This window comes from Geotrypetes seraphini, chromosome 12 (assembly GCF_902459505.1).
Source record: "Geotrypetes seraphini chromosome 12, aGeoSer1.1, whole genome shotgun sequence".
Taxonomy (NCBI): domain Eukaryota; kingdom Metazoa; phylum Chordata; class Amphibia; order Gymnophiona; family Dermophiidae; genus Geotrypetes; species Geotrypetes seraphini.
Window position 1 is genome coordinate 98677588 of NC_047095.1, and position 144179 is coordinate 98821766.

At 43.2% G+C, this 144179-nt stretch overlaps 1 protein-coding gene across 1 annotated transcript; it reads right to left on the minus strand.

Annotated features, from left to right (window-relative positions):
- Positions 1-11596: 11596 nt before the first annotated feature.
- On the minus strand, positions 11597-77234 carry LOC117346158 (vomeronasal type-2 receptor 26-like). Its single transcript, XM_033915560.1, has 4 exons — positions 76599-77234; positions 70400-70627; positions 54368-54494; positions 11597-12489 (listed from the first exon to the last, which is right to left on the minus strand). Exons 1-4 carry the CDS (start codon positions 77232-77234, stop codon positions 11597-11599), a joined length of 1884 nt encoding a protein of 627 aa, XP_033771451.1.
- Between the last annotated feature and the right edge of the window lie 66945 nt (positions 77235-144179).

A 144179-nucleotide genomic window follows, 5' to 3' on the forward strand; every position in this document is an offset into this window, starting at 1 on the left:
ACAAAAATTGAAAATAAGAATATACCATTTTATTGGATTAATCCATTTTTCAATTAAATTTCAGAGGCCATAGCCTCCTTCATCAGGTCAATATAGCATACTGCTGTTACATTATATTCTATCCTGACCTGAGAAAGAGGGTTTTGGTCTTTAAAAGTTAGTAAAAAATGTATTAAAATTAGTCTCATAAAAAAGATTACCTTATTTTCTGTTTATAAAAGTTTTATCAATACAACTACAATACTATTTTATTATAAAGCAACAAAAAATATTTTTCTACCTTTTCTTGTTTCTGCTATCATCTTGTCTTCACTCTTTTTAGCCAGCATCTGTCCTCTCTCTGTCTTCCATGCAGCATCAGCCTCTTATATCTACTGCCCGCCCTCTCCCCATTCCATATGGCATATTCCCTCTTTCTATGCTCCTTCCAAAAACTATCCTGTGCCCCTTCTCTCCTTTGTACATGATTCATTTCAGCCCTGCCACCTCTTCATTTTTCTTTATATGTCGCCACCCCCTCCCCTATGCTCTGGCATCTCTCTTTCCTTCCCACCCCACAGTCTGACATCTCTGTCTCCTTCCCTGATTCCCTGGCATCTCTCTCCTTTCCTTCCATCTTTCCCTCCCCCTCCATGCTCTGACATCTCCTCCTTCCTTTCTCCCTTCTTTTTCCCTTGGTCTGGCATACCTTCCTCCTTCCCTCCATGCCTTGGCATCTCTTCCTTCCTCCCTCTCTTCCCTCCATGCCCTGGAATCTCTTCCTCCTTCCCATCCTTCCATGCCCTGGCATCTCCTTTCATTCCTTCCTTTCCCTCCATGCCCTGGCATCTTCTTTCATTCCTTTCTTTCCCTTTCATTCCTTCCTCTCCCTCCCTCCTTTCCTCATCTTCCCTCTCCCTCTATTTCTCCCTCCAGTTGGGTGCAACAATTCTCTCCCCCTCTGCTCCCTTTCCTCCTTCTGTCACCCTGTCCCCATCAGCAGTGAAGCCCCTAATCAGGTGCTCTAAGGCCTGGCGTCATGAACTTCTTTGGGCAGCAATTTGCAGCTGTTGCCAGCTTAAGATCTTTTTCTCTGGTGGGTCCTGCCTTTATGGAATCAGGAAGTAGGCATGACCCAGCCGAGAGGAAGGCCTGAAGCTGGCAACAGCAGCAAATTGTAAATGCTGTTACTGCCTGAAGAAGTTCATGATGCCAGGCCTTGGAGCACCCAGGGCAGACTGCTTCTCCCCTGCCCCTCCCCGGTAGCAAAAACATAAGAACATAAAAATAAACATAGAAACATAGAAATAGACGGCAGATAAGGGCCACGGCCCATCCAGTCTGCCCACCCTAATGACCCTCCCCTACCTTTACCTTGTGAATAGATCCCACGTGTCGATCCCATTTGGCCTTAAAATCAGGCACGCAGCTGGCCTCAATCACCTGAAGTGGAAGACTATTCCAGCGATCAACTACCCTTTCAGTAAAAAAGAACTTCCTGGTGTCACCTCGCAGTTTCCCGCCTCTGATTTTCCACGGATGACCTCTTGTTGCCGTGGGACCCTTGAAAAAGAAGATATCTTCCTCTGTCTTAACGCGGCCCGTGAGATATTTGAACGTCTCGATCATGTCTCCCCTCTCTTTGCGCTCCTCGAGTGAGTATAGCTGTAATTTTTCTAGCCGTTCCTCGTACGGGAGATCCTTGAGTCCCGAGACCATCCGAGTGGCCATTCTCTGGACCGACTCCATCCTCAGCACGTCCTTGTGATAATGCGGCCTCCAAAATTGCACACTAGCATTACTGGGTCAGACCAATGGTCCATCAAGCCCAGTAGCCCATTCTCATGGTGGCCAATCCTGGTCCCTAGTACCTGGCCAAAATCTAAGGAGTAGCAATATTCCATGCTACCGATCCAGAGCAAGCAGTGGCTTCCCCCATGTCTTTCTCAATAACAGACTATGGACTTTTCCTCTAGGAACTTGTCCAAACCTTTCTTAAAACCTGCTATGCTATCCTCTCCTACCACAACCTCTGGCAACGTGTTCCAGAGCCCAACTATTCTCTTCCTATCTCACCACCCTACAAAAACACTTGTCCTGGATGGCTATGGTTGAACATTAAAGTGATGTATCCAGACAGCTGAATGTTAACATTCTTTATGCCCTGCCCTTATGGGCACAGTTTTCTATGCCAGGAGTGGTCATAGATGCAAAAGGAAACTAACCATTTGCCATAGTGTAGCTTCAACTGACACTCAGATTTGGCTCTTTAAAATGCATTAAGCAAGCCCAGACATTTAAAGATGCAAACCTAGGGCTGAGACAATCTGCCAAGGTTAAGGTAAATTAGATAACTGCTGGGAAAAACTTGAGAAAAGAAACTGAATAAAAGGCCTGGAAAGTAGGGGTACTGCGGATCAAACCATAGTTCTTCCATGATCACTCAGGGAAAGAGATGCTGCTCGGTCTCCACTGGCAAACACTACAGGAAGCCCATCAATCTTACCAAATTCACTAAAGTGCTTAGTTTAGTCAATTTGATTCGGGACTAGCAGGAATCAGTCTGGGGTGGCTGAGGCAGGCAAAGGACTTTTTGGTACATGGTAACCCAACCCTTCTGCCACAACAGGCTTAATTACTCAAAGCTCCATAAAAGGAAGAGGCGAGACACTGGAGGAGTAGGGTAGCAAAGGGGAGATGTTGGAGAGGAGGAGGATGCTGGGTATTGGGAGTGGGGTGTTGAGGCCTCTGCAGGCCGTTACCTTCATGCGCTCCAGCTGCCTGACGACATACTCCTTCCTTCGCCATTTCTTCATGCTTCCACTGCCCTGCTCCGATTTCAAGCTAAGCACCATTTTTCCCGCCGATCTTCACTTCCGGAGTTGCCGAGCCCCGCTGAAGCCCACCGATTGGCCTGAGCTGCTGCTCATGCCCACCTCTCCTCCTGATTTGCACGCTTGTCTGCTCCACGCCGTGGATTGGCCACAGCCCTGCTGTCTCTGCTGCCGTCAACTCCGCTACCCTGATGCTTTCCCTCTGCTGTGATCTGCCATGTCGGAAATGGGAAGATCAGGCCCTGGTTTTCAGCAGCGTGGGAGGTTCCGGACCCATCCGACTGAAGCATCCCTTGAAGCATGCACCCGGGGTGGACCACCCCCCCACCCCCCTTGGTACGCCACTGATTATACATGCTATACGACTAAGTCTAAGCCTGCCCACATCCCATCCAAATACTGCATCGACACTCCTCCTGAAATGCCCCATTTAGCTATGGTCATTCAGCGGCACTATGAAGGCCTAGGTCGTTTAGATTATTGGCACTTGGACATCTTTCATTTAATATCATCCAAGTGCCGACTTAGGCCGGTTTTTGGACGTTTTTCTCTTTCGAATAAGAGCCCCATAGTATGGTATAAGTAGTGAAAATAAAAGGCATTATCTGGATATCATACACTACACTGACCTGAACACCGGCTGAAAAGCAGGCAGAAGGCAGAGAGGAGGTAGGAAGACCTCAGGAGAGAGACAGGAGGCAAAAGGCAGGGGATAAAAGCAATCTACAGCAGGGGCAGCGGCGAGAGTTAGCTCCGCCCACCCCCAAGCGTCAGCGAGGTCAGAGCCCGAACTCCCCCTTGAAAGGGGGCGGAGCCAACGGCGCCCAGCACACGCTGACCTGAACACCGGCTGAAAAGCAGGCAGAAGGCAGAGAGGAGGTAGGAAGACCTCAGGAGAGAGACAGGAGGCAAAAGGCAGGGGATAAAAGCAATCTACAGCAGGGGCAGCGGCGAGAGTTAGCTCCGCCCACCCCCAAAGCGTCAGCGAGGTCAGAGCCCGAACTCCCCCTTGAAAGGGGGCGGAGCCAACGGCGCCCAGCACACGCTGACCTGAACACCGGCTGAAAAGCAGGCAGAAGGCAGAGAGGAGGTAGGAAGACCTCAGGAGAGAGACAGGAGGCAAAAGGCAGGGGATAAAAGCAATCTACAGCAGGGGCAGCGGCGAGAGTTAGCTCCGCCCACCCCCAAGCGTCAGCGAGGTCAGAGCCCGAACTCCCCCTTGAAAGGGGGCGGAGCCAACGGCGCCCAGCACACGCTGACCTGAACACCGGCTGAAAAGCAGGCAGAAGGCAGAGAGGAGGTAGGAAGACCTCAGGAGAGAGACAGGAGGCAAAAGGCAGGGGATAAAAGCAATCTACAGCAGGGGCAGCAGCGAGAGTTAGCTCCGCCCACCCCCAAGCGTCAGCGAGGTCAGAGCCCGAACTCCCCCTTGAAAGGGGGCGGAGCCAACGGCGCCCAGCACACGCTGACCTGAACACCGGCTGAAAAGCAGGCAGAAGGCAGAGAGGAGGTAGGAAGACCTCAGGAGAGAGACAGGAGGCAAAAGGCAGGGGATAAAAGCAATCTACAGCAGGGGCAGCGGCGAGAGTTAGCTCCGCCCACCCCCAAGCGTCAGCGAGGTCAGAGCCCGAACTCCCCCTTGAAAGGGGGCGGAGCCAACGGCGCCCAGCACACGCTGACCTGAACACCGGCTGAAAAGCAGGCAGAAGGCAGAGAGGAGGTAGGAAGACCTCAGGAGAGAGACAGGAGGCAAAAGGCAGGGGATAAAAGCAATCTACAGCAGGGGCAGCGGCGAGAGTTAGCTCCGCCCACCCCCAAGCGTCAGCGAGGTCAGAGCACGAACTCCCCCTTAGCGAGAGCGCCTTTGCGAAGGGCCTTGCAAGGGACGAGTATCTACTATCAAGTATCTACTATCAAGTATCTACTATCAAGAACACCGAGGAGGACTGAACGGTAAAGAAGCGACAAACACAGAAGGTAAGGAAGAGACAGACGCAAAGGGAACAAACCCACACATACAATCAAGGTGAGGTAGAGCGGAGACAGCACACACAAAAGACACAGCAAGGCAAGCAACATAAGGAAGCAGCAGGCAAGGAACACAAGCACACACGAGGGAAGCAAGAAATGGAAGCCCAAGGAAGTCAGAAGGTGAGCTTTCCGGTCTTCTGTATCGGCTGCAATATGTATGACTACCTCCCTTCGGGGATCCAGGCATACATTTGCAATCGATGCATGGAGATGGATAGCTTGAAATGTCAGGTAAGACTATTGGAAGGAACAGTGATGGAACTCGAAGACAGAATCCGAGCACAGGAGAAGATTCTAGTGGAGTACAGCCCATACGACGAGGTCAAGGAACTAGAAATGTTCATAGAGGAAGCTCATCAGCACCACGTAGAGATCCCAGGGCTGGAAAACTGTACTCAAGAAACCCATGTGAGGAGAGAAGACACCCATGCAAACACAGAAGAAACCGAAGACGAGGTAGGAGACAACCGCACACCAGGAGGAATAGTGAGAGCACAGGAAGACATCCCCCCACCCAAAGAACAGGAAACAATTTCAAGAATATCATTGGAGGAAGAAGACTGGCCCTACTCCAAGGACGTGGACCTACGCCCCCCAAGGAACTCCCGAATAAAGAAGATGGGGATCATCGTAGGCGACTCCATTATACGACATGTGGACAGCCACACCGCAGGAGGAAGAGAGGACAGAGTCGTCACCTGTCTGCCTGGAGCAAGAGTGAAGGATGTGACCAACAGGATCTCCAGGATCATAGATGGCGCAGAGGGAGAGGACACCGCTGTGCTTATCCACGTGGGAACAAATGATGTGAGCGGGCGGAAGTATGACAGGGAAGAGCTGAAGGGCCAGCTCCGCTCACTCGGAAGACAACTGAAGATCAGGGAGGTGAGGGTGGCCTTCTCTGAGATCCTCCCAGTACCAAGAGCGGATGGAAAGAGACAAGGGGAATTGCAAGTAATCAACGCCTGGATGAGACGATGGTGCGAAGAAGAAGGCTTCGACTTCGTGCGCAACTGGACGGCGTTCTGGGGAAAAAGCAAGTACTACAGAAGGGACGGACTACACCTCAACAAAGAAGGAGCACGAGTTTTGGCAGGCAACATGAAGAAGGCAATCGAGAAGGCTTTAAACTGAAAGATAGGGGAAAGCCGACAGTCGACCACCGGTCGATGGCACGGATAGCAGGATGCCCCGACGAAGAAGCCAAGGACTACTACTCCTACACAAGAGAAGACGACCCCACAGCCAATAAGGGAGAAAAAGCAGGAAGGGACAACTCAGACACAGGAGAGGACGACCACACAGCAAACAAGGGTGATAACACAGGAGCAGTAAAGGATACCGTATTTGAAACTATAGGGACGGCCAAGAGTAGAAGGTCCAAAAAGGTAACACAAAGGGAATTTAGATGTATGTATACGAATGCTAGAAGTCTAGGTAACAAAATGGGGGAACTAGAGACAATAGCAAGACATGACATATTGGATATCATTGGCATAACAGAAACATGGTGGAATGAAGAAAACAAATGGGACACAGTACTACAGGGATACAAACTGTATAGAAGAGATCGAGTAGGGCAGAAAGGTGGAGGTATTGCTCTATATGTTAAGGAGGGAATAGATTCTGTTGAAATGGTTACAACAGAAATGAAAGAGAAGCTTGAGTCACTCTGGATCAAAATTCCTGGTCAATATGGTGCAGATACGAAAATTGGCCTTTACTATCGTCCCCCAGGACAGGCGGAGGAAACTGACTCAGAAATGATGGAGGAAATCAAACAAGAATGCAAGACGGGAAATGTAATTATATTGGGAGACTTCAATTTCCCAGGGATAGACTGGAAACTAGCAACCTCCAACTGCGGCAAGGAGGCCAAGTTCCTGGAGGTGCTAGGGGATTGCTTCCTGGAACAAATGGTAAAAGAGCCGACAAGAGGCAACGCCACCTTGGACTTGGTCCTAAATGGCCTAACGGGACCGATAACAGAAGTGGAAGTCGTGGTTCCACTGGGAACGAGTGATCACAATGTAATCAACTTTAAACTTGACATCGGGAAAGGGAAACATGCCAAAACCTTAACCACCACCTTAAACTTTAAAAAGGGTAAATACGATTGCATGAGGGCCATGGTAGAAAAACGACTAGAGAAGATGGTGGACAAACTTGAAACGGTAGATCAGGCATGGTCCCTACTGAAAAATACTATCACAGAAGCACAAGATCTCTACATTCCGAGGATTTCCAAAGATCGGAGAACAAAGAGCAAAAGAGAACCGGCATGGCTTACCATACAGGTGAAGGAAGCCATAAAAGAAAAGAAGGACTCTTTCAAAAAATGGAAATGCATAAAGACAACCGAAGCCTGGAACAAACATAAAGATGATCAGAAGAAATGTCACAAGGCGGTGAGGGATGCCAAACAGGATTATGAGGAAAAAATAGCCCAGGAGGCCAAAAACTTCAAGCCCTTCTTTAGATACGTGAAAGGGAAAAAACCTGCAAAAGAGGCAGTGGGACCCCTGGACGACCAGGGAAGAAAAGGGTACATCAAGGAAGATAAACAAATCGCAGACAAACTAAATTCCTTCTTTGCGTCTGTCTTTACGAAGGAAGACACCTCAACAATACCTGAAGCGGAGAAAGTGTTTCCAGGAGAAATAGAGGACAGCCTCACCACAGTTGAAGTGGACTTAGACCAGATATACTATCAGATCGACAAACTTAAAAGTGACAAATCCCCTGGACCGGATGGAATTCACCCGAGAGTCTTAAAGGAATTGAAGGTTGAAATCGGAGAGTTATTGCACAAACTTGCAAACCTGACAATCAGAACTGGACAGATACCGGACGACTGGAGGATAGCGAACGTCACGCCAATTTTCAAAAAAGGATCGAGAGGGGAACCGGGCAACTATAGGCCTGTGAGTCTTACGTCGGTTCCCGGCAAGATGGTTGAAGCACTGATCAAGGATAGCATAGTCCGGCACTTGGACGCACACGACTTGATGAAACCCAGTCAACATGGATTCAGGAAAGGGAAATCATGTTTGACGAATTTACTCCAATTTTTTGAGACCGTAAACGAGCAAATTGATAGTGGGAAGCCTGTGGACATAATATACTTGGACTTCCAGAAAGCGTTCGACAAAGTTCCACACGAAAGACTTCTCAGGAAACTACAAAGCCATGGCATAGAGGGAGATATACAAAGATGGATAGGCAAATGGCTGGAAAACCGAAAGCAGAGAGTGGGCATAAATGGGAAGTTCTCCGACTGGGAGAAAGTGACTAGTGGTGTACCCCAGGGCTCGGTACTTGGGCCGATCCTTTTTAATATTTATATCAATGACATGGAGGAAGGAATATCCAGTGAGATCATCAAGTTTGCAGACGATACAAAACTATGCCGGGCAATCAGATCGCAGGAGGATAGAGAGAAACTCCAGAGCGACTTGTGTCGGTTAGAAACATGGGCGGAGAAATGGCAGATGAAGTTCAATGTGGAGAAATGCAAGGTAATGCATTTAGGCAATAAAAATAAGGAATACGAGTATACAATGTCAGGTGCAACTCTGGGGAAGAGTGAACAAGAAAGGGACCTGGGTGTACTGATAGATAGGACCCTGAAGCCGTCGGCACAATGCGCGGCAGCGGCAAAGAAGGCAAATAGAATGTTGGGCATGATAAAGAAAGGAATCTCGAGTAGATCGGAGAAAGTTATAATGCCGCTTTATAGGGCAATGGTCAGACCACACTTGGAATACTGCGTCCAACATTGGTCTCCCTACCTAAAGAAGGATATGAAACTACTGGAGAGGGTGCAGAGACGAGCAACAAAACTGGTGAAGGGTATGGAGAGACTGGAATATGAGGATAGACTTATAACACTAGGATTGTTCTCCCTTGAGAAAAGGAGAATGCGTGGGGATATGATCGAGACCTTCAAAATACTGAAAGGAATCGACAAAATAGAGCAGAGAAGATTATTTACACTGTCCAATTTGACACGGACTAGAGGACATGGAATGAAGCTAAGGGGGGACAGGTTCAGGACTAATGTCAGGAAGTTCTGCTTCACTCAGAGAGTGGTTGACACCTGGAATGCCCTCCCAGAGGAGATTATTGCGGAATCGACCGTCCTAGGCTTCAAGAGCAAACTAGATGCATATCTCCTTAAGAGAGGCATATAAAGATATGGTGGACTATAAATTACGCCAGGTGTACACCTGGCGGGGCCTCCGCGTGTGCGGATCGCCGGACTTGATGGACCGAAGGTCTGATCCGGAGATGGCAGTTCTTATGTTCTTATGTACAGTAAGAACTCAATGCGAAAATAGTATTCAGTACAGGACAACACAGTGGTATAAAAATATAATATTAACGTTGAAAAAAAAATTTCAGTCAATCCATTTTTTAAGAACCAAGGAATCAATCCTAAGATTGATAAGGTGTAGTGGAGTAGTCTAAAAGAGGAGCTCAGAGCTTTTCAAATTTCTTAATTGACCCCAACCTCTCTGCAGCAATACGTTTGTATTTTACCACTAAACAAACCATATTCCACCAAGTACTATGTTCAGCTATGGCCAAGTTTTTCCAATTAAAGCATATGATTTTAATTACAATGAGGATCAGTATATGTAATAGGTTATTGTTTTCTTCTGTGAGGGAGATTTGAGTCTCAACACGTCCAATAATGAGGACTGCATATGACAGAGGATTGTCTGTCTGTAGTAGGGCACAAATGTCTGACCATAATCGTGTTCAATAATGTCGATTTGGCTCAGTACATCTTCTAGATTCACCATCATTTCTTTCAGTTCCTCCTCATCATCACCCTTTAAAATCATTTCCAGTTCAGGTAGATCTCTTAAATCTTAAGAACATAAGAACATAAGCAGTGCCTCTGCCGGGTCAGACTACAGGTCCATCCTGCCCAGCAGTCCGCTCCCGCGGCGGCCCAAAAACAGGTCAAGACTTGTCTGAATCATCAGAAGGGGCTCCCTTGCCACCTTGGTTTCTCATTTAAGTCCTGCCTTCCTATCAAAGTCCTAGCCCTCCAGGTTGGTTTATAATCTTCCATAAAGATCAAAGCAAAAAACTAATTCAGTCTTTCCGCTATGGCTTTATCCTCGCTGAGTGCCCCTTTTGCTCCTTGATCATCCAATGGTCTCACAGATTTCCTCACAGGTTTTCTGCTTCTGATGGTATGTGGTCTTTGTCATAAGGCATATGGGGACAGACTTAAAGATCTCAATCTGTATACTTTTGAGGAAAGAATGGAGAGGGGAGATATAATAGAGATGTTTAAATACCTATGTAATGTAAATGTGCATGAGTCAAATCTTTCATTTGAAAGGAAACTGCAATGAGAGGGCATAGGATGAAGTTAAGAGGTGATAAGGTCCAGAGTAATCTAAGGAAATCCTTTTTTACATAAAGGGTGGTAGTACATGGAACAGTCTCCCAGAAGAGGTGGTGGAGACATAGACTGTGTCTGAATTCAAGAGGGCCTGGGATAGGCACGTGGGATCTCTCCGAGAGAGAAATTGATAATTGTTATTGCGGATGGGCAGACTAGATATGCCATTTGGCCTTTTTCTGCCATCATGTTTCTGTTTCTATGTGTGGATGCCAATGTGATGATGTTATACATGCATGTGGCATCATCACTTCAATGCTCACATGCTTCATGGTTCCTCGAGCTGCAGCTACTATGTTTAGTGTGCCATGGATCAAGAAAGTTTGTGAGGCACTGAATTATGACCTCAGTACTGCTTGTTAATGGTGCCAATTAAGTTGGGATGGAGGAGTAGCCTAGTGGTTAGAGCAGCTACCTAAGCACCTTGAGGATGTGGACTTGATTCCTACTACAGCTCCATGTGACTGCAGTGGTAAAAGCTTGGCACCCTGAGATTGTGAATTTGATTCCTTCTACAGTTCCTTGTGATTCTGGGCAAGTCACTTAACACTTCATTACTCTAGGTTCAAAATAACTACCTGCCTAAAATATTTATTTATTTAAAAATTAAATACTGCTTAAAACTGAAGCAAAGTTCAATCAACATACAAAATAAATAAATACATGATGCACCAGGGAGGGAAAACCCTGCCATTCTGGAGTGGCGAGCCTAAGAACAGGATGGACTGAGCTTCCATCCTGCTTCAACATCTCTGAGAAGGTATATAGGGGTTTGGGGGGATGGTGGGGGACGACAGGTGGCAGCAGGGATTAGGTATCCCTCCTGCCTTTTTTTTCAGGGGGAAAGGAGGAGGGTAGAGGATGTTTGGGGAACCTTGCATGGAAGTGGGGCTTCAGTGCCAGAAGGGAAAGGGCATCCCTCCTGCCATTTTCACTGCCATGGAAGGGAGGTGTGGTGTCCTAACAGCAGTGACACAAGGCTGCTTCCCATGTAACTGCTGTTAGGGCTCTGCACATGTGTCAATTGCTCATGTTTGCATGCAAATGATTTGCACCTCTGTGCAAATCATTTGCATACAAACTTGATAGCACATGAATCATTGCTGGAGAATCAGCCAAAGAATCAGTCAACAAAAATCAAGTCTGTATCTTTAGTGCTTCTACCCATTATCTTGTTTGAATGTGCTCATCTTAATGCACTAGCAAGTTAACATTCTCTTCCCATGACCCACCTTTGATTAGTACATACTGACAGGAAAATTACCACAAAAAGTTTTAATGCATGTTCTGATTAATCTATCCTTTCCCATGAAATTTAGTAAAAAGGCCCCTACATTTTTTTTAGGCCCTTCATGTTCTTTTCAGGTCTTAGCAGAATAATATAACATTTAGGGAAAAAGATACAACCCAAAAGTCCAGCGCTGGAGGCCAGAATAGCAAATATCTCCACTACCACCATGTACTTGCCCTTGGTGCTCAGGTATGTTGGGATGAAAGAGATCCAGACACTGCAGAAGACCAACATGCTGAAGGTTATGTACTTGGCCTCATTGAAAGTGTTGGGTAGATTTCTTGCTAGGAAAGCTATGACGAAGCTGATACCAGCCAGAAATCCCAGATAACCCAGAACACAATAAAATGCAATTGCTGATCCTTCATTACATTCAATTATTATCATTCCAATTTCTGATCTCATATTAAGATATGCAAATGGGGGAGCAGTGAACAACCAGGCAAGACACAGAACAGTTTCAATAAGAGAACAGAAAAGGACTATAGAAAGTGATATCCTGGAACCCATCCATTTCCGAAGCTTGCTTCCTGGTTTGGTGACTTGGAAAGCTGTGACTACAGTGATGGTTTTTGCCAGTATAGAGGAGAGAGCAATGGAGAAAGTGATCCCAAAGGCAGTCTGTCTGAGAATGCAGGTAACATCCACAGGATGTCCAATGAATAACAATGAGCAGAGAGAGCAGAACATGAGGGAGATGAGGAGAATGCAACTGAGGTATCGGTTGTTGGCTTTCACTATCGGTGTGTCTCTGTAATGAATAAAGATTCCCAAGATGACAAGAATGACCAGAAAGAAGAATATGCTGATAGAAGTTAAAACAATCCCTAGAGGCTCTTCAAAAGAAAGGAAAGTTATCACTTTTGGGATGCAGGCATCTCTTTTCTGATTGGACCATTGATCGTCTGGGCATGTTTTACAGGTGTCCATATCTGTGAAAGAAGATTATAATTTAATTATGTGACATATATCATGAGACCTGTTTTCTAAAGTGTACTTAAGTAGCTTGAGCCCTATAGCCTTCACTACTCAGGTAAGATGCTAACTACATGTAGAGTGATGGATTGTGGACTTCACATTAAGAACATAAGAAATGCCACTGCTGGGTCAGACCAGTGGTCCATCGTGCCCAGCAGTCCGTTCACGCAGTGGCCCTCTGGTCAAAGACCAGTGCCCTAACTGAGACTAGCCCTACCTGCGTACCTTCCGGTCTAACTTTGTCTTGAATCCCTGGAGGGTGTTTTCCCATATGACAGACTCTGGAAGAGCGTTCCAGTTTTGTACCACTTTTTGGGTGAAGAAGAACTTCCTTATGTTTGTATGGAATCTATCCCCTTTCGATTTTATTGAGTGCCCTCTCATTCTCCCTACCTACATTGAGTTAACACCTGGTACCTTGACTCTAATGACTAAAAATAACATGGCTGCATATAAGAGTAGAGAATGGGAGAGCTTCCCTGTCTTTGGTTCATCTGTGGTTTTTAGTGGGGCAAGTTGTCTTATTTCCTTTTTTCTGCATGTAAGAGCAGGTAATGTAAGCAGACAAGCTACCAGCAAGCAGATACCACAGACCACTGCACAAAAATGCAACTATTCCCCCAATCTGAATCCTCATCCCCTCCCCCTCCACTGCTGAGAGTCCTAACCGTTATCTCATCCATACTGATCCCACAGCATTTACTGGTGATGTCTCGGGGGGTTAGATGGAGGGAATGAACAATCCTCAGACATTGTTTTGACTCTTTTCAACCTGGGATTGAAAATAGTGGCTCTGACACATAGCTGTAGTCTCATGGTACAATAGTCTACCAAGTAAGGATTATAACTTCACCCCTAGAGATAGTTCTGAAAGACTACAGCTATGGAGCAGAGCTACCATATTCAATCCAGGCTGTTCAATCCAGGCTGATAAAGCAACATATGTATTTGGGGATCATTATTGCCCTAATGGTAATGCATGAAGGATATCCACAGTAAGTGCTGGGTGTGTGATTTAGGGCTTGGGGCTCTGGCCCTTCAACAGGGACTTATGGGTCAAAGATAGTAAGAGGGACAAATGTCCAAAACCTCATTGGGATGGTAGGAAGGGTGAAAAAGGTGGGTGAGGCAGTGGTAAGGAAGTTTAGGATCTCCTCAGCAGTGGGATAGCGGTTGGGGATGTTCTTAGTAATGCTACTCATTGGGGTGGGTGATTTGGGGTTGCTGCTGTGATAAATTCATATAGATAGGATAAATGCAGGTATGTATGTTCCTTTTAATTAATCACTATGCACCAATTGGAAAAGGTCAAAGAATACCATAATTTATTCTGATAGTGCAAATTAAATCACCACCATTGAACACCTTAACGGACACAAACTGATGAAGACCAGCCAGCACAGCTTCAGCAAAAGAAGATCTTGCTTGACAAACTTACTGCACTTCTTCAAAGGAGTGAATTAGCAGATAGACAAAGGTGACCCAGTCGACATCGTATATCTAGATTTTCAGAAAGCGTTCAACAAGGTTCAGAAAATTGTGAGCCACAAAATCTAGGGTGATATACTCACATGGATTAAAAACTGATTGGTGGATAGGAAGCAGAGAGTGGGGGTGAATGGACAATAATCGGACTGGAAAAGCGTCATGAGTGGAGTGCCACAGGGTTCGGTGCTCAGGCCTGTGCTCTTCAACATATTTAAAAACGACCTAGAACTTTGCACGACGAGTGAGGTGATTAAATTTGCAGATGATACGAAGTTATTCAGAGTAGTGAAGACATAGAAGGATTGCAAAGACCTGCAACGTGACATAAACATGCTCAAGAAATGGTCCGCGATACAGGATGTCCACTGCAGTACTCGGAGAGACCCCCCAGGAAAGAGACTTGGGAGTACTTGTAAACAAGTCAATGAAACAGTCTGTGCAATGCGCGGAAGCAGCAAAAATGGCAAACAGAATGCTAGGAATGATTAAGAAGGGGATCACAAACAGATCTCTAAAGGTTATCATGCTTTTATACCAGGCCATAGTATGCCCCCACCTGGAATACTGTGTCCAACACTGGTCGCTGTATATGAAAAAGGACATAGTACTACTGGAAAGGGTCCAGAGAAGAGTGACAAAAATGATTAAGGGACTGGGGAAGTTGCCGTACAACAAGAGGCTAGAGAAACTGGGCCTCTTCTCCCTTAATAAGAGAAGTCTGAGAGGGGACATGATCAAAACATTCAAGATATTGAAGGGAATTGATTTAGTAGAGAAAGAGAGACTGTTCACCCTCTCCAAGGTAAAGAGAACAAGAGGGCACTCGCTGAAGTTAGAAGGGAAAAGATTCTATACAAACGTAAGGAAGTTTTTCTTCACCCAAAGAGTGATAGAAAACTGGAATGCTCTTTCAGAGGCTGTTATAGGGGAAAGCACCCTTCAGGGATTTAAGACAAGGTTGGATAAGTTCCTACTGGAACAGAACATACTCAAGTAAGACTAGACTCTAATAGGGCACTGGTCTTTGACCTAAGAACATAAGAACATGAACATAAGAAATGCCTTCACCGGATCAGACCGAAGTCCATCCTGTCCGGCGATCCGCGCACGCGGTGGCCCATTTAAGTACACCTTTTGGGAGACCCGGATTTCCCGTATCCCTCAATATGGTTTTCAAGAAGATGTGCATCCAACTTGCGCTTGAAACCCAGAACAGTAGTCTCCGCCACAACCTCCTCCGGGAGAGCATTCCAAGCTCCAACCACTCGCTGTGAGAAACAGAACTTCCTGATGTTTGTCCTGAACCTGCTGCCACTTAGTTTCAGGCTATGACCCCGTGTCCGTGTGACTTCTGAAAATGTTTACAATGCCTATGGTCTATTTTATCAAATCCTTTTAATATTTTAAAAGTCTCTATCAAATCCCCTCGCAATCTTCTCTTCTCTAGGTTGAACAGACCCAGTTTTCCGAGACGTTCCTCGTAGCTCAAATTCTCCAAACCTTTGACCAGTTTCGTGGCTCGTCTCTGCACCCTCTCCAGCAGAGTTATATCCTTCTTAAGGTATGGAGACCAGTGCTGGACACAGTACTCCAAGTGAGGTCTAACCATTGCTCTGTACAGTGGCATTATGACCTCTTTCGATCTACTCGTGATCCCCTTCTTAATCATGCCTAACATCCTGTTTGCTTTCTTCGCCGCCGCCGCACATTGAGCTGAAGGCTTTAGGGTTCTGTCTATCAGTACCCCCAAATCCCTTTCTTGTTCGCATTTGGCTAATGTCACCCCCAACATCTTATATTCATGTTCTTTGTTTTTCTTTCCTAGATGCATCACCTTACATTTGTCTATGTTAAAACTCATCTGCCATTTATTCGCCCAAGTTTCCAGCTGGTTTAGATCCTTTTGGAGATCCTCGCATTCCCTTAGAGAGCCAACCACCCGACATAGTTTTGTATCATCTGCAAACTTCGTTATATTGCATGTTGTTTCCTCTTCAAGGTCATTTATAAAAATATTAAACAAAATAGGCCCAAGAACCGAACCCTGGGTCACGCCGCTAGTCACTCTCTCCCAGTCCGAGAATTGCCCATTTATGCTCACCCTTTGCCTTCTGTTCTCTAGCCATTTGCCAATCCATCTATGCACTTCTCCTCCTATTCCATGGCTCAGTAGTTTTCTCATAAGCCTTTCATGCGGAACCTTGTCAAACGCTTTCTGGAAATCCAAGTAAACTATGTCCACTGGATCTCCACTATCCAATTGTTTGTTCACCTTCTCGAAGAATTGAAGCAAATTTGTCAGACATGATTTCCCTTTCCTAAAGCCGTGTTGACTAGCCCTTATTAAGTTGTGATCTTCCAAGTGTTGTACAATGTTGTCTTTAATTAGTGCTTCAATTATCTTCCCAGGAACTGATGTGAGACTCGCAGGTCTGTAATTTCCTGGTTCACCTTTTGATCCTTTTTTGAATATTGGTATGACGTTTGCTATCCTCCAGTCCTCTGGTATTTGCCCTGTTCTAATTGACATGTTAGCTAAGGATTGCAATAGTTCACCAATTTCTACCTTAAGTTCCTTTAATACTCTCGGGTGAATTCCATCCGGTCCAGGGGATTTGTCACTTTTTAGTTTATCAATCTGAAAGTATATCATGTCCAACTCCACATTTACTGTTGTGAGGTTTTCCTCTATGTCTCCGGTGAATATCTTCCCTATGTCTGGCATTGCTGTTGTGTCCTCCTTTGTGAAGACAGAGGCAAAGAATGCATTTAACTTATCGGCAACTTGTTTGTCTTCTTTGATTGACCCTTTCCTTCCTTGGTCATCGAGAGGGCCCACTGCCTCTCTTGTTGATTTCCTTCCTTTTATGTATCTAAAAAAGGGCTTGAAGTTTTTGGCTTCTTGCGCTATCTTTTCTTCATAGACTTTTTTGGCATCTCTTACCACTTTATGGCCCTTTTTCTGATCGATTTTGTGACAGTTCCAGGCCTCCTCCGTTTTTTCCCGTTTCCATTTTTTAAACGAGTTCCTCTTTTCCCTTACTGCATCCTTAACCTCTTTGGATAACCAAGCTGGTTCTCCTTTTTTCTTCTTTCGCCTTCCTTTGGCTATCTTTGGTATGTGGATATTCTGTGCTTCTGTGATGGTGTTTTTCAGTAGAGACCATGCTTGCTCAACTGTTTGGATTTCTGCTTTGCCCTTCTTGAGCCGTTTTCTAACCATGGTTCTCATACTATCGTAATTCCCTTTTTTGAAGTTAAAGGTCGTGGCTTTAGTCTTGATTGGTTTCCCCCTTCCAATGCCAATTGTAAATTGGATCATATTGTGATCACTTGTCCCCAGCGGGGCCGTAACTTCTACATCTGCTGTCCTCCCAGTAATGCCATTTATGACCAAGTCTAGGATTGCGTTTCCTCTTGTCGGTTCTCTTACCATTTGTTCAAGGAAGCAATCTCCTATCAATTCTAGGAATTTTATCTCCCTGCCGCAGCTTGACGTTCCTAATTTCCAGTTTATCCCTGGAATTTGAAGTCTCCCATGATCGTTACATTTCCTGATCTACATCTACGGTTAATTTCCTCCATCAATTCTTTGTCTGTTTCCTCTATTTGTCATGTGAGTAGACTGCTAAGCACGATGGACAACTAGTCTGACCCAGCAGTGACAATTCTTTTGTTCTTGGTCCCAGATCCTCAGAGACAACATACTAGGCTCAAACTTTCCATATATCTAGTGATTGACATGTCACTTCATCACTGGGATCAAAGTCATCTATGTGCCATTCATTTAAATCTTAACTTATTCATAAATATTCACTATATTTTTTAATAAATATTTTACTTAGCTTTGTAGTCAGTTTAGGGATTAATATACTATCGACATGTTTCACTATTATGTTTTTTCAAGACAACAAATCCCTGCAATAAAAGAGTGAAAATTATTTCCCTAGTCTTATTTAAACCTAGCTACAAAGCAATAAATAACTATTTTACATGCTACAATTTAAGGGAACAGATTGCTTACCCATTATTTATCCACCACCTCTCTCAACCACTATATTCAAAAGAAGATGGCAACGGCGTGTCTTAAGAGCTATTTTAATACCCTCGGCAAGAACAGCTGGGAACGTCACTACATCTTCTGTGTCCATGCCGGGAGTAAAGCAAACCATTTAGTATATTTAACTGAAGAACACCGGCCCACCCCATATTATACCAATGATAACCACTCAAGATCTTCATTTATCCCTTTAGGGGAAACTGTGTTAAGTGTATAAATCGATCATTGTTCTTTATAATTCAATCTTATCTGAAATTATATATCAAATTATTTGAAACTGATCATATGAAATTTAAAACTGGATGGTTAGGGGAGGTTTTTTGTTCTTCCACTGATTGCAAAAATGGTGGTGTAGCAGTGCTTATTAGCAAACATCTTCAATCACAAACCAAATAACTTGCAAAAGATGATTATGGTCATTATGTTTACTTGCAAGTGACATTAAGGGCTCCTTTTATTAAGCCACATTAGTGTCCGTGACTTTTCATCACGTATTAACCCCCGCGCCGGCCTAAAAACTGCCGCCTGCTCAAGAGGAGGCGGTAGCGGCTAGTGGTTTAATGCGCACTATTAAGCGCATTAAACCGCTACCGTGGTTTAATAAAAGGAGCCCTAAGTGCATTCACTTTTAATTTATTGGTGGTGTATGCTCCTAATATATATGAACATGTTTTTTTTTCAAAATTTGATTAAGACATCTTTGAAATCTAATTCTGTTCCTCTAATATTGGCAGGAGACTTAAATCAATTTCTTGATCCTTCTTTGGACAGATCTTCAGGTCAGCTGTCTTCTGTTCCTCACTTTATTTATTGTCTGCTTTAAACTTAGTTGATCCCTGGAGATTGTTGCATCCTATGGGAAGAGATTATAAGCATTTATCACACTCTCACTTTACTTATTGATTATATTTTTGTTTCACAATTGTTGTTTTCTTGTGTTCTTTCTTCTACTATTGGACCACAAATGCTTTCTTATCATTCGCTGGTGTTTCTGGATATTGAGGTAGGGGGTTCTAGAGGAAGTGGATGGAGGTTTCTTTCCTATCTATATGAGGATTCACATTTTCAGCAATATCTTGTAGAACGCTGGGCAGATTATGTTCACTTCAATGATGAACATATAGCAGAACCGATTCTTTTTTGGGAAGCTTCTAAAGCAGTTCTTAGAGGTGATATCATTGCTTATGTCGCTTCAAGGAATCGACGTATTGCTGCTAAAATTATTTCTTTCGAGCGTCAGTTTCAATGTGCAAAGCGTACATACTTTCGACGTTCTACAGTTTCTCATAAAGAAAATATGCTTGCAGCACAAGTGGCTCTTAATACTCTCTTGCATGAAAGGTATCAACGTAGTACTATATATAGAAAATTTAAGTTTCTTCGTTTTGGAAATCGTCCTGGTCATTTTTTAGCAAAACTCACTAAAACTTGGAGTGGATCAAGGATAATTTAATCACTTTGCCTTTCAGATGGGACTATTACTAATGTAACTAATAAAATTTCCCAAGCATTTTGTGATTATTTTGCAAATCTTAATATGGCTGATTCTTCTTCCCAACCTTCTCTTGTTCAGGCTTATTTAGAGGATGCTTCTTTGCCTAAGTTAACACCGCAAATGTTAACTTCTTTTATTGTGCCTATTAGAGGAGTATAAATCCAAAAAGTTATTAAATCTTTATCTACTTGTAAAGCACCTGGGCTGGATGGATTTACAAGGTAATATTATTAATTACTTGTTAATCATATTCGAAGTACATTGATGTGTTATTATAATCAATGTGTAGAAGACAATTCTTTTCCTTTAGGAGCTACGGATGCTCTGATAACATTAATCCCAAAACCTCTGTTGGTAGAATCATATTGTCCAATTTCATTACTCAATGTAGATCTTAAGATATTTGCAAGAGTGTTGGCAGATAGACTAGCAATTCATTTGCCTATGCTGATAGGGGAAGAACAAATTGGTTTTATAAGAGGTCGTCAATCAGTTTTGCATGTTAGAAAAGTTTTAATGGCATTAGTGACTGGTCAGACAAAAGCAATTTCTGGTCTGTTGGCTAGTCTGGATGCAGAAAAAGCTTTTGACTGAGTGGAGTGGTCCTTTCTCTTTTCTGCATGTCTAAAATAAGAATTTCTGGATGGTTCTTAGATAGTCTTCAAGTTTTGTATGCCAAGCCAAGGGCCTCTATTTTGATTAATGACACTTATTCATCTCCTTTTACTATTTCTTGTGGGACTTGACAGGGATGTCCTCTTTCTTCTTTATTATTTATAATATATCTAGAACCACTTTTGCGTACCTTGAAATGAGATATTCACATTACTGGGATTTGGGTGATAGATCAAGATTTGAAAGATGATTTGCAGATAATTTGATGATTTATTTTGACTGATCCTAAGAATTCTTTATTACATCTTATTGATGCAATATCTGAATTTGGATTTCATTCTGGGTTTCATCTGAATTATCAGAAATCTGTAGCCCTTCCTTTCAATCATTCCTTGAAGGAACATTGGAAAGGAAATTTCCCATTAGCTTGGGCAAGTGAAGCAGTTACTTATTTAGGGATCATTATTCCACAAGATATTACCCAATTAAATGATCTTAATATTCAACCGTTATTGAATAAGACCAAATCAACCTTATTAATATGGAGACATTTTCCTATCTCTTTAATGGGATGTATTGCTCTTTGTAATATGATAATTCTTCCTCAGTGGTTATATATATATCAAAATGTTACCATTGTTGTATTCTAAAGTAGTAGAATGTCAATTAAATAAATTGATACGTGGGTTCCTTTGGATGGGAAAAAAACACGTATTTCAGTAAATCAGGTGACTTTGCCAATAACAAAGGGAGGATTGGGTTTATTACAGTTGAGGCAATTTGTCAAGGCTTGTCATATGCGTCACATACATGATTGGTTTCTTGCAACATATTCTTTTTTCTGGACTTCAGTAGAGTTAAAATTATGGAGGCCTTATCACTTTAGTTATCTTTTAGCTTCTAAGCTTCTAAGATGAAGACTGCTGTTCTGAAAAATCCTTTTTATTTTTTAATTGCTCCTTTGAGAACCACTTGGTGAAGGATATGTAATTGATTGAAGTTTGATTTTAGAACTACACCACTTTTACCTATTTGTGGAAATGTCTCTTTTTTACCTGGTATAAAATCTGCAGGTTTTCAATCTAATAAACAAGGAAATATTTTCTATTTTTACTAGATAATAACAGATGAGGGTAATTTACCAACATTATCATGTACTGTTTATAACTGGTCTAAACTGGATATATATTCTTAGATACAGTTGAGGTATTTTGTGAATTCCTTACCTTCATTGCCACTAAATGCTAAAGTATATGATGCTCTTTCAGAATTATTTTGGTTAGATGCCTAGTTGATTGTGCCGCTTAAATATTTTAGACATTCTTTTGTAAATCTTTCTCCTAATTTAGATTACAATAAAATAGCTCAAACTTGGAATGAAGAGTTAGGGATTCACCTTCAGTGATTCCATATTCAAAGATTTTTTAAAGATTTTATATGGTCTTCTTTCTGATATCACCTATTATAAAATGGGTTTTGCTACATTAGGATCTTGTTTGAAATGTGATCACCCTAAAGCTAATTTATCTCACATATTTTGGACATGTCCTTTGATATGCCAATTTTGGAATGTTGTTTTTTTCTAAAGTTGAGCAAATGTGGGGAATTGATTGGCATTGCAATAGTTATAACATATTTTGGATATTTTGCATAGTTATAACATATTTTGGATTTTTGATGTTAAGCGTCCTATTCCCAGAGGCCTAAAAGGCTTTCTTCAGAGAACAATCTTATCAGATTTGAAAGTCATAATTTATCTTTGGATATGACCTTTAAGACCAACATATAATGCTCCTTTTATTAAGCCATGGTAGCAGTTTAACGCGTGTAATAGCGTGAGTTAAACCACTGGCTGCGCTAACCACTACTGCCTCCTCTTGAGCAGGCGGTAGTTTTTAGGCCAGCGTGGGGGTTAACGCATGATGAAAAGTCACACGCGTTAACCCTGCTAGCACAGCTAAAAGAAGCCCTTAGTCATTGGCATTTTAGAATGTTACACATTTTAACAATGGAAAGTATGCAATTATCAGAATGGGAAGACAATTTTTTACTATTTGGCAACCTTATTTAGATACATTAACACCACACACTCGCAGTCGTATATTATTTAATATGTAATTACAGTTCTAAAATGGGGGGAAAAGGGGAGGGAATTGGGTATATTTGCTTTTAGTGATAATGTTTATTATATATTAACTCTGTAAATTTTGCTTTTCTTCTTGTATTTGAAATTCTTTTTTTACTATTTTGTACAATTGGGGCTTGTATAGTATTCGTATTAATACGAGATTTGTGCTCATTTAACCTAAGATGGATTGGATGTTTTGTACGCCCTACATATACTAATTTACACGGACACATCAAAATGTACACCACCTTCACTGACTTATAGTCAGTATTAGACTTAGATCTTATAAAAATGGCCCGTTTGAGGGTCCTTCCAATAAGGTCCTTCCAATGTTTGTTTACACCATTTACAATGATGACACTGTTGGTGAATAGCCCCTATTTCTACTTCTCTTCCTGGGCTATACTTACCTAAAACCTGTTGGATGGTTTTCCCCCATTTAAAGGCAAACATAGGGTTTGACTAAACCCTTCATGAAATTGTAGAATGTTCCACTTTATTTTTAAAAGCAAAAACTAAAGACAACTGCAGACTATGTACAAGATGCAGGCACTGTTTATTTCAAACTTTAATGGTATATACAACCTTATTACCAACCGAGGGACCCGACACGGTCCGTGTTTCGGACAACAAACCTTCCTCAGTGGTCCGTGGTAGATAAGGTTTTGCAACAAACAGCATTAAAGGAAAAAAAAAGTACCCGAACGAGTGTAGTGCTGGATTGTAAAAAGCATTGCAATCTCAATTTAATCATTATTTTTGTTGCCTGAGTATGGTAAAACACAAACTATTCTGTCTTCTACCCCAGTATGCTCTCGTTCATTTAAGAGCAAGTCTCTATTAGCATACCGGGCTCGCAAGTAGGTTGGTCTAATGGCTTTCTTTGGATAGCCCCTACTGGTAAACCAATGTTGTAGCTCCAATTCTGCTTTTTCAAATTCATGAAGGTCCGTACAATAATAATAATAATTTATTTTGTATAACACCATACCCAGGGAGTTCTATGCAGTTCACAATTAATTGAAATACAAATAATGCAATCATTGAAGTTAACAGGTTATACGCATACAATATAAGAAAAAAGAAAAAAATACATACAGGCCATAAGAGGAGGGTACAATAATCTTAAAAGAATAAAAAGATAATAGTAATAAAATACATTAAGAATTCAGCCTGTTGAATAATTGAGTTTTGATCTGCTTTCTGAAATCAAGATAAGAAGAGGCATCAAGCACAATTTGGGCGAACCATGAATTTAGTTTAGCTGCCTGAAAAGAAAAGGTTCTTTCAAAGAACCTTTTAAAATGACATAATTTTAATGAGGGAAAGGCAAATAGATGTATTCTGTGGGAGCTCTTATTGTTAAAACTCAAATTGAAGTGGGGGTTAAGATAACCCGGTGACATACCAAATACTGTTTTGTAGCAGATGCATTAAAACATAAATAGAACTCTGGATTCAAATGGCAACCAGTGCAACTTATGATAGAAAGGAGTAATGTGTTCCCATTTGTTCAAGCCAAAGATGAGAGAGACGGACGTATTCTGAACCATCCTCAGCTTCCTGATGGTTTTCTTAAAGGCGCCCAGATATATGATGTTACAGTAATCCAGAATGCTCAGAATGGAAGATTGTACTAACAAACGAAAAGAGGCATCGTCAAAGAATTTTTTTATGGTGCATTGTTTCCAAAGCACCGAGATACTTTTCTTAAACACTAAGGGGGTAATAATTAAAAAAAAAAAAGTCTAAAAAGTGTCCTAAATGGCTACTTGGACGATCAAAAAGCCTGATCGTCCAAGTACCCATAACCAAAGCTGGTTTTTAGATGTATCTAAAAACAGCTTAGGCCTTTCCCCTGTCTCTAAATGCACAGAGAGAAAAGAGGTGTGTTTAGAGGAGGGGAAAGGGCGGGCAGTGGGCGGGAGGTGGGCCGACCTACACCTAGCCGTAAAACAGGTATAACCAATACAGTTTAGTCGGCACTTAGACCTTTTTCACTTAGACGAAATAAAACCAGGTCTAAGTGCCGAAAAAGGGGCCGCTGAGCTGATGGCCGCTGGTGCCATCAGTTCAGCGGCCCGGCAACCTAACCATCACGGCAGGAGAGATGCCTCATCTCCCCTACTGCGATGCCATCACTCTTCTACCCGAACTGCCGTGACCCGCAGCAGTTCGGGTAGAGGAGTGATGGCATCGCGGTAGGGGAGATGAGGCATCTCTCCTGCCGCGATGCATCACTCCCCCCCACACAACATTGGGGCAAGAGGGAGCTCAAGCCCTCTTGCCCCAGCCAACCGCAGCACCCCCGACACTATCTTGGCAAGAGGGAGTTCAAGCCCTCTTGCCCCGCCGACTCCCCAACTCCCCGACAATATCGGGCCAGGAAGAAGCCCAAGCCCTCCTGGCCCTGGCGACCCCCCCGCTAGTTGTTTGGGCCAGGAGGGAGCCCAAGTCCTCCTGGCCTTGGCGAGCTCCCCCACTAGTTGTTCAGGCCAGGAGGGAGCCCAAACCCTCCTGGCCCAGCCGAACCTGCCCCCACCCGACAACATCAGGCCAGGGGCAGCCCAAACCCTCCTGGCCACGGCGACCCCCTACCCCCACCCCGCACTACATTACGGGCAGGAGGGATCCCAGGCCCTCCTGCCCTTGACGCAAACCCCCCTCCCCCCAACAACCGCCCCCCAAAGAATCTCCAACCGCTCCCCTAGCCGACCCATGACCCCCCTGGCCGACCCCCCACGACACCCCCCACCCCTCTTCCCCGCCAGCGGCGCTCATTCACTTTCGGGCCCCCTCAGAGATCCAACGGAGAGGCGCGTGGGAGCCCTGCTCCGCCCCTCTCCCCGACCAGCGACGGACCCAGCACAAAAACACAGCGCCAGCGGCGCTCATTCACTTTCGGGCCCCCTCAGAGATCCAGCGGAGAGGCGCGTGGGAGCCCTGCTCCGCCCCTCTCCCCGACCAGCGGCGGATCCAGCACAAAAACACAGCGCCAGCGGCGCTCATTCATTTTCGGGCCCAAATTCAATAAAGTGGTGAGCAAAATAATTCGGAACCCCCTTACCAAGAACAGGAAGCTCATCCCTTACATCCACTCTTACGATCAACACTAATAGCTTACTAAACCACAGACCTCACAAAAAAAAAAAAAATGGCATTGCATACGCCGAAACTCATCCTTGTCATCATACTAACTGCCACATTTATAGCAAAATGGAAAACAGCAGGCTACCAAATCCTCACCATCCCTATTCTAACAACAACGCACAGACCTGTTCAAAATACCAGAATATTCCATACCCCTAGAACACTAACTCCATGTCCACTATCTAGCCAAGCTAGCATTCCCACTATCTGGGGAAAAAGACCTCCACCAAAGCCCAGCACAATCACACAAAAATACCAAACTTCACCAAGAACTATCATCAACACAACCACCACCCCCACCACAAAATTCACTACGATAGCTTGCGCATATATGAACATCAGATCCATTAGCCCAAAGGCAGAATTAATCAAGGACTGGCTGATCAAAGATAATCTAGGCTGCCTCTTCCTAACTGAAACATGGCTCACCTCAGATTCAGATCCAAGCATTACAGAATCCTGCCCCAAAGGATATAAACTAGAATTAGTATGTAGAGAAAACAAAAGAGGAGGAGGTTTAGCAATCATAATAAAAAAACAATCTCAACATCGATGTCCTAACCAAGTTCTCCACCCCTTACCTAGACCTGCTAGCCTGCCAAATATCTGACAAATCACTAACTGGAAATCTGAACTGTCTTCTTTGCTACATTACTCCAGGCAAATGGAACACCTCAAAACAAGAACTTGAAGAATTCATCTTCCAGAACTCTCTCTCCTCCACACACAACTTGATCCTTGGAGACTTAAATCTCCACTTAGAAGATCAATCATCCAAACAAGCAACAGATATACTCTCATACCTCAATTCCCTATCCTACCAAATTCTCAACCCAGAACCCACACACGAAAAAGGTCATCAACTTGATATAGCAGCTTACTCACCTCCAAACCAAAACACACAAAAAATTCACATCTCAAATGGGTCCTGGCACCCTACCCTCTGGTCAGACCATTACAAATATTCATTCACTATCAATTGGGCTCAAAATAACAGCAAACCCATCCCAAAGAAATCGCACATCAAGATCAGACCGAAAATCGAATCTACCACATTCTGGAACACAGTTGACCCCGAAATAGACCCCAACAACCCCAAAGACTTCATAAACAGTTGGCGGACCCTCAGTGAAACCACATTAAACGAACTAGCTCCAATAAAAAACAAAAACAAAATAGACAGACCATCCAACAAATGGTTCGACGACAAACTCTTACAATTAAAAAGGAAATGCAGACAACTAGAAAGGTCATGGAAAAAACAGAAACATAATCATACCAAAGATGAATGGAAAATCCAAATCAAACTATACAATACCAAACTGAAGGAAAAATGAAAAAACTTCTACTCTAAACTCATTGGCACTGAAAAACCAGACACTAAAAAACTTTTTGACATCGTAAGAAACCTCACCGACACCAAACCATTTCTCGCCACCCAAGGAAACCAAACTCCCACAGCCACCCAATTAGCGGACTATTTCAAACACAAAATCATCACAACCAGATCCACATTCAACAATTCACGAATCAACTTAGAAGAAATACAAATCAATCCCACAATAGATGAAGCAATCCCAGCAGACAGGATCTGGACAACCTTCCCAAAGATACAATGGTCAGACGTGGACAGGCTTTACAAAAAATACAGCAAATCCTCATGTGACCTGAACAACTGTCCCCCATACTTACTAACTACAGCCTCCACCAAATTTAAAGCCAACCTCACACTATGGCTTCAAACTACACTAAGGGAAGGTTATTTCCCACCGGAACTAGGAAAAATCATAATTACTCCTATCCTAAAAGATCCCAAAGGTCCTATAGACAATCCTACAAACTACAGACCAATCGCCTCAATCCCACTATATATCAAACTAACAGAAGGCCTAGTCGCACAATATCTCTCCAACTTCCTTGAAGACCATCACATACTGCATCCATCCCAATCTGGATTCAGATCTAACCATAGCACAGAAACTCTACTGATATCACTATTAGACACAGCCCGACAACACCTTAGCAAAGGAAACAAACTACTTCTCATTCAACTCGATCTCTCTGCTGCATTTGACCTAGTTGACCACTCCACACTACTCCAGACATTAGACGCAATAGGAATCTCTGGTAATGTTCACAACTGGTTCCAAGGCTTCCTTAAAACTCGAACATACAGAGTCAAGTCAAAAGAGCATCTATCCGACCCATGGTCAAACCCATGTGGAGTACTACAAGGATCGCCATTATCTCCTATATTATTCAACCTCTTCATAGCATCCCTCGGCAATACCCTAGACGCCCTAAACACAATATCATTCAGCTATGCGGATGATATAACAATCCTCATCCCCTTCAACATACAAGACCCCTTATCAACAAACCACCTGAAAATAATGGAAACGGTAGAAAAATGGATGTCAAGTCATAAACTGAAACTGAACTCGGAAAAAACTAAATTCCTACTATTAGAGAAGGAAAAAAAAACATCATGCACAGAACTGGAATTAAACACAATCAAGTACCCAATGCAAAGCACACTCAAGATCCTAGGAATTCAACTAGACAGAAATTGCACAATGCAGACCCAAATCCACAAAATCATCCAAAGAGCATTCTTCACAATGCGTAACCTAAGAAAAATAAGAAAATTCTTCATCAAGGATCAATACAAGATAGTAGTACAATCCCTAGTACTAACATAGTAGATTACTGCAACAGCCTATACCTATCATGCCCAAACTACATGATAAAACAATTACAGACTGTTCAGAACACGGCCCTCAGACTCATCTACTCCCTCAGCAAATTTGACCACATCACCAATGCTTACCTTGACTCACACTGGCTACCAATAAAAGCAAGATCCCGGTTCAAATTCTACTGTCTACTATACAAAGTAACACACGGAACAGCACCCAGCTACCTAAACAAAAGACTACACCGTAATCTCTCACACAGATTAAGGAGAACTCAAAACCTATTCGCTTACCCTCCTCTCAAAGGTACACGACGCAAGAAACTATACGACAGCCTTTTAGCTACACAGGCAGCAAAAATTGACACTACCATTTCCAATCTACTGATCAAATCAATAGACATAAAAGAATTCCGAAAAGAAATCAAAACTCATCTCTTCAAAAAATACTTTCCATCATCTTATTCTCAACATAGCACTAGAAAATACACACACGAACACCCCACCATAACTATACCTAAACATTGTACAACTCACTTCATCAACCTACTATTTATCTACTATGTGCTCTAAATTTCTCCTGGAAACTTCCAGACTAACAATTGTAACTTGATACATTCCTGATTCTATGTACTGTAATATTCCTGAAATTGTCCAGTCTCCTAATTTGTAATCCGCTTAGAACCGCAAGGCACAAGCAGAATAGAAATCTGTAATGTAATGTAATGTAATGTAGTTGGCCGGACAGACCGGAGCCAAACCAGCCTGTCCGGCAGGCAGCCAACAACGGAATGAGGCCGGATTGGCCCATCTGTCCCAAAGCCCCACCTACTGGTGGGGCCTAAGGCGCCTGGGCCAATCAGAATAGGCCCGGGAGCCTTAGGCCCTTCCTGGGGGCGGGGCCTGAGCCACATGGGCCCAACCCGACCATGTTCCCAAGGCCCCACCCCCATGAGGGGCCTAAGGCTCCCGGGCCTATTCTGATTGGCCCAGGCACCTTAGGTCCCACCAGTAGGCGGGGCTTTGGGACGGATGGGCCAATCCGGCCTCATTCCGTCGTTGGCTGCCTGCCGGACAGGCGGGTTTGGCTCCCGTCTGTCCAGCCAACTAAACAAAGGTACGGGGAAGGGGTGTCGTGGGGGTCGGCCAAGGGGGTCGCGGGTCAGCTGGGGGGGCGGTCGGATGTTCTTAGGGGGGCGATCGTTGGGGGGAGGGGGCTTGTATCGAGGGCAGGAGGGCCTAGGATCCCTCCTGCCCATAATATAGTGTGGGGTGGGGGTAGGGCTTCGCCGTGGCCAGGAGGGTTTGGGCTCCCTCCTGGCCCGAACAACTAGCGGGGGGGGGGGGGGTTGCCAGGGCCAGGAGGACTTAGGCTCCCTCCTGGCCCGATATTGTTGGGGAGTTGAGGAGTCGGTGGGGCAAGAGGGCTTGGGCTCCCTCTTGCCCCAATCGTGTTGGGGAGTCGGGGGGGGCAAGAGGGCTTGAGATCCCTCTTGCCCTGATCATATCGGAGAGTCGGGTGGGGCAAGAGGCTCCCGATATTGTTGGGAGGGGGGGGTCGTGGTTTGACATGGCAGGAGTGCTTGGGAACCCTCCTGCCTGGATCGTTGTGGGGGGGATTCTGTAACTGGTGTTGTTTTTGACAGACACCGATTACAGAATCCAGCTTTTAGGCGAAGGACTGGCTCCTCCTTCGCCTAAAAGCCCTTCTGTTGGACGTTTGTGGCCTAGGTGTGTTTTTGTTTCATTATGGCTAAAAAGTGTAGATGTGCTGTGGGGGTACTTGTAGATGTAGTGGAGATTGGGCGTTTAGGCAGAGGAAGGCCATAATCAAAACATGGACGTTTGTTTTGGTTATGGACACTTTCCCTGCTTCTGGATTGAACGTTTAGGGACTTAGGCCAAAAGGGGACTTAGACGCTTTTTTTGATTATGCCCCTCCACGTCAGAATGTTTCTCCAGTGTAAGATATTTGTCTACAGTAACTCCTAGTATTTTTAGGGATTGTTCAATACAATAATCCGACCCATTCACATGTATCGTAGTTTCCTTGATTTTATCATTAGGAGCTTGCAAGAAAAATTTAGTTTTTTCTAAGTTTAACTTTAATCTAAAAGCAGACATCCAAAGTTCAACCTGATTTAGAATAATTGATAGAGAATTTAAAAACTCTGATGTAAAACAAGTTAGCGGAATGACTATAGTAATGTCATCCAGATAGATAAAAAATTTGAGCTTTAAACTCTGCAAGAGATTTCCTAAGGAAACAAGATAGATGTTAAATAGGGTGGGGGACAAGGGGGAGCCCTGTGGAACCCCACAAGAGTTGTCCCAACTATAGGAAAAAGTATCGTCCTTAAACACCTTATAGGATCTATTTCCCAGAAACCCACAGAACCAATTGAGAACATAACCCGAGATTCCAATGGATGCCAAACAGTCTAGAAGAATAGTATGATCAACCAGGTCAAATACACTACTCAGATCAAGTTGCAAGATCAAAGCACTTGATCCTTAGCTGAAAAGTAAGTGCAGGTAATCAAATAATGAAGCTATAATTGTTTTGGTACTGTGACCTGACCAAAAGCCAGATTGACTGTCATGTAAAATGTTATATTTCTCCAAATGTGTAGTGAGTTCAGCATTTACCACCTCTTCTGCTAGTTTAGTTACCAGAGGAATACTAGCGATAGGTCTAAAATTAGATGCAATGTTAGATGGTTCTTTTGCATTTTTTTAAATTGGGAGACTGTAGGAGCTGTGCCTAGTCCTGAGCACATGGCAGAACAGTGAGCGGAGCAGAGAGTGTGCTAGCAGGAAGAAGCAGAGAGAGGAGCAGAGAAGGCGGTGCTAGCAGGGTAAGAGGCGAGAGCTAACTCCGCCCACCCCCCGATGTCACCAGCCAAACTCCCCCCATAAAAGGGGATGAGCCATTCGGCCTTAGCGAGAGCGCCTTTGTGAAGGGCCTCAAGAAGGGCACCAAGGAAGGGCTATCAACTTTAGCCGGTCTCTTAACTTCTACAACTAGCTAATTAACTTCAGCTAATTGACTTCAGTCTTTCTTCAACTTTCTTCCAAGTCTTTCAGCTTTCAACTTTCTACCTAACCAACAAGCAACTAAACCTTTCACACTTAACAGGCGGACCACACCAATAACTCTATCCCCAAACCATTTTAACAGGCAGACCACACTATCCTCTAACATTTAATCAGACTGACCTCACTAGCACACTAACAAGCAGACAACCTTAATTGACAATTAACTAACTACTCTATCTCCCAGACCAAGAACTAACTAGCTACCTCTATCCCTCCAACCTCAACACTTTCTGACAACACCTAACAGCCCGCATCCTAACAAATATAAAAAAAAAACCCAAACCAACTTTTGTAAATGGCAGGTAGAACTAGAAGCAGCAAGACTTCTATCAAGACAGGCAGTCTAGTCAGCGAAAGTACCCAGGGGATGGCTATGGTCGTCATACAGATGGAAGGGAAGCCAGGAGTCTCTGTACAGACCGAGGCTATCCCCTCAAAGATGTCTACAGTCTCCACACAGACGGAAGGAATGGATCAGCCAGATGAAAGCCTTTTGCTAGAGCTGAGGAGCCTGAGAGAGGAGGTTCAGCACTTAAGATGTATCCGAGATGACGAGACCTTCATCAACGGAGTCATCCAGGAGCTGTCTCAGATCGCCAAACAGGAACCTGACAAGACCATCCTAGAGACACCCAAAGCATCCAAACCTGCAAACTTGAGACCAACCGTTGGAATACAGGAAGTGTCTGGGGACGCTGATTTCTGGCAGCTGGTGACTTCCTCCACAGGAAAACGCAGAAGACCTTATTCTGTCTCTTTCTCTCACATACAGGGTGGCTCTACATCAACACCACAAATCATAGCCACAGATACCTAAGCATCCACCAGAAATTCTAAGAAAGGATTCCAGAACTTGGAGGCACAGCATATGGCAGGTTGAAGTTTGAGCCTCCTCCCTTGGATTTAGTTTGATAGGAATTATTTGTATAATATCCTTTGCTTGTATCATATTTGGGAAAAAAATATTTTGAGGATGACTTCTGTAAAACAAAAGTCACAAGAGATCTCAGGAAAATCTTCAGTGAAACCGAAAAGATTAAAGGAAGACTTACAAGCGGTCAGTGGAATCTTATCCTCACTATGCAGAGACATCAACATCCACCTTGAGCAAGCGGACCAACCAGAAGTTGCCGACTTCTGGTCACTCACCTCCCAACTAGGCTTCTTCAAACCCCCCCCAACCAAAACTCACCAAAAGGGCCATCAGCTAGACCTGGTCACATTCTCCTCCAACGAGCCGACCGACCCAAAAATATACTGGAAACAAGCCAACTGGACAGACTCCCTATGGTCCGACCACAGACTATGCGACTTTTCCTTGGGCTGCCAACAAAAACATTCAAGAAACAACAAAACAAGAAACACCACACCACTAGAGGAAACCCACACCACTAGAGGAAAGATAGACCCAGAGGAATTCTGGTCTCGCTATGACACCCACATAAAACAAGACGAAGAAATAGATCAACTCATGTCCGCCTGGATCATTGACAGCACTAACATTTTAAATGAAATAGCCCCTTCAAAAACCCGCCACATCAGAACCACAAATCAGGAGGGATGGTTCGACACAGAGCTGTTACTGTTAAAGAGGGACCTCAGAAAGTCAGAAAGACTATGGATAAAGTCAGGAACCCAGGAACTCAGAACTGCCTTGAGACTCAAACTAAAAACCTACAAAAACCTTACCAAGGAAAAACGGAAAAAATTCTACTCACACTTAATTGGAAACATCACATCCAACAGCAGCAACCTCTTCAAACTCGTCAATAACCTTTACAACATTGAAACACTCACTAACAACCAGGAAGACTCAACACTAACCGCCAACACCCTAGCGGATTTCTTCAACTCCAAGATCCTAAAACTAAGATCAGCACTACCCACCAAGACCAACCCACTGGAGCTCTTTCCCATCCTCCCTGACATCGACATAGCTAAACCAGACCAAGGGTCTAGATCCGACCTAAACTGGAACCAATTTACCACAATCGACTGGAAAACCTTCAACAAATATTATAACAAATACACCAAATCCTTCTGCAAACTAGATACTTGCCCCCCAAATGTGATGAAAACGGCTCCGATCTACTTCAAAGCAAACATGCTACTATGGGTCAACTCCCTACTATCCGCAGGAAACTTCCCTCCAGAACAAGGACATATCTTAATAACCCCAATCATAAAAAGCATAAAGGACTCTTCCAACGCACCTTCCAATTACAGACCAATAGCTAACATACCACTATTCACCAAAATCGCGGAAGGGGCAGTAAAAGCAGAACTCTCCGCATACCTGGAAAAATTCAATATCCTAAGCGACAATCAATCGGGCTTCCGCACGGACCACAGCACAGAGACCATCATCGCCTCCTTACTAGACCACCTGCACATACTCTTCAGTCGGGGCTCCAGCGCCCTGATCTTACAATTTGATCTAAGCAGTGCGTTTGACCTAGTTGACCACACTATTCTCCTGGAATGCCTGGCCCACATTGGAATCTCAGACCGGGTACTCAGCTGGTTCCAAGGGTTCCTACGAAACAGATCCTACAGGGTACACAAAAATGACAACTTCTCCTACAGCTGGGTGAACTCCTGCGGTGTACCACAAGGCTCCCCCTTATCCCCCACCCTGTTCAATATCTACCTCGCCTCCCTCAGTAACCTCCTTCACAAACTTAAGCTCAAATTCTTCATCTATGCAGATGACATCACAATTGTCATCCCTCTAACCAGTCTATCCCAGGATCTTCTCAACTACATAACTAGCATACTCAGCCAGATAGAACTCTGGATGCTCTCCTTCAAACTAAAGCTCAACCCAGACAAAACAAAATTCTTTCTAGCCACCCCCAAAGACAAAATCAAAGACACCACAATCCAGGTGAAAGGATTGGTTTTCCCACTCGAACAAACATTAAAAATACTAGGAGTCACGCTTGACAAACATCTATCCCTAGAAAATCACACCGACCTCATTGTCAAGAAAGGCCTTTCAGCACTCTGGAAACTCCGTACCATAAAGAAATATTTCGATGACACTGCATTTCGACTATTAGTTCAATCCTCTATCCTCAGCATACTGGATTATTGCAATATCATTTACCTAAGCTCCACAAAGAAAATCACCAGAAGACTAAAACTGATTCAAAATACAGCTGTCCGCCTCATTTTCGGCCTGAACAAATGGGAACACATCACCCCCTTCTACCACCAACTGCACTGGCTACCCTTCGAATCCCGAGTCCTCTTCAAGTTCGCCTGCATCTGTTACAAGACAGTATTTGGTCTCTCACCAAAATACCTCTCCCCACATTTCAATATGTATTGCACCAACAAGAAATCCCGCAGAATCCAGTTGTTTACCTTCCCCTCCATAAAATCATGCCAGCTCAAAAGATTCATCGACAAAACCTTCGCCTTCCAGGCGGCCAAGCTGAACCCTTGGCTAGCCCAAATGATGCTAGAGGCCCCGACCTACCTAGACTTCAGAAAACTTCTCAAAACACACCTCTTCCGCGAACAAGACCCTTAGTCCTTACTCCCCGCATACACTCCAACCCCCCCCACCCCCACCTCCCTCTCCCCCCCCCTCTTCTGGTTTCCCACTCCCTCCATTTTATCCTCTAACCCAACTACGATAAACCTGTGCCTCCTTCCGCGCTACCTGCAATTCCGATAAAATTTTTTGTAAATCCGGGTTCAGACCGGATCCTAATGTAACGAATGTAAACCGCCTAGAACTCTTTGGGTATGGTGGGATATAAGAACCTAATAATAATAATAATAATAATAGATGCTTTGGATGCTATTGAAATATTGGATAAATTGGAAAATATAAGTGTAACAATGGTGGAAATGAAACGAGAAATAAACAACATGAATGGGAAATTAGACATCATTACTCATAGAATGAATAAAATGGAAAACAGAATTGAAAATTTGGAAAAAATGCAGATAGAAAATAAAGAAGATCATAAAAATATTATTACAATGCAGCAGAGATTGATTGATCATGAAAATTTTTCAAGGAAACAGAATTTAAGAATGTTTGGTCTTAAGGGAGGATATGAAGGAAAAAAAATATTATTTCCTTTTTGGAAGATACAATCCCAAAGATTCTTTCTATAAAAACAAAAATTCCTATTGAGATTGAAAAAGCACATAGAATTGGTACTAAACCCAAGCAAGGTAAGCCAAGAGCAATAATATTTAAAATGCTTAGATTTCAACATATATTGGACATTTTAAAACCAGCAAAAGAAATTAATAACTTTTCATATAAAGACTCTAAATTAACAATAGTTCCAAATTTGGCTAAAGAATCAGTTGTATTAAGACAAAAGTTTTTGCAATTGAGACAACCATTAAAAGAAATGGGGTCTAAATATGGGCTTTTTTATCCATCTCAAATGATGGTTAATTATAAAGATAAACTTTATATATTCCAAGATCCTGAAAAGCTTAAAGACTTTATTTCAGCTCAAGAAATACCAATGGAATAACTAATGAGGAAATATAAAATGATACACATCTATTGACTAGAACATGAATAATTTGAAAAAGGAAATTAGTTATATTTTGTTTTAATTATTATTTTTATGATCTAAATGGCTGCCAGGAAAAATAACTGTTAACTGATTTAGAATTTTTATAATTCATACTTTCTTTGAAATAAAAGACTTTTCATATGCTAAAATGTAATTGCTGAAGTCTGGAATACTCTAGAATGGAACTTTGGAGGTGCTTGGTTCTAGTGCAGCAATTATGATAGAGTAGGGCTGTTGGAAATAGAAGCAACTGCAAATGCTGAGTGGGTTAGGTCTGAAGAAGAGTTTGGAGGACTGTGAAAAGAAATGTTGAATGGGTGATGCTCACAGATCATCGAATGTGGAGAATAAGAGTGCATAATGATTTGTGTGATGAAGGATTCGTCGTGGCTGTGGGGGTTGTGGAGTTGAAGGCAGGAACAGTGGAGTTTTAGAGAATGGAAGATCGTAGGTGGCTAGTTGTAAAGCCTCTGACCTCTAATTTCCTGTTTCTGGGGAGGTTTTGTTACCGGGTGAATATAGCCATGATGAGTCTTTTATACAGGAGATATGAATACAGATGAAGGCAGTGAAGATGCCCATAAAAGACTTAATTTAAGTATAATATTAAATGGCTATAAATACCGCTGGATCTAGGTTTCTAAGGTAATGTAAATCCTGGACTGGGCCCCGTGAAGTTTTTTGATTACAGCTTTTACTCCCTCCACCTACGGGCAACATGAAGTTCCATGAAGACCCATAGCGCGCCTCTGCGCTGCGAGGAGAACGGCTTCCGTGTGAGAGACGCTCCCTGGAAACTCAAGGAAAAAGTTGCTGCTGCTAAAGGCCCTGACGGAACGGAGGCAGCACAAGATGATATTTGTCCAGGCGCTGCAGACGCTGTTCCTGCAGAAGAGCCACTCTGAGATTTTGTCGTTCATTTACTTGATGAAGGGCCAGGTGGCACGTGAAGCTGTGCAGAGGAATTACTAATGTTATCAGGAAGAAAAGAGAATTAAGGAGTTCCTGGTACCTATTGAGGAAGCTGCTCCAATTGTTGCAGAAGAGGAGAGAACAAGTCCAGAATTAGAGGAATTTTAATGTGGTCTTTAAGAAAATCTATAAATCTTGGTCGGCTTTGACCTAAGGCATTGACCCGAGGTGGTAATCTGTCAGTGCTTTCCAACACATCCGTAGTCATATTGGATTTTGTTCATGTCTCTTCCGGATAAAATGATCCAGTGGGTTTGTGCCAGTCTTTTAGGACCCATATGTATCAGTCCTTTAAACATCTAATCTCACCATGGCCAAGTCAGGAGGGATCTAAAAAAGAAGAGTATGTTGCTACAATCCCTCCTGCAGACGCTTCTCAAGATTCATGCTCTAATGGGAGGTCAGCCTTAAGTAAGCAAGGAAAAGAGACTGCACCTCTGAAGGGTCAAACCAAAAAATGAATTATATTTATATAACTTTTAAGAATATTGAATTAATATATCAAGATATAATTATATTTTAAAGTTACATTTATATATCAAATATTGATTAATATGGAATGGAAAACCTTATATAATTTATTTAATTTCTATTAAGGGAGGGATGTTATAAACTTGCCTGTTTTGATGTTTTCAAGTTTTCATAAGTTTGTGTGGGAGGGAGTGTGGGTATGAATAGAGTTGGGTTATGGGGAGTTATTAAGTATGAAGTTAAATATTAATTTAAGGGAAGAGGAAAGAGGAAAAAATGGGAAGAAAGGAATGTTAATGAAAAGGTTACAACATAATAGATTATTTGTTCAGATATATGAATTTAGTAATCATTTTCTTAATGGAGGTTAAAATATATTCACTCAATGTAAATGGCCTCAACCATCCTATTAAAAGGAAAAAAAACACTTCTTTTCCTAAAACAATAGAATTGTGACATTTGTTTTATCCAAGAAACTCACCTGTCTGCTATTGAATCTAAAAAATTAAAATGTGGTTGGATAAAGCATTGTTTTTTTGCGCCAGCTATTGGAAAAAAAGCAGGGGTAGCAATTCTAATTCATAAAAAGTGTAATGCCTCATTTAAAATGAAAAATGCAGACCCGTCAGGAAGATGGGTCCATATAGACATGATAATGGGAAATACTACCTTGGCACTGTTCAATGTATGTGCACCTAATTCAAATCAAATGGAATTTAAAAAAAATCTTCAATTATTAATACCACTGGCTGCTTCTAATTTAGTTGTGGCTGGGGATTTCAATGCTGTTATAGATCCAATTTTGGATAAAAAACCTAGTAGATGTATGAAGTCATTAGGGTTAGATAATTTGATACAAAATTGTGTTTTGCATGATATATGGTGAATATTTCATTTTAATGATTGGGAATTTTCTTTTTGTTCCCAGGTCCATAAATCTTTCTCTAGAATAGATTATGTATTTGTTTCAGATTCCTTAGTTTAACATTTAACACAAGCTTCTATTGATCCAATCATTCTATCTGATCATGGTGGAGTATGGATCAAAATAAATTTAATTGATCAAATGAATAATAAATCAATATGAAGTTTTGATAATACATTGCTTGCAGATTCAAATTTTATTGAGAGAATTCAGTCAAAAATTAATGAATACTTTCAATTTAATATTACTGAAGATGTCTCTATAGAAACAATTTGGGATGCATTCAAGGCTACCATTAATGGACAAATTATTTCCTTTTCAACATTTACCAAAAAACAAATTAAAAAACAATTTTCCAATTTGGAACAAGAAATAAAGAGATTAGAATCACACTTAATTAATAATTGGGATAATTCTACTTTATAAGAATTATTAAAAATTAAAGGAAAATATAATGAAATTTCTTCTAAAATGGTAAGAAGAGACTTATTCTCTCAACAATGTATTATGGAAATTCGAATAAGATGGGAAGATTATTGGCAAATTATTTAAAAGTGAAAAAACGAAAAGTAAAAATAGGGATGGTAAAAGCTGAAAAAGGGAATGCATCTTCTCAAACGGATGAAATTATAAAACAATTTTTGAAATTCTATAAATCCCTGTATTCTTCTGAGCCTTATTCGGACAAGGAAAAAGATGGATTAGAATTTTTAAAATTAATTAAAGGACCAAAAATTCCTGATCATATAAAAGAAAGCTTGGAGAAGCCTATATCACTATAAGAATTACAAACAGCATTGGGGTCCCTTAGAGTTGGATCCGCTCCAAGTGGGGATGGTTTTACAGTAGATTTCTACAAATCTTTTCAAATTACAATATTACCTTATCTGTTAAATTTTTATACTACTTATATCAAACACAATTAAATAATGGCAGTATAAAAGGAACTATGGCAGATTCGGTTACTATAGTTTTACCAAAGCCAAATAAAGATCCCATATTGGTTTCAAACTACAGACCTATTTCTTTAATAAATGTAGATGGGAAAATACTGGCTAAAATATTAGCTTTGCGATTGGCTAAGGCTCTCCCCCACTTCACTGGAATGCATCAGACTGGATTTGTAGCTCATAAAATTCTTCTAACAACACCAGATTTGCCTTACATATGTTAAATTTGCCAAAGATATTATGGATCCAGCTTTTTGTATTTCGTTAGATGCTTTATGTATCAAGCAATGGAATGGTTTGGAATTGGTTCAGGATTCATACAAATGATTCAAATGCTAGATAGCTCCCCTACTGCAAGATTATATATTAATAATAAGTTTTCAGAGAGATTCAATTTGCAGAAGGGGTTAGACAAGGTTGTCTGCTATCTCCTTTGCTTTTTGATATTGTATTAGATCCCTTATTATTAGCAATTCAGCAATCAAAGGAGATTCAGGGTATTCCTCATAGAGATCAGGAATATAAGGTCTCTGCTTATGTGGATGATATTTTGCTCTGAGGAATCCTGAAACGACGATTCCAAATGTACTTAATTTGATTAATGATTTTGGAAAATTTTCCGGGTATAAAATAAATTGAAGTAAATCAGAAGTCCTTCCACTTAATGTTTATTGTACAACAGGATTATCTGATACATTTTCATTTGTCTGGAAAGAAGAAGGAATAAAATATTTAGGTATTTGGATTAAAAATACATTAGAAGAAACAATAAAAATAAATGAAAAATATATCTTACAGAAGGTTACAGAATTATGTGAGGAATGGAATCCTTTACATATTTCATGGTGGGGAAGAGTTCAAACAGTTAAAATGATGATTTCACCTGTGGTTTGTTACCAACTGGGAATGATACCAGTGTTTTTTCAGGGGTCTTTTTACAAAAAAAATAAATAGTATTCTTACAAAATTTATTTGGCAGGGTAAAGTGGCTAGAGTTGCCTTAGTGACTTTACAAAAATCAATTACAGAGGGAGGGGTAAATTTTCAAAATTTATATAGGTATCATCAATCCTATATAATACGCCAAGGTATGTATTGGGTCCTCCCAGAACTCATGGAAAAATTACCAGATTGGTTAAGATTGGAATGGCAACTTATGTCTCCTATAAGGCTGTGTCATATTATTAGTACTAAAATGCCTAGGTTGTACAAAGAAAATAAAATATTAATTGATACTTGGAAAACTTCAAAATAGATAGATAATTTAACTTCTAATCCAATTCATAAATTGACAAATCAAACAATATGGCTTAACTCCAAGATTCAAATTGGCGGATTTAAGCTTATCTGGAAGCAATGGATAATAGGAGTAATATGTACCGTATTTTCACGCAAATAACACGCACCCGTATAAAACGCGCACACGTGTATAGCGCGCAGAAATCACGATGATAAGCACAAAAACTTTGGTATAACGCGCTCACGATTATACCGCGCATGCTGCCCGACTCTCCGTTCACCCCCCTGACTTCCGTGCACTGCCCCGCCTCTCCGTGCGCTGTCCCGACTCTCCGTTCACCCCCCTGACTTCCGTGCACTGCCCCGCCTCTCCGTGCGCTGTCCCGACTCTCCGTTCACCCCCCCCTGACTTCCATGCACTGCCCTGACTTTCCGTGCGCTGTCCCGACTCTCCGTTCACCCCCCCTGACTTCCGTGCACTGCCCTGACTTTCCGTGCGCTGTCCCGACTCTCCGTTCACCCCCCTGACTTCCGTGCACTGCCCCGCCTCTCCGTGCGCTGTCCCGACTCTCCGTTCACCCCCCCCCCCGACGTCCGATTCATCCCCCCCCCCGGCAGGACCATTCGCACCCCCACCCCGAAGGACCGCCGACTCCCCGACAATATCGGGCCAGGAGGGAGCCCAAACCCTCCTGGCCACGGCGACCCCCTACCCCCACCCCGCACTACATTACGGGCAGGAGGGATCCCAGGCCCTCCTGCCCTCGACGCAAACCCCCCTCCCCCCCAACGACCGCCCCCCCCAAGAACCTCCGACCGCTCCCCCAGCCGACCCGCGACCCCCCCTGGCGACCCCCACGACCCCCCCACCCCCCTTCCCCGTACCTTTGGTAGTTGGGCCAGAAGGGAGCCCAAACCCTCCTGGCCACGGCGACCCCCTAACCCCACCCCGCACTACATTACGGGCAGGAGGGATCCCAGGCCCTCCTGCCCTCGACGCAAACCCCCCTCCCCCCCAGCCGACCCGCGACCCCCCCTGGCCGACCCCCACGACCCCCCCACCCCCCTTCCCCGTACCTTTGGAAGTTGGCCGGACAGACGGGAGCCAAACCCGCCTGTCCGGCAGGCAGCCAACGAAGGAATGAGGCCGGATTGGCCCATCCGTCCTAAAGCTCCGCCTACTGGTGGGGCCTAAGGCGCGTGGGCCAATCAGAATAGGCCCTGGAGCCTTAGGTCCCACCTGGGGGCGCGGCCTGAGGCACATGGGCCCAACCCGACCATGTGCCTCAGGCCGCGCCCCCAGGTGGGACCTAAGGCTCCAGGGCCTATTCTGATTGGCCCACGCGCCTTAGGCCCCACCAGTAGGCGGAGCTTTAGGACGGATGGGCCAATCCGGCCTCATTCCTTCGTTGGCTGCCTGCCGGACAGGCGGGTTTGGCTCCCGTCTGTCCGGCCAACTTCCAAAGGTACGGGGAAGGGGGGTGGGGGGGTCGTGGGGGTCGGCCAGGGGGGTCGCGGGTCGGCTGGGGGGCGGTCGGAGGTTCTTGGGGGGGGACGGTCGTTGGGGGGGAGGGGGGTTTGCGTCGAGGGCAGGAGGGCCTGGGATCCCTCCTGCCCGTAATGTAGTGCGGGGTGGGGTTAGGGGGTCGCCGTGGCCAGGAGGGTTTGGGCTCCCTTCTGGCCCGATATTGTCGGGAAGTCGGCGGTCCTTCGGGGTGGGGGTGCGAGTGGTCCTGCCGGGGGGGGGGGATGTATCGGACGTCGGGGAGTCGGCCGGGCAAGAGGGCTTGGGCTCCCTCTTGCTCCGATCGTGGATGCGGGTGCGGGTGGGAGCGCGTGCGAGTGGTCGTTCGGGGTGGGGGTGCGAGTGGTCCTGCTGGGGGGGTGAATCGGGCGTCGGGCGGGGTGGGAACTATGTTTGAAAACTTTCGTATACCGCGCTCACGCATATAACGCGCGAGGGGTATGCGCGGTAGGTAAAAACGCGTATAACGCGCGCGTTATATGCGTGAAAATACGGTACTCTTGATGATGTAATGTCTAATGGTAAACTGCTTGATTTTTCACAGTTACAGCAAAAATTTGGCTTGAATAATTCACAAAGTTATAAATGGCTGCAGCTGAAGCAGGCCATTCAGGCGGGGTTCCCTGAATGGAAAAATCTTAATACTCAATATAGTTTAGAATTCCTATGCTTTTAGGTTGACTTTCTGGGTCACCAGGCTGCACAGTGGTACAAATTATTATCTGGATTATTGGAAAAAAAAAAAACAAAAACCCAAGGAATGGTCTTAGAGACATTTGGAGCATTGAGATTAAGTACGAAATTATGGCATCTCAATGGCCATGTATTTGGTCTTGGAGGATGAGATGTACAATGTCTGCTTCTATGAGACAAGCATGGTTTTTCTTGCTACATAGAGCTTTCTGGACCCCTGTTCATTTAAAAAAATTAGATAGCTCTAAATCTGATAGATGCTGGCATTGTCATATTGAAGCAGGGACTTTAGATCATGTATTATTCTATTGTCCTTATATATTCGAATTTTGGAAATCAATTTGGAATCAAATTAATTCCCTGTTAGAAATCATATGGCATATGGCAACAAACCGGAAATGACATCAGACGCTCTCCCAGGATTTAAATTTAATGATTCGATCTGGCTCCAAGACAGAGCTTGACACTTCAGTTATATAGTGTCTCTGAAATTTGCAGACTCCTCATTAAACAGGTCAATTTGACTGTGCAGCGCCAGTGGTGCGAACAGTGCTACTTTCGGCGCTTTCCCTGATGAAGCCCTTTTAAAAGTGATAGGAGCGAAATGGAGATTTTCCGTCGTTAAGCATATACGTTGAAGCTAAGTACTTCATGATTATATACCATAATGGGAGAGTATTGCATAAGAAATTAAGATCACTAAACAAGATCACTAAACTATTTAAAAGTATAAAATTCATAGATATCACCTAAGAAGAGAGTGTATGGGACCGATGATAGCTCACTTTGTAGGTACTAGCCTTGAAAAGAATGTTGGGTTTATAACTGTGAGCGCTTGAGACCCGTATTACCTCTCTATATCACCTAGTTTGGGTTGGTACAGACTTGTGTTTTAGTCAAGTCTTAAATATATATAAAATGGAAAGGGCATTAGCTGTCCAAAAAGGGAGTTTTAACAAATTTCAAGAGGTGTGGAGGCCATTTATAGATTATTGTAAAGATTAAAAATTATTCTTCCCTGAATAATAAAGTTTAAGACATTAAGGGGGGGTGGGGGGAGGGTATTTTTGAGTATATCTTGAATAAATCATCTTTATAAATGTATAAGGGAGGGAGATATTATTTTATTTTATAAGGATTAATTATAAGATGACAGGTGTTTTTGAAAGTTAACTTATGATATGTATTTACTGTACATGATTTAAGATTTGAAATGAATAAAGATTTCAAAACAGAAATTCTAAGATAACTTCAAAACTTAGATACCTAACCATCGGAGCTTAATTTCCATCATAAATTCATATATAACAACAAATTTAAATCTATCAAACCGATCTTATCATGAAGTAGAGTTCCTGACAGCCTTACCTAAAAGGAAAGAGTTCAAAATACTTATCAGTCTAAAAGTCCGGTCTGCGAGGCCAAATCCAGATAATAAAGAACAAACCACTGGAACAAATGTCCAGACTTCTAGTCCTGACTTTAGATCTTCTGTTACTTCAGCCAGTCGCTTCACAAAGGGGGCCTTAGCCGGCGTGCCGAACGGCAGCACGCCATTCAGCTGATGTGAATTTAAGAGTTCCCGGCAGCTTCTGGGGGACGGAGTGCATTCACACGCCTGGCCAGCAGGAAAGCAGGCGGCCTTGGAGCCCTATGGGTCATTGGTCTCAGTGCGGGTCGCCGATATCGATGGGAGCAGGCAGGGTGGCAGAAACAAATCCTCCTTGCTCTCAAATACTAATCCATAAAGTGACCACAAAGCTAAGTACAATATTTATTAAAAAGTATAGTGAATATTTATGAATAAGTTAAGATTTAAAAGAATGGCACATATATTACTTTGATCCAGTGACGAAGTGACATGTCAGTCACTAGGTATATGAAAAGTTTGAGCCTAGTGTGTTGTCTCTGAGGATCTGGGACCAAGCAATTAAAGATAATGTCTTCAATGACGGTGATTTAATTTGTGTGTATGTTCCAGCATAACTCTGAAATGCATGGACAGATTTCAGTCAAACTTGGCATACACATTACTTACTATCTAGGGACAAACACTGTGGGGGTGGAAAGGGGTGACATATAAAAACTATAGAAAATGACAGATTTTAGTGTCTACCCCACAGTGTTTTTGGGTTCACTGAGATGGATAATCAGCATAACTCTGAAACACATGGAGAGATTTCAACCAAATTTGGTACACATATGACTTACTATTTCAGGACAAATATTGTGGGGATGGGGGATGGGGTGACGTGGGTGGGGGGAGAGGGTGACATCAAAAACATCAGATATTAGTTTCTAATCCATAAACGCATGAACAGATTTCAACCAAACTTGGTATACAAAAGACTTACTATCTGGACACAAATAATGTGGGGAGGAGGAAGGGGGTGACATAAAAAACATCAGATATTAGTGTCTAATCCATAAACGCATGAAGAGATTTCAACCAAACTTGGTTCACGTATGACTTTCTATCTGGGGAAAATACTGTGGGGTTGACATAAAAATTATTGAAAATGACAGATTTTAGTGTCTACTTCATAGTGATTTCAGGCTTGCTGAGATAAATACTCAGCATAACTCTGAAATGCATGGTGAGTTTTCAACCAAACTTGGTATACATAAGACTTACTATCTGGGCACAAATAATGTGGGTGGGGGAAGGGGTAACATCGGAAATGACAAATATTAGTGTCTAATCCATAAACACATGAAGAAATTTCAACCAAACTTTGGGAAAACTGGGGGGAAATACTGTGGGGGTGAGAAGGGGTGACATGTAAAAATTATTGAAAATGACATTTTAGTGTCTACCCCACGGTGGTTTTGGGCTTCATGAGATGAATACTCAGCATAACTCTGATACACATGGAAAGATTTCAACCAAACTTGGTATACATTCGACTTACTATCTGGGTGAAAATACTGTGGGGAGAGGGAAGGGGTGATGTGGGTGGGGGAAGGGGTGGAAAGGGGATTACATTGAAAATGACAGATATTAGTGTCAAATCCACAAACACATGGAGAGATTTCAACCATATTTGGTATATATAAGACTTACTATCTAGGGAAAGATACTGTAGAGGTGGGAAGGGGTGATGTGTAAAAATGATAGAAAACAACAGATTTTGGTGGCTTCCCCATAGTGTTTTCGGGCTCACTGAGATGAATGCTCAGCATAACTGAAACGCATGGAGAGATTTCAACCAAACTTGGTATACATATGACTTACTATCTGGGGAAAAGTATCTGGGTTTAATACTGTGGGAGTGGGAAAGGGTAAAATATAAAAATTATCAAAAACAACAGATATTAGTGTGTAACCCATAGTCTTCAGGCTCACTGAGATGAATACTGACACTCATGATGCCATTTAAGTCCAAGTTCAACCCCATAGAGAGGGACATTCCTGTGGGACATGTGAGAGATGGGGGGACATGTGAGGGATGGGGGACATGTGATGGATGGGGCATGTGGGACATGTGGAGGGTAGGAGATGTGGGAGGTGAAACGTGGAGGGTAGGACATTTAGTGATAAATAAATATCCATGCAACGCCGGGTAATCTGCTAGTCTATATATATAAAATCAGATGTATTTGTGTTGTGACAAACCTACTGCATTCCCAAAGTTTGCCACAGGGAAATATAGGAAAGTATACAAACCCCGGTGCAGAAGGGCTGACCAGGTCAGTGCCCAAGACAATAAGTTAGATGACTACCCTGGGAGTAAGGATGAAGAAATGGAAATAGAGAAGGAAAGCTTAGACTTACCTGAAGTAGTCCCAAAGCCAGGCAGGAAGAATCTGCCTTGCTATGGTCCAGTGCCTGTAAGGCAGAAAGCTCACAAGCTTTTTCCCCTCAGAGAAACAGCACAGGCTGAGGAAGGAATTCCCTTCCCCCATCCAAAGCCAAGGTTCTTTACTTCAGCTTAAAGCCAGGCTCGTCAGAGAGCAAAGGGGAGGAGAACGAGGCTTGGGAGAAACAGCAAGACGAGAGCAGAGGCAGGAAGTGCAGGACAGGGCTGAGTACCAGTGTTCCCGCTAAGCTGCGCTGGGGTGCGCTGGCGCTCAAAATATTACCTCGCAGTGCACAAGTTTCTCGTCACAGCGCACACAGTGTAGAGCACAGTTCTTCAACCGCCGGTCCGCAAACAAAATCTTGCCGGTCCGCGAAGGATTCGGTCCCCGCCACAACGAAAGGCCGGCGTCAGCTGACTTGCAACTTCCTGTTGCAGTCGCTGTGCCGGGACTCCTGCCTTCGCCGGGACTCCTGCCTTCCACCGCGTTTGCCTCCTGCCTTGTCTCCGCACCTCCAGACCAGCAGCGGCAGCTGTGTATGCTTTTAACTTCGGCACAGAGCTGCCCCTAATCAATAGTTTAGCGCGGTTTCATAAGGCAGCCTCGGGGCCTTTGCTAGGCCGGCCCACATCGCATCATCGAAGCGGGCCGGCTATCAAAGGCCCCGAGGCTGCCTCATGAAACCGCGCTAAACTATTGATTAGGGGCAGCTCTGTGCCGAAGTTAAAAGCATACACAGCTGCCGCTGCTGGTCTGAACTCTTGGGCCGCTGAAGAAGGGCAAAAAGCAGCTGTCCTGGAGGTTTCCCTTCCTCTCGCCTTTACAGGTTCCTTTTTTCCACCTTTTTTTTTTTCCTTCAAACGGCAACGGGCCCCAGCATCGACATCAATCAAGTAAGTTCCACTGTCAATCAAGCGGTTCTGCTCGGCCAAAGCTTCCCCTGTGACATGAGCCACCCTCAGGGGAAAAAAAGTGACCCACAAAGGTGAGGGGAAGGGGGGCAGATGATGGAAGTTGGGGGGGGGGAGAGAGAGAGAGAGAGAGAAGGGGCAGATGATGGAATGGAGGAGATGAGAGAGAGAGAGAAGGGGACAGATGATGGAAGTGAGAAGAAGGGAGAGAGAGCAGAAGGCAGATGGATGTCAGTTGAGAAGGGAGAGCAGATGCTGAATGGAAGTGGGGAAAGAACACATACTGGATGGAAGGAGGAGATAAATAAAGGGGGAAGAAAATAGTAAGATAATGGAGGGGTGAGGGAAAGGGGTGACAAGCTGTGTGTAGACACAGTGAAAAGAGGGAAACGGGACTAAATAGTAAGAAAGAATTTAATTTAGATGGAGGCAGAAAATAGAGAAGGAAGACCAGAGAAGAAAAGGGAAGAGAGAGCAGAGAATGATCAGATCTGAGTGGAGGAAATGAGAAGAGAGATATGCTAAAAACCACAGGGGGGAGGGAAGGATAGAGATGCCAGACCATGAGGGGAACAGAAGGAAGATGATGGATGCTAGACCAAATTGGGGGGTGGGGGGGGCAGGAGGAGAGATGGCAGGGAAAGACAGACAGTGAATGGAAGGGGCAGATGCTGGACTGAAGAGACAGAGAAGGTTATCATGCTGCTGTACCGGGCCATGGTACGCCCTCACCTGGAGTACTGCGTCCAGCACTGGTACTTTAAGAAGGACACGGTACTACTCGAAAGGATCCAGAGAAGAGCAACTAAAATGGTTAAGGGGCTGGAGGAGTTGCCGTACAGCGAAAGATTAGAGAAACTGGGCCTCTTCTCCCTTGAGCAGAGGAGATTGAGAGGGGACATGATAGAAACATTCAAGGTACTGAAGGGAATAGACTTAGTAGCTAAGGCAGGGAGAACGAGAGGGCACTCTCTAAAGTTGAAAGGGGATAGATTCCATACAAACGTAAGGAAGTTCTGTGGTAGAAAGCAACATATTTATTTGGCTCATAACTTGCTGGCGCCCGATATTTTTAGCTCACAGTGAAAAAAGTTTGCTCACAACACCCGCCCGCTTAGAGGGAACACTGGCTGAGACTGCATCAGACCCTGCATGGCAGTTCCTCAGCACAGACTGGGAGATGACTGAGGAGCAGACTGTTAATTTGGCTACAGAATTCCTTCCCCCAAAGCCAATGGTGGTAAAAGAAAGTAGTGCTGTGGAGGAGAGCTGGCCAGAGGAAATGGAGAGCTGAACACACTGGGAAAAGGTCTGTGAAAAGGTTTTTCTTTCTGGCTGTGTTTTTCTGTGTCCTCATTGAGATAATGCCTGTTGGAGTTATCAAGGAACATAATCCTGTACTACAATTTTCACATGCTAGTTTGCTGGACTTTGTGAAAGGCACAGTAATCTCCTCTTCAGGAAATGTGCACAGTTAAACCAAACGCTAGGCTGTAATTTTAGCCAGGTTAAACCCTGAGGTTCCTGGTTTCAGGACTCCGTGCAAAAGCCCAGCTGTGAATTGATTGCCATAGCAATTAGATAATTGAATTAGCCTGCATGCCTCTGAGGAAAAGGAGATTAATCCTCTCAGCATAAAGCCTGCTCCGTTTCTGTGTGGAAAGTCCAGCCCAGCTGGAGAGAGTGAGTACTCTATAGGAAAAGCACAGAAGGTCTCTTAGGCATGAATATGAATGTCTCCTCTGTAGCTCTACAGTGAAAAGTTATTTTTGCCAACTGTTTCACCTCTAAGCCTTATGAAGAGCTAAATGATTGTATATGATTTGCAAAGCAAGCTCAGAGCTGATTCCTGAGTGATAGTGAATGAAATGAACTTTTTCTTTTTGGTTTTGTATTATGTTCATGCTACCAGGGAAAACCTGGAGTGGCACAGTGATTCTAAGGCCAGTAGCCGAATAAAAACTTATGTTTTTGCACCAAGGCCATTCTGACAAATGTGTTTTCTTCAAAGCCCTTGGAGAGTAAGCTTAGTTAGGCATCTGCCTAGTTGCGGCCAACTTGAAAGGACACCCTAATTCTAAAGGGACCACGCCAGTAGCAAACATCGTGTCACTACCCGACGGCTCAGGGTGTCCATAGAGAGCACGGATGTGACAGTGTATATGTATGTATGTATGTTCCAGCATAACTCTGAAACACAGGGACAGATTTCAACCAAACTTGGTATGCATATTACTTACTATCTGGGAACAAACACTGTAGGGGTGGGAAGGGGGTGACATGTAAAAATGATCAAAAACAACAGATTTTAGTATCTACCCCATAGTTTTTAAAAAAGGTTTCACAGGATATCCATGAAATTATAGACCGGCAACCCTGACATCAGTGCTGGGCAAAATGGCAGAGAGTGTTATAAAGAATCAAATTACATAACATATACATAAGTAAGTCAACATGGTTTCATCTACATTTCAGACAGTGGACCACACTCTACTTCTTCTAAAGTTGAGTGAACTAGGCACATATGGAACAGCTCAAAAATTGTTTTCAGGATTCTTAGGAAATAGAACCTATGAAGTAAGAAAAGGAAATAAGAAGTCCCAAAAATGGAATGCTTTTTGTGTAGTACCACAGGGCTTTGCACTGTCTTCTTCCTTGTTCAACATTTACTTAAGACTATTGGGAAAATTCCCCTCCCCTTAAGTTCATACATTTTTATACACAGACAATATCTTCCTACTTTGTAGAAACATAGAAATATGATGGTAGATAAAGACCAAATGGCCCATCTAGAGTGCCCATCCGCAGTAACCATTATCTCTTTCTCTCTCTGAGAATCCCAAGTGCCTATCCCAGGCCCTCTTGAATTCAGACACAGTCTCTATCTCCACCACCTCTTCCAGGAGACTGTTCCATGCATCTACCACCCTTTCTGTAAAGAAGTATTTCCTCAGATTACTCCGGAGCCTATCACCTCAGCCTACAACACCTAACACAGATTATTGAAGACCTGAGTACTTGGACATCAAAGAACTTCCTTAAACTTAATAAACTGAAAACCATAGTGCTCTGGTTTGGTGACTATAAGGTTCGGTGATGTGGCCAATCCTATTCAATATGTTTGTGAGCAACATTGCTGAAGGGTTAGAAGGAAAGGTTTGCCTTTCTGTGGATGATACCAAGATTTGTAACAGAGTTTGGAAAACATGAAAAAGGATCTGCCAAAGTTAGAGAAATGGTCTATCTGGAAAATAAAATTCAATCCACCTACTTAATAGGGAGATAAATCTTAGTATTCTGTGATGAAAATTAATATATAGTATTGTTATCACAGCTATAATTTACTATTAATGGTATTACCTTCCCTCTATTACTTTTAATATTATAGTGAAGTGTTCAGACCAAGTAACCAAAAATATAGTGATGTCACTACAATGAGGTTAACAAGGGGACCATCATCGCCTTCACCTATCCCCTGCCCTCCCTGGATGCCCACAAATATTTTCAGATAAACTTGATGTACTTATCTGAATAGGGAGGTAGTTGATTTTCGTTAATTCTCATTGATGACTGTGTGCTAATAAAATTCATGTGCTCCATTAAAATCCTAGAACTGTTCATTCATTCGTCCAATCCCGTCCCCCCGACTCGAGTTTCACCTCTTCATCAGGGAGGGACACTATTGAAAAAATCAAAGCCAAGTTCAAAATTCACAACTCAAACTACTTATAACATATTATAGTAAATCAAATTAACCCTGCTGTTTCTGAGTACCAAATACTAAATGCCTATATACTCACTTAATCTTAGAACTCTTAAAAAACCTTTTTTACCTGGTAATGGCTCACTGAGACAAGACTCATCAAAGCAACGGGCCAACTGGATCTATCTACTCTGCTTCTAAGCTTTTAAAGAAAGCCAACCGGAAGAGGCTGCCAATATGAAAACCGGAAATCAACACTAAAAGCAGCTGAAGTCAATGGAAAATGCGGAAAAGATGTCAAACTTTTAAACTGCTAGCCAGTCTATATCTAAATTTAAACCCTTTGGCACCAGGGTCTGCCAGTTATATATGAAGCGTTGTTCTTTTTGAATTAATACTTTGGATATATCACCCTCAATATTGTGTATTTGAATCAATACCGTGTATTTCAGATCTTCTAGTGAGTGTGACTGCTCCAGTCAGTGGGAAACCAGGGGTCGGAGATTCGACTTGTCCTGATGTTACTTAAATGTTCTATGATCCAAGTTTTGATCATACGGATCGTTTGGCCTATGTATATTTTGTTACATGGGCACTGAATGTAATAGATCACCCCCCTGGATTCACAATTGGTCCCTGTGTTCAAAATAAAATGTCGTCCACCTGAACACGGTATTTCCACATACGAAGCCTCCAATACATAACGGCAGACCCTGCACTTACCGCAGGGTTTATGGGAGGGCTTTGACTTCGTGCCCTGGTTATACAGATTATGTTTTAATTGTTCACCAAGATTCTTTGCTCTTGAAAAGGCAAACTTGGGTAAATTCTGTAATATTGGATGGTACTGAAGTATTGCCCAATGTTTTAATATGATGTGTTTTATGGCGTTACTATTGTTGGTGTACGGCATAACACAAACAATATTCTGCTCTTTTTCTTTGTTTTGATCTTTTAGCATTAACCAGGGTCGGTGGCAATTTTTGGCTCTTTTCCACGCTCTTCTAACGATTTTCCCAGGATATCCCCTTTGTGTAAACTTAGTATACATTTCATTGGCCTCTTTATCAAAATCCGATTCCTCCGAGCAGATTCTCCATAAACGGAGAAACTGCCCGGTAGGAATACTGTTTCTCAGTGCTCGTGGGTGAAAACTCTGGTATTGCAATAGAAGCAGAGTAGATAGATCCAGTTGGCCCGTTGCTTTGAATGAGTCTTGTCTCAGTGAGCCATTACCAGGTAATAAAAGGTTTTTTAAGAGTTCTAAGATTAAGTGAGTATATAGGCATTTAGTATTTGGTACTCAGGGTTAATTTGATTTACTATAATATGTTATAAGTAGTTTGAGTTGTGAATTTTGAACTTGGCTTTGATTTTTTCAATAGTGTCCCTCCCTGATGAAGAGGTGAAACTCGAGTCAGGGGGACGGGATTGGACGAATGAATGAACAGTTCTAGGATTTTAACGGAGCACATGAATTTTATTAGCACATAGTCATCAATAAGAATTAACGAAAATCAACTACCTCCCTATGCAGATAAGTACATCAAGTTTATCTGAAAATATTTGTGGGCATCCAGGGAGGGCAGGGGACAGGTGAAGGTGATGATGGTCCCCTTGTTAACCTCATTGTAGTGACATCACTATATTTTTGGTTACTTGGTCTGAGCACTTCACTATAATATTAAAAGTAATAGAGGGAAGGTAATACCATTAATAGTAAATTATAGCTGTGATAACAATACTATATAAATAAAATTCAATGCAATGAAGTACAGAGTAGTGCATTTGGGGATTAGAAATTGGAAGGAGCTGTATGTGTTGGGAAGTGAGAGGCTGATATGCATGGATATAGAGAGAGAGACCTTGAGGTGATAGTGACTGAAGATCTAAAGGCATAGAAATAGTGTGACAAGGCAATGGCAGTTGCCAGGACTCTTTTTTTTTTTTAATGAAAATGTATTTTTATTCATCCAATGGTTCAAATGGCTTTATTTATCCAATAACTCAATGACTTTTATATATATATATATATATGTTTTTATTTGTGATCTGATGCATCTTAATGCTTTTAACATATGCATATATCTGTAGACTCCTGAAGCAGGCCGATTATGCCAAAACATGTACATGTCAAGTGTTGAGGAATTTCTGAAACTTACAGGTGCAATGGATAAGATGTCACAGAAAATTGAGGTTAAGAATGAATTAAAATAAGGTGTCTATTAAAGATTTGGGACTCAGATAGATCTATAGTGACACAGTCTGAGGCAATTGTAATTAAGGATTGAAAAGTTTAAATTGCTGATGCTACATTTTAGCTAATGCTAAGGAAGTTCAAAAGTTTTGACTTGTGACTTCTAAGACATAAGTAAATCCATATACCATTGTTTAAATAATCTTGGAAGAGAAAGATAAAGATTTTGGAGAAAACAGTTAAACTGTCTTTATATATAGACTAAACAAAAACAAAAAAGGGAACAAAAAACAAAATGAAAGTGCCTTTAAACCTCGAAGGTGCTCAGAATCAATGTTTGGTGAGAAAGTGACCAAACCGGGGCAATAACCCTTGTAAAAGTCTATCATTGCACCATCCACAATTGGTGGAAAGGTATTTACATTTTGGTAAATATCTTTTTTACTTTTTTTCATTTTTCTTCAAGTGTCCATTTAAAGTGTCCAATATTATAAAGTAATGTGTTCAATTTGAAGAGATATGGTAAATATCTTTTTTACTTTTTTCTTTTTTTTTTCAAGTGTCCATTTAAAGTGTCCAATACTTAAGTGAAAGCTATTATCATCATAATGAGTAAAACTTAACTATGGGACCTACCTGTATCTGCTGTAACAAGTCTGCTTCCTAAATACCCACAGTTAAGTTTTACCCATTCTGATGACAATAGCTTTCACTTAAGTATTGGACACTTTAAATGGACACTTGAAAAAAAAAAGTAAAAAAGATATTTACCATATCTCTTCAAATTGAACACATTGCTTTATAATTTGATACTTACTTTGCCTTTATTATAATAAATCTCGAAGATTTTGTTTAAAGTCTGTAGTGTTTTGTGTCCAATTTTTACACATCAGGACGAGAAACTCTTCTCTTACAGCGTAAGAGAGGAGTTGTCATCCTGTAGAACTTCTCCTGAACCTATATCCAGGTAAAGTAGCAGCCTCCTGGAAACAAGTCACTGAGTTATTGGATGAATAAAGCCATTTGAACCATTGGATGAAGAAAAGAACATTTCATAACAGCTTGTATTCACCAGTCTCATTAGGACAATTCCACTCCTTATTTTGTGTATTTGTTTTTGTGGTTTTGGTTCCCATTTTTTTCCTGCATTAATATCACTCACCAGTTTGGTTGGAGATCTCTCCCTCTGCACATGGAATACAGCCATAGCAGCAGATGAGCTTTCCTTTCTTGGGTAATTTCCTGTACCCAGGATGGCATCTTGGATTGCATCTGAACTGTGGAGGTGTCTGAGGATTGAGAAAACAGGTTATGTAACTTCATTTCATACTGGACAGTTATTTCTAAAATGGAATGTTCCTTTTCTGATCAGCATTTCAGATATTTTCTTTGGGCATCAGAAACAGGTCATTTGTGGGTAATTTTTAAATTGTCCCGGTAACATTATATTTTATGCTTAAGAAAGCACTTGTAAAACTACTCAAAAAGTGTTGGTTCTTATTAGCACATACACCGATTAGAGCAGTCTCACATCAGATGTGACAGCTTTCAGGGAGATAATTTTATAAAGATTAATTAAGTTATTTCATAATATATACAGCCAAGGACATTTCATGGTACGCTATAATTGAACATTCAGAATATATTACATTAAAAAAACAAAAACAATGTAATGAAATTACAATGTATTAATTATTAAAAAAGACACAACAATCATCAGATTTCAAAATACATAAAAAACTACAAACAGCATCATGCTCCCTAACATACCCCTTGTTTCCTAAAATATGTAACACAAAAACATAGAAACATAATGGCAGATAACGGCCAAATGACCCATCCAGCCTGCTCAACCACAGCATTCACTATCTCCTCCTCTCCCTATTGGTCCCAAATGGTCATCACCCTACTACTCTTGATCTTAACAAACCAGAAACCAAAAGGAAACTACAACTCTCTAATTCTAGTTAGAGTAACAAGCAATAAAAACCACCACCCAGCAGGGAGAAATCATAAACATGGTTGATGCTCTACCTGCATATACCATAGCATCCCCCAGACCTGGGGGAGAGGACCTACAAATGCCACCCAAAACCATCCCATGATCAAACCCACCCCCTAAATAAAAACACTCATCTATCCAAAAACATCACACAACACTAAAACAGAATTTACATCAATAAAATGTGCATACATGAATATCAGATCCCCAGGCCCAAAAACTGAGATCATAAAGGACTAGATAGAAACAGAAAAACTAGGATGCTTCTTCCTTATAGAAACATGGCTAACCTCAGACGCCGACCCCAGAATAATGGAAGTTTGCCCACAAGGCAACAAAATACAAGTAGTATGCAGAAACCAAAATCAAGGAGGAGGACTAGCCATCCTGGCCAAAAATACTCTAAATATAGCTCTACAGGACAAAACCTTCAACCCACACATAGATCTACTTGCCAGCCAAGTATCAGGCCCCACACTCAAAGGAACCCTAACCTGCCTATTTTGCTACATAACACCAGGAAAATGGAACATAAACTCAGAATTCAAAGAATTTATAGGCTTGATGGTACCTATAAAAGTTGGGAAAATTTAGCCCACCCTCCACAATTGGTTTTTGTAGAGATACCATAGCAATTCTTGCTGCTTATCCCAGCCAAATAAATTAATGGAACCCTAACCTGCCTACTTTGCAACATAATACCAGGAAAATGGAACAGAGCAAAATCATAATTCGAAGAATTTTTACTCAGAAACTCCCTCACATCAATATACAACCTAATCCTAGGCAATGTGAACCTACACCTAGAAGACAAATCTTCCAACCAAACAGAAAGTCTTCTGTCATTCCTCAAAACCCTATCCTACAGAATCCTGGAACCACAAACCATGAGAAGGGCTACCAACTCAACATAGCAGCCTTCATGTCCCAACAACCCACCGCACCAGAAATTCACACCACAAATGGAACATGGGCATGCACCCTCAGCTCAGACCACTACTAGTACACCTTCAAAATCAACTGGAAACAGGGCAAACCCAAACAAAATAACCAAAACATAAAATACGTAACTCACAAAAAGATCGACCCACCTAAATTCTGGAACAAATTAGACAACATGATCCAAGATGGAAACCCCAAGGATTTAATTAACCACTGGTGCACCCTAAGCACATCTATCCTTGAAGACATGACACAACCATAGAAAAAAACCAGAATCTGCAGATGCTCAGACAACGAACTACTGCAACTCAAATGACAATGCAGACATCTTGAAAGAGAATGGAGAAAAACAACTGAGAACACAAAAACAACCTGGAGAACACTGAACAAACAATATAAACAAAAGCTAAAAGAAAATCATACTACACCAGTCAGATAGGCACAGAAATCCAAGACACCAAAAAACTTTTCAAACTACTAAAGGAACTCACAAACACCAAACCCTACCTGGCCACCAAAATGGCCCCTCCTCCCACAGCCAAACAACTGGCTGAATTCTTCAGAAACAAAATCTCAACAGCTAGAAACACCTTCACTTGGATCCCAAGCCACCTCAATGAAACCTTGATACCACTTACAGAAAACGAAGCCTACACAGCAGACAGAAATTGGTCAGACTTCCCAGACATACAATGGCACAGCCTAGACAAATTCTATAAAAAATACAACCATGCAGCATGTGACTTCAACCACTGTTCCCCATACCTGTTAAAAGCTGCCAGCATTAGATTCTGTACCTACCTCATGTGGTAGACTAGCTACATGCTCATAGATGGCCAAGTTCTACAAGAACTTGCCAAAATCATCATAACCCTTATCCTGAAACACCCAAAGGGAGCAATGGTGATGGGTCATAAGCGCGCTGGGTAAACGGGCGCAGACAAATTGGAGTGGACAACTAAGCGCAAGCCATCAGTGCGCCACACAAAAACCTTAGTTTAAAGGGCTCTGATGGGGGGGGGGTGGGACACCCCCCACTTTATGAATACTGTTTGCGCTGCTGTGTTGGGGGTGTAACCCCCACATTATACAGAAAACTTAACTTTTCCCCTAAACATAGGGAAAAACTTTCCTCTATAATGTTTCCTCTATAATGGGGGGGGATAAACCCCCATCAAAACCACCCCCAATGGCAGCGTGAACAGTATTTAGTAAACTGGAGGGTTCCCCCCCCCCCCCGTTGGAGCCCTTTAAAATAAGGTTTTTGTGCGGCGCATTGATGGCTTGCGCTCAATTGTCCGCTCCAATTTGTCAGCGCCCATTTGTCTGGCGCGCTTATGACTGTGAACCAGGAGCAACAGATCAGCCATCCAATTACAGACCTATAGCCTCAATACCACTATACTATACATCAAACTAATGGAACGCCTCAAAGCAAAACTTCTCACTGAATACTTAGAAAACCACAACATACTTCACCCCTCACAATCAGGCTTCAGAAACAACTACAGCATAGAAACACTACTGGTCTTTCTCCTAGAAACAGCCAGACAACATCTAAGCAAAGGCAAAAAAATGCTACTCATTCAACTCAATCTCACAGTGGCATTTGATCTAGTAGATCACAACATTCTACTACAAACTCTGGAGGCAATAGGAATCACTAGCAAAGTCTATAAATGGTTTGAAGGATTCCTCTGCACAAGAAAATACAGAGTTAAAGCAAACTGAACAATCAGAATCCTGGAATAACCTCTACGGAGTCCCCTAAGGCTCCCATGCTCTTCAACATATTTATAAATGATCTGGAATTTGGTACGACGAGCAGGGTGATTAAATATGCAGATAATACAAAGTTATTCAGAGTAGTAAAGACACAGAAGGATTGCAAAGACCTGCAATGCGACATAAACACGCTCAAGAAATGGACCGCGACATGGAAAATTAGGTTTAATGTTGATAAGTGTAAGGTAATGCATGTCGATAACAAAAATCTTACACATGACTACAGGATGTCCAGTGCAGTACTCGGAGAGAACCCCCAGGAAAGAGACTTGGGAGTACTGGTAGACAAGTCAATGAAGCTGTCTGTGCAATGTGTGGCGGCGGCGAAAAGGGAGAACAGAATGCTAGGAATGATTGAGAAGGGGATCATAAACAGATCAGAGAAGGTTATCATGCCTCTGTACCAGGCCACTGTATGCCCCCACCTGAAATACTGCATCCAGCACGGATGTTGTGGAGCTCGGCACGGTTTACAAGAACTTAAAATATAGGAAGAGAAGGGGGAAAAAAAAGGTTTACATGAACTTATATATAGAAGAGAAGAGTAAGGGGGATAGAATTACATTTTAATGAAAAGCCAGGTTTTCAGTTGCTTGCGGAATAATTGGAGGGAGCCTAAGTTCCGCAACGGGGTAGTAAGGTTGTTCCAAAGACCTGTGATTTTGAAGAGAACGAATTTTCCCAGTTTGCCTGCATAGCGAATACCGTGTAGAGAGGGGAAGGATAATTTATACCTTTGGGTGGGTCTGGTAGATTCAGGACTCGAGGAGTTATAAGATAGTGTGATTAAGGGAGGAAGGATGCCATGAATGATCTTAAAAGCCAGGCAGGAGCATTTGAAATGGATTCTGGAAATCACTGGGAGCCAGTGAAGTTTGGCTAGGAGTGGGAGACATGGTCAGACTTGCGTTTTGCAAAGATCAACTTGGCTGCAGTATTCTGGATTAGCTGGAGTCTTTGAATACTTTTTTTTTGATAGGCTTAAGTAGATGGCATTGCAGTAGTCTAATTTGGAGAGGATGATGGATTGGACAAGGACGCAAAATATTGTTGGCGAAAATAGGATCTTACTTTCCTCAGCATGTGGAGGCTGAAAAAGCATGATTTAGCCAAGGAGTTGAGGTGGTCATTGAGGGAGAGAGAAGAATCGATAATGATGCCAAGGACCTTGCTTGAGAACTCAAGCTGCAGTGCAGTGCCTGAGGGTAGTGCGAAGAGGGTGGGCAGGTGTTCTAATTTTGGGCCGACTTGTGTTTTTCCTTTTTTAATTTAACAAACCTGTACTATGGTTTAGAAACACTTGGGTTATGATCACCTTTCTACTAAAAAATACACCTACACCATGCAAGATATTTATAGTAGCACTGCAAATCTTAAATGGATCCTCTGCATTTATTGCCATTATACCTTAATTTACCTTATTTGAATTATACTTCTGAAATATAATTATGCTTTATTGCATAATCTAATAGGCCCATTATGATATCTTGTTAGTTTTGTTCTCTGAAAAGAACTATTTGTTTATCTCATATTTTTATGTACTGTGACACTTGTAGTAGGTTATAGGCCTGCCCATGGGGCAGTGCTTTATATTATTATTATTTTGCTGACACATCACAAGTTCTTTTAACGATTCAATTTTAATTTGAGAACTTAGCTTTTGCATCAAACTCAGAGAAGATAAAAGCTGTCTTGTGTGTATTTATGGTTTGTATCACCTTCACATGAGTTTACTGTACATATTATGCATATATTTGGGCTTTTTAGGGTTTACACTGGGCATTTCTTCTTCATCTTAATGCATTTAATTAGGTTACTATGCCCGGCACTTCTGGGTATAGGGAAAGTAATCTTGAGGTTCTCTTATTTTAGGGACATTTAGGGATTTTGTTGATATGCCTCACATACCTACTAGGGAATGCTAATTAATCCCAGACCACTCAATATGGTTTAGGAAGATATAGGGACTCACATTTTTTGATTATAATATATGTACCTTATTAGTAATTATTGAATATGTGATAGATATGTGTGTGGCGTGTTTGGGACCCCAGACTTTGTGTGAGAATGTGTTTGATTATGTGTGTGAATTGTGGGTGTGTCTTTACATTTGAAATGTGCATATAAAAAACAAAAAAAACAGAACATTACTACCAACACTTTTGGTTTTGACAACTCTAGAGGCACTATAAGGACATGGTTAAGTTAGCGCTAGGGACCTGTTACAATGGTTTTTTTCCCCCTTTCAGAATCCTTTCTGAATTACCTCTTACCCAACCAAAGAGAAACGCTCTCCTTATTTCTGAATAGTTCAGAATGATAAGACAATTATTCACTCTTATTGAAATTATGGATAATGAAATACCAGCAGTTACTCCATCTCTTTCATTAAAGTTACAACACACATGTATTGTAGCCCTTCAAAATGGGATGGCACTTGCCTATCTCCTTGCGACCCAAGGGGGGGTACATGTGCCCTCATTGAACAGGAGTGTTGTCTTTATATTCCTGATTTTTTCTTTGACCAGCAAGCACATATAACATCTTTGAACAAGGCATTGCAGACCTGGGAACTATTTCAGGTTGAGAATAAAGGCTGGGTTTAATTGGTTAAGTGCATGGATGCCTAATATATCATGGGTTAAAGGCCTGTTGGGTATTTTATTTGGCCTGGCATTTGTCTTTCTGGTTGTGTGTTATAGTTTGTCCTGTTTAATTGGCAATGGAAGAACATGTTTGCAGAGACTGACTCCCAACCTTACGCTGATCCATAAGATAGGTTATGCCCACCGCAACCCCAGAGTGGATCATGGTAAGACCACTGAAACCACAGATGTGAATCCTGCTTTGAGGAGTCAAACCAGGATCCAGAAGGGGGACTGATGAGGCTCTTTTGAACCTGGGTGTGGCAGCCTATTAAAAATGGACAGCAATGTGGTAGAATGGGCAAGCATGAAAAATAAAATAGCCATTATATTTTCCTCTCATTGCTCTGGATTTACTAGATAGGGTTTGTCTATAAGATAAGGACCTATCCAAGGGCAAAGGAAGAGGGTTTAAATGGCTAGATAAAATTACAATTGGAGAAGCCAGAACACAAACCAGATAAAACAAATATGGGATAATATATTGACCTAAATATGTGTTTTGTGCTGAGGTCACTGGAAACAGGAGTAGGCCTTCTCTCATGTCACTAGAATTAATATATAAGCTCTGTTGAAGGACCAGAGAAGATACACACAGGCTGTTTCAATGTGTGTCCAATCTGATCTCCAGAGACCTGCAGAACAGATAAGGTTTGGATTTTGGATTATATAGATGACTCCAGAAGACTTACAGGTACAGGCTTCTGGAGTCATCTGTATAATAGTATGTCCATGTAATTTGGTTTATGTGGGCCGAACGAAACGAGCTGTGCAATTGCAGCTCAATGAACATAAATCTAGACTAGTTACTATGAATATGCAAGCCCCTATAGTACCCCATTGCATTGAAAAACAGCATAAGGTAGATCAATTAAAATGGAGGGTGATAGATACTGTAGAGATGGAGAGGGAAGGAAATTGGAAAGAGAGATTAAATTATATCGAACAAAGATGGATCTATCGAATAAATACTGTAGCCCCATACGGTTTAAATGATGAGTTAGAATGGGCCACTCTTGTCTAGGTGGGTTGCCTTGGGGACGCGTCCGTAATATGTCATCCTTTAATGAGAGTAATGCAGTTTCAAAGAGTATAAATGATTTAAAGTATAACCAATAGGAGCTCCCTTGACGTCAGACGCCCAGTTAGTGGACATCGGTGTTGGGAGAGCTCCTTATAAACTGGAAGTTATTACTGTTTCCTCTATCTTTGGAGAGTGAACTGGTCTGTTTGGGATGGAGTGAGAACTATGGGTAAGCAAATGAAAAATTGCTTGAAGTAGATAGCTATAAGTTTTTGACTGGTTTTATAAGGAGTGAATTAAATGTAATTGACTTCATTTGTCCTAGGGACTGATAGCCTTGAGGAAACCATGGTAAATCACATGGGTGAAACATGTCGGTTATCCCCCGTTCTGTGAATAGTGACCAGAAGCTGAGTTATCCTTAATAGATATCTAAAAAGTAATAAGTAAAAGAAAATGCCTTTTAGATAAAAGTTTTAAAAAAAGTAAAATTATAAGAAGGATCCAGTGACGAGTTGAGGCATAAAGCCGCCCACCATGAGTGTATGCTGAGTGGGGAGGTGGCCTCGCTGAGGATCGAATGAGTTGTTAATTTTGGAAATGAAAGAGGTGTATATTGTGGTATACGAGGTAGGCCTGCTAGGACTGGCCCTAGTATAAGGCCTATGCCTGGAGCAGTTAGTGCCCATTCTGCTCAAGCTAAAGAACAGTTTCCCTTTTCGCCTGCTATTTTCACTAAGGCCAGCAGAGGGAGCTTGGGGGTTGTGCTTCAGACTTCCCCTCCCCCTCAACTTCCCAGGTCTTGTGACCGGAAATGCTTTGCACCTGGGAAGGTTGGGCGGGGTTGCAAGTTCCTTAATCTCAGGTCTGAGCAGTTGGAAAGGCAGAGGGAGAATTGGAGAGGTGGAGAACAGTCACAAGAAAAGTACTGGCAGCCTAGCTCAGGACTAAGAGCTCTGCAGGACCAAAAACCCCAGAATGCATGGAGATTGTTGAGCTGGGACTGAGATGACTCCTGACCTCTCTGAAGTTTCACAAGCTATGGAATTGGAATCAGAACCAGGCACAGAGGTTCAATCAGATTATCAACCCATGGAAGTGTGTCTCTCCAAGGCAAGTACAAAATCTGCCTAAAGTATTTAAATTTCTTTGCCTTGGACAGTGAACTGTTTTGGTTTATTTTTCTTTTGAGGATGTGTTTTTGCCCTGCTGAAACTGAATCAGAGCAGCACAGGAGTATGAGACTGTAAAACTTACATTTGTTAATCTTTTGTTTTACACTTTATCCAGCCGGTGTGGTGGGGGATTTAGCCCCACATTTTGAGGTGGGATAGAGGGCTCTATTTGGTAGCAATATTACAACACGTGGAGCACACCACCTGGTTAGCATTTTCAATTGCTGAAGGAGTGCAGTACTGTGTCACTGACAGTAGTCCAAGTTTACTATCAAAGGGAAGAGACTGTTTTCTTTTTCTTAGTTTTTCTTTTTGAAAGAACTTTGAAGCCGAGGCTCATTGATAAATACAGAGCCCTTTTGCTATTTGAATTTGAAACTTTATTGGGTATGATATTGAAATTGAGTTCTGTTTTTTGAAAAGACTGGATTACTTGGTGAAAAGTCCTGACAAATTAGTTATGTTTTTGGTTTCACTGTTTGGCAACTCAAATAAATCCAGTCCTGGTTTTCATGAACAACTTACCTGACTTGTGGGCAAAAATCCTTATTCTAAACTGGTTTGCTTTTTCCCTTCCTTGTGGAGCCTTCCGCAGCTCACAAGGGAAAATTCTTGTCCCTGCAGTCCTGGACACATTGCCCGGAGCCTGCGGGTTACAATATGTATATGGTTTACAACCGTATGTATTAGAAGTTTATGGGACATTATTACCTCTTCTTTAATACTCATACAAGTGGAGTGCCTTGGAATTTAATTTAGGCAGGAAAATGTCATCATGTATTAGGTATATTTAAGTGAACCTAGCAGAACAGAATTTTGAGGGCGTTATGTCATGGAAGTTGCATTTACACTCTCTGACTTGTAATGTTCCTCCATTGTACAAATGAATGCCTTGAAACAGGACTGTCTGTTGAATTTTAATAAAACAATATTTTATCTGAAATATTTGTACAATTATCATCATGTCAGTGCACCTATGGGCAGGGTAGAACCAAAACCTGCTCACATCATATATCCCTTACAGCCCAATATAAAACTGCTGGAAATGATGATAGACAAAGGCTGCACCAAGTGACTTCAAATCAGCAAAATGATTCAGAAGGCATTCACAATCATGCACAACTTAAGACAAATCCAAAAATACTTCAATGAACAATTCCAACTCATAGTACAAGCGCTAATCCTAGGTCTCCTGGTTTACTGTAACATACTATACCTGTCATGCCCTACCTACATGCTAAAACAATTACAAACAGTCCAAAATACAGCTCTTAGACTGATATACTCGCTGAAAAAAATACAACCACATCACCTCCACTTTCCAAGACTCACATTGACTCCCAGTACAAGCACGCATACAATACAAATTCTGCTGTACCCTATTCACAGCCCTAAATGGAAATGGATCAAGCTACTTGAACAACTGCCTAATCAGGAAAAACACATCCAATCCAAGGAGAACTCAAGAACTGTTTACCCACCCCCCAATCAAAGGCATGCAAAGAAAAAAATATATGACAGATTTCTAGCCACCAGAGCAGTGAGACTAGACCGCCTACTCTCAAATCTGCTGACCACAACGCCCATCTACAAAACATTCAGGAAAGAACTGAAAACTATACTATTCAAGAAATCTGTCAAATGACCTTTTCCAGATTCTGACGCATCAGTGGCATACCAAGGGGGGGGCGGGAGGGGCAGTCCGCCCCGGGTGCCAGCCCTGAAGGGGTGCTCCCGGCCTTGCCGTTCAGTCCCCCCACACCCCCGAAGGACCGCTCGCCCCACTGACCTTCCTGCACCACCTGTGAAGCAGCAAGCAGCAGGATCGCGAGGTCAGCTATCCCTGAGCTGCATGGGCGCTGCTTCCTGCGCCGCGGTCCCGCCCCTCCTCTGACGTCAGAGGAGGGGCGGGAACGCGGCGCAGGAAGCAGCGCCTAAGCAGCGCAGGGATAGCTGACGTCGCGATCCTGCTGCGGCTGCTTCATAGGTGGTGCAGGAAGGTCAGTGGGGTGAGCGGTCCTTCGGGGGTGGTGGTGGTGGTGGGGACTGAACGGCAAGGCCGGGAGCATAGGTAATGCTGCTTCATAGGTGGTGCGGGGAGGCCAGGGGGGCGAGCGGTCCTTCGGGGTGGGGCGGGTGGGCAGGCAGGCAGGCATTCAAGGGGGAGGGGGGTGACAGGCAGGCAGGCCTTCAAGGGGGGGACAGGCCTTCGGGGGGGTGCAGACCTTCAAGGGGGAGGGACAGGCCTTCAAGGGGGGGCAGGCAGGCCTTCAAGGGGGGACAGGCCTACAAGGGGGTGGGCAGGCCTACAAGGGGGTGGGACAGGCCTTCAGGGGGGGTGCAGGACTTCGGGGGGGTGCAGGCCTTCAAGGGGGGGACAGGCCTTCAAGGGGGGGACAGGCAGGCAGGCCTTCAAGGGGGGGGACAGGCCTACAAGGGGGTGGGACAGGCCTACAAGGGGGTGGGACAGGCCATCAAGGGGGGGACAGGCCTTCAAGGGTGTGCAGGCCTTCGGGGGGGGGTGCAGACCTTCAAGGGGGGGACAGGCCTTCAAGGGGGGGACAGGCAGGCAGGTCTTCAAGGTGGGGGGAAAGGCCTACAAGGGGGAGGGACAGGCCTTCAAGGGGGGGGACAGGCCTACAAGGGGGTGGGACAGGCTTTCAAGGGGGGTGCAGGCCTTCATGGGGGGACAGGCAGACCTTTAAGGGGGGACAGGCCTTCAAGGGGGGTGCAGGCCTTTAAGGGGGGGACAGGCCTACAAGGGGGTGGGACAGGCCTTCAAGGGGGGGACAGGCCTTCAAGGGGGGGACAGGCCTTCAAGGGGGGGACAGGCCTTCAGGGGGATGCAGGCCTTCGGGGGGGTGCAGACCTTCAAGGGGGGGACAGGCCTTCAAGGGGGGGACAGGCAGGCAGGTCTTCAAGGTGGGGGGGACAGGCCTACAAGGGGGAGGGACAGGCCTTCAAGGGGGGTACAGGCCTTCAAGGGGGGGACAGGCCTACAAGGGGGGGACAGGCCTACAAGGGGGTGGGACAGGCCTACAAGGGGGTGGGACAGGCCTTCAAGGGGGGGACAGACAGGCAGGTCTTCAAGGTGGGAGGACAGGCCTTCAAGGGGGAGGGACAGGCCTTCAAGGGGGGGACAGGCCTACAAGGGGGTGGGACAGGCCTTCAAGGGGGGGTGCAGGCCTTCATGGGGGGACAGGCAGACCTTTAAGGAGAGACAGGCCTTTTGGGGGGACCCTGGTTTAGAAGTACACGGAGGGAAGGGGGTGTTCAAAGAGACGTGCATATGCCAAACTTTGGGGGGATGAAGAAATAATGGGTCTGAAAATAGAGGAGAGGGAGAGAAATGATGGACCATGGGATTTAGGGAGGGAAGGAACTGAAAGGGAGAGAAATTGGACACAAGGGATGGTGTGGAGGAGGGATAGAGATACTGGATAGGAGGGTAATTGGGAAAAGAAAGGGAGAGATGGTGGACTCTGGGGTGGTGGGGAAGGAGGGAGAGATGCCGGATGAAAGGGTAGTTAAGAAAAGGTGGATCTGTGGAGGGAGATGAAAAAAAGGAAAGATACCAGACTTCCTGGGGAGGGAAGGGAAATGGAAAGGGAGGACAGAGTTGGCAGATGGATGGTTAGCACGCTGAAAGAAGAAAGAAGGAGACCCTGGCAAGCAAGTTATCAGAAGAAAACCAGAGCCTTGGACCAACAAGATTTGAAATATAACCAGACAACAAAAGGTAGAAAAATTAATTTTATTTTCTGTTTTGTGATTATAATATGTCAGATTTGAAATGTGTATCCTGACAGAGCTGGTGTTGGACTGCAAACGTGAGCTAGGATTTAACAGAGAGAGGAAAAGTCCTTTTTGTTTCTTTATTTTATTTACACCACAGCGCCAGTGTGGTTAGGAGAAGCCAAAGGGGGTGAAAAAGCTATAAAACCCACCAGGAGTTTTGAAAAAAATCACCCAACTGGGCAGGAAAATCGAATTGAAAAACCAATTCAATAGGCTGAATCGAATCAAATTTTTTTTTCCTGAATCTGGCAGCATTAGTTTGCGCTACTGTCTTAGACTTTAGGACCTGGGATTGGGGAGAGATGGCATCCTCAGTACTTTATAATGCAAGTGAAACGAGGATTTGGTCAGACTTTTGAAGGGTCTGCAGAAAAAAAATATTGTATAGGCCGGGGACATGAAACAGCAGGAAATGGGAACTTTTCTTCCTTCTATTTTTGTGAATGGAAAGGCTGAGGATGTCAGAGATTTCAGTTAAAATATGTGCTTTATAAGAAAATATAATAATGTGTTTTATAAAGTTTATAGCATAGCTGGCCTACCCAGTGAGTTGTTTCTAGTGGTGGTGGTGGCAGCGTGTCAATGTGTTGAGAGGAAGAGGTGGTCTGGGAAATTCTGCTGAGCAAACTCCGGACCCATTTTCACCCCCCAGTTAGTCCACTCCACTCAACTGGTTCACACACTGAACAGTGGGTCTTTGGGTGTTATGTTGGGATCTCTTCCAGTGGTTTATCAGTATCTCCTTCTGGTCCAAGGAAGGAAACTTTGTTATCCTTAGCATTGACCTACAGAATATGTTTGTAACAGCGCTGCTTGTGTGGCATTAGGCTATGTAGTGATCGAAAGAAAAAAACAGACCTTTGCACATTTTTGCACTATATGGTGGCTGTATGAGGAGATTCACATTTCCTGCACAGCTAAGTCCATGTGAAGTTACCTTGTGCTGTATTTGACATCTAGCAATCTCTGTTTGAAAGGAAAGATCTAAACTTAAAAATGAAGTGGCCAGAAGTTATGGTAAAAGCAGATAGTGTAGCTGGTTTTAAGAAATATTTGGACAAATTCCTGGAGGAAAAGTCCATAATCTGTTATTAAGACATGGGGGAAGTGTCTGCTTGCCCTGGATCGGTAGCATGGAATGTTGCTACTCTTTGGGTTTTGACCAGTTATTAGTATCCTGGATTGGCTACCATGAGAATGGGCTACTGGGCATGATGGACCATTGGTCTGACCCAGTTAGGCTATTCTTATGTTATGTTCTCATCTGTAGGGGCCTTTGTTTTCACTTCTTATTTTAATGTATTTTTTTTCTGGGAACTTATCAGTGTTTTTTATAATGGGAACAAAAATGGAAGAGAATTAATGTGTGTGGGATGAGGGGGTAACTAATTTCTTCAGCTAAATAATTCAATCCACTTCAAACAGACATAGGAGAACTCACGCACCATTCACACACCCTCCAACCAAAAACGTCAAAAGAAAAAAACTGTTCGACAACCTCCTAGCCATTCGAGCTACAACACTCGACCCCCAACCCTACAACCAATTGACATCGACCACATACTGCAAAACCTTCAAAAAGAAATAAAAACCATTCTATTCAAAAAACACATAAAACCGAACTAACACAATCAGAACTGTCCCAAGCATCACCTGCAACTACTCCATATGTACTTCTGATGTCATGACAATTCAGACATAATTTATGTTATGTTATGTTATGTTTGGAATATAAGAAAATTTTCACTGCCTGTTTCTATTCTGACCATTTATTCCGTTTCATGGTCATTACAAAAAATATTTTTTTACATGGGGGGGTGTCAAAAAATGATGGGCCCCGGGTGCCACATACCCTAGGTACGCCACTGTGACGCATGCTAAATATATTAACCATATAATCTCCCTGGGAATGCTAAGGCCAATTCTTGTTGTAAACCGCCTAGAACTGAAAGGTATTGGTGGGATAGAAGACATCAATGTAAAGGCTCTTAACATTTGAAACTCCTCTTCCTTTGGGCTAAGGCTCTTTACACCTGCATTGTGATGTCATAGAGCTTTATGGTTAAAGAAACATAGAAAAAACCTCAGTTTCCTTATAATGGAACTAGCAATATAACTTGATAAATATTTTATTTAGTCCATTATAGGGTTAATTGTTGTTTGGGTGGAAAAGGCCTCAGAAATGGAGTGTATATATTATCCGGTGCTGATGCCCAGCTTGTAATTGCTCTTACCTTCAATCATTGGCCAAAACCATCTTACTCTCTAGAGTGGGATAAATGACTACCTGTTTGAATACTATTGTAAAATCTGAGAAATGATTGATTTAAGAATTTGATTTATTCCTGCCCATTCCTGCTCCTGATTTTAGAAACTAATAGTTGAAAAAGTTCTTATATAAGAAAATATTAATTAAAAAAGGGACAAAAAATAAATAAATAAAAAAGATAATAAGGTGATGGTTTGAGAAATAGAAACAGATAGAATATATACTGGGTAGGATGGTGGTTTTGGCCAATGATTAAAGGTAAGAGCGATTACAAGCTGGGCATCAACACCGGATAATATATACGCTCCATTTCTGAGGCCTTTTCCACCCAAACAACAATTAACCCTAGAATTGTATGATTCTTCTGTATAATGGACTAAATAAAATATAAGAAACATAGGGCTCCTTTTATCAAGCCGCGCTAGCGGGATTTATGTGTCGGACATTTCATCATGCGCTAACCCTGCTATCGTGGCTTCAAACTAATGCCAGCTCAATGCAGGTGTTAGCATCTAGCACGGCAGGTGGTTTAGTGTGCAGTATTCTGCGCGTTAAATCACTACCGCGCCTTGATAAAAGGACCCCATAGAAACATGATGGCAGATAAAGGCCAAATGGTCCATCCTGCCTGCCCATCCACAGTAACCATTATCTCTTTCTCTCTCTGAGAGATCCCACATGCTTATCCCAAGCTTTCTTGAATTCAGACTTAGTCTCTGTCTGCACCTCCTCTTCCAGGAGACTTGATCTGTTGCTTTCTTAGCTTATTACAGAACACACTTTCACAAGAAAGAAAGACATTGTCATATATGAATGTAGACAGTACTGCTTTAGTTCAAAGGGGTGCATTGATTAGGAGAGACGTTTCAGCGTCCCGTTTAAGAGTTTGATCGGATTGAGTTACACCCTGAGGCAGCAAGTTTGTGAAACACTGGCCATCGTCGGTGTACCGATCAACAGAGATAAGTTGAAAGTATTTCTTCTATCAACTTCGCATAGACAGCCCTGCTTAAAGTTTTTTACACTTGGGAGTGAAATGGAGGTTTTTTGCCAGTGAGATTATCACCCAACCACCTTTATCCACCATTGTGGTGGTGGGAGGGCTTCTATCTGAGGCTTTTCCTCCATTTTTTGAAATACACCCCTTTGAACTAAAGCAGTACTGTCTACATTCATATATAACATTGTCTTTCTTTCTTGTGAAAGTGTGTTCTGTAATATTATTGGCTTTTCACATATCCGAGTTCTTTCTGCTTTCTTAGCTTATGACACATATTTCAAATAAAATTATTATGAGATCTATGATGTAGATTTTATCATTTTCAATAGTATACCCCTCTATCTACCTCGCTGTTATATTAAGTGAAGATGTTTTTGTATTCTATCTACTCACTCTATATACAAATAATTCAGCAAACCTGAATTTTCAGTTTTAATCTGCTAAATGTTTGCCAATAAAGCCAAATGCACCATTATTTTGACCATTCTATAAGTTTCATGATATGTGTTTGTATCAGCACCTCTGATTGTGCTCTCATCTGAGTGAAATCTAACCTGGGTGAAAGAACTCTCCCAGATGATGGCCTTCTCATCAATGATGAAATCCTGCCCTGGGGGAGCATGGGGGTTATAATGTCCAATAACTTCATATTTCCATGTCCCATCAGGAAAAAAAATCAAATTCAAAATATTGTATCCAATGGCGAGGTCTCCGTTCTCATCCATATACATCTCTTCCCCTAAACCATTCTTAAAGTGGAGGTTCCTCAGATAACGATGGAGCTAAGGAGTAAGAGGTACATTTTCAGTAGTTCCAGGGTAAACAGGTAATTTCAATCATATGTACATACTTCATTATAAGGAGAATTAATTTTAAAACCATTTCTGGAGGTAAACTAAACTAAACTAAACCTTAGGTTTATATACCGCATCATCTCCACAATCGTGGAGCTCGGCACGGTTTACAAGAGTTGAGAGAGAAAGGAACTCCAATGAGGTTAAAGGGTATAGTGAGAAGGATATTTGGGGGGCTTAGGATGCCAAAGATGGGGTAGGTATTACATTTTTGAAAAAAGCCAGTTTTTCAGATGTTTGCGGAAGAGTTGGAGAGAGCTCAGGATCCGGAGGGAGGAGGTAAGATTGTTCCAGAGCTCAGTGAATCTGAAGGGGAGGGAGGTCCCTAGTTTTCCTGCATGGGAAATGCCTTTAAATGAAGGAAAGGATAATTTTAGTTTGTGAGTGGGTCTGGTGGTATTAAGATTTAAGGAGTTCCAGGAGAGTGGGATGAAGGGAGGGAGGATGCCGTGAAGGATTTTGAAAATTAGGCAGGTGCATTTAAAGTGGACCCTGGCAATAATCGGAAGCCAGTGAAGCTTAGATAGGAGCGGTGAGACATGGTCGAATTTACTTTTTGCAAAGATGAGCTTGGCCACTGCATTCTGAATCCGCTGAAGTCTATGAAGGCTTTTCTTGGTAAGGCTTAGGTAGATTGAGTTGCAGTAGTCCAGTCTGGACAGGATGATAGATTGGACGAGAAAGGTAAAGTGATTTTGATTGAAATAGGATCTTACTTTCCTCAGCATGTGAAGGCTGAAATAGCATTTTTTTGCCAAGGAATTGAGGTGATTGTTGAAGGACAAAGTGGAATCAATGATGATGCCCAGAACATTGCTTGAGGACTCCAACTGCAGAGTGGAGCCAGATGACAGGGGGATGGAGGTGGGAAGTTGGTCTAGTTTAGGGCCGAGCCAAAGTATTTTAGTTTTGGACTCGTTCAGTTTCATTTTGACAGTATGGGCCCAGGACTGGAGGTTCGTTATACAGGAGGATATGTTCTCCGAGAGGTTGGTAAGGTTTGGGTCGGTCTCGAGGAAAACTAGGATATCGTCAGCATAAGTGTAAATTGTTTCTAGGGGGATAGATGGAGGAATTTAAAAGAGGACATATAGATGTTAAACAGAATAGGAGAAAGGGGAGAGCCTTGCGGGACTCCACACGTTGGTTGCCAGGGGTCGGATGAGGTGCCATTCATGTTGACTGTGTAGGAATGAGAACGTAAGAATTTTGAGAACCAGTCTAAGACAGTGGAGTTGATGCCTATCTTGGAGAGTTGGTAGACTAGGCTGTAATGGTGAACAACGTCAAAAGCAGCAGAAAGGTCGAATTGAAGGAGGATAGCAAACTTATTTCGAGAGTGTAGTTGGACCTTTGAGATTAAGGAGGTCAGTAGTGATTCGGTGCTGAAATTGGGACGAAATCCATATTGGTGAGTTAGGAGGATAGAGAATCTCTCTAAATATAATGTGAGTTGGGTGGCTATGATGGACTCGAGCAACTTGGTTAATAGAGGAATATTTGCTATTGGGCGATAGCTGGATGGTATGGAGGGGTCTAGGTCAGATTTTTCAGTAGAGGGGACAGGGCAATATGGCCCATTTCTGGGGAGAAAAGGCCCGAGTGTAAGGCGGAATTGATGAGTTCGGTAATAGAAGAGATGGCCTGCGCGGGAATTTCCTCATATAGGTAGGAGGGGAATGGGTCTAAGGAGCAGTTGCAGGATTTCAGTTTGAGGCAAAGTTTGAGGATCGAGGATTCAGATACGGGCTCAAAGGTGGACCAGGATCTGTCGACTGGGATGGGGTAGGAGGACGTTAGGGTAGAATTGGAGTCGGTGGGCACCAGGGAGTTGTAGGGAACTGTGGGTGGGAAGGGAGATCTCAGGGTGGTGATCTTATCGTTGAAGAATTTCGCCAGAACATCAGCTGAGGGGGAGGATGGGACCGAGGTGGAGCCTTTTTTGGAAGTTAAGGAACGCCAAATATTGCATAGAGTACTGCTCTGGTTGTTGGATCTAGTGATTTTATCTCCGTAGAAGTTCTGTCTAGCTTTTTTCAGAACTGTATTGTAGAACTTGATGTTGACCCTCCAGGACTGTCTGTCGATAGGGGATTTAGATTTTTTCCATTTGCGCTCCAGAGCTCGACATTTCTGCTTTAGTTCTCTGTGATAGGGGAGAAACCAAGGGGCCTTACGGGAGTAGGAGATGGTTTTAGTGGACAGAGGGGCGAGGGAGTGATAAGTGGACTGGGAAAGTGTGACCCAATTATGCCAGTTGGATTCTGGGTCTGCAGGTTGGGGAGTGGAGGAGAATAGGTTGAGAAATTTGGTCCAGAACAGGTCGTTCGTAATTTTTTTGCGGAAGGTAATGGAATTGGAAGTGCGGGGCGGGGCGCCAAAAGGCGACATGAAAATGGGGAGACAGAAGGTCCCTAAGAGGGTACATGATCCCAGCGAGTATCGCCGGCTAAAGTTTTGTGGGCGGTAAGATCGAGAAAGCTAATGAGGTCAAGTGTGTGCCCCTTTTCATGGGTTGGGGATGGGGCAGTGGGGGGAAGCCAAGGGAGGTAAGAAAGCTAATAAATTCGGTTGTGTCCTTGCTGGTGAGGTCGTCTAGGTGGAGACTGATGTCCCCAATAATCAGTAGTCTTTGGAAGTCTCGAGGATGAGGTCAGAGGATTTGTTCCAAGGGGTGAGTGGGCAATATAGAAGCAGGATACCCAGTACATGGGGGTGGAGTTCATCGTTGACAGAGGCTAGCATGTATTCTAGTGAGGTGTGGCTGCCTTTTTCGAGGAGCTGGACATCGAAGAATGATTTGTATAGCAATGCGAGGCCACCTCCTTTACGGTTGGTTCTGGGAGAGAAGAGGCCATGGGAGCCATGGGAGCAGAGTTCGTTTTGAGTAAATTGGTCATCTTATGTGATCCATGATTCCGTGATGCATAGGAATCCGGGGTCAGAATCCTCGAGTAGATCCTTCAAAATTTGAATCTTGTTGCATGCGGATCTGACATTGCAATAAAGTGTTGGGACTGGGGTGAGGGAGTCGGAGGCGAGGTTTGGGAGGTTGGCAGGGGGAATAGGCTTTAGAGAGGCAAGGTTGGTTCATCGAGGGTTTTTGTTGGGGGGATGGTTTCTGGTGCGTATCAGCGTGGGGATTCTGAAGCCAGAGCAGATGTTACTGACACTTGCGGAATTAAGGGGGTTGGGGGAGGGAGGTAGTAAGCAGAGGATGATGTTGAGCGAGGAGCAGAGTAGGAGGAGGAGCCTCGAAGGTGGCTTCATGGTGAGAGAGTGGGAAGTCTTAGTGAGTGGAGAGGCAGGTAAGAACTGGGGAGCCTTTGGAAAGGGAAGGCAGGACTTTTTTTTTTTTATTTAATTTTTTTTTTTTTAAGAAAGCTAGGATGCCTGTTAACACGGCAACAGGCGGAGGAGGGAGGGATAAGATGAAGGAAAGCTTCCTCCTTCCTCAGCCTGGGAAAGGTCGCTGGGAGAGATTTTTGGTGGCCCTCGGGGGTCTGAGGATGAATCCAACGCTGGAAGCTTTCAGCTGCCCTAGGAGGGCTGAAGATGAGTTCGGTGCTGGAAGAGTTCAAAGTAGAAGCGGGCAGTCAGCCTGGGCGGTCCTGCACCGGCGGGAACCTTTGAGTTGGCGATCCCCGGAGGCTGGGGGGGAGAACAGGGCTCTGAGGGGAATGGCAGAGCCAATCCCTCTTGCTGAAGTGGCGTCGGGCGGAGGAAGGAGGGACAAGATGAAGGAAAGCTTCCTCCTTCCTCAGCCTGGGAAAAGTCGCTGGGGGATCTTTCGGCGGTCCTTAAGGGGCTGAAGGAGAATCAAGTTGGTGGAGAATGCAGAAGAGGAGTGGGCAGAGTCAGCTCCGAAGATGGCTGTTTTTTTTCATCCAGGGAAACGGCTCAGCAAGGGCTGTTGGGGGCAGAGTTGGTCTCCCACGCCGGCCAACTCCTTTCCTTGCGGTGGCTGGAGCTGAAGGGAGCTTGGTTCCAAGTTGGCTGTTTTTCAGTCAGGGAAATGGCTCAGCAAGGGCTGTTGGGGGTGGAGTTGGTCTCCCACGCCGGCCAACTCCTTCCCTTGCGGTGGCTGGAGCTGAAGGGAGCTGGGCTCCGAAGATGGCTGTTTTTCAGTCAGGGAAACGGCTCAGCAAGGGCTGTTGGGGGCGGAGTTGGTCTCCCACGCCAGCTAACTCCTTCCCTTGCAGTGGCTGGAGCTGAAGGGTAAAATATTGTCCACTCCCTTATGCCAATGAACGGGCACAAACTTGAAGCAACAGCCATATAAAGGACTCTTATTCCATTGTATGTCAAATCCAGAAAATAATGTTTCTAGCCAATGAGTGGAGGGGGGGAAAACTAATACACTGTCTCCCAACTTCCTATAGATCTGTCATTGAAGAAGGAATAATAAATTGGAAGGATAATGTGTAAGAGTAAAGACCACACATTTTGAGTAAAGACCACACCATTTTGAGTAAAGACCACCCATTTTGAGTAAAGACCACACCATAGCACTCTTCTTTAAAACAGAAAAAAAATGACTTGAATGTGGCACCATATGGCAGATAGACTTTTTTTTCTTGCAAAAAACATCACAGTCATGATTTTTGAACCTCACAACTGGGTTGTTTTATTCCACAGATTGTATATTGTATACATGGGCTGGAGAGGGCTTTGATGGCAGCTCCAGTGGTTGGAATGTAAGGAGAGTGTTGCTGTTTGTCTTTGATAAGACAGATTAAAATAGGCTGGACTGGATTCTATAACAGGTATCTAAAAAAACAAATTGTTGAAGGCTATTCTGTCAATGGTGCTTAGTGCTGGAAACCACAGCTTAACTTTAGGTGTGGCCATTTACACAAACTGAAATGTGTTTTGGCCTCAACAGCCTGCATCAGGAGTCTGAATGAAAGTTTAGAACTTATTAATCATGCCTCTATTTTCTAGAAGTCTGGATGCACTTAATAAGATGTTACATTAATGTGTCCTGAGGAAGAATGAGAGAGAAAAAACCCAGGGAAAGAAGGAGCAAGTCTCAGTATGCTTTGACTGCATTCTTGGCTAAGGTTTTTTATTATCTCATTCTACCTCAGGACACATTAATGTAATACCATTCTACCTCAGGACTATTAATGTAATACCATATTAAGTGCATCCAGACTTCTAGAAAATAGAGGCATGATTAATAAGATCTAAACTTTCATTCAGGCCATTGAGGCCAAAACACATACATGTAGAGTCTTCATGTAAATAAATAGAATGGTAGAATACAGTGGTTGCCCTTTGCTGTTCTTTTCATTTCTCCAGTGTGCAAAGGTATTTTTTCCTATGTTTGTTACTTTGGTACAAATACAGACACCTTATCCTATAACTACATCTGTCTCTTCAAGGAATGCCCCTGATCTACCCATAACTCTTCCTTTTCCATGCCCCCTTTTTGGACTCATGTTTATAATTTAGGCATGGATTCTGCATCTACATTTATGCATGGAGATTTTGATTAATGCCAATTAGCACCAATATTTGCTTGTTTGAGAGGGATACATTTCATCATTTTTTCAGGTGTGCCGGGGATCCTCAGATCATTTGGTATGTGCTCCAGATCAACCCTCCCACCCCAACCTAGGGTTTAAAATTATTTAAGCACTGAAAATCCTTTGGTAGCACCACATGAATGATATAAATGAATATGAACTTTTCCTGGCCATTTAAATTGCTTTGAATGTTTTTGGTTGATCATAATTCTTGAGTGTTTTTTTAAATCAAAATCATGGGAGAAGAAGGTGTTTAAGCATGAAGGTTTACCTTCGCTACTCCTGAGAAAGCTACCCTCTCACTCTGTGCCAAATATACCACTCTCTGCCCTTTGAATAAATAGTTCCTTTACAAATACTAAAGTTACCTTCCAAGGCAAATAATCCAAAACTTCCCTATTTTCTCTAATAAGTCTGGAGCCATTTTCAGAATGAGACATGATCATGTCATGCAGTGCATGTGCTATGGCATACACAGCATTGTACACATTGTAACTGTTCCCAAAGTATATGCTGAGACAGTGAGTGTAGGGATAAGTCTCAACTGTAGAGTTGCAGTCTCTTCTGATATTCTTTGGGCATTTGCTGTCACAGAGGTCATCCCACCATCTTTTACCATAGGGATCAAATGCCAGCCATATAGGTTTCATCTCATGGATAAATTTTAAAAATTTTGGCATAACTTTCTTGTATGGCATGAATGTAATGGAGTTGTTTTTCATATTAGAGTGTTCTAGAATTTCTCTGAATGTTTCCATCTCACCTATGGTGATAAAAACCTTGCCAGTTTTTCTGAGAAGGTCATTAAATATTGCATACATTATTGGAGCTGCAGTGTTTTTACTAAGGTACAAAATGTTCACAGTAGATGATTCATTAAATGCTGTGTCCCATTTATAAAATATTGACTTTAGCATTCTAGTGTGGTTAGGAATGTTTTCTTGGTATTCGATGCAGCCGCCATTCTGTTCAATCTCTTTTCTCAGGATCTGGACAGCTGTCATACTGCTTTCATCATTGGTTGAAAAGATACTGACCCATTTCCAGCCAAAATACTTCAGTAGCTTGCCTATCCCAGCACAGAGATGCACCTCATTGGGGACAGTCCGGTAAAAATAAGGAAACTGAATAGGGTCACTCATATGAAGGTTTTGTGAAATGTAGCTGATCTGTCATGAAAATATAAAATAATGAATATATCACTCTTTTTTTTGTCACTCTGACAGAACAGTTTATATCACACAGGTCATAGGATCTAATAGTACATAGTTTGCAGGAGGTGCTTGCATCTAGGCTCCTGTTAGGCTCTCCTTTATAAAATTGCTCTCCATGATGATCATTTTATAAAGGGATGTACTGTATACTGTGCCTGATATTGCACGTTCCCCCTTTGGGGAGTTTTAGTCTTTTTACTTATAGAAAGCCTCACATTAGGTCAACACTCTTCCTCCCCCTCCCCAGAAATCCTTAGACATTCCTAAGAGGGTAGTACATAAATTTATTTAATACTCCCTCAGGAGTGTCCCTGAATTCACAGAAATGTCAAGGATGAACCATCCCAATGAATAAGATTTATCATGCCAAAGAGTAAGATTGAAGACTAAAGTATGAGTGTTTTCCGATAGTATACCCAGGGTATAAATCTAAATAGGGATGGAGGACTGGTAGACTCTGATCGATTTTCAGAGAGTTGCATTTGTGAGGAGCTACCTAAAATAATGGTACACAAAGTGATGGGGCGGATGAACTCTGAGGACTTTCTTAAGAGATCAGACTCCACAGGTGACCCTTGAGGGGAGGAATACTGGCCTAGTGCCTAACCTTCAGTAAGCCTGATTCTAAGAGAGAGGTTATAGAGCAGGTGTGCTAAATTTGGCCTGCAGGGTAATTAAATTTGGCCCGCAATGTGGCCTAAGATTTGGCCCTATGTTTCTTTCCTCCCTCCATCCTGGCTTCCCAGTCTCACCTTTAATGCAGCCTGCAGAGGATCACTGGATGGCTGTAGCAATCCTAGCAGGCTAACATAGCCTCCGCAGCATGTTCTCTTTGCCGTGATCCCACCACTGATGTCAGAGGAAGGGTGAGACCGGGGCAGAGGGAACATGCTGTGGAGGCCGATGGCAACCTGTTAGGATCACTACAGCACCTGTGATCCTCCGCAGGCTGCCCTAATTAGCAGAAGGTTATACTGGTAGGCCAGAGGGAAGCCAGAGGATGCTATAAAGAAGGGGGAACATGCAGGCCTTTGGGGGAGGCCCTGGTATAGAAGTACATGGACAGAGGGAGGGAGGGAAAGATGTGCATATGCCAGACTGAGAGGGGAGGGGGAAAGAAATAATGGGTCTAAAACAGAGGTGAGGGAGAAAGATGGTGGACTATGGGATTTAGGGAGGGAAGAAACAGAAAGGGAGAGATGGTGGACCCTAGGGTGGTGAAGAAGGAGGGAGACATGCTGGATGAAAGGGCAGTTGAGTGAAGGAGAGATGGTAAATCTGGGGATGGTGGGGTTTATTGCTGCAGCTGTGGGGATGGAGATGAAAAAAAGGAAAGATGCCAGATATCTGGGGGAGGGAAGGGAAATGGTATGGGAGGACAGAGATGGGTGGTTAGCATGGAGAAAGAAGAAAACAATAAATGGGAAGGCCTGGCAAGCGACTTATCAGAAGACAACCAGAGCATGGGACCAACATGATTTGAATAATGACCAGACAACAAAAGGTAGAAAAAATAAATTATTTTTGTTTTGTGATTATAATATGTCAGATTTGAAATGTGTATCCTGCCAGAGCTGATGTTAGACAGCAAGTGTGAACCGGATCTAAAAGAAAGAGGAAAAGTCTTTTTTATTTATTTTGTTTACATCACAGAGCCGGCATGGAGTTGGAGAGGTCATAACCCTATACTTCAATAAGACTAAGGGGTCCTTTTATTAAGGTATGCATTTAGCAGAAACTGCACTATTCTCTGTTTTTAAAATTGTTTTCAATAATTTGCATAACATAGAAGTTAGACTTACTGGCTTATAATTAAGAACATAAGAACATAAGAATTGATGCTGCTGGATCAGACCAGTGGTCCATCGTGTCCAGCAGTCTGCTCTTGCGGCGATCCTTAGATGAAAGACCAGTGCTCTAACTGAGTCTAGCCTTACCTGCATGCGTTCTGGTTTAGCAGGAACTTGTCTAACTTTGTCTTGAATCCTTGGAGGGTATTTTCCCCTATAACAGTCTCCGGAAGAGCGTTCCAGATTTCTACCACTCTCTGGGTGAAGATAAATTTCCTTACATTTGTACGGAATCTATCCCCTTTTATCTTTAGAGAGTGCCCTCTCGTTTTCTCTACCTTGGAGAGGGTGAACAACCTGTCTTTATCTACTAAGTCTATTCCCTTCATTATCTTGAATGTTTCGATCATGTCCCCTCTCAGTCTCCTCTTTTCAACGGAGAAGAGGTCCAGTTTCTCTAATCTCTCACTGTATGGCAACTTCTCCAGCCCCTTAACCATTTTAGTTGCTCTTCTCTGGACCCTTTTGAGTAGTACTATATCCTTCTTCATGTACGGCAACCAGTGCTGGATGCAGTATTCCAGATGGGGGCGTACCATGGCCTAGTACAGCGGCATGATAACCTTCCCCGATCTGTTCATGATCTCCTTCTGAATCATTCCTAGCATTCTGGTCACCCTTTTCGCTGCCGTGGTGCATTGTGCAGATGGCTTCATTGACTTGTCTACCAGTACTCCCAAGTCTCTTTCCTGGGGGGTCTCTCCAAGTACTGCACCGGATATCCTGTATTCGTGTATAAGAATTTTCTTATTGACATGCATCACCTTACACTTATCCACATTAAACCTCATTTGCCATTTTGCAGCCCATTTCTTGAGCGTGTTTATGTCACATTGCAGGTCTTTGCAATCCTTCTGTGTCTTCACTACTCTGAATAACTTCATATTGTCTGCAAATTTAATCACCTCGCTCGTCATACCAATTTTCAGATCATTTATAAATATGTTGAAGAGCACAGGTCCAAGCACTGAACCCTGTAGCACTCCACTTGTGATGCTTTTCTAGTCCGAGTATTGTCCATTTACCCCCACTCTCTGTTTCCTATCTCCCAACCAGTTTTTAATCCTTATTTCCACTTTTGTGTAGAAGGACCACATCCACCCTTCTCTAGTCCTCTATTACTACTCCCAACTCTACAGAAGCATTGAAATGGTCAGTCAGTGGAGCCACCAGAACGTCCCTAAGTTAGAAACATAGAAACATGATGGTAGATAAAGATCAAATGGCCCATTTCTAGTTTGCTTAATCTATAGTAACCATTCTCTCTTGCTCTCTCTAAGAGATCCTATGCTTTCTTGAATTCAGACACAGTCTTTGTCTCCATCACCTCTACTGGGAGACTGTACCACCCTTTCTGTAAAAAAAAGTATTTCCTTAGCATACTCCTGAGACTATCACCTCTTAACTTCATCCTATGTCTTCTCATTGCAGAGTTTCCTTTCAAATGAAAGAGACTCAACTCAAATGCATTTACATTACATAGGAATTTAAACATCTCTATCATATCTCCCCTCTCCCAACTTTCCTCCAAAGTACACAGATTTAGATCTTTAAGTCTGTCCCCATACGCCTTATGATGAAGATCACATACCATTTTAGTTTCTTTCCTCTGGACCGACTCCATCCTTTTTATATCTTTTTGAAGGTGCAGCCTCCAGAATTGAATGCAATATTCTAAATGCAGTCTCACCAGAGTCTTATACAGGGGCATCAATACCTCCTTTTATCTACTGGCCATACCTCTCCCTATGCAACCTAGCATCTATCTAGCTTTCACTGTTTCCTTTTCAACCTATTTGGCCTCCTTAAGATCATTACATACAATCACACCCAAGTCCCACTCTTCTGTCGTGCACATAAGTCCTTCACCCCATAAACTGTACCGTTCCCTCTGGTTTTTGCAACCCAAATGCTTGCCCTTGCATTCTTCAAGCTTCACCAGGTCTTTCTTCATGTTATTCATACCATCCAGCATGTCTACTCTATTGCAGATTTTGGTATCATCCGCAAAGAGGCAAATCTTACCCAATAACCCTTCAGCAATATCGTTTATAAAAATGTTAAAAAGAATAGGCCCAAGAACAGAACCTTGAGGTATACCATTGGTAACATCCTTTTCCTCAGAGCTCAACCAGTTCTTGACCCAGCCCATCACTTTATGCCCCATCCCGAGGACACTCAGTTTATTTATTAGACACCTGTGTGGGACACTGTCAAAAGCTTTGCTAAAATCTAAATGCACCACATCTAGCGCACATCCTCTATCCAATTCTCTGGTCACCTAGTCCAAGAAATTGATCAGATTTGTCTGACAAGACCTAACTCTAATGAATCCATGTTGCCTCCGGTCCTGTAATGCACAGGATTCCAGAAACTTGACCATTTGCTTACACTTTTATAGAGAGGGGCCACATCCACCCTTCTCCAGTCCTCCAGTACCACTCCTGACCCTAGAGACTCATTGAAAATGTCAGTCAGTGGAGCTACCAGAACTTCCCTAAGTTCCTTCAGCACCCTTGGATGTACACCATCCTGCCCCTCGCTTTGTCTACCTTTATTTTATCTAGTTCTTCATGAACACAACCCTCTGAAAATCGATCAAGGTCTATTACTTCTCCATCCTATTCATATTTTTCTTCTGCGGTCCTGCTCCCGGCGTTTCAGTCGTGAACATAGAACATAAATATTTGTTAAGCAATTTGGCCTTTTCTTTATCAGCTTCTACATATTCCTCTCCTTCTCCATTGAGTCTCACAATGCCACTTTTTACACTTTTTCCTATCACTAATATATCTAAAAAATACATTGTCTTCCCGTTTTACTGTGTCAACTATTTTTTCTTCCATTTGTATCTTTACTTTCCTAACTACACAACCAGCCTCTCTTAACTTTCCAGATATTTTTGCCTGTCTTCCTATTTCTGCAATCTTTTTTAGTTTATGAAAGCTAACCTCTTATTCCTTACCTTCTGAGCTATTACTTTTGGGAACCAAAGTGGCCTTCTTTTCCTCTTACTTTTACTTACTTGCCTCACAAAAAGGTTTGTCACCCTTTCAGTTTTGCTCACCGCATTTCCACTCCTTCCAGACATTCCAATCCAGACAATAATTCCTTGACATAAATCCCCAATTCAAACAAAGTTAGTTTTTTTAAAGTCTAGAACCTTTCCTTTTGAATGAGCCCTCTCTATACCCATCTTAATATTAAACTATACCATGCAGTGATCACTAGATGCCAGATGATCAGGGCAGGATTAACCAATAGGCCAACTAGGCATGTGCCTAGGGCCCGAAGTTGTCAGGAGGGCCCGATGAAACAGAGGACTCGTTTTGGGCTTTTTTTTCTCTTGGCAATGCAGGCCCCCCAGGAAAGATCGGCAGTGCTGGTCCCCCCCAGGAGATCAACAACACCACCCTCCCCCGGCAATCGCCATCAACCAACCTGAATAAGTGACATCGGAGGGGTGGACCGGCAGATGCAAAGAGTTGCTGCAAGATCCCATGATGACTGCGTCTGCCGGCTCTGCTCAGGGAAGAGGTAAGTGATGTCAGAGGGGTTGGACCGGCAGACGCAGTCATCGCGGGACCTTGCAGCAACTCTTTGCATCTGCCAGTCCACCCCCTCTAACATCACTTATTCAGGTTGGTCGATGGCGATGCCGGGGGATGGCGGTGTTGTCGATCTCCCGGGGGGGGCCAGCACTGCTGATCTTTCCTGGGGGGTCCGCATTGCCAAGGAAAAAATAAACACTGGGTCTTCTGTTTCTTCAGTGGGCCCCCTCTGACCTAGAAGGATGGTGGAGGGATAGAAAGGGGAAAGGGTGGTATGAAAGGGTGGTGGAAGGAGAGAAAGGGGCAAATGCTGATGGAATTGGTGTGCAGGGGAAGGGGAGAGATATAAGGGGAAGGATACTGGATGGAATTGGGTTGAAAGGAAAGAAAGAGGGTGGGGGGGTCACGTGATGCCGGGCGCCTGAACGGACGTGTCTCTCCATAGCTCCGGGCCATGCCGACATAACTCTGCACAATACAATAATATTTTTGGGGTTTTTTTGCTCTCTACGCTATATCTGCATGTCTTTTGCTTTGCTGAATTGGTGGATCATCTCCTCGGAGTGCTTTATACGTGCGATGACCGCTAAATCACAGTGGGGCACGCGGGACAAAGTGAAGCAGCAGGAACCGAAAATGGCGGAAAGCCACGAGGTTCCCATGTTTACATTACAAGAGGCCGCAGTGCAAGAACTCACCCGCTCTCTAACCTTGGTGATGGAAGACAAGCTTGCTAAAATACACACATTTATGGAGGATATCAAAGAAAGTCTGGATTCTCATGCGGGTCACTTGCAGCGTGCAGAAGATCGTGTGGCACGCCAGGAAGATCAGGCTGCTAACTTTGAAGAACGGCTGTGCGCCCTGGAGTCCACTAACAAAACCCTGCTGGAACGCGTGGATGATCACGAAAACCGAGGGAGGAGAAAGAACCTGCGTTTCATCGGGTTTCCCGCTTCTATTCGAGACGTGGATCTCCGTCAGTGCCTAGAGAGCTGGTTGCTAAAGATATTGGACCCTTTGGATCCGGGCCTGCCTATCCAAATCGAGTGGGCACACCGCGTGGGCCAAAGGACGGATGATGAGACTCGTCCGCATCCTGTGCTCGCCCGATTCCTTAATTTTGCGGTTAAGGAAAAGATCCTGGCTCACTATTGCAAAGGGGCGGATTTCACCTATGATGGACGCAAAATCTTAATTTTCCAAGACTTTTCCCCTCAAGTTTCCTCCCGGCGCAAAGCGATGGCGCCATACTGCAACACCTTGTATCGCCGTAACATCCGGGTATCCTTACTCTATCCAGCCCGGGCTCGGGTTTTCTATAACAATAAAGTTCACTACATGGAGATACCAAGGGAGTTGGAGCAGTTCGTTCTCTAATTGCCAGCTCTTGTGCACCCTGAATCTGTACCTCCCTGAACTCATACTTCGGGGATTTGGATTTCTGCTTGGCGGCATGGCCGCATGTGTTTATCTCTGAGCCGCCATTGTTGAGGGAATGGTGGCTGGCGGCAGACGGCCTTGACTTAAAGATCCTTAACCAGCGGCAATATTGTTCTGGTGGCTGTTCTTTGATTTTTCTGCCTTATTTACCAGCAGTGCCTCAGGAGTTTTGTTTATTTTGTTCTTTTTTCCAGATATGGGACAATAGGGGGAGTACTCCTTTTCTTTTGTTTCTTTCTGCAACCTTTCCTTGGCTGAGGCTTTGTTGCCACTCACTACCCATTTAAATTTTTCTTTCCTTGGTTGCTGACATGAAGCTATTTTTCTGTTCTTTTTTATTCTCTGGTTTTGCTGGTTATGCCTTTACTCTATGTGTGGGGCATGGCCTGGAGCTGTTATTTGTATTTGTATTTCATTCTCACTCACTGTTTGTTGTTCTGGGAAGCTTGTATGGTTCTGGGGGAGGGGGGATTGGATTGCATGTGGGGAGGGGAGTGTATGGGGTTTCTGTCTGAATGTGTATGTATGGGTTATGCTTGTGGTTTGTGATCCTGACTGTCTGACTCACGTTTACTATTCTCCTGTGCATTTTTGTACTGCTGTCATCCATGTATGGAGGGGGGATTTGGCTGGGACGTCCCCCGCTCCGTGTCTCTGTATGTACATGCTTTGCTATGAAACTGTTACCACACATGTAATGCTATGTCTTCTCTGACTGTGACATCCCTTAATGTGGATGGGATCCACTCTCCCATTAAATGTGCTAAACTTCTTGCTTACCTCCGACGGGAACGCACGAATGTAGCTTTCCTCCAGGAAACACACTTCACAGACGAGGAACATCGTAAACTAAAACGGGATTGGGTGCTAGACGGCGTGGGGTGGCTATCCTCATACATAAACGCATACCGTTTACTGTTCTGCAACAGGTCTTGGACCTGATGGGAGATACGTCTTGTTAGTGGGAGAATTATGGGGTCAACCTATTGTTTTTTGTAATATATATGCCCCTAACTCTTATTCCCACATATTTTTTTTCTCATCTTGTCACCCTCTTGGCCCCTCATATTTCTAGTTTACTTGTGTTGGGGGGAGATTTTAATATGACTGCTAACCCAGCCTTAGATTGCAAGCCAGTGAAAGATGCCCCTAGGGAACATTTCAACAGGGGCGTGAACTACCTCATGAGGGAACTGGGCTTGTTGGATGTATGGAGGACTCTCCACCCCGAAGAGCATGATTTTTCTTTTTACTCCCATCCCCATCTGTCCTACTCTCGTCTTGATTATTTTCTTGTTTCTGAACTTTGGTTTCCCAAATTTGCCTCGGCCTCCATGCTCGCTCCGACCGTATCTGATCATTCTTTGATCAATATCACTCTTCAGTTTTTGCAGTCCTCCGGTGAACGCATATGGCGTATGTCCCCACAGCTCTACACCGATAAGGTATTTCATGATTATTTTTCCAAAAAATGGGAGGATTTTCTTCATACAAATTCTGTTTTGGATGTGGGGCCTGTTGTTTACTGGGAGGCTGCAAAGTCTGTCATGAGTGGTCACATTTTGGCATATTCTTCTGCTCTGAAGAGGCGACGGGAAGGTGAACTCCTCGCTCTCACTCGGGAACTGCAAGAACTTCGCCGGGTGCACATTTCCCAACTTACCCCATTGATCAGGGCCTCACTGAAACAATTGAAAGATAAGATCAATCACCTCCTTGATGCGCGAGCCCAACGCAGCATATATTTTTACAAATATAGACTGCACGCCTGGGGTAACAAAACGGGACGTATGTTAGCAAATCTGGTCAGACCACCCAAGGCCAAGCACGTCATCACCGGTATTAAAGATAGGACGGGCCAACTTCACACTAACCCTAAAGATATTTCGACTCATTTTGTCCATTTTTATCAGGACCTCTATACGGCCTCCACGGCTGACTCCCAGGCACGAGATGATTTTTTCAGGGACCTCCCTCTACCATCTCTTTCGGAGGAGCAGGGGCGGATATTGAACTCCCCTATCTCGGAGCAGGAACTTCAGGTAGCTATCGGTAAACTCACACTTGCAAAAACACCGGGCCCTGATGGCATGGGGCCGGAATTTTACAAATTGTTGCCCCCTACTGTTTTGCCGGCATTGCAATCTTACTACACCGGTCTGCTGACCGAACTTCCACCTGGGGACACACATAATCGAGCTCACGTTATCCTTCTTCCCAAACCAGGCCGACCCCAGGACCAATTGGGCTCATATCGACCAATATCTCTCCTCAACCAAGATGTTAAGATTTTAGGTAGTATACTGGCGGCTCGTCTTAATGCCTTTCTGCCAGAGCTGATTCACGAGGATCAGGTCGGTTTTGTCCCCGGCCGACACGCATCTCTGAATCTTTTAAAGGTTTTGTCGGTTTTGCAGTCTTCTCATGCGCCGGGGGACAGGGCCCTTAGCGCCATTCTCGACGTTGAGAAGGCGTTCGATATGGTCTCCTGGGAACATCTTTTTTGGGTCATGGGGCGGTTTGGCATCACTGGTGATTTTGTTCGGTGGGTAGCGGCCCTTTATAACTGGCCATCTTCGCAGCTTTTGGTGAACGGGGAATTGTCTGCTTCCTTTCCCTTAGGACATGGTACCCGTCAAGGATGTCCGTTGTCCCCTCTCCTCTTTCTGCTTTCCTTGGAGCCCTTGGCACAACGTATCCGACAAGACTCGTGTCTCGAAGGTCTTCGTGTAGGAACCCATGAATTCCGCATTAGTCTATTTGCAGATGACATGCTTCTTTACGTTAATCACGCTGACATCACTATGCCCCGTCTTATGGCACTTATACAACTTTATGGGCGCTTAAGATCAATTTTGAAAAGACGGAGGCTCTTCTGCTTGGGACGTCGGGTGTGCCTCATTGGACGGAGACCCTGGGCTTAGGAGTAGCCCCTGGGAAACTTAAATACTTGGGAATTATGTTGTATTGTGATCCCAAGCGTTTATATACAGCCAATATCACTGCAGCGCTTGGTAAGATCAAAACCCTGTGCCACCGGTGGCGAACCTTGCCACTATCCCTCATGGGTAGGGTTGCATTGGTCAAGATGGTGCTTTTCCCCAAATTACTATATCCTCTCCAGACCATCCCCGTTTGGGTGTCCTCTTCCGATGAGCGTTCATATCTTACCACTATCAGATCTTTTATTTGGCGAGCTGGGGCACCAAGAATCAGCTTTTCTAAACTTATTCGAGCCAAACAGCATGGCGGCCTGAACGTCCCTGACCTCCGAGCATACAATGTGGCAGCTTTATTTTGCTGGATACACTCCCATTTGGCGTCTGATTCCTGTTCTTCTCCTTCAACCCTCTTGGAATCCTGCTGTATTCCTCTCTCTTTTTCCTCCTTTCTCCATGGATGTTCTGGGGGGGGGGGTTTGGCCTCCCCTCTTTTTCTTCTTCTTCCTCCTCCTCTTCTTTTCTTCCTTTTCTTTTCTTTTTTCGGAAGGCTTGGGTATGGTGGCGCAAGAAGCAGAACCGGCTGCCCGGTTTTTCCCCTTTTCTTTCTCTCCTTCGCAACCCTGACTTCCCTCCTGGCATGAAACGCTTATGGGGTCTGTTCGATCGAGGAGAGCGGGACACCACTGTGGGGGCGGTTATGGATATGGGGGGGCTCTTCCCCTCTTTTTCTCAGGTCCAGGCACACTGGGGTCTCCCCTCCCATCACATTCACACATATTTACAGATTCAGCACTATATTACTCCTCAGCTTGCTTTCCATGCATGCCGTTGGGAGAGTGGGTCCCTTGATCATATTTTTCTGGAAACCCCGTCTTCCATGAATACTATTTCCCGCTGGTATTCTGCATGCCGAGACCATCAACCTGAGCTGGGTTTGGTGACACTTGCTAGGGATTGGTCCTCCGAGCTGGATAGGACTGTCACCATTCAAGATCTGCATATTTTTTTTCAGAACATTTATATATTGGTAAAAGCAGTATCTCTTCAGAAGACACAGTTTAAACTCCTCCATAGAGCGTATATAACAAGAAATTGTGGGGTGCTCATGCATTTGTGGACCGATGCTCACTGCGTGCGCTGCACTCAAAGCCCAGGTACATTTCTTCATACCTTTTTTGAATGCCAGGCTCTCACGATCTGGGGCCAGGTACATCACTGCCTTGAAATGGTACTTCAATACACTTTTGATTGGAACTGTGTAGCGCTTCTGCTAGGGGATGTCCAAGACTTGATTCAACAGGGTGTGGACCTCCCGGCACAGAAATTTATCTTGCATGCTGTACTCCTGGGCAAAAAACTTGTTTTGCAACAGTGGTCTACTGCAGAGGCCCCTGCCTTCAATATATGGCTTGCCAGAATGAAGATGCAGGCCAGATTTGAACTTGACTCTTATTCCTCCAGAACTCAAGCTGTGTGGATTGCCTACTGCGCATTATGGGACCGTTTTTTGGCTTTGCCCCCACCTGCACCTCCATGACTTTTGTGTTCTCCTGAACTAGAATGCTTGGGTCTTTGATCCTACGTCAGTTCTTCTGCGTTTTGTTTCTTCTTTTCCTGTTATGCTTATTTATTGACAGCTACGATGAGCTGTGATTATTGTGATTACTGTGTGACTTGTGTGCTTTGGGTTTGAATGGGTGTGTGTGAATGGTGGAATGTCTGTGTGTTTGTCTGCTGGTATGTGAGATTGCACTGGTGAATCGTTTGGGGATTCATATGCTTTTTCATATTTCTTTGTTAAGTAGAAAACAGGCAAGCTTGAACCATGCTTTTGTACCGTCATTACAGCTGATGTTTATGCATACTATATTTGTCCATTCATGCTGTTTTGTTTTTCGCTGTTTTGCATACTGTACATGGTTTTGATTGCCTAATAAATATGATATTAAAAAAAAAGGAAAGAAAGAGGGTAGATGCTGATGGAATTGATGTGCAGGGGAAGGGGAGATATATAAGGGGAAGGATACTGGTTGGAATTGGGTTGGAAGGAAAGAAAGGGGCAGATGCTGATGGAATTGGTGTACAGGGAAAGGGGGAAAACAAGGGGGAAGGATACTGGATGGAATTGGGTTGGAGGGAAAGAAAGGGAGCTGATGCTGATGGAAGTGGGGGGAAGAGAGAGGAGAGAGTGAAATTCCAGACCATGGGGGTATGAATGTGGGAGAGGGAAGGGGAGGGAAGAAGAGGAGAGAGATGCCTGACCATTGGAGGAGGGAATGGAAGAAGATGGATTCCAGACCAATGGGAGTAAATGGAAAGATGGAAGGGGGAGGCATACAGTTTCTGGAAGTGGCACAGGACGGAAGATGAAAGGAAGAGAGTGACAAGAAGATGATGAGAGCTGAAACCAGACAAGATAAAGGTAGAAAATAATTTTCTATTTATTTATTTATTTTTTGCTTTAGGGGACATGCTTTGCTGTTTCTGTGGTGTTGCATTGTATGCAGAGTCCAGCATCTTGGTGGTTTTATTTAACCTTTGTCTACATATTTCTATTTTATCCCCCTTTTTACAAAACTGTAGAGCATTTTTTTAGCGCCGGCTGTGGCTAAAAACCATACAACAGTTTTGTAAAAGGGGGGAGAGGTTAGTTTGTGATTTCTTATTCCATACTAGGCAAAGGTGTTTTCTGTGTTCTGTTTGTATGAAAGACATGGTTTTCTTGTTAGCGTTGACTAGCCTTGTTTGGCGATATGCATCAGGCATGCTTCTTGGGAGCACTTTGAATTAACCTGATTTGAATCTCTTTATTTTCTGTCAATCTTATTTTGTTTCACATTGGATTCTATGGTGGACTGCTTGGCTTGTTGTTTCATTGCAAATTAACATACATGGAGTGGAATGTACTAGAGGAGTTACAGATTTGGTTGTTTATACATACATATGGGTTACAGTTGGTTGATGTAGAGTGAGGCATTTGAGAGGCGTTGTAAACTTGGTTATTAATATAGACTTATATTTCAGATAGTATTACTGCTTTACAAATATTTGAATACTTTCATATATGCATAGAAAGGGTTCAGAGTTAAATTCCTGGGTAAATAGGTGGGGAGGGAAGGAAGGGGGATTTGTTCAGAGATGTTTGGGGGCTGCATTGAAGAAAAACTGTGCACTGGTATACTAATCTTTGTTTTGAATTTTTTTTAAAAGAAATACAAGTGAAAATAAAGAAGTAAAGAAGAAAGCAGATAAATGGGGGTGGGGCATAGGCGAGCAGGGCCAGGGAGCCCAGTGTACTTGTGTGCCTAGGGGCCCTTGAAGAATTAATCCTGCCCTGCAGATGATCTCCCACTGTAACATCAGAAATACTTTCCCCGTTTGTAAACATGACCACATCCTGTGTGGGTTCCATTACAAACTGCTAGAACAGTTTTCCTTGTAGAGAATCCAGAATCTCCCTACTTCTAGAAGACCCCACAATAGGGATATCCCAATCAACCTCCGGTATGTTAAAATCACTTATTAGCAAGACTTTCCCTTTTTTAGATATATTCTGAATGTCTACTATTAAAACTCTATATATATCTTCCTACTGTGAAGGAGTCCTGTATATCTAATCTAATCAAATCTAAGGCTTGGTTTTGTATACCGAGTCTTCAATCCAGGAAAGCTCGACTCGGTTTACAGTAATTAGATACAATAATAAAGATAGAAATGGTAGTTAGAAATAGTGAAGAGGTTAATTACCAAAATGTTTAGCAAATAGTATGATTTTCAAAGATTTACAGAAGGGGAAAGGTAACTGGAGCTTCGCAAAAAAAGTGGAAGTTCATTTCAAAGTTGGGTGAACTTAAAAGATAGAGATTGACCAAAGGCCTTAGTTCTTTTAATATCTTTACTAGATGGGCAAGATAATTTAAGTTGTTGATCACCCCTTGCAAAAGAGAATCTGTAAAGATTCCATGATAGGGAGACTAAAGGAGTAAAAATACCAAAAACAATTTTAAAAATGACACAAGTGCATTTAAACTGGATTCTAAAATACACCTGGAGCCAGTGAAGGTTATAAAGCAAAGGTGTCTCATGGTCAAACCTACATTTCCTGAAAATCAATCTAGCAGCAGTGTTTTGGACCATTTGTAGTCTAAGGAGACAAGTTTTTGTAATACCAAGATAAAGAGTATTACAATAGTTGAGGTGAGATAAAATAACCGAATGAGCCAGAATGGAAAAATGATGTTGATGAAAAAGGTGTCTGACTTTCCTCAGCATACGTAAATTGAAAAAACATTTCTTTATCACAGAACTAATCTGATCTTTAAAGGTGAGCAAGGAATCATAAAGAACTCCCAAAATCTTGGCAGAAAATTTGATTTGTAAAGAGGTTCCAGAGACCAGTGCTACTGAGCTAGGAAGATAGTCCAGCTTCGGGCCAATCCACAATAATTTTCTCTTAGATGCATTCAGTTTCATCCGAACAGACTGAGTCCACATTTGAAGTTTAGAGATGCAGAGATTTACTTTGGACACTAAGGCCCTGATTCTGTATAGGACGCCCAGGAGAGGTGCCTAGTCTGGGCCAATCAGGCCTTAGGATTAGTGGGGATGGGCGGACATGCTATGCCTAACGCCTGATTGGTCCAGGCTTCTAGAGCAGGAGGAGTTGGGCATCCTCCTGCCGGCGATTACGAGTTGGGGGGGTTCCAGGGGGTTCCGGCAGGAAGAGTTGGGCATCCTCCTGCCGGCGATTACCAGTTTGGGGGGGAGGGGGGTCCGGGGTTCGGGGTTCCGACAGGAGGAGTTGGGCATCTTCCTGCCGGTGATGGGACAGGCGGCTGTGGCCGCTATACTTATTGCAGCAGAGAGATCCCTTGCTGCGATCAGTATAGCGGCCGCGTCTACTTACAATGTAGACCAGCATTTTGCTGGCATACATTTTAAGCATCTCTTCCTCTACTAGGGAGATGCGTAGGGACGCCTAGGTTCGCCTAAGGCCCGCCTAAGGCCCTTAGGCAAGCTTAGGCATCTTGTGGACCTCCCTAGGCTCCCGGAGGCGCCTTCAATATAGGCGGCCTGCCTGGGGAGCCTTTTTTAAAAAACGTGCATCCCGATTGGCTGATTAGACAGCTGTAGGACGCCTACAGCTGCCTAAAATCGGGACGCACTTTGTAGAATCAGGGCCTAAGGCTCCTTTTATAAAGCCGCGTTAGCGGTTTAACGCACATAATAGTGTGCACTAAACCGCTAGCCGCTACCGTCTCCTCTTGAGCAGGTGGTAGTTTTTCGGCTAGCACGGGGGTTAGCGCGTGTTGAAAAGTCTTGTGCGCTGAAGCCACTAACGTGGCTTCGTAAAAGGAGCCCTAAATCAATAGAGGGGCATAATAAAAAAAAAGTCTAAGTCCCTTTTTGGCCTAAGGCCTTAAACATTGAAAGCAGAAGCAGGGAACGTGTCCATAACCAAAACAAATGTCCTTGTTTTGATAATGGTCTGCCTCTACATTTAGCTGTTTAAATGACCAGACCACCACTACGTCTACACTTGTACCCAAACGACGTCTACATTTATACCCCATAATGAACCAAAAAAACGCCTAAGCCCCAAACGTCCAACACAAGGGCTTTTAGGTGAAGGAGGAGCCAGTCCTTCACCTAAAAGCTGGAGTCTGTAACCGGTATCTGTCAAAAACAACACCGGTTACAGAATCCACCCCAAACCCCCCCCCCCCCCAAGACATCGGGGCAGGAGGGGACCCAAGCCCTCCTGCCCCGGGCACCCGCAGCACCCCACGACAACATCAGGCCAGGAGAGAGTCCAAGCCCTCCTGGCCCCAGCGATCCGCAACCCCCCCCCCCCCGCCGATTACGATCAGGCCAGGAGGAAGCCCAAGCCCTCCTGGCCTCTTACCCCCACCCCCCCTACATGATCTAGCAGGAGGGAGCCCAACCCCTCCTTCCCAGGCGGATCCCCCTATCCCCCACCCCCACTACAATACGGGCAGGAGGGATCCCAGGCTCTCTTGCCCTCGGCACAACTCCCTCCTGGTCTGATTGTAATTGGGGGGCCCCGCGGAGCAGGAGAGCTTGGGCTCCTTCCTGCCCCAAACGTAATCAGCGAGGGGGTCACGGATCGCTGGGGCCAGGAGGGCTTGGGCTCTCTCCTGGCCTGATGTTGTAGTGGGGAGCCACGGCTGGCGGGGCAGGAGGGCTTCGGCTCCCTCCTGCCCCGATGTCGTCAGGGAGGTTGGGGGTGCCGCGGGCAAGAAGGCTTGGGCTCCCTCTTGCCCCGATATTGTCGGAGGGGGGTGATGTTTCGCGGCAGGAGAGATTGGCCATCTCCCCTACCATGATGTGATCACTCCTCTATTCAAACTGCCACAACCTGCTGCAGGAGAGATTGGGCATCTCTCCTGCCGTGGGTCGAGGCAGTTCGGGTAGAGGGGTGATCGCATCGTGGTAGGGTTGATGAGGCATCTCTACTGCCATGATGGTTGTGGTGGGTGGGTAGGTTGCTGGGCCGATGAACTGATCACGCCAGAGTCCATCAGTTCAGCGGGCCCTTTTTCAGCACTTAGACCTGTTTTGACTTCGTCTAAGTCAAAAAGGTATAAGTGCCGACTAGGCAACCTGCCTAAGGTTTTGGTTATACCTGCTGCATGCCTAGGTGTAGGTCGACCCACCTCCCGCCCACCATCCACCCTTTCCCCTCCTCTAAACACGCCTCTTTTCTCTCTGTGCGTTTAGTGGCAGGGGAAAGACCTAAGCTGGTTTTAGATACGTATAAAACCAGCTTTGGTTATGGGTTTTTGGATGATCAGGCTTTTTGATCATCCAAGTAGCCATTTAGGACACTATTTAGACTTTTTAAAAAATTATTATGAACCCCATAGTGTCCGGCTCTATCTCTATCAAAATAAAAATATTGTCTGCATAAGTAAAGAGGGTTTCATATGTGGACAGCTTAAAAATATCAAGAGTAGTCATGTAAAGGTTAAATAAAATTGTTGAGAGCCGGGAGTCCTGAGGGACTCCACCAGAAGATTGCCAGAAAGCAGATGTATTATTTTCAAAATTAACTTAAGAACGGTATTTAAGAAATTTATAGAACCATAAGAACATAAGAAGTTGCCTCCACTGAGTCAGACCAGAGGTCCATCCTGCCCAGCGGTCCGCTCCCGCGGCGGCCCATCAGGCCTAATTGCTTGAACAGTGTCCATGACTAATTTTGTAACTGCCTCTAATCCTATCCCTATTACCTACCTCTACTCCTATCTGTACCCCTCAATCCCTTTGTCCTCCAGGTACCTGTCCAGACCCTCTTTGAAGCCCTGTAGCGTGCTTCTGCTTATCACATCCTCCGGTAGCGCATTCCATGTATCCAGCACCCTCTGAGTGAAAAAGAACTTCCTGGCGTTTGTTCTAAACCTTTCCCCTTTCAATTTCTCTGAGTGCCCCCTTGTACTTGTGGTTCCCCGTAATTTGAAAAATCTGTCCCTGTCTATTCTTTCTATGCCCTTCATGATCTTGAAGGTTTCTATCATGTCTCCTCTAAGTCTCTGCTTTTCCAGGGAGAAAAGCCCCAGCTTCTTCAGTCTGTCAGTATATGAGAGGTCTTCCATACTCTTTATTAGCTTAGTTGCTCTTCTCTGGACTCTCTCAAGTACCGCCATGTCCTTCTTGAGGTACGGCGACCAGTACTGGACACACTACTCCAGGTGCGGTCGCACCATTGCACGATACAGCGGCAGGATTACTTCCTTCGTCCTGGTCGTGATACCCTTATTAATGATGCCCAACATTCTGTTTGCCTCCTAGAGGCTGTGGCGCACTGCGCCGATGCCTTCAATGATGCGTCTACCATCACTCCCAGGTCTCTTTCAAGGTTACTTACCCCTAGCGGTGATCCCCCCATTTTGTAAATGAACATCGGGTTCTTTTTCCCTACATGCTTGACCTTGCATTTCCCTTTGTTGAAGCTCATTTGCCACTTTTTGGCCCACTCTTCCAGCGTTGTCAGATCTTTTTGGAGGTCTTCGCAGTCCTCCATGGTTTTGACCCTGCTGTATAGTTTAGTGTCATCCTCAAATTTATTAACCTCACATTTTGTTCCTGCCTCCAGGTCATTGATAAATATATTGAACAGGAGCGGTCCCAGCACCTACCCCTGCGGAACTCCCCTCGTGACCCATTGCCAGTGTGAGTAATGGCCCTTTATTCCAACTCTCTGATTCCTGTCCGCCAGCCAGTTTTTGATCCATTGGTGGACCTCCCCTTGCACCCCGTGGTTCCATAGCTTCCTTAGCAGTCTTTCATGTGGTACCTTGTCGAAGGCTTTTTGGAAGTCAAGGTAAATGATGTCTATAGATTCCCCTTTATCCACCTGGCTGCTTACCCCCTCAAAGAAGTATAATAAGTTAGTGAGGCATGACCTGCCCTTGCAGAAGCCATGCTGGCTCGGCTTTAGCTGCCCAGTGTTTTCGATGTGTTCCCAGATGCAGTCTTTAATCAGCGCTTCCATCATCTTTCTCGGGACCGAGGTCAAGTTCACTGGCCTGTAGTTTCCTGGGTCTCCCCTCGAGCCTTTCTTGAAGATGGGCGTGACATTTGCTATTTTCCAGTCTTCCGGAATCTCTCCAGTTTTTAAGGACAGGTTGCATATTTGTCTAAGTGGCTCAGCTATTTTGTTCCTTAGTTCTTTGAGTACTCTTGGGTGAATGCCGTCCGGACCTGGCGATTTGTCGCTCTTTAGCCTGTCTATCTGCCTAAGGACATCCACTCGAAATTCCTTTGTGCTAAATCACTCACTATACTGATTCACTCTTTGGTGATTTCTAAACTTGATTACTGCAACTCTTTATTCAAAGGAATTGCACAATATGAAATAAAACGATTACAAATTATACAGAATACAGCAATAAAATTAATAAATAATTCCAAAAAATTTGATCATGTAACACCACTTCTCAAAGAGGCTCATTGGCTTCCTGTTAATTACAGAATCACTTATAAGTTATGTATAATTATCTTTAAAACTTTGATTAACAAGACCCCTGCTTTTTTATATAGATCGCTTATTCCATATTCTGCAAAGAGAATTTTACGATCTAGCGAACAAAATCTGCTAACGATCCCATCATTAAAAATTATTAATACAAGGAGACAATTTATTTTTTCTTGTACGGCACCGCAAACATGTAATAGCTTGGGGAGAAATATTAGTGAATAAATAAATATATTCACCATTCCCTCTTTCCAAATTGATCCACAGTGCCTCTTACTTGCCCTGAAGATCCTGCAATTGTGTGGCTTTAATATGTTCTTTGACATATAATGCTACTCCTCCTCCTTTTCTTTCTACCTTATCTTTCCCACCCAAATTAACTATGAGACAGCTGAAAATAGTTCTGACTACATTGGTAGTACTTTGTATTGGTAGTACTTTGTATTGTATAATCTGCAATACAAAGTACTACCAATGTAGTCAGAACTATTTTCAGCTGTCTCATAGTTAATTTGGGTGGGAAAGATAGGATAGAAAGAAAAGGAGGAGGAGTAGCATTATATGTCAAAGAACATATTAAAGCCACACAATTGCAGGATCTTCAGGGCAAGTAAGAGGCACTTAATTTCTCTTTAGAAACAGGTTATTTCTCACATTCTATGGGCCAAATAATACTTTCCCTTCTTCTGAAAAATGCAGCCTGGCTTCTTCTCCCAAAGTGTTCACCAAATGCCTAGTTGTGGTAGCAGCAGTTCTTCGTTCACATAGGTTCAAGTCTTTCCTTATCTGGATGACTATCTAATCAAAGCTGCAGCACCTCAGGCAGTTCAGTCAGCTACTCAGGCAAAAACATTTCTTCTCAAAGTCTTTAATGTCAGCTACCAAAAATCTAATCTCTAACCTATGCAAGTCCTGGAATTCATAGGAGCAGTGCTCAATACCACTCTTTGATGAGCTTCTCTGCCTCAACCGATGGGACACACTCAACTCTATTCTTTTCTTCTTCTGACATCTCAGCATGTGTCCCTTTTTGAATTCCCTCATTCCTCTACAGTGTACATCAGAGGTATCTGGCTGTAGAAATTAATCCTGATTGCCTGTGCAGGCAATCCCTCTGTCAAGTCCAGCCTCTAAGGGATGTCAGCAAGGACAGGATACAGCAGAGAGAAGCCTGCAGGAACCATGAAGATGAATTATTATAGCCACTTTGATGTCTCTGAGGGACACCAGGAGTGGATGGCAGAATTCAGAGAGAGCTCAGATGCTGGTCTCAGCAGCAAGGAGGCAGTGAAGGACAGAGGAAATGGTGAACTAAAGGGAGGGTTGGAATGACCCACCCAAATTAACTGTGAGACAGCTGAAAATAGTTCTGACTACAAAAATGCTTCTCACAGGAAGTTACATCAGAAAAGGCAGGACCAAACAGGGGGTGGGGAGCAGGGCAACCAGAAGCAATGTGTCTGTGGAAGAGAAAGAGAGATATCACTACATCAGTGGGAGCTAGAGGAGAAGAAAATATGTCTAAAAGCCTAAACAACAGGTAATTCAAGTGCTGATAATCAAAACAAGTTTTTAGACTTATCCAGAGACTTTTTAAGCCTCTGAATCTCGCTGTGTGCTCAGAGCTGAAAGGGGCATTTTTGAAGGAGTGGTGAGGGCAGGAGGTGGATGGGATATGGGCCAATCTATACTTAGTCATACTGCAGGAATAATCAAAAGTTTTATGAGGCTGCCTGGACGGAACTTATATATTATGACTCAGATGTAAAACCAAGTCTAAGGGCTGGATTCTGTATAAAACACATAGTCTCAGAAGCCACTCCCATAGGGGGTAGATTAAGGGATCTGGCAAATAGGAGTCCCAGCACACCTCAGAATGTACTGAGAGAGAGGACTAAGATTCCATCTGGCCCATGTGCCTAAGGCTCCTCCCATAAGAGGGGCCTTAAGCGCCTGGGTCAATCAGAGCCTTAGGCCCCTGCCCAGTACATCCCATGCAGGCCCACCATTCAGAGGAGACAGGCCTGCTAGCTGAAGAGAAGAAGCATCCCTCCATCCATCCAACTTAATAAAGGTACTATGGGGTCCAGGTGGGCTAAGGGGGGTTTGGGAACATGCACTTCAGTGGGGGGTACTGGCAGGAGGGACTGTATATCCCTCCTACCGATGATCTTAGGTGGTAGGGGATACTAGAAGGAGGAACTGGGCATCCCTCCTGCCAATGATTTTAAGGAGTGGGTTTTAGCAAGAGGGACTGGGCATCCCTCCTTCTGATGATATTAGGGGGGTGGGGAGATGCAGTAGGAGGGACTGGGCATCCCACATCTAAAAGGTCTTGTTCTGGGTATTTGGGACTTGGATGAATTTTTGGTTGAGAATGTGGTATAAAGATAGACATAGATGATTTTTTGGGGAAAAACACATTTGGGACATACTTTTTGAGAATGGACATTTTGCCGCTGCCGACTTTGAGTGACTAGCACCCTACATGCAAATCAGACTTAGATGTTTCTTTTGATTAAGCCCCTCCATGTCTCCACCTTCAAGTCTCTTCCCCAACAGGGACTGTATGATACCAGCAGCTTCTCCTATCTTCAGAGGCATACTTAGCATAATTGACACATGGGGCTGATCATATTTAACACCCTTCCTCTTTATAAAAAATATGTATTTTTTAGTAGTAATCCATGAGTCACACAACAAGGGAAAGTAAGCATCAAACACTGAAGTGAAAACTAGAACATCAACACACCCATTGTAAAACTAAACAAGCCAGATTAATACAAATCAATATTGCGCAGTCATTGCTAACAGAAAACAATGTTCTTTTCAGAGAAATATAAGAGAACCATAACTGAACAGAATATCAATGCGATTCACAGTGCATTTGTATAGAAATCAGTATATTGCATAGAATTACAATTTCAGTCAAAGCAAAAAAAATAGAATGAATTAGAATGTTTTACAACTGATTGTACCAATGGTGTGAGGAATGAAAGTTGGCTGACTTCCAGTTAGAAAAAATGGTCTTAAGGGCTATGGAAAGAAGAATGTCAAAAGGTTTTGCATAATTTTCAATTAAATATACTACTGGAGCATGAGATTTAAATATTATTAAAGAAAGAGAGATATTGTCTTGTATATCAAAAGTTTTTAATATAATATCCCAAATTTCTTTCCAATATTGTTTTACATACGTGCATTTGTATATCATATGAAGTAGTGAGCCAGCAGCCTCCAACAGTCCACAGTTGTTATTAGGTAGGAGGCCTGCCAGTGAGAGTTTATGGGCCATAGAAAACAATGTCCTTTTTATGCATACAGAATACAGATACACCCTCACCTAGTATGGAATAAGTAATCACAAACTAAAAATAGAAATATGTAGACCAAAGTTAAATTGAACCACCAAGAAGCCAGACCCTCCACACAGTGAAACACCACATGCCACTAATACTCTACAAAATATAAAGAAAGCAGATGTAAATTTACAAAACTGACAAATAGCAATCACCACTTTACAAATTAACAAATAGAAATAAAACAAAAATGGAATATAAGAAAATACCATTTTATTGGAGTAATCCATTTTTTCAATTAGCTTTCAGAGGCCAAATCCTCCTTCTTCAGGTCAGTACAGTATACTGCTGTTATGTACAGTAGGTCAGTACAGTATACTCTTCTTCAGGTCAGTACAGTATACTCTGTCCTGACCTGAAGAAGGGCTTTTAGTATCATAAAAAGATTGCCTTATTTCCATTCTGTTTATAAACTTTTATCAATAAAGATACATTAGTACTTTATTTTAAAGCATCAAAACAAAGGGGTCCTTTTATTAAGCTGCTCTAGCGAGGTTAGCGCGTTGGACATTTAATCACGTGCTAACCCCAGTGGCAAGGCAAAAACTAATGCCTCGTCAATGGAGGCGTTAGCGACTAGCGCGGCAGGTGATTTAATGTGCGATATTCTGCGCGTTAAACCCCTACTGCACCTTGATAAAAGGACCTCAAAATCTTTTTTTTACCTTTTTGTCATTTCTGTTTTAATCATATTCTATTTGCTCTCTTCTTTCCATATAGCATTTGTCCTCTCTCTCCATTCCATGCATCATCTGCCCTCTCTACTCCTTCCATCTAGCCTCTGCTCTTTCTCTGGTCATTCCATCTACTATCTGCCCTCTCACTCTGACCTTTCCATATGGCATCTTCCCTCTTTCTATTTCTCTTCCATAAACTGTCTATCCTGTTCCCCTTCTAACCTTTGTACATGATTCATTTCAGCTCTCTCTATCTCTATCCCCACCATACTCTGCATTTCCTCTCCTTTCTTTTCCTCTATTTGGGCAACTGTCTCCTTCCCTTTCTTTACCTCCTCGATGCACTGGTATCTCTCTCCTTTCCTTCCCTTCCATCTATTCCTCCCCCTCTATGATCTGGCAATTCCTCTGCTTCCTTTCCCTCTCTACCTCCTTCCTTTCACCAGGTCTGGCATCTCTATATCCTTTCCTTCCATCTTCCCTGGCATCTTTCACTCCCATTCCATCATCTGGTACTTTCTTTCTTTCTTTCCTTCCTTCCTTCCTTCCTTCCTTCACCATGGTCTGGCATATTTTTCATAACCTTCCCTCTCCTCTCCCTTCACTGATCTTCCTTCTCCCCCTCTCTCTCCCTTCCCAATTGGGTGCAGTTTTTCTTAACTCTCCCCTCTCTTCCTCCCTCTCTTTCTTAGTAACCCCTTGTTGGCAGTGCAGCCTTCACAACTTAAACTAAAATTAAATTAACTAAACTAAACCTTAGGTTTGTATACCGCGCCATCTCCACAAGCGTAGAGCTCGGCACAGTTTACAGAGTTAGGAAGAAAGGAACTCCAATGAAGGGTTATAGGAAAGGAACAAGAAGAAAGAGAGGGACAAGGGTCCTAGAGAGCAGGAGGTGTTAGATTTTTGAAAAGAGCCAAGTTTTCAGATGTTTGCGGAAGAATTGGAGGGAGTTTGAATTTCTGAGCGGGGATGTGAGGTTGTTCCAGAGTTCTGTGGTTCTAAAGGGGAGGGATGTTCCTAGTTTTACTGCGCAGGATATACCTTTTGTAGAAGGGAATGATAGTTTCAGTTTTTGGGAAGATCTGGTGGAATTAGGGTTAGAGGAGTTCCAAAGGAGTGGAATAATGGGAGGAAGGATGCTGTGTAGAATCTTGAAGGCTAAGCAGGCACATTTAAAGAGGACTCTGGAGTGTACTGGAAGCCAGTAGAGCTTGGACAGGAGTGGAGAGACGTGGTCGAACTTGCCTTTTGCAAAAATAAGCTTAGCCGCGGCGTTCTGAATTAGCTGAAGTCTATGAAGGTTTTTCTTAGTTAGGCTTATAAAGATGGAGTTGCAATAATCCAGTCTAGAGAGGATGGTGGATTGAACAAGGATGGCGAAGTAAGAATGATGAAAGCAGGATCTCACTTTCCTCAGCATATGAAGGCTAAAGAAGCATTTTTTTACCAAGGAGTTGAGGTGGTCATTGAAGGAGAGAGAGGAGTCTATGATGATGCCCAGGACCTTGCTTGAAAACTCGAGCTGAAGAGTGGGGCCGGAGGATAAAGGGATGGAGGAGGGTAAATGATCTAATATTGGGCCGAGCCAAAGTAATTTTGTTTTGGACTCATTCAGTTTCATTTGTACAGATTGGGCCCAGGATTGGAGGTTCATTATACATGCAGATATGTTCTCAGCGAGGTTAGTGAGATTCGAGTCTGTCTCGAGGAGGATGAGGATGTCATCAGCATAGGTGTAGAGAGTTTCTAGGGGGGATAGGTGGAGGAGTTTCAGAGAGGACATGTAGATGTTGAAAAGGATAGGAGAGAGGGGTGAGCCTTGCGGGCTCCAGTGAGCATCTGGTGGGATAACCCACTTGTGGCTGTTCCACATATTCCTTGCTGGACCAGCTCCAGGAAGAAAAGGACAAAGCTCCTCCCTTGGAATATTATAATTCCCTCCATCAAGCTCAAGCTGAAATCCAGTTGGGCCACTTCCTCAGCTCAGATCTCTTTCTATTCAGATTTGATTGGCAAATTTTGGGAGCAGGAGTCTCAATTGCCAGGAGTCTCAATTCCTGCAATTGCCAAGGAAAGAACATTTTGGCAGCTTGATACAGATAAATTCATTTTGAGGAGGAGCAATGGTGTATAGCGATGGATTAAATAGGGTAATGGGTAGAATGTAAAGTAAGATTAAAAATCTCTCTGACCTGTGGGTAATGATATATCTGGAACATTTTGTAGAATTGATATGATTCCTCATCTGAAAATGGTTCAATGATGGCAGCTACTTTGCGAGATGAATTGCACTTGAAATTTACTACTGTATGCTGTCCTGCCAATATGTTGAAGGTTTCTTTAATTATTTTCATTATTTGCCCATAAGTCTCTTCAATGTGTAGCCCCAGCGTGATGTTGGGTAAGAGCTCTGAGTTGTTGTTAATTTCCTCCACCGCAAAAATAGAGGCCAAGAAGTTAAAGGTATTTTGTGGATAATAACTGCAATGAACATTAAGATCATAATTTCATAACAGAGCACCATGAAAAATTCACAAAAATCCATCTATTTATGCCTATTTATTTTTTAAATAGTCTATCAGATTATAATAAGAAACTATGGGCCATTTTACTTTGCAGCATGAAAAAGAAACCTGTAGTAGCCAAGTAGGACTTTTTGGTGTGCTGAAGCCACTTTTAGCACTGGCAGGAAAAGGCAGTTTTTTCTATTTTTCTGATAATGGTCATGAGCTAATTTCCCCACTAAAGCAAGGCCATTAGATTGTGAGCCCTTCCAGCACATAATATGGGCTTGAACACTATTCCTGAGCTAATCAGTTAGCAATGCACAATTGCTGATGGATTAGCATAGCTGTGCCCACCCTCTGCCTAAAATAACATGCTTCCAGCAATAAAAACTACCATAGCCTTGTATTTTAGTCTGTCCAGGCATCCAGATGGTTTATCAAAAACCCAGCACTTTGTCCGGGTTTTGAAAAGCTGTAGAGCATCTGCGCATGCACGGATGTCATGCAGTGATGTCATATACATGTTCACATGCGTGCAACATCATCTCAACACATCTGTGCATGCACAGATGCAGTCCATATTTGGCCTAAAGAGAAGAGGTTTGTGTAAGATTGGGGTTGGGGGGCAGAACAAGGTGGGCCCAAGGTAGAAAGGGGAAGGGCCATGTACCCTATTTTTCCAGATGCAAAATCTGGTAACCCTAGTAAAAAGACCCCTATATCTTATAGGACATAAGAACAGCCATACTGGGTCAGACCAGTGGCCCATCTAGCCTAGTCTCCTGCTTCAATAAGTAGTCAATTTAGGTCAAAAGTATGTTATAGTATGCTAATCAGATTTTCTATTCCACCTTTACCTATTCAGTTCAAGGTTAGCTTACAGTACAAGAGATTGGGTCAGTTACCCAGGAAGTTATAATGGACAGTTTTGACCCAGACATTCAATAGAGCTGGAAGTACAGGTAGATCGGTACAGTTAGGTCATAGTTACAAATACATACTTACAAGTGTCAAGTCAAAAGGAGCCTGAGAAGATAAATTTCATGTACAACATCTAAAGTACAGCCCCTGCCCATTAGTACAGGTGGGTAAAACATCAAGACCTTTAAATATTAGGCTTATTGAGCATTGGATTCATCTCCAACAAGATGCCAGAAACGCTCCTGTAGCTGCTTAGTTAAGGGGTATTTTGGAAACAAGAGGAGAGGTTCATGCTGTTCTATATGTTTATGTTAAGCAAGTTGAGTCTAGTAAGGGTGTTTCTTATTCTTTATTTATGCAATTCAGAGTGTATATGAAGGGGGCTTGTGAGCGTGCATGTTTCTGATGGTGGTTTTTTTTGTTTTTCTTGGGGGGGGGGGGTGTGATTTGAGTGGTTTCTAGATATTCAATGCTCCTGATGTTTGATTCAATCATTATATGATTGAATTCTTTAACATATTCTTCAATTAAACCCTGGTTACTTAATATCTCATCAGATGATTATACACAAGCATGCTTGTGTCAACTGAAATGTTTGGTGAGTGCTGGAGTCTTTGGACCACCTTAGATCATTTACCAATTTTGAAGTTGAAAAGGAGATATCTTTTGGAAACTCAAGTTACGGAAACTTGAAAGACAATGGTTGAAATCAGGAGATAGTGTAGGGAAATTGAATTGGAGACTAAATCTAAAAGAATGCAAAAAACTAGTAATAAAGAAACATACTAATTTCTACGCCCAAAAAATAGGCTCACCTAACATGAATAGTAGAAACCTCTTCGAATTAGTCAACAAGCTTTATGATACTCAAGCCTCCTCCTGCTCTACCTTAGACTCCCCACCATCTGCAGATGCTCTGGCCAAGTTTTTTAACAACAAAATAAAAAATTTAAGATCTGAACTAACGGTCCCCACTACCAACCTCAGGACCTACCCAGTTGCTCAATAAAAAGACGGACTTAGGGCAGACATGTCCTGGAATAATTTTACTACTTCGTCCTGGCAACAATTCTACAAAGCTGATTCCTACTGCAGACTAGACTGCTGCCCAACAAATATTATGAAAGTAGCTCCAGTCACCTTCAAAGCCAAGCTATACAATTGGCTTTCCTCTCTACTACTGACTGGTACATTTCCCGAGGATCTAGGTCAGATTTTGATTACCCCAATTGTAAAAAACCCTAAAGAATCCACAAAGCTGACATCAAATTACAGACCTATTGCAAGCACTCCCTTATGTGTAAAGCTGATGGAAGGTTTGGTCAACCAGGACCTAGTAATGTACTTAGACAAATTCAACATACTACACGACAACCAATCAGGCTTTCGATCGGGGTTTAGTACCGAAACAGTCATTGCGTCATTGCTAGATTTCCTTCATAGCCTATTTAGTCAAGGGAAAAGTGCTCTAGTTCTGCAATTAGACTTAAGCAGTGCCTTCGATTTGGTCGCTCATGCCATTCTGATTGAGTGTTTGGAATCAATTGGCCTTTCAGGTAATGTGTTAAAATGGTTTCAGGGTTTTTTGACTAAACCATCTTTTCAAATCTATAGTGATAATAAACAATCCAACAGCTGGGTAAACCCGTGCGGAGTGCCACAAGGCTCTCCCCTATCCCCAACATTTTTTAACATTTATCTCGCCTCACTAGGGAACTTATTGCAAAGCATAAAAGTCAATTTCTACATCTATGCAGACGATATCACTATTGTCATCCCTCTTATATCCCTGTCATCTGTAACAAACAATCAGCTGTCATTCATCCTGAAACAGATCGGATTATGGATGACTGAATTCAAACTAAAACTCAACCCAGACAAAACCAAATTTTTCTTAGCAAGCCCAAATGACAAAATTAAAGACTCAACAATTTTGAGTTGAAAATTCCTTAAAAATCCTGGGAATGACTCTGGACCGAGGTGCTACAGCCGGCCGCGATCCTCACCAGGCTTCTTTGAAAAGAAGCAGCATTGGAAGCAGTTGGTGAGTGAGGGCGGGAGGGGGAACCTCCGGAGTGTTCCCTGCTGCCGTGTTCTACAATAGAATTCAGCCACTGACCAGGAAACACGGCAGCAGGGATCACAAAAACCCTAAGTGCGCATGCACGCTTAGGGTTTTATTATAAAGGAGATCACCTTGAAAAGTAGACTAATACAGCCACCACACCATTTCAGCAAATTAAAAAAGTGCTGCTTTTCTTTTATCAAAAGTTTTATTCACCAAGACAGTGGCGTATTGAAGGTAGAAAGTGCCTGGGGTGATTGTGCCCTTCACCTTCTTCTCCATCTTCTACAATCCTTCCCCATCCCCATGCTCCTTTCCTGCTTCCCTGCCACACACCCCCTTCTTTTCTCCATATACCTTTTAAAATTTTTGCCAGTGTGAGCAGTATCTCCATCCTACTGCCCGCACCAGCCATCTGATGTCACTTCCTGACCTTCACTAACTGGGCAAATCCCAGTGTTGCCCCCAGAGCGCCTTACCTCTAATCAGCTAGAGCTGCTTCAGTTATGCTGCATTTTCAGTGTCACTAACCAGTCAAGTAGTGCTGAAAATCCAGGAGTAGCCAGCTCACAAGAACCTCTCATGATGTGGAATTTCTTTCCTAAGGTCCCCTCCTTAAATGGTCTTGATTTTGTAAAGTGTGGGCTTCAAATGTGTCTGCTCCTGTTATTTTGGATGGGTGGTTGAGAGAGGAAAATACCCTGGTTTCTTGTGGAAGAACAAATGCACTTTTCACTAGGAAGAAGATATTTTCAGACAGTACTATTAAGGCATATTCATCTGTTTTAAGTTTGATAAAATTGTGAAAATAGTCAAGTGGAAATAAAACATATTAGCAGTGTATGGAAGCTCATTGCTTGATAAGTAAGAATTTTCTTGCTGTTGTTTGTTATTAGTTTATGTGTTCAGTGGCGAATAAAACTATTCCTAGTCTCTGAAATGAGGACACAAAAAATCTCTAATGTAATTATAAACTTGGTAATATCTTACACTTGAAGCAGGAGGATGTGAAATCCTAATAAGACATTAACCACCAAAGATTCTTCATACGGGTACAAGTTATATCTGCAATTCAAGTTCGAAAGCTAGTCACAGTGAAACTCACAAACACTTCTCAAAGGAGCATTAAAATGTTTCCTTTTTAAAGACACTTTTGAACATTAATGATCCCTTCTTAAAATCACTGCTGAACATTTCCCTCTTTGTTCTCTCTCCTTATTTTCTGCTTTCAAGCTAAAGACATACTGCAGTATAACATACGTTTCCCTATTCTCATTGTTCTTTCCATCAATGTCATGGATGAATGCTAAGAATGATTAAGAAGGGTATTACAAATAGATCTGAAAAAGTTATCATGCCCCTTTATCGAGCCATGGTAAGCCCCCACCTGGAATACTGTGTCCAACACTGGTCGCCGTACAGGAAAAAGGCCATAGTACTACTCGAAAGGGTCCAGAGAACAGCAACAAAAATGGTTAAGGGACTGGCAGAGTTGCCGTACGAGAGGCTAGAGAAACTGAGCCTCTTCTCCCTTGAACAGAGAGACTGAGAGGGGACATGATCAAAACATTCAAGATATTGAAGGAATTGACTTAGTAGAGAAAGAGAGACTGTTCACCCTCTCCAAGGTGAAGAGAATGAGAGGGCACTCGCTAAAGTTAGAAGGGAAAAGATTCTGTACAAATGTAAGGAAGCTCTTCTTCACTCAGAGAGTGGTAGAAACCTGGAACGCTCTTCCGGGAAAACACCCTGCAGGGATTCAAGACAAGGTTGAATAAGTTCCTACTGGAACAGAACATATGCAAGTAAGGCTACACTCAAATAGGGCACTGGTCTTTGACCTAAGGGCCGCCGTGTGAGTGGACTGCTGGGCACTATGGACCACTGATCTGACCCAGTAGTGAAAAATCTTATGTTCTTATTGCAGTTCCTCCTCCTTCCCTTCTGTTAACTGTCTCTTTTGTTAATGTCTGAAGTCAGTTTGTATATATCTCTGTCCTAAATTTGTATCCCCCCTTTTTTATTGTTGTATTTTTGCCTAGAATTTAGGATAGGTGAGTAATCAAATTTTAAATAAACTATGAAACTAAGATATAATACACAATGGTACTTACTATAAGAATTTATTCGATAAAATGTTGCTATGGGTTTGGATCATCTCAGAACTGTACTGTTGAACAAATTTCACAATTATAATGTCCCCATCCATGTAGTAGTCTTCATCTAAAATGCCTATCTTCAGTTCTGAACATTGGCACTCAATGGGCTTCCAGAGACAAGTGTAAAATACTAATAAAACCAAAAGGCGATGAGCTCCCATATTTCAAAGTGAGAAACAGCTGCTCTGCCACTCTGGAAAATTTATAGTGGAGGATACTGTATAGATTTTGGTGGTTCCCACCTTTTGGATATATTAAGTATTAAGCAAGAAGTTTCAAACTGACACTGAGAAGATTCTTTAATGGTCACAGATCACATTCCAGATGGATCAGATAAGCCTCCTCCCGATGTTGATGTGAACTCTGATCCGAGCGAGTATCCTGTTGCTGTGTGGGCACCGTGTGATCTTTATAGGAACTCTGCTCCTGAAATGCTCAGCCCTAAGGAATATTGCCCACTGACCTGTGCATTTAATATTAAAGATAAATTGTTTTTCTAAACTTGTTTTTCAGAACATGACCTTGAAATGTGTGCTTGGTGAGGAGTGCAATAATACCAGCAGGGGAATTATGCACTTGATTTATAATGCCCAGAAAATAAGTAAATACATTTCTATGATAAGAATCTACCAGATATTCAATCCCCTGAAGGCCAGGGCAGAGCTCATTGTATAAAGAATTGTTAGTACCCAATTATCAGTGCTAATTGGATTGTTGTATAATTAAATTACATGCATCCAAATTTTGGCATGCAGTTTTGAGCATCTTATTTAGAATTATGGCATATGTGTGCAAATTAGCCTGCACTCATCCTGCACAAACTGTGCAACTGTTATCATAGTGGCATGTCACTGTGCTAATCTAGGATTTGTGGATTGCTCTATGCCTGTAAAGGATCAAAGTGATTTACAATGTCAAGAACCCATGCATTAATGAGGAGCTATAAAAAACAAGTTATAGAAAGACAATAAATTTTCCAGTATACATAGAACTCAGGGGTATACAGAAGAAGGATAAGGCAGAGTACATGTGAATTTCATTAACAGAGCACAAAACATCCTGCTAGTTAGAAATTAACAAGAAAAAAGAGTGCATGCTCCAGAAAGAGTCAAGGGAGTTGATGCTGGATCAGTCCTGTGTGCTTATCATACAGAAATGATCTTAGCATCCTTCTGAATTTTAGATAGCAAGTGTTCTGTCTAGTGTCTAAAGGCAGGGTGTTCCATGCAGTGGTGTACCAAGGGCAGAGTGGGGGGTGCGGACTACCCCAGATGCCAACCCTAGGGAGGTGCACAGCCAGCTGGCCAGGCCCGGAACCTCCTGTGCTGCTCTAAATGGCACCTGCACCTCAGCGCGGCTGCCATACTTATTCAGAAGCAGAGTCAGCAGCCGCGCTGAAGTGCAGGAAGGTCACATGATGACTGCTGTCTGCCGCCTCTGCTCCGGAAGACATAAGTGATGTCAGAAGGGGTGGACCAGCAGCCACAGTCATTTGAGGACCTTGCCACAACTCCCTGCATTTGCCGGCCCACCCCCTATGACATCATTTATGTCTTGCAGAGGCAGCAGAAACAGACATCGTGGGACTTGGCTGGTTAGGAAGGAGAGAGGAACATAGAAGGGTGGTGGAGGGAGAGAAAGGGAGTCAGGGTGGTATGGAAGGGTGGTGGAGGGAGATAAAGAGGCAGAGTGGTATGGAAGGGTGGTGTAAGGAGAGAAAGTGGAAGATGATGATGAAACTGGTGTGCAGGGAAAGGAAAGAGAGACATAAGGGGGAAGGATACTGGATGGAATTGGGTTGGAGGGAAAGAAAGGGGGCAGATGCTCATGGAAGTGGTGGGAAGGGAGAGGAGAGAGTGAAATGTCTGAACATGGGAGAGGGAAGGGAAGAAGAGGATAGGAGAGATACCAGACCATTGGAGGAGGGAAGGGAAGAAGATAGATGCCAGACCAATGGGGGTGAAGGGAGAAATGGAAGGGGGAGACATACATTTTCTGGAAGGGGAATAGAAGGAGAGAAGATGCTGGTGACAGGTCAAATGTGCGTAAGACAACAGCGCACCGACAAAACTGCCAAGACAAATCAGCGCAAACATAGCAGCGTGCAAGTACAACTCAGCGCAAGACATCTGAGCACAAGGATAACAGCGCGCAAAACAATTGAGCGCAACGATAACTCAGCGCAAGACAATTGAGTGCAGGGATAACTGAGCACAACGACAATTCAGCGTGTGCCACAAAATGGCGTGTGGCGAAGGGCACGCGCACATTCAGCACGGCAACACGTCATCACGGCACCACGTTATGGTTTCCTTTCCTCTTTGTGCTTTGAATATAAGTTACGTGAATGCATTTTCGTTACTATGGTTACGTTTCCTCTTTATATATGTGCTCAGAACAGCCCGCCTTCCTTTCGCTGCCTAACTGTGTCCGTTATAGGTAAAGCTCTGGTTTTGCTAGAACTTGCTCTATAACAGATATTTGTCTTTCGCGGATTTTACTCACCTCTGGTGAGAGCAACACTACTTCCAGATTTCTTCATTTCCAGGTATGTTTATATTTTCAGTTCACGCGCACATGGACAGTATATTTTTATGTCATTATTTTTGAAAGCTATATAAGATGTGCACTGCACAACCGCAAGAAAACCGAGGGTATAATAATAAAACTCCAAGTGCGCTTGTTCAGATTAAAGTTTTGTTGTTTATCATGGAACTCTTAGCGCACATGCGTGGATCAAAGTTTCGTCATTCTTGCACCCGTCTTGCGCTCAGTTGTCCCGCATAGTAAAAGCGTGAGAACGTTGATTTATGATATTAATATTATGTATCATGTGATGTCTGAAATTAATTGTATGTATAATTGAATGCAGTTATAGAATTTAAAAGTAATAAAGATGTAAAGAAACATTTTTGCATGAAGTAAAATCTCTCATGCCAGCAAGACTATTATCTGAATATTTTTAATTTGAGTGTGCTTATGGTTTATAGTTTTATAAAGGCATTTCATATCAGTATTCCATAAAGACAAATAGGTACCGTTGTCTGGTGCAGGTATCGTTCATAAGATATATGCATAGCTTCATTTCATATCATAATATTCTTCATTTTGCTAAATCAGAACAGTAGCATAGGATCATTATGCTGATGGTGGGGCTTATTGGTTTAAACTTCTTGGCTTGGGTGTGTAGGGAGGGTGATTGTCTACCATTGTAGTGGGTCCTTTCTTTGGGCCCCTCTCCCTTCCTTCTGTCTGTGCTTAAGTATAATGACGTACAGTCAAACCTCGGTTTACGAGTAACCTGGTTTGCGAGTGTTTTGCAAGACGAGCAAAACACTCAAGCAAACTGTAACTCGCAAACCGAGCATTGACTTGATTTGCGAGCCCCCACCTGACCCAACCCGATCATGGGAACCAATAGTATTGCTCCTCCTGAGGCCACCAGCGCTGCTCCCTCCCTTCACGATCATCTCCTCCCCATCTACTGACCGGCCCTGTCCTTACCCGTGTACCACCGGAGTTAGAAAGGGCCTGCTGCCAGTCTGCTGCTGAGCCTTGAGCATCTGCGCATGCTCAAGGCCTTCTGGATTTCATCCTCACCGAGATTCTCATGAGACTCGAGATCTCATGAGAATCTCGGAGAGGGTGAGATCCAGAAGGCCTGAGCATGCGCAGATGCTCAAGGCTCAGCAGCATACCGGCGGCAGGCACTTTCTATCACCGGCGGTGCAGGGGTAAGGACATGGCCAGTTGGGGAGGGGTGGGGGGAAGAGGTGATAGCAGCACCGGTAGCCTCGGGTGGAGCATGGGATTTGGGGTGCATCTGGCAGGAGTGAGCCAGCACCTGAGAGTCTGGCAGAGGGGGTAGTGGCATCCGGGGGAGGGGCAGCATCTGGGAGTGGCAGAGCCAACAGTGTCCAGTCAGTCTGTGGCGGCGGCGGTTTGCTTACAGCCAGCACCATCCGCAGTGAGAGGCAGCGAACAGCAGCAGAGGAGGAGAACTAGAGGAGCCGCGTGGATAGGTCTGTGGCAGAGGCAGCGGTGGAGGCATCGCTAATGGTAATTAAGTTTTTGGGAATGTGGAACAAATTGTTCTAGTTTACACTAACTCTTATGGGAAAAATTGCTTTGATATACGAGTGTTTTGGTTTACGAGCATGCTTCTGGAACGAATTATGCTCGTAAACCAAGGTACCACTGTATTTAATCCATGATGGTTGTCAAGCCAGAATTCTACTATTGGAGGTATGATTTGAAAGGTAAGTACAGACATATTGAGTCCTGTTTGTCATATCTATGTGCTAACTTTATAAATTCTAGTCTTGCAGAGATGTGCTGAGGGATATGAATTTGCTGAAACCTGAGTGTTGTGAAGCAGTTCAATCAAGGTAAGTATAGAGGTATAGGGATTTGTATTTCATATGTATGTAATAACTTCATATAATGTACTATTGAAGCTGACTACAAGCAAGAGACGACAAGCAAGAGATGACAAGCAAGAGGCGACAGACATCTTCAGTGTTTTCCTGCCAGGGATCGCACCCTTGCAGGTATAATGTGTTGTGCCATAGCGCTGAACTCTACTTATGTATGGCCTAACCTCACCTATTTTACCCTTGCAGGTTTTTTGTGTGCTGGAGGTTGGGGGGGGGGCTAAAATGAAGTTTACATGCATGTTATAACTCTTGCAGGTACTGGTTCATGGTGAAAGGTCGACTACAAGTCCTGAGGATTTCAATGATATACTTCCAGTCTTACAGGTATGATGTTCTTTTGAGTAGTGCACTGATGATATAGGGAATTGTATATCAATTGTAAGTCAAAATAGGATAATATTATAAATTGTATGCTTTCAGGGGTTGTTCATTCTGAGCGAACTGCCATAGAGATGGAGGTAATAACTTTACAGCATGGGAAAGAGCACTGGACCGGATGGAATTCACCCGAGAGTTTTAAAGGAATTGAAGGTTGAAATCGGAGAGCTATTGCAGAAACTTGCCAATCTGACAATCAGAACTGGACAGATACCAGAAGACTGGAAGATAGCGAATGTCACGCCAATTTTCAAAAAAGGATCGAGAGGGGAACCGGGCAACTACAGACCTGTGAGTCTTACGTCTGTCCCTGGAAAGATGGTTGAAGCACTGATCAAGGATAGCATAGTCCGGCACCTAGATACACACGACTTGATGAAACCCAGTCAACATGGGTTCAGGAAAGGGAAATCATGTTTGACGAATTTACTTCAATTTTTCGAGACCGTGAACAAGCAAATTGATAGTGGAATGCCGGTGGACATAATATATTTGAACTTCCAGAAAGCATTCGACAAAGTTCCACATGAAAGGCTTCTCAGGAAACTACAAAGCCATGGAATAGAGGGAGATATACAAAGGTGGATAGGCAAATGGTTGGAAAACAGAAAGCAGAGAGTGGGCATAAATGGAAAGTTCTCAGACTGGGAGAAAGTGACTAGTGGTGTGCCCCAGGGCTCCGTGCTTGGGCCGATCCTATTTAATATTTATATCAATGACCTGGAAGACGGAATATCCAGTGAGATCATTAAGTTTGCAGACGACACAAAGCTATGCCGGGCAATCAGATCGCAGGAGGATAGCGAGGAACTCCAGAGCGACTTGTATCAGTTAGAGAAATGGGCAGATCAATGGCAGATGAAGTTCAACGTGGAGAAATGCAAAGTAATGCATTTAGGTAGTAAGAATAAGGAATACGAGTATAGAATGTCAGGCGCAACTCTGGGTAAGAGCGAACAAGAAAAGGACCTGGGTGTACTGATAGATAGGACCCTGAAGCCGTCGGCACAATGCGCGGCAGCGGCAAAGAAAGCAAACAGAATGTTAGGCATGATAAAGAAAGGAATCACGAGTAGATCGGAGAAAGTCATAATACCGCTTTATACTGTGTCCAACATTGGTCTCCCAACCTAAAGAAGGATATAAAACTGTTAGAGAGGGTGCAGAGACGAGCAACGAAGTTAATAAGAGGTATGGAGAACTTGGAATATGAGGAACTACTCAAGAAACTAGGACTGTTCTCCCTTGAGAAGAGAAGGCTGCGAGGGGACATGATCGAGACGTTCAAAATGCTGAAAGGCATCGATAAAATAGAGCAGGAAAATAAATTATTTACATTGTCCAACACGACACGGACAAGAGGACATGGTTTGAAGCTAAGGGGGGACAAGTCCAGGACAAATGTCAGGAAGTTCTGTTTTACGCAGCGAGTGGTAGACGCCTGGAATGCTCTCCCAAAGGAGGTTATCAAGGAATCCACTGTGCTGGGATTCAAAGGCAAATTAGATGCACATCTCCTTATGAGAGGCATAGAGGGATATGGGTGACTAAAACTACATCAGGTGTATACCTGACTGGGCCTCCGCGTGTGCGGATCGCCGGACTTGATGGACCATGGGTCTGATCCGGAGATGGCAGTTCTTATGTTCTTATGTTATGTTCTTATGAAGGACATTGTTATCGTCGTGACAGAGTCATGGCATATGGTTCCACGTCCTGGAGGTGTGTGCGCTGTGACTGTGTAGGCAGAAGAAAAAGGCATGTCGATGGATCTTCTGTCAAGATAATGGCGCATGTGCATGCACCCAACAACCCAAAAATAATGCTGAAAGAATGAAGGGAGACATACGTGAAAGAGCTGTGACCACAGTTGAAAAGCCCCAATAGATCATTCTGGGGACAACAGAGGGTTCAACGCTAGAAGCAGCTACATTATTGCCTGCATACTCCTCCATGCAGAGAACAATCAATCGAAAAAGAAAAGTAGGGCATCTAGCAATGGGTAATCCCAGGTCAATAAGAGAGATCCAAGTTCCTGAGCAGCTGCAAAGAACCACGCGTGGGATTCTGGTGAAAATGATGAAAGACGCATTTTCATTTCCAGTATTGGTCGCTGTACCTCAAGAAGGACATGGCGATGCTTGAGAGGGTCCAGAGAAGAGCGATGAAAATGATAAAAGGCATGGAAAACCTTTCATATGCAGACAGGTTAGAAAGGCTGGGGCTCTTCTCCCTGGAAAAGCGGAGACTCAGAGGAGACATGATAGTGACTTTCAAAATCATGAGAGGTATCGAGAAGGTAGACAGAGATAGATTCTTCAGACTAATGGGGACCACAAGTACAAGGGGGCACTCGGAGAAGCTGAAAGGGGACAGGTTTAGAACCAATGCTAGGAAGTTCTTTTTCACTCAGAGGGTGGTGGACACATGGAACGCACTGCCGGAGGTTGTGATAGGACAGAGTACACTACAAGGTTTTAAAGAAGGATTAGATAAATTCCTGAAAGATAGGGGGATTGAGGGATACAGATAGAGGTAGAGATGGTATATAGAGAGAGTATAGATAGAGACCAAGGGGATTTAAGGGTTCAGACAATGATCACCGTACAGGTCATGGGCATGATGGGCCACTGCGGGTGCAGACTGCTGGGCGCGATGGACCTCTGGTCTGACTCACCAGAGGCAACTTCTTATGTTCTTAACCCAAGCAAATCTTGAGGTGTTGGAGCAACATGGCCATTGGTTCATGGATGGGACATTTAAAGTTGCCCCCATTTGTTTGTACAAGTGTTTACCATCCATGCATTTGTAGACCATCGTGCACTTCCCATGGTGTATGTGTTGTTGAATAGTAAAAGGGAGGAGGACTATGAACGTGTGTTAAGGAAACTGGTAGAAACCAGAAACATGTTGGCACTATTGATTATTTTGATGGACTTCGAGAGAGCAAGCCTGCAAGTTGCCAGCAGAGTATTTCCAAATGCTGCAGTTTCTGGCTGCCTATTCTATCTGGGTCAATCATTGCGGTGCAAAATTCAACATGAGAGATTGACCGCCAACTATAGAGATGATGAGAGAATAAGATTGTTCACCAAAATGCTGTTAGCATTAAGTTTTGTTCCTGTTGAAGATGTTACTGAGTGTTTTGAGACATTGGAGGAGACTCGACCAGCTGAACTGATCCCGGTGTATGACTATTGGGAAGACAATTACATCGGTAGATTGCGGCAAAATGGGAGATGTGTCCCACCTTTTCCTATTCCTCTGTGGAATATGCGCTCCCTTGTTGAAGATAGACTGCCTCGGACCAACAATTCAGTGGAAGGTTGGCACCATGCATTTCAATCTTCGGTTTCATGCCATCATCCAACCATCTTTAAACTCCTTGAGCATATACAGCATGAGCAAGATCACACAGAACAGCTGCTTGCTCGATTCCATGCTGGTAACCGCGCGGCAGCCAGCAGTAAGAGCACGTATGTGAGAGTGACTAAGACTAACAACGCTGCTGCCAACATAAGGACAAAGACCTCTTTTTCAATATTTCAGAGGTATAACACTTAATCTGGAACTTTAGAGTTTGATATTGAAGTTCAGGTTTTCCTGTTGGCTATACTACAATTGTGTTCACTCAGTGACATGAACTTTGCTTTGACATGTCCATACAGTCTTCCCAACCACACATGCTGCAGGAAAAGAGGAGACACTTGAAAATGTCTATGTCCCCCCTTTTTTTTTGGTGGTCCAGAAAGCCAGAGGCCCACTAACTGCTGTGCTCAGGATCCCTCCCCAGGAATTTCCATGAAGCCCTCCCCTGGCCCCTACCTATCCTAAAATCCACTGCTCTGACATGTGCCAAGTGTGAAGGTTTTTTATGTTGACCAGGTAACCCACTCAAGCATACTTTAATCACTTTGACCTTTTCAAGGTGTTGTGGGTGGTGTTCATAGGCTTTTTCCTTCACTTAGGACAGGTCAGATGGTGTCGTTGCTGGAGCATCTTTAGGGATAGCCAGTATTAAGCTCCTTCCCTTTTTCTACCCTTCAAATGTTGCTGATTTAATTGGAAGGGTGTGTTGTCATTTGTTTTGAAGGGTCTCATAGCAAAATGTGTGGTATCCATACAGTCTTCACAACCACACATGCTGCAGGAAAAGAGGAGACACTTGAAAATGTCTATGTCCCCCTTTTTTTTGGTGGCCTAGAAAGCCAGACCCACTGTTGTTGGTTATCTCCTGTGCCAGCTCTTTCACTCACACTCACTGTTGCTGGTTATCTCCTGTGCCAGCTGTTTCTCTCACACTCACTGTTGCTGGTTATCTCCTGTGCCAGCTGTTTCTCAGAATCACTGTTGCTGGTTATTTCCTGTGCTAGCTGTTTCTCTCACACTCACTGTTGTTGGTTATCTCCTGTGCCAGCTCTTTCACTCACACTCACTGTTGTTGGTTATCTCCTGTGCCAGCTCTTTCACTCACACTCACTGTTGCTGGTTATCTTCTGTGCCAGCTCTTTCTCTCACACTCACTGTTGCTGGTTATCTCCTGTGCCAGCTGTTTCTCTCACACTCACTGTTGGTTATCTCCTGTGCCATCTCTTTCACTCACACTCACTGTTGCTGATTATCTCCTGTGCCAGCTGTTTCTCTCAAACTCACTGTTGGTTATCTCCTGTGCCAGCTCTTTCACTCACACTCACTGTTGCTGGTTATCTCCTGTGCCAGCTCTTTCACTCACACTTACTGTTGCTGGTTATCTCCTGTGCCAGCTGTTTCTCTGACACTCACTGTTGCTGGTTATCTCCTGTGCCAGCTCTTTCTCTCACACTCACTGTTGCTGGTTATCTCCTGTGCCAGCTCTTTCACTCACACTCACTGTTGCTGGTTATCTCCTGTGCCAGCTGTTTCTCTCACACTCACTGTTGCTGGTTATCTCCTGTGCCAGCTGTTTCTCTCACACTCACTGTTGCTGGTTATCTCCTTCCCTCACACCCATTGCCTGGCTATAGTGTGAGCTGGCCATATTTTGGCACTATGCCTTTTTTCACATACTCCTGAGAACCATGACATGTTTACACACTGCTTCAAAATTTTTATATTCATGGTAATTCATTCAGATATAATGTCCCATGAATGTTTCTGTCCCATAAATAATATGTTGATAGTTTCTCTATACATATTAGACCATACATGATTATATGCAATGCTATACAATTTATAGGTTCAACACCTCCATGTGTGTTTTTCTGCTATAATTAGCAGTATTAGAATATAGTATTAGGTTAATTTGCTTTGACATTCATGTAGCCTCCCCCTTTCAGTGTTTTCACAAGCACCACATCCAAGTTAACAAACGTGCAAACGTGATGTTGGCAGTCAGGTGTTGGTCTTTCAAGAACCCACAAGCAGAGTCCCCAAGCAGGAATATCAATCAGGTGCTGGCTCAGAAAACATGAGATGTAGAATAATACATTGTTTTATAATTCAGCATGTTGTACATAATAGATCATGAATGGTTAGCTCAAGATTTTTTGGTGTTGACACTACTTTTGAACATATGTGTATTACATGTTTATCACATATGCAATATGTTAATAAACATTTACCATTGTTGAAAACATATTTTTCTCTTGTTTATCTTAGTATGATATAAATAACCATTGCATTTATTGTTAATTTTAATTGTGCTATCCCACTAACTAAAGAGTAAGGTATACAATTGAAACAATGAAGTAAACACATACAGTGGATTCATTTAAACTCTTCCCTTGATTTTCAGATTCTTTTTTCTTTATTCATTTGTGAAACTTACAGCAAATGTTTCAAAAATACAAACATTAAAACTTAAATAAAATATTGAATAATCAACAACATATTGACTTGTAAATACCTACTTCCCTAACACCCAATCATTTCATATTATTCAATACGGACAATTTATCTTATATCCTGCAAATGTTCCAAATTTTTCTATTAATTCAAGTAAGCATGGAATGGTTGTTTCAGGATTTTGCAAATGAAACAATATGTCATTTGCATCAGTTTCTAAGTGATTACTTTTATAAGTTATGAACACACAAATTGACATGATAGATTAGTTAAATAAAGTGATCACATAACAGCTGTGCACATCCAATTAAACCTCTACCCATTTTTTGACCCCCCAACTGTATGGAAAACATGATTTTTATTAATCCACAAGAGTGTACCTAGAAAAGGCAACATCTTACATACTGCAATGAGCAGTATGTCAATAAACCCTTTGTAAAACTAAACAAGCTATCCCTCAAAAATCATAACCAAACTTTAACCCCAATGTACCCATGTCCATCTGTGCAAATGTGTGAAGTACTACACTATTATATTTACATAGACATAGACTGAAGCTGAGGGGGGACAGGTCCAGGACGAATATCAGGAACTTCTGTTTCACGCAGCGAGTGGTGGAAACCTCGAATGCTCTCCCAGAGGAAGTAATTGCAAAATCCACAGTTCTAGGATTTAAGGGTAAATTAGATGCACATCTTCCTTGAGAAGCACACAGTGATATGGGGACTAAAACTATGCCAGGGTACACCTGGCAGGGCCTTCACGTGTGCGGATCACTGGACTTGATGGACCCAGGGTCTGATCCGGAGATGGCAATTCTTATGTTCTTATGTTCTTTTTTCCAATTCTTTAATCATTTTTTCATCTTACAAGTACACAATATTGCATCATATAAAACTTTTACACATCACTTGAATTTCTTACTATTGTCATCGTAAATACATAAATTTATTCCCTCCCCACCCCCCTTCCCTCAAATATTTCAATCAAAAATATCATATAAATATTGTAATCTTATTTATTGATTAACCTTTAAATAGAACTTTATAACATCCCCCTTCTCCCAATGTATAAATATACTATCAGTGGAAAATGATGTCTAATCATTAAAATAATTTGCCAATGGCCCCCAGACCTTTTTTAAATTATTATAATTATTATGTTCTTATGTGTTACCCATATTCAAGCACTGTTATATCTGCGCATGCGCAGATGTGTCCGTCTCTCACGCATATGACAGTAGTATAATGGGTACACCTCATGTCAAAATGATTGACAGCTGTCAGAGATAAGGATCGACCAATCAGCGTTCACTTCCGGGTTAAGCCCCGCCCATTGTCCCGCCTTAGTCTCTGCCCATGGCCCCGCCCCACCCATGGCTCCACCTTAGTCTCCGCCCATGCCCTGCCCCTCCCATAGGAATGAATGGTGGTAGCCCCGCCCATGGCCCCACCCCACTCTTCACCTAAGCCCTGCCCCTCCCATAGGAATGAATGGTGGTAGCCCCGCCCATGGCCCCACCCCTGCCCATGGCCCCACCCCTCAAGCCCCGCCCCCGCCCATGACCCCACCCCTCAAGCCCCGCCCCTGCCCATGACCCCGCCCCCCTCATGTCCCGCCCTGGAAATGCACTTTTTGATGACATCACCGGAAATGGGGGCGTGTTTAACCCCGGAAATACGCTTTCTGATGACATCACCAGAAATGGGAGTACCTGCTCCTACCGGAAATGCGCTTTTCTGATGACATAGGCGGAAATAGGGTTAATGACGCGGCGGTAATGCGCTTTTCTGATGACATAGGCGGAAATAGGGTTAATGACGCGGCGGTAATGCGCTTTTCTGACCACGTAGGCGGAAATAGGGAAACAAACTTAGTCAAAACCCCCACCCGGAAATGATGTGGCCAGAAAAGAAGCGTCTTTATTTTAACAGTTTTTAGTTAAAAGACAGGGTTTAAGAGCTCACAGATAGAGCAGATCACAAAACAAAAGGCATTCACAAAATCTTTCCTGCTTTTAAAACAGAGTAGGGGCAGAAACAAACGAGAAAAAGTTGCATTTGCTTTTAACACACTTTTCAGTAGGAATTCTGAGCTAATGGTTAATGGGCCAGCTCCCCTATTGTCATGGTAACAGCTGATAAGACCCTTGCAGCACCCCTCCCCTGATAAAGCCAAGGGGGGGGGGAGAGAGGTGGAGGTGTGATTAAACATGTCTGAACTTGTCCCGGCCCCCTACTGTTGTCTTAACAATCTGAAAAAAAAAACAAAAGCAGCTGTCACCTAACAGGGCTCTGTTAAAAAGGCAAAGCTATGAAAGAATCTTTATTGAAGCAAATTTATTATGATCCATACGCGGCAGGAAGCTATGGAGGCATTAACCCTCTACTTCAAGCGGCTAAAAAGAGTGATATAACAGTCCGGAGAAAAGATGTGGTGGATTGGGTCACCGGTCAAAACGCATACAATTTACACAGACCGGCTAGAATCCATTTTAAAAGAAATAAAACAATTGTGTCGGAAGTTGACAGACAGTGGCAAAGTGACTTAGTCGACATGTCAGCCTTTGCCCCTTATAACAACGGTTACAAATACATCTTAACGGTAATAGATATCCTGTCAAAATATGCATGGGTCGTTTCTTTAAAAACAAAAACTGGTCATGAAGTTACCGAAGCCTTTGAAACAATATTTAATTTAGGGCGTACACCTGAAAAACTTCAAACAGACAAGGGTAAAGAATTTTTAAATAAGTCTCTGAAGAATTTATTAAAACAAAAAGGTGTTAGCCATTTTGTGACCCATAATGATGTTAAAGCAGCTGTAGTGGAAAGATTTAACAGGACTTTAAAATCCAAAATGTGGAGATATTTTAAATGTGGAGATACCTTTACTTATCAAGACGTCCTACAGGCTATAGTGCACAGCTATAATTATAGTTTTCACAGAACGATACAGGCGAGGCCTGTAGATGTGACACCCTCAAACTCTTTGCAGATTTGGAAAACAGCCTACGGCAGTAACATCAAATGCGATCCCACCAAGGATCTCTTAATGAAAGGAGACCATGTAAGGTTATCAAAACTTAAAGGAAGATTTCAGAAAGGTTACGAACAAACATGGACGGATGAAATATTTATAATAAAAGATGTTTTAAACAGGGGTCAGAGAACAACATACAAGATACAGGATTACGATAGCGAAGCTATACAAGGTTCTTTTTATCCTGAAGAATTACTAAAAGTCAAGCCTCTAGAGGACAGAATATACCATATCGAAAAGGTTCTAAAGGTAAAATGAGGGGGTAAGAACAAAATTTGTCTCGTGAAATGGAAGGGGTGGCCTGATAAATTTAACAGTTGTGTGAAGGCCTCAGAGATTCAAGACATCTGACTTTGTCTTTTGAAGCAGCACAGAGAGAGAAAAAAACAAAATGAATGACGGTGGCTTTTATATCACATTGCCTAGCAATGCTTCGGCAGCTATGTTTCCCCGTAATACCAGCTCTAATTTCACCATACAAATAGCTAGGCCTTTGGACTTACAGGGTCCGTGGGAAGCGGGGCTGGTGGAAATACAATACCCACATACTTGGGAAAATATTAAGGAAGACATAAAGTACGTTGTCACCTCTGAAGAAGGAAATGTACGCCAATTTATAATCAAGAGTGGATATTATGCGACCATGGGGAAGTTATTGGAAACCATGAATCATGACATTAGAAGCGCCTATGAGTCTAAGAGACCGCCGAGAATCATATATGACCCCAATACGCGAAGAATTCATGTAAAATCAGAGGATAAGTCTGTTATTTCTGCAAGGGGTGATTTGGCAACCATTTTGGGGGTAAAGGCTAATGTTAATACAAGGCTTTCTCATTTCCCAGCAAATATAGAGGCCGGCTTTAATACCCTCTATGTGTACACCGATATTGTAGAGCACCAGTTAGTAGGTGACCATTTTGTACAACTGTTGCGCTGTGTTCCAGTTCTAGGGCCAGTGGATAAGTTTATCACCCTCACGTACGATAAACCGCACTATGTACCTGTGAACAAGCAGCACATCGATACCATCACATTTGAAATAAAGACAGATCAGAACAGGAACGTCTCATTTCGTTACGGGAAGGTGATCCTTAAGCTTCACCTGCGACCCAGGAAGACTGTAGTGTTTTAAAATGTTGGTGTCTAAAGATTACGGAGACCCCAAAGCATACAAAAATTATTACACAGCACAAGCCGGTTATGGACTTTCAGGATATCACGGAGCCCCTGTCATGTACGGTGCCGGTGTAGGTGGTGTATTTCGTAGTCTCTTTAGAAAAGCAATACCGCTTTTGAGAAGGGGTTTTGAAATTATTAAACCACATGTGAAAGGAGCCGCAAAAAACATAGCTAAAGATGTCATGGGCCATGTCGCAACAACCGTTCTAAATAAAATAAACCATTCCGCAGAGCAGGCGGGGTCGGGACTGGCTGTGGTTAGACAGGCTGTTAAAAGAAAGAGGACCCACCCTCAAGAGATTCTGCAAGGACCTCCAAAACCTTTTAAAAAAAAGAAACCTCAAGGTAACAAATCACAGAAGCTATCCAGCGGATCCAAGAAGAGAAGGACCCGTTCTACGAAACGTGATATATTCTAAAAAACCATGGCTTTTGTACACAACGGCTCTGAAGAATGCGTTAAATCAGAACTAGATCTGTTTGAGCTATCCCCAACCCAAACCAGTATCGAAAAAAGCATCTATGTGGAAATACCACCATTATCAGCTTTATCAGAAACAGCACCTTTGGACTTCTACATAGCGGAGCACGGTGAAGACTACATTGATTTAAACAACACTCTCCTGCATCTGACCTGTAAAATTGTGAAAGAAGACGGTTCAGACATTGACGCAGCCGCCAAAGTAGCCCTGGTAAACTACCCGATTGCATCTATTTTTAGCCAGTTGGATGTTACCCTGGGAGACCAGCTGATTAGTCAGAGTAATAACTGTTACCCCTACAGAGCCCTCATAGAGCTGATCCTCAATTACGGTGAAGGAGCCCTATCTAAAATTCCAAAGACTACTGATCATTGGCGACATAAACCTTCACCTAGAGGACAACACCAACAAGGACACAACTGATTTCAAAGACTTCCTCATTTCTTTAGGCTTCACCGCCCCACCACCCACCCCTACCCACGAAAAGGGGCACTCCATCGACATCATCAGCTTTCTTGACCTGACTGAGCACAAAACCTCCACTATTGAGACCCGTTGGGAATCTGTTCCCTGGTCTGATCACCTCCTAGGCCATTTTTGCCTCCCTGTCTTCATGTCAGTCTTTGGTACCCCTACCCGAGCCTCAAACTCCATCACCTACCGCAAAAAAATCACTAGTGAACTATTCTGGTCCCAGTTCCTCAACAAATTCCCTCCTCTTCCCACTCTCATGGACCCAGACGCATTCTGGCACAACTGGGTGACTCTTTCGGAAACCACGTACCGTGCTCTTGCCCCTCTAGCCACTAAATCCATCTCCTACTCTCACAAGGCCCCCTGGTATCTCCCATACCACAGGGAATTAAAACAGAAATGCCGAGCCCTCGAGCGAAGATGGAAAAAATCGAAATCCCCTTCAGATAGGCAATCCTGGAGAGAAAACATCAAATCCTACAACTCCATACTAAAAAAAGCTAGGAAGATCTTCTATGGAGATAAAATCTCCAGATCAAAAAACCAAAACAGTACACTCTTCCACATCTGGCGAAACCTAACTTCTAAAAACGACTCCTCCCCCTCCCCCACCCTCCCATCTCCAAATGACTTAGCCAATTTTTTCAACGAGAAGATCTCTACCATAAAGAGTTCGTTCCCCCCAGCTATCTCTTACAACTCTCTTCCTCTGAAAGACTCCGACCCTATCCCTGCTGACAGATCATGGACTACTTTCGAACCTGTATCCGAGCCCCAGATCTCTAAACTCTGCCTGAAACTTAAATCCTGCAAGTGCATCCTAGATCCTTTCCCATCCTACCTCTACGAAAACATCCCAGCGCAGGCCATCTCTTCCCTTACAAACCTTATAAACAAAGCGTTACTATCGGGCCTGTTCTCCTCAGAAATGGGCCACATTGCCTTGTCCCCTCTTCTGAAAAAAGCCGATCTTGACCCTTCCTTACCATCGAACTACCGCCCCATAGCCAACATCCCTCTTTTAACAAAACTTCTGGAGACCATAGTCGCTACCCAGTTCTCCTCTTATCTAGAGAGATTCTCCATCCTCCAACACTACCAATTCGGATTTAGGCCCAACTTCAGCACCGAGTCCCTCCTAGTTTCCCTAATCTCAAAGGTGCAACAACTACACGCCCGAAACAAATTTGCTGTTCTCCTACAGTTCGATCTCTCCGCAGCTTTCGACGTCGTGCACCACGACATACTAATCTACCAACTTTCCGAGATAGGAATAGACTCCTTTGTCCTAAAGTGGTTCTCAAACTTCCTTCGCGCACGCTCCTACACTGTCAACGCAAACGGCTCCAAATCCACCTCGTGGACACCATCCTGCGGGGTCCCACAGGGCTCTCCCCTATCCCCTATCCTCTTCAACATGTATATGACCTCCCTGAAGCTTCTCAAACTATCCCCCCTTGAAACAATTTACACATATGCAGACGATATCCTTATCCTCCTCGAAACAGACCAGAACCTTACAAACCTCCAAGAGAACATCACCTCATGCATAATGAGACTTCATGCCTGGTCCCTCTCTGTTCAGATGAAATTAAATGAATCAAAGACAAAACTACTCTGGCTCGGCCCAAAGTTAGCACACCTGCCCACCCTCTTCACTCTACCCACAGGTCCCGCTCTTCGCCTTGAGTTCTCAAACAAGGTCCTCGGCATCATTATCGATTCTTCCCTCTCCCTAAACGATCACCTGAACTCCTTGGCAAAATCATGTTTTTTCAGCCTCCACATGCTTAGGAAAGTTAGATCCTATTTCCACCCAAAACACTTTACCGTCCTGGTACAATCCATCATCTTATCCAAACTCGATTACTGTAATGCCATTTACCTGTGCCTAACAAAAAAAAGTCTTCACAGACTCCAGCTCATCCAGAATACTGCGGCCAAATTGATTTTTGCTAAACGCAAATTTGATCATGTCTCCCCCTTACTTACCAAGCTTCACTGGCTCCCTGTACTTTCCAGAATTCACTTCAAATGCTCCTGTCTAGCTTTCAAGATAATTCATGGCATCCTTCCGCCACTAATCTCTCTATCCTTCCTCGCCCAAACGCCTGCTACCACCAGATCCGCCCACAGACATAAACTATCCTTCCCCTCTCTACGTGGCATCCCCCACGCAGGCAAACTGGGAAGATCCCTCCTCTCCAATATCACGGGCCTTTGGAACGATCTCACTATCCCGCTGCGAAACCTGGGCTCCCTCCAGCTGTTCCGGAAACAACTGAAAACCTGGCTTTTCTCTAATATATAACATCTCCTTCCTACTTCCCCCTTTTCATATGCCCTTGTAAACTCTCTCTCCCCTCTTCTTGTATTTTTAAGCTTTGTAAACCGTGTCGAGCTCCGCTTCCGTGGAGATGATGCGGTATATAAACTTAAGGCTTAGTTTAGTTTAGTTTAGTTTAGCCCTCAAATCACAGTTCACAAGCGGCCTGTTTTATAAGGATACAGCCGAACATCACGACGTTAGAGATATAGGTGCACGTAATGTGGGTTTTACCGAAAGGGCTCACTTTACAGCATCTAGCCACAAGGTGGAACTGTTGGGACATTTACACAGCGATCTATTTTTTCAAGAAAAGCTACTCATCAACGGCGTAGATCTTAAAATAAAACTGTCACGTAACAAAAACTCTTTCTGTTTAATGAGCGGTGATGCTGACCAAAATTATAAACTCCTTATCTTAAACGCTGCCCTCTTTGTAAAGAGAGTTAAAGTGGCCCCTGGAGTGCGCTTGGGACATGCTGAAGCTCTACTGAAAGCTAACGCCAAGTATGCGATAGATCGTGTGGGGTTGAAGGTGTTTAGCATACCGGCCGGCGCCCATGTGACTAATCAGGAAAATCTCTTTTTGGGGCAGTTACCAAAGCTCATCGTGTTGGGTTTTGTGGATAACGACGCTTTCAGTGGTAATTACGCTAAAAACCCTTTCAATTTTAAACATTACGATATTAATTTTGCAGCTCTGTATGTAGATGGTGAACAAGTACCCGGAAAACCTCTACAACCTGACTTTGAAAATGGAAATTGTGTGAGAGAATATATGCAGCTTATTCAAGCGACCGGTAAACACCTGAAAGACAACGCCCTCCTGGTTGATCGTCAGGAGTTTTACAAAGGTTATATGCTGCTAGCCTTTGACCTATCGCCGGACCAGGAGTGCGCTGATCACTACTCGCTGATCAAAACCGGTAACCTGCGGGCTGAAATACGTTTTGCCAGAGCTTTACCACACACTGTGAACATGATTGTGTATGGGGTTTTCGACAACGTGATAGAAGTTAATCATAGAAGGAATGTTCTTTTTGACCATTCTTGAACATGAACACCGTACAGATCTTCCATGTTTTAAAGAAGGACTCCTGTGTTGCAGAATCTTTTTAGATGTACTGCCCAGTGACTGGTTAACAGGATTAGAAATACCAAGGAGACCTGTGGGAATTGTCGTGAACACACACCCACACAACCTACCAGATGAACACTGGTTGGCCCTCTATGTGACCAGGGACGGGACAGGAGAATTTTTTGATTCTTACGGACAACCACCGGATAGTTTATTCTTTCCTAACAGCATTATGAACTTTTTCAATAAACACTGTAAAGCTGTATTATATCATAATAGACAGTTACAGCACCCGCTGTCTGAGGCCTGTGGCTATCACTGTGTGTTTTTTTTTATCATCGCTGTAAAGGGCAACCTTTTGAAAATATTTTAGAAATGTATTCTGAAGATTTAATGCAAAATGATGAAATGGTACTGAAATTTGTAAAAAATAAAAAACAAGTCTTGTGTAGACCTTTTCAAAACCCGTTTCATACACCCCAGGGCTGTGTTTCCTACCATGAATGTCATGCTGTTTCTAAATAAAAAAAAAAAAAAAGTAAACCTTAAAATCAAAATGTCTGCAGTCTTTTATTTTCATTTTTAAAAAACATTATTTTATTGAAGATATGTTTTTATACACTCAACCACCGGTAACTGGGTAATAATTTACGTCTTTTATGAGGAAGGAGTTCTTTGGTCTTGGCAGGTTTTGTATATAGTTCAGGAACCTTCATAGCTGGGCTCTCCTTGAGGCGTAACAGTACCTCTCTGTTGGCTGCGTTACCTACAACCGAGGAAGGCATATTTAATTGAGCTAAGGTTTGCATGAACTCCCCCCAGCCTAGGGGCTTTCTTTGCTCTGAAAGAGCATGGGTCTGTGTAACACTGCGAACGAGGTCGAGCAGGTTAGAACCACTGATAGGTGTTCCTTGGTATACAAATGTACCATCTCCCACCCAGGATGCAACACTTTTGTTTTTTGACAGTTTGTTAAGCAGGACTTCAGCATTTTTCCTATAGCGCGTATTGATGCTGTTTAACACTTCTTGAACCACAGAGTCGGGTGGTATACTATTTTCTGGAGCGGGGGTTGTTGAAGCATCAACCGGTCCCTGTAGATACACATTTAGCTTTTCTTTTTCCATATCCCTTTGTCTGTTCAACACGAGATAACGTTGTAACACTTCTGAATAACGTTTAACTTTTTCATGGTCGGACATACCAGGGCTCTGCAGTATGTTTTTCATTTCCTCGTCTAACCTAAGTATGGTTGAGGTTCTAATATTTTCTTCCCGGTCTACGGGGTTTCTCAAGCGCTCGAGTTGTTGACTAGGGACCAGGTACATTTTTTCAGCGTGATGCATCAGCGGTTTGTCAGAAGACCCGTTATCAACGGTATAGCAAAACTTAACAAGGGCCCTATAAATCCGCCCGATTGTTTCACCAATTGCTTCTTTTTTTTCTTAAGGGTTAATCTTTTATCACACAGTCTTTTTATGGCGTGACGCTTCCCTTTTAAAACCTTTATCTGGTTTTGTGAAAGCGGGATGTTACCTTTTAGGGTGTTGAGAGCGATTTCAGCTATAGCAGCCACCAAATCATCAGAGGCTGTATTCAGGATGACTTTTCTGTGCTGCGGCGAGGCTTGGACTAAAAGTTTTAAAAGGGGCAGGTTTCTCTTTACACGGCTAGACATGTTACCTGAGACATGCCCCAGCATATATGAAGGGGTCTGGTTATGTATTCACAGCCTTTTACGGGTTGATTGTGGTTTTACACAATATACCATTGTCCAGTCTGGCGGGAAAATATCCGTTCTCAATCTGTAAGCCTCAGGCGTTGTGGTATTTAAGTCCACACAGAGATAGCCGTACGGCTTTCTGGTGGCATCCTCGAAGGCTTCTAAAAAGAATTGTGATTTTCCAGGGTACATCTGCCTAGCTAGAATGGCTACCTGTAACTTATCTCTAGGATACTTAAAGAGAACCATGTATTTGGTGTTTAAAGTTATAGTCCGGCTTGTTTTACCCTGGCAGAAAACATTCTGAACTATATATATGATGCTCAGGTTTCTGTGATGTACATACTTAGTAAAGGCATTCTCTATTTCGCCGCTTTTACAGGCAGAATCCATTAGATCATCTATAATAACCAAGTTTACTTTATGGGTTGGAAACATTCGGTCATCGTTAAAAGTATCAGGCAAAATGTCCGTAAAAGTAATAAAAGGATATTTATTTAACATTTCTTTATACAAAGGCTGCCAACAACTATAACACCAAACAATATTGTCAGGCATGACAGACAATACACGGCCAGCGTGTTCTAACAGTTTTTTAACAAAGAAGCTCTTGCCTGAATTGGACGGTCCTGCTAATATACAAGAGAAAGGGTGCGACCAGCGGGCATCCACCGTTCTAGTATCCGTAGGGTAGTGTGCTGAACCCATCCTCCTCCTTCACTCTTTTGTCATACACAACTTGCTGTGTTTTTTTAATCACACCGGTCTCTATAGCCCACCTCTTTTTGTTTCTTATAATACCGGTTTGTTGCACCCCTATCTTTTTCTGGGGTAAACCCTCTGCACCTGGTTTGTAGTCAAAAACTAGATCTTTTAAACTTGTAAAATTGATTTTCTGGCTGTTTTCTACATTTAACGTTATCCCTTTCACTTTCATACAGGTCTTTCCACTTGTCAGTTTGTAACCGTATGTTTTAGGACCAGCTGATACATACTCTGTTATATGTTCATCTGCAGGTATCTCACTGGTGAGCTCCCCTAAATAATCGCCCAGAGGGGGGTTCCAGTCACCTTCGCGGCTCACAAATATCACAGAATCTGTATCGTGGTACAGACAACGTTCTTGTAGATTGTCTAGAAGTTTGTACAACTCTAAACGCGCATAGGCTGTTGTAAAACAGGCTATGAAAACATTAGTGTTACCGGGCAAAGTAGTGCGGTCTTTTGAGTGCTTCCAAGACACGCAGGCTGTTTCATCATCGATAAAGTCACACGATGAAACCTCAAATTCAGGGGAAAACAGATATTTAAAGAGATCATCAGGATCTCTGACAATGCTAACGGTAGGCAGGTTTGTCCTTTGACCAAATTTCCCCCACAGAGAATTTAAGAAAAGTTTTGCTATTTGGCGTTTAGCAGGGTTTAACTGAATATGGTCTCCCCGCAAAAGTACACCTTCTTTTCTATAGAAATCAGAGATGTACATGTTTTGTTTTTCTGTATCATTGCACCACCGGGGGTAGTCAGAAGCCTCTTGTTTTTGACGGAGGTGTATTTTGATGTATTCAGAAAAGAGACTGTCAGATTTTTGCTCGAAATGCCAGATTTCATAGATTTCAACAACCACATAACCTTTTGCAATGGCAACATCCATCTCCACCGTGCACCAAGTCCCCACGAAAGCTCTCTCCTCATCCGTATGGGCACACGTTTCTGGTTTCCGTGCGTCGGCACACGTACGGCACAAAGGAAACATAAGTTTACCTCCCACCCTGACAGGTAACACCGGGAAAAAGAGCTTTCTTGGAGGATATACTTTTGCTTTTATAAAACCAAAGTAATTTGTGGGTGGACCAAAGTTGTCATAAAAGATTTGCGGATGGCCTGTTGGATATTCCTTTGTTTTATTGACAAATGGGTATAGGCTGGTAAAATCGTAATAGTGTATTTTTTCCCTAGGTTTTGTTTTATAGTATAGAGAAACAGCATTTGTTCTACCCCCAAAAAGGGCATCTCGTGGGGCCAAGGGTTGTGGTAATGCAGCGCTAGCCAGGAAGTCTGCACAGCCCCTATCATTTTCTTTGACCATCCGCTTCCACTAATGCTCCCACATACTTACGACCTTGAAGCCCAGGCTTTCCAGGTAGGCTGTCTTTAGCTGCTTTTTGTAATAAAGAGAATCATAGGTCGTGGCTGCTACAGGATTCTGGTCTTTATCATTATAACAGACCGGACAGCCGTCATAAAAGCAACTATTAAATTCAAAAGCTGTTTCTACCCCATCAATGACAGCGTAACCGTCAAGAAAATAAGACCCCACCTTTCTTTCACCCCCGTTCAGAGCATGCATGATCTGTATATTTTGTGCAGCCTCTTGATACAGCAACCATTGAATAGAGGGGGATGAATATCTCTTTTTGTGTCTGTGATAGTTATCCGGGGGGATGAGCGCCACGGTCTTGGGTTCTAAAAACATAAATCTGAACATGGCCATACATACAGAGGCTAGGGTTATATATTGGAAAGGGTCTAAACAATTCATTAGAATTTCTGAAGTACCCTCACGTTCTACAACCACATCTTTCTGTGTCATTTTCATGATTTCTGCTCTGTAGAGAACACATGCCTGTCGCAAAATAGCAACATCCTGTTGACAGTAATAAGCCAACTCTTTTTGCAAATCAAATGTCTTGTGCTGGTTGTCCTTGTACCATTTTAAAAATTCCTCTTTTTCTTCAGGCATCATGTTTCTCACACCATAATGCTCCTTATCCGGCATACACCCCACATAGTTTTGATTTTCCTGAGTATTAAAAAAATGCGGGAAATAACCCTTACAGCCTGGAAAACCTAAGGCCTTTGGAAGTTTGCTAAGTTTCATAGGTAGGAAATTTAGAGAGTCTATGAAACGAATAGCTAAAGGTTCTACTGTGATTTGTAAAAGCTTACCACCTTGAACCAACAGATCTGTGTCCATCTTTTCCTTTAACAGTTGGCTAAGAACAAAATACCCGTCATAGCCTTTGGCATTATGGGCTATAAGAACATAAGAACATAAGCAGTGCCTCCGCCGGGTCAGACCACAGGTCCATCCCGCCCAGCAGTCCGCTCCCGCGGCGGCCCAAACAGGCCCAAACAGGCGGCCCAAACGACCTGTCTGTATCACCAGAAGTGGCTCCCTTGCCACCTTGGTTTCTCATTTAAGTCCTGTCTTCCTATCGAAGTCCTAACCCTCCGGTCTTGCACATGCACGACCTGGTTTGGTTTCTATACTCATTACCTGGTTAGCTTTCTATACTTGTGTTACATCCCAGCTCCTCCCTCAGTATCCCATGATCCCTTTATCCTTCAGCAATCCGTCCAATCCCTGTTTGAATCCCTGTACCGTACTCTGCCTGATCACTTCCTCCGGTAGCGCATTCCAAGTGTCCACGACCCTTTGGGTGAAAAAAAACTTCCTTGCGTTTGTTTTGAACCTATCTCCCTTCAGTTTCTCCGAATGCCCCCTCGTATTTGCTGTCCCCTTCAGTCTGAAGAATCTGTCCCTATCTACCCTCTCTATGCCCCTCATGATCTTGAAGGTCTCTATCATATCTCCCCTGAGCCTCCTTTTTTCCAGAGAGAAGAGCCCCAGCCTATCCAACCTCTCGTCGTATGGGCAGTGTTCCAGCCCTTTTATCATTTTCGTTGCTCTCCTTTGGACTCTCTCAAGTACCGCCATGTCCTTCTTGAGGTGCGGCGACCAATACTGAACGCAGTATTCCAGATGTGGACGCACCATCGCTCGATACAATGGCATGATGACTTCCCGTGTTCTGGTTGTTATGCCCTTCTTTATGATGCCAGGCATCCTGTTGGCTTTTTTCGAGGCTGCTGCGCACTGTGCAGATGGCTTCAGTGATGCATCCACCAGCACACCCAAGTCTCTCTCAAGTCTGCTGTCTCCCAACAATACCCCCCCCCAATTTGTAGTTGAACAACGGGTTCTTTTTCCCTATATGCATGACCTTGCATTTGTCCACGTTAAAGCACATTTGCCATTTGTTTGCCCAGTCTTCCAGCTTGTCCAGGTCTCCTTGTAGGTCCTCACACTCCTCCCTGGTCCTAACTCTGCCACACAGTTTGGTATCATCTGCAAATTTTATAACCTCGCACTTTGCCTCCTTTTCCAGGTCATTGATAAATATGTTAAAGAGTAACGGCCCCAGCATCGACCCCTGTGGTACACCGCTTGTGACTCCCCGCCAGTCAGAATATTGACCCTTTACTCCGACCCTCTGCAGTCTGCCCGACAACCAGTGCTTGATCCATCTGTGCACATCCCCTCCCACCCCGTGGTTCCACAGCTTCTTAAGCAGCCTTTCATGTGGCACCTTGTCGAAAGCCTTTAGAAAATCGAGGTAAATGATGTCTATGGGTTCTCCATTGTCCACCCGACTGCTTATTCCCTCAAAGAAGTACAGAAGGTTCGTTAGGCACGACCTTCCCTTACAGAATCCGTGCTGGCTTGTTCTCAATAGGTCATTCTTCTCGATGTGCTCGCAAATGCCGTCCTTGATCATAGCTTCCACCATCTTCCCTATAATTGAAGTCAGGCTCACCGGCCTGTAGTTCCCGGGGTCACCCCTCGATCCCTTCTTGAAGATAGGTGTGACATTCGCCAATTTCCAGTCCTCTGGTACCTCACCAGTTTTCAAGGATAAGACTATGAAGGTATAGTCTTTAAATTTTTTGTCACAAAAAACCTGTATAAAAGCAAAAATACACTCTAGACCCTTGAATTCCCATTTTCTTGTTTCGTACAAGTCCTCGGCATATTGTGGTATGCGAGACAAGCCTGCTAAGTTTGGGCCTAGTACAAACCCCATGCCTAGAGCAGGTAATCCCTATGCTGTTCAAAATAAAGAACATTTTGCCTTCTTGCCTGACTTTCCCACTAAATCCAGCAGAGGGAGCTTAGGGGTTGAATTCCAAACTTCCCCTCCCCCTCACCTTCCCAAGGTTGATGACCGGAAATGCTTTGCACCTGGGAAGGTTGGGCGGGGCTGTAAGTTGCTTAACCTCAGAGCTGGGCAGTTGGAAAGGCAGAGGGAGAACTGGAGAGGAGGAGAAAGGTCACAGGAACAGCACTGGCAGTCTAGCTCAGGACTGAGAGCTCTGCAGGATCTTCAAAGCCCTGAATGCATGGAGATTACTGAAGCTGATACTGACCTGACTTCTGACATCTCTGAAATTCCACAAGCCATGGAGTTGGGGCCGGAACCGTGCTCAGAGGTACCGCTGGAAATACAACCTATGGAAATATGTTACTCCATGCCAAGTAAGGAAACTACCTATTGAAGATTTCCATTGCTAAGGAGTTTGCTGAACTGTTTTGTTTTTTTTTCTTTTTGGGTTAAGCTGTGCTTTGTTCTCCCTTTCAAGTTGATGCAGGGAAGCACAGACCCTTGTGACTGAATGAACCTAAGTACATTTGTTGGTTATGCTTGTTCCTGTTTTGGAGGAAATAATCCTTTTTTTCCAGCCAGTGTGGTGGGGGATTTAGCCCCACGTTTTTTGAGGTGGGATTGAGGGCTCGTTTGTGTAGCAAATTATTACAACACGTGGAGCACACCACCTGGCCAGCATTTCCATTTGCTGCAGGAGCACAGTGCTGTGTCACTGAACTCTATTCCAGTTTCTATGAAAAGGAAGAGACTGTTTATTTTGGTTAGTTTTATTTTGGTTAGTTTTATTTTGGTAAGAACTTTAAAGCTGTGACTCATGAATACAGAGTCCTTCTCACTTTAGCTGTGAGTTTGAACTTTAATTCAGATAATGTTGAAATTGTGTTTTTGAAGACTGCATGATTTTTGTTTGGAATCCTGAGGAAAAGTTTGTTTTTGTTTCTTGTTTACTGCTATGCAGCAGAATAAAGTACATTCCTGATTTGCAAGAAAACTTACCTGACTTTTGGCAAAATCCTTGCTCTAATCCTGGTGTCTTTTTCTTTCCTTGTGGAGCCTTCCGCGGCTCACAAGGATACAAACCTTGCTCCCGCAGTCCAGGACCCATTGCCCTGAGAGTGCGGGTGACAAAGTATGTAATTAGGAATGTGCCAACCTGTTTCCTGCATACATTCGCATTCGTAAATAATATACTTTTCAGATGTTTTGAGTTTATCGATGGGTGTCATAAAACATAAGTGTATGTCATCACAGCTTAAGGGCTCACGGCATAGCTTACACATCCTACCCTTACATTTATGTTTTTCGTTCACATAGGACTCACATTTCAGACACAGTGTTTCCACTTCTTTTTTCTGCGCCAGCTGCGTATGTCTATCTAAACAGTCTTTAGAGCGACAACACATCTTGCAGTTAGGACACCTCTGCTGTATATCGTCATTGTTCAAACATGTCTGTGTCGAACAAAGACGGCACCATAATGTACAGGAGTGGTCGTGACTATAGGGCTTCTGGCAAAAAGTACAGAAATTACGCTCCCCATATAATTTTTTGACATCGGTTATGCCGTAGAAATGATCGTCATGTAGCAATAAGAAAACCGTTTTTGGATAAATGGGCTGGTCTGATGTTTTAAAGCAACACCACGAGTTTGTATAAAATACAACTCTTATATTTATCTTTAAATGTTGTTCTATGGTTGCTACATCATCGAGCATGACTTTTTTATGTACCGACCACCCCAAATCATTATGTAGCTTTTCAGCACCTATTAACAGTTCAGCATCTATGAGTTTTACGGGGGATATAAGGGCTGTAAGGCTACCGGCAAAACACAGGTTATTGCCTGTGTTATTCAAATCTATTAAATACATCCTTTTTTTCTGCAAAATCTGGCTAAACAATATAGATTTTAACACCCTACGACCCCCACCACCCTTGTTTCTTATTACAAGTACAACAACACGGAATAAATTACAGACCTGTATTTCTCTGTGACTTTGAAGGAGTTTAGCAACCTGGTCTAAGAAATCATCAGCATCTAGCGATTCGGGATTTAATTTACCAGAAAACAAGGAGTTGTGAAAAAGTGACGAATGTAGGTGCACTTGTACGTAGTCACCGGGCGATACTCTGCTGCTAATATCGTCCAGGATATGTTGGATGCCTTGGCGTATAGCATTTTGAGCATCACTTAATGATGTTATCCTGTCTAAATTAATGAAACAAAATTCTTCTGAATAAAGCACACCATGAAACTTGTCCAGTTTACGATCCCATCTTTTCACAAATTGGACATAGTTGATTGGTTCTGAATCTTCAGAAGGACCTAATGCACCCTTATTTGAACCATCCTCTGACACTTTGCTGCTATCAGAATAATTATCAACTTCATAACATTCTCCTTCTGTGCTGTCCGGCTGTGCTTCTGTGCTGTTAAACTTTTCTGTCGGCTTCACGGTGTCTGCTTGTGACTTTCTAACATTTTCCCGATCTACAATTTATAACATAGCATAACCGTTAATACTTTTTCCCCATCAACCATTATAAAAGTAATGACATTTTCTTTTACACGAGTCTCCTTACAAAATCAGAATACTTACTATTTTGTTTATCTTTTGGTTTCCTGTAAGCAGCTTTGGACTCTGGTTCCCCGTGTAAGAAGCTTTTACTATGCGATCTTTTCCTGTTATACTTTTCCGTCAGGTTCATGGTATCTGCTTGCGACTTTCTAACATTTTCCCGATCTACAGTTTATAACATAGCATAACCGTTAATACTTTTTCCCCACCCTTGAGGATCTGACTGTCTAATATTTTCTTGATCAACCATTATAAAAGTAATGACATATTCTTTTAACCCTAGTCTCCTTACAAAACCAGGATACCTACTATTTTGTTTATCTTTTGGCTTCTGGTAAGGAGCCGGTTGTTGGTTAGAACTTGTCGATGTAGAAGGTGTCGGCTCTCCAGCCGTTTCTTGGTCTAATCATAACGAAAAAGAATGTTTTGTAGATGCTGTTTTTAAAAACCAACATATGTGCCATATAATACATTTGTCACTTACTGTTTAATATCTGTTGTCTTTTTCTGGTAAGAGATAGTTTATTTCTACCATCAGATCCCCGTTCCTGTTTTTAAATGCAATGATAGATTCAGAGAAAGAAAAAACGATATCCCTAAAACCAAAAATAAAAGCCCCTTTTCTACTCACCATGTTAGCAGTTGATGTATCCGGGGCCCGGCGTAGCACCCACAAAAACCAGAATGCTTGCTGGTCTTCTCATAGTTTATTTTATACACTTACAACCCCCTCTATAGAGGTTATCCATTCACAAAGGCTTTATTGTATGTCTAAGACCTCTGATAGAGCTTGTTTGTCTTGGTTAGTCAATTTAGATACCAAAATGACCCCTACGTGTCTAGAACCTAGTTCCTTATAACCTGTCACACCTTCTATTGTTTTAGTTTGGGTTGATAATACATTTCTAAAACACACCACACATTTTATAATTTTTAAGAAAATCTTTATTTTACAACAATAAAATGTTTAAACTTTTATACAAACAAACATACCATTACACATTGTATTTCCCACAATCCCGAGAATAAAAAACAAAACATGTTTTAAAAAGCATTTCTTTTGAAGAATGATTTATAATCGGTGTCACGGATTAAATCATTTACAATCTCTACATATCTACCATCTCTCATGACATTGACCAATCTGTTGAGTAGCCGTGACCCATTTATAGAGGTTTTAATATCTCTGATTAAATCAATGATTATATTAATGCTTTCATTACAAAGCATCAATATTTTCATTTTATAGCCTACAAATGTGACTACATTTACCACACGTCCTAGGCATAGCATGTCACAAGTTTTTTTGAGTTTCTGCTGTATTTCCTTATGTCCCCATATCAAGCAATCGTGGTGTTTTTGCCCCCCAGCACGTATTAAGCAGGCTCCACAATCTTCATCCTTCACGCCTTGCAGACATTTATTTAGAATGCAGTATACAACGACCTTTATAACTGATTTAAGTTCTGTTGGTGTTTTGGAAAGGCCTATGCCGGTCCACAGTCCATAATCACAAGAATCTTCAGGTTTACGCACATTCACCGCTGGTTCTCTTTGAAACGAGCAGAAAAAACACAAACATGATAGATTTATCATCGGCATGTACACCTTGTCCACAGGTTTCTGTGATCGTGAAGATACGCCACTTCCCTACAAAAAAAACAAACAAACATACAGAAATAAATTTTCCTTTTTAAAACACATGAACACATACAGCTTCATAAACCCTTCAACGACCCCTGGTAATAAAAAGTGCGTGTGTGTCTCTCTCTCTTACCGTGAAAGATCCTGGCTTTTCCAACATGTCTGTTGCTTCGGCTTCAGCAGCGGCTTCATAAAATTCAATATCTGAAGCATTATCCTCTGGTAGTTCATAGCCTACATCTTCATTTTCTGTGTCTGAATCATATAGCTTTTGAGCATCTGGAAACTCTTGTATTTCAGAATCTGTTAATTCGTGCGTATGCTCCCCGGTATCTGCCGTCATGTCAATCGGTTTTTCAGACGGTGAGTAACCCTCTTTCTCCGCATTACAGTCTTTAAGAAAGTTACGAGGCCTCTTGGTAGGCCTTTTTTCAGTTACCTGCGTGTTAAAGGGATCCATATTTTCTTTGTCTGATTCGTACAGTTTTTCGGTCTTTGGGTAACCCTCTTTTTCTACATCACGATCTTTAAGAAAGTAACTCAATCTACGAGCCTTCGTGACAGTCATTTTGTTTGATGGCTTGAGAACCTTTATTTCTGTTGCTAACAGCTGTGAGAACTTTTTATTTCTGATGTTAATAGCTGTTAAAGATCTAAGACATACGTCATTATGACAACACCAGTGGGGGGGGGGGGGGGAACCGGGACAGGTTCAGACATGTTTAAACACACCTCCACCTCTCTCCCCCTTGGCTTTATCAAGAAGGATGAACCGATGAGCTGTAAGTCCTGTTAAATCTTTCCACTACAGCTGCTTTAACATCATTATGGGTCACAAAATAAATTCTTCAGAGACTTATTTAAAAATTCTTTACCCTTGTCTGTTTGAAGTTTTTCAGGTGTACGCCCTAAATTAAATATTGTTTCAAAGGCTTCGGTAACTTCATGACCGGTTTTTGTTTTTAAAGAAACGACCCATGCATATTTTGACAGGATAACTATTACCGTTAAGATGTATTTGTAACCGTTGTTATAAGGGGCAAAGGCTGACATGTCGACTAAGTCACTTTGCCACTGTCTGTCAACTTCCGACACAATTGTTTTATTTCTTTTAAAATGGAATCTAGCCGGTCTGTGTAAATTGTATGCGTTTTGACCAGTGACCCAATCCACCACATCTTTTCTCCGGACTGTTATATCACTCTTTTTAGCTGCTTGAAGTAGAGGGTTAATGCCTCCATAGCTTCCTGCCGCGTATGGATCATAATAAATTTGCTTCAATAAAGATTCTTTCATAGCTTTGCCTTTTTAACAGAGCCCTGTTAGGTGACAGCTGCTTTTGTTTTTTTTTCAGATTGTTAAGACAACAGTAGAGGGCCGGGACAAGTTCAGACATGTTTAAACACACCTCCACCTCTCTCCCCCCCCCCTTGGCTTTATCAGGGGAGGGGTGCTGCAAGGGTCTTATCAGCTGTTACCATGACAATAGGGGAGCTGGCCCATTAACCATTAGCTCAGAATTCCTACTGAAAAGTGTGTTAAAAGCAAATGCAACTTTTTCTCGTTTGTTTCTGCCCCTACCCTGTTTTAAAAGCAGGAAAGATTTTGTGAATGCCTTTTGTTTTGTGATCTGCTCTATCTGTGAGCTCTTAAACCCTGTCTTTTAACTAAAAACTGTTAAAATAAAGACGATTCTTTTCTGGCCACATCATTTCCAGGTGGGGGTTTTGACTAAGTCTGTTTCCCTATTTCCGCCTACGTGGTCAGAAAAGCGCATTTCCGCCGCGTCATTTACCCTATTTCCGCCTATGTCATCAGAAAAGCGCATTACCGCCGCGTCATTAACCCTATTTCCGCCTATGTCATCAGAAAAGCGCATTTCCAGTAGGGGCAGGTACTCCCATTTCTGGTGATGTCATCAGAAAGCGTATTTCCGGGGTTAAACACGCCCCCATTTCCGGTGATGTCATCAAAAAGTGCATTTCCGGGGCGGGACATGAGGGGGTGGGGTCATGGGCAGGGGCGGGGCTTGAGGGTGGGGTCAGGGGTGGGGTGGGGCTTGAGGGGTGGGGCCATGGGTGGGGGTGGGGCCATGGGCGGGGCTACCACCATTCATTCCTATGGGAGGGGCGGGGCTTAGGTGAAGAGTGGGGTGGGGCCATGGGCGGGGGGTGGGGCCATGGGCAGGGCTACCACCATTCATTCCTATGGGAGGGTCGGGGCATGGGCAGAGACTAAGGCGGAGCCATGGGTGGGGCGGGGCCATGGGTGGAGACTAAGGCGGGACAATGGGCGGGGCTTAACCCAGAAGTGAACGCTGATTGGTCGATCCTTATCTCTGACAGCTGTCAATCATTTTGACATGAGGTGTACCCATTATACTACTTATGACTTGCAACCATTCTGCTCTTTCGTATTTTGCGTATACAACAAATACGCGAAAGATTATTTGCGACTATTCAAACCCTTTGCACTTGCATGCTGCACATTCATATAGGCACGACTCACATTTGAATCATAAGGATCAATAAGTCAGCGCATGCATACTTTGAACAACATGTGCGCATGTGCAGTTCGGTCCTCCCCCCTGCATTTAGACCTGTCACCATTTATTCCGAGTTCCCAGTAAATAGGTTTGTCCGCACGGTTTTGTCTTGCGCTCATTAGACTTAAACCCATCAATTGTGCACTGGAAACCCATCAATTGCGTGCAAAACTACGATAACTAAAATGAGGACAGACGTCATCACTATGCACTAATAGATGCATGATGTCATCACATGATTCAACACGTATGCGCGCCAAGCTAACACAAATTTTGTTTCAATAAAATAAGAGAAAACTATATACTTTACAATTCACACATACTCAATTAATATGTGCATTTTTCCACTCCAATGCGTGCTTTCAATGTAATATAATCTGTGCTTGACGATTAACCATATAACACGTGTTTTAGATAAACAATAGCAGCGCAGGAAGGGGAAATCTCATGATATTCACTCTCAATCAGTCATGTGAGTGGTATATAAGCTTTGCAAAAACGTCATAGATTCACAGAGAAGATGGCTTCCTATCATGGATTTCATGGGCGAAAGCCCAACTTCTCAGAGAGATAGGTACTCAGGTTAACTGAGTACTTCTCTTTTATTTCAAAGCTTCTGTTCCCCATTAAGGGGAAACTGCGGAACATCGGAGAAATAGACAGGGCGTGGAGAAAACTCATGCACCTGTTCAATTCTAGTGACTTGACACTGCGCTCAGTAAGTACTTATTAAAATATATGCGCGGTTTATATATATTTATAATATGCATGTTTGTTGCGCAGAAGCCAATAATATGTAAGCATATTTCATCCACTTTCCATGAAATCACGCACTGCATCATCCTCCATCTGCTGGAAAATTGCGCAGTTCATAATTATTTATAAAATGCATGTTTGTTGCAGGGAAGCCAATAATATGTATGCATATTTCATCCGCATTCCATGAAATCGCGCACTGCATCATCCATCTGCTGAAAAATTGCGCAGTTCATAATTATGTCCCTCCATCTTTTAGTTCTTTGAATTAATTTCCAGTCTGCAAGAGCCATATTCCAGTAGAGTTTTCAACATTTCCCCAATGAATATGCGTGAGATCGATTTGCATGCACTACATTCAATACATATTCATTGGGGAAATCCTGACTACCCAACTGGAATACGGCTCTCACGGAACAGAGTTGCCTACCCTTGCCTTAATATAATGTTCTCACTACCCAATCACGTAATTGCGCTGTCGCACAAATCTTATGCACTAACACAGGTTGGTTTAGAGATTTACAGGGGTCTCAAGTGCTCACACCAGAAGCCTGAGTTATTTGTCAAAGCCACTGGCTGATACCGTGAGCTATCATCGGTCCTGTATCTTGTCTCTATACCTATGATTTGTGCATTAATATTAACTTATTTTCTTTATAAATTAATCCTAAAATCTATATTATTTAATGCTTCACCCTTCTATAAACTTCAGAATTACTTAGCTTTTTTTATATCTTTTCTTGCTGTTTTACTCCCATTCTATGCAGTTGAGGATTTCTCCACTCATTTTGATAATATTCATCCTGTTATTCTACGGAAGATCTCCGTTTCGCCCCACACATTAACAAGAGGCTTCTTCAGGAAAGCACCACTGCCTATTCTGCCAGATCCTCTTGCTTCAATGTTGTTGCTCCTGCTCTATGGGACTTGCTCCCTTGGATCTTCATTCAGAGCTGCCCATTCTTCCAGGTCCTCTTGCTTCAATGTTGTTGCTCCTGCTCTATGGAACTCGCTCCCTTGGATCTTCATTCAGAGCTGCCCCTGTGGCTCTAGCTCAGCTGGGTTCTGCTGCCTCTCTGAAGCTAGGTTTCCAGTTCTACTTCCTCATGGCTTGGCAACCTGTCTTTGAGCGAGTTCCATAGAGCAGGAGCAACAACATTGAAGCAAGAGGACCTGGAAGAATGGGCAGCTCTGAATGAAGATCCAAGGGAGCAAGTCCCATAGAGCAGGAGCAACAACATTGAAGCAAGAGGATCTGGCAGAATAGGCAGTGGTGCTTTCCTGAAGAAGCCTCTTGTTAATGTGTGGGGCGAAACGGAGATCTTCCGTAGAATAACAGGATGAATATTATCAAAATGAGTGGAGAAATCCTCAACTGCATAGAATGGGAGTAAAACAGCAAGAAAAGATATAAAAAAAGCTAAGTAATTCTGAAGTTTATAGAAGGGTGAAGCATTAAATAATATAGATTTTAGGATTAATTTATAAAGAAAACAAGTTAATATTAATGCACAAATCATAGGTATAGAGACAAGATACAGGACCGATGATAGCTCACGGTATCAGCCAGTGGCTTTGACAAATAACTCAGGCTTCTGGTGTGAGCACTTGAGACCCCTGTAAATCTCTAAACCAACCTGTGTTAGTGCATAAGATTTGTGCGACAGCGCAATTACGTGATTGGGTAGTGAGATTCACAAAGTTTATAACAGAGGTGATTAATATAATGTTCAACATATTCCATATATATATCATGCCTCACTCATTTCTGTCCATTATATAATAGGTGGAGGATTTTTTAAAAAAAGACCGTGAGCTCAGGCTGCATCATCCCGCCTGGGTGAGGTCCGTGAGGATGAATCTGGATAACACTCCAGGTATGTTACAGTAACCTAAAGGTGGGGTGTAAAGTGTGTAGTCATAATATCTCTGTTGACTAATAATTTTTTTTAAGCATTAACAGTTCATTATTTACTTCTGACACTACATGCATTTATTTCTTCAGATGACAGGGAGGAGGAGGAGGAGGAGGAAGAGGAGGAAGAGGAAGATGCTGCCACTACCCCTATCCCTGACTGCCCCTTCCTTATCCCCCACAGACGCTCCACTTCCCAACCCCCTTCCACCTCTGCCCAGTCCCTTCCCACTTCCCAACCCCCTTCCACCTCTGCCTGGTCCCGTCCCACTTCCCAACCCCCTTCTACCTCCGCCCAGTCCCGTCCCACTTCCCCCCACCGACGCCCTCGACCACCCTCATCCAATATTCCTCTAAGAAAATGTCCCAAACCGAGCCCTGCCCCTTCATTCCCAATGCCCAGTTTCCCCTCCTTCCCACACCCTACCCCCGGTTCACCATCAAAATTTTCCCCACAATCATCCTTCCATCCTCAGTTCTCCCTCAGCCCTGCCATATACCTCCCGCAGCCCTCCCTCATTCATCCTCAGTTCTCCCTCAGCCTCCCATATGCCTCCCACATCCCTCCCTCATCCCCCATTCTGGAAAAATTCAGCGACCTCTCTGTCGAGACTGGTAAGTGTTCTGATATTTGATTATGTAATTGTCTTTTCAATTTCAAACTGCTTATAATGCTCTTTTTCATTGCAGATATATTGGCATCCTCCTCCTCTCGCACCCTATCCCTTGTTTCAACCTCTCCCCTCTGCTTTCAAAGCCCCACCCATTGTCCCACCTTTTCTACCCCCATCCACCACTCCACCCGAGATTATGGGACCAACCCCTCACCACCAACCACACCTGTTGCAGCAACCACTATTGTGGCTCACGCTGCCACCAACACTGATCCTCCGCCCAGTTCATTAACAGCAGAGGACATTCATACAGT

Bases quoted from the DNA above. Each gene is read 5' to 3' on its own strand.
- LOC117346158 (XM_033915560.1), bottom strand. From the start codon at position 77,234: ATGACAGCTGTCCAGATCCTGAGAAAAGAGATTGAACAGAATGGCGGC. The intron at 54,495-70,399 runs GTTAGATTTCAC...CTCAATCCTCAG, and splicing joins GGGAGAGTTCTTTCACCCAG to ACACCTCCACAGTTCAGATG. The intron at 12,490-54,367 runs GTGAGTGATATT...CTTCTTTCACAG, and splicing joins AGAGATCTCCAACCAAACTG to ATATGGACACCTGTAAAACA.